Source organism: Crinia signifera, chromosome 19 (assembly GCF_055691185.1).
Source record: "Crinia signifera chromosome 19, ASM5569118v1, whole genome shotgun sequence".
NCBI lineage: Eukaryota > Metazoa > Chordata > Amphibia > Anura > Myobatrachidae > Crinia > Crinia signifera.
The window spans coordinates 21,594,552-21,703,128 of NC_139226.1; the positions used below are offsets into that span (position 1 = coordinate 21,594,552).

At 47.0% G+C, this 108,577-nt stretch overlaps 1 protein-coding gene and 2 pseudogenes across 2 annotated transcripts; 1 reads left to right on the plus strand and 2 right to left on the minus strand.

Moving 5' to 3' along the window:
* Positions 1-4,923: 4,923 nt before the first annotated feature.
* On the minus strand, positions 4,924-68,191 carry LOC146042231 (sialic acid-binding Ig-like lectin 16). 2 transcript variants are annotated; one of them, XM_083162152.1, is made up of 12 exons: positions 68,036-68,191; positions 47,424-47,533; positions 43,357-43,725; positions 41,095-41,391; positions 38,553-38,582; positions 28,860-29,114; positions 21,833-21,880; positions 20,182-20,430; positions 19,373-19,663; positions 14,871-14,976; positions 8,110-8,200; positions 4,924-6,322 (listed from the first exon to the last, which is right to left on the minus strand). In XM_083162152.1, the coding sequence occupies exons 2-12, from the start codon at positions 47,482-47,484 to the stop codon at positions 6,161-6,163; spliced, it is 1,959 nt and encodes a 652-aa protein (XP_083018278.1). In that variant the 5' UTR covers positions 47,485-47,533; positions 68,036-68,191; the 3' UTR covers positions 4,924-6,160. The 2 variants fall into 2 exon arrangements, with proteins under 2 accessions (XP_083018278.1, XP_083018279.1); XM_083162153.1 differs by lacking the exon at positions 68,036-68,191 and adding an exon at positions 48,130-48,970.
* LOC146044324 (5S ribosomal RNA) lies at positions 10,011-10,129 on the minus strand (annotated as a pseudogene).
* On the plus strand, positions 13,156-13,274 carry LOC146044325 (5S ribosomal RNA; annotated as a pseudogene).
* Positions 68,192-108,577: the final 40,386 nt, after the last annotated feature.

Consider the following 108,577-nt stretch of genomic DNA (forward strand, 5'->3'; position numbering starts at 1 on the left):
CAGGTAGCTGACCATTCAAATGAGAGACACCAGGCGTCATTAGCAGGCCTGCTGGTTTCTCATTGTGGAAAGGAACACCAATATGTACAGGCCCAAAACCAGAGAGGAATCAAAGTTATAGGGCTAGAGATCCATCTAGGCCCTAGGGGTACATTTACTAACGCTTCCAAAAATGAATAGAGGGGATGTTGCCTATAGCAACCAATGAAATGCTTTCTATCAGATTTTTATTGCGTCTTAGAAAATGATAGAAGAATCTTATTGGTTGCTAAGGGCAACCTCTATCCATTTTTAGGAGCTTTAGTGAATGTACTCCCTCGTTTTAGCTGCAGATCAAATCATTGTGGAAATGATCATCAGATTTCAATCAGTATACAGTCATAAGGTGGACACATACAAGGTCGACATGGTCAACACATTAAATAGGTCGACATGCTTAAGGATCAACATGCTTGGAAGGTCGACAGTCAAAAGGTCAAAATGAGTTTTTCTCATTTTTTTTTTCAGCCGACATGTGCCGACAGGCAGTATTTCGGTCAAGGTCGATCACGTCAACATTCGGGACAAAAAGTGAAAAATGTATGTCGACCTTTTGACTGTCAACCTTGCCATTGTCATCCTAATGCTTGTGTCAACCTTCCAACCATGTCAACCTATTTCACGCCATGTCGACCTTTAGTGTCAACCTGTTGCAATCTGCTTCTACTTGATCCAGTACATGAAAAATGTTCATCTATGCCCAACAATTTGCCGTATTTGTGATATGTGACCATTACCCCTTCACATCACAAAATAACCCGGGTCACTGTGCGGTGTGAAAGGGCCTGTTAAAAAATCCCGGGTCCAATACCCCGGCAATCTGACCTGGGTTAAAAGAAGGGTTAATCTCAAATCAGACCCGGGTTGCTGTGCAATGTGAACGAATAACCCGTGTCATAGCGTGCACACTATCGGGAGGAGGAAGCATCGACTCCAAGCGCTGCCTCCTCCACCAACCCCCGGTAACGTGCTGCAGCTCTGCCCCTTACGGACATCAGTGACCCGGGTTACGGTTGGTCACTGTGGGGTGCTCATCCCGCAAATGCCGGGTCACTCCCAGGACGGACCCATGTCCAAATACTGAGCTCAACGTGGTATTTGTGATGTGAAAGGGGTAATTGATGGCAAATTCTCATTTTTGTTCCAATAAGACATGCCAGTACCGCCCATGCAAACTGACACTAGGCGGGATGTACCAAGCAGTAGTGGTACATCCGCCCATTGTGCAGATGCTCAGCGCACATGTACTAACATATGCAATGAGCAAAGCAAAGGGCGGCTCTCCCGATAAGAGTTGCCCTTTACAATCCCCGCGGCCAACTGGACATGCTGGGAGGGATCTGTGTCTGATCCCTCACACAGCAGCGCTACTAGGAGAGCCCAGCTAGAGCTGATGTAACCCCCCGCAGCAAAGCCCTGTCGGAAGGGGCTTTAGTGAATTTTAAAATGTGGTAAAAACCCAGCTAAGGAGAGCTGCAGTCAGGAACGGGCAGTGACATGCAGCGCCGCAAGGAGAGCTGCAGTCAGGGCCAGGCAGTGACATGCAATGCCGCGAATAGCTGAGGAGAGCTGTAGTCATGAACGGGCAGTGACATGCAGCACCGCAAGGAGAGCTGCCGTCAGGGCCAGGCAGTGACATGCAGCGCTGCGATGAGCTAAGGAGAGCTGTAGTCAGAGCCAGGCAGGGACATGCAGCACCACGAGGATCTGAGAAGCGCTGCAGTCAGGACCGGGCAGTGACATGCAGCACCACAAGGAGCTGAGGAGCGCTGCAGTCAGGACCAGGCAGTGACATGCAGCACTGCAAAGAGCTGAGGAGAGCTGAAGTCAGGACCAGGCAGTGACATGCAGTGCCGCGAGGAGCTAAGGAGAGCTGCAGTCAGGACCGGGCAGTGACTAGCAGCACCGCGAGGAGCTGAGTAGAGCTGCCACTAGGACCGGGCAGTGACATGCAGCGCTGCGAAGAGCCGAGGAGAGCTGCCGCCAGGACCGGGCAGTGAAATGCAGCACTGCAAAGAACTGAGGAGTGCTGAAGTCAGGACCGGGCAGTGACATGCAGCGCCGCGAGGAGCTAAGGAGAGCTGCAGTCAGGACCGGGCAGTGACTAGCAGCACCGCGAGGAGCTGAGAAGAGCTGCCACTAGGACCGGGCAGTGACATGCAGCGCTGCGAAGAGCCGAGGAGAGCTGCCGCCAGGACCGGGCAGTGAAATGCAGCACTGCAAAGAACTGAGGAGTGCTGAAGTCAGGACCGGGCAGTGACATGCAGCGCCGCGAGGAGCTAAGGAGAGCTGCAGTCAGGACCGGGCAGTGACTAGCAGCACCGCGAGGAGCTGAGTAGAGCTGCCACTAGGACCGGGCAGTGACATGCAGCGCTGCGAAGAGCCGAGGAGAGCTGCCGCCAGAAATGCAGCACTGCAAAGAACTGAGGAGTGCTGAAGTCAGGACTGGGCAGTGACATGCAGCGCCGCAAGGAGCTGAGGAGAGCTGGATGCAGGAACTTATCAGTGGCGGCCATCCGGTGGCAGTGCCATGACTGGCGGTAGATGCAGGAAGGCTCCTGGTACATACACACACACACATATATATATATATATATATATATATATATATATATATATTTTACAGTCAGATCAGAACAGCTGCACACACACACACACACACACACAGTTTAGGAATGGTATATAGTCCCTGGGTCTACAATGTTTAGGTAGACCACTAATGGTCGACACCGGTAAATGTAGACATACCACAGGTTGGCACAGTGGCGGATCCACCAAGGGGCGACTAGGGGCGGTCGCCCGGGGGCCCCCACACATCAGGGCCCCCACACTCCAGGTGGGTGGTGGGTGGGAGGCAGGTAGCAGGGTCCAGGCAGCGCTTTCTTGGGGTCTGGGCAGCGCGGGGTGGGCAGGAGGTCCCTGCGTCAGCTATACAGTCAGCAGTGGCGGGGTCCCTGGATGGTCAGTGGCGGGGTCCCTGCGGCGGATAGGAACTAGTTCCCATCTACTGCAGGGACTCCGCCACTGCCCATCCACCGCAGCTTGGGTCCCTGGATGGGCAGTGGCAGTGGCGGGGTCCTTGAGAGGAGAGGAGGGGGAGGTGAGAGGGGGGCCCCAACAATTTTGTTGTCCAGGGCCCCCACAGACCTTATTGCGGCCCCGGATAGGCATTGACCGAAGGTTAACATGGACATGGTTGTCACTCTAAGGTCGACACAAGTTTTTAAAATTTTTATGGTGTAGACGGACTTTACTGTCCAAGAGAGTCTAGAGAGAGAATTTCCAGGTTTCAACCTAGTGACCCACTATACTGTAACGACCTTTAAGAATTGCGTACCACATACAGCGGTTAAACCCCCGCAAATATAGTGCGCATAAGCAATAACATAACGGACTTCACTGCATCCAGATGAGTGTCTCGCCGGCGTTCACCGTCCCTGCACTACGCAATGTACCTACACATTTGGTCAGGTTGGACTTCGTCAGAGGGCTGGCAGACTATATTGTGCTGCAGGTGGGGTAGATGTTACATGTGCAGATAGATTTGTGATCCGATCAATTACCCCCTATATCAGGCATGTCCAAACTATTGCTCTACACGTCCCATCATGCTTTGTCACAATTTTGCTATTAGGGAATACTAAAACTATGGCAAGGATGCTGGGATATGTAGTTTCACTGGAGGGCCACAGTTTGGACATGCCTGCCCTATATCATTTGTGAGGGAATTCCATCCTATCATTTGCAGTGTTGTCTAGCTTGACTCTGGGCAGCGCCAGCCAGCCAGCCAATCAGCTCCTACCTGCCATGGCACAGACTGTGTTTGAAAAATGTCAGGCACAAGCTAATTGGCTGGCTGTTTATCACTCTCCATTTTGTCACTTTTGAAGCTTAGAGAATCTGGCCCTGGATCTGATGTCAAATACCTCAGATTTGGTCACTTTTCATCCGATCCGTCAGAATTGGATGAAAATAAGGTTTGCTAGAAGGAGGAAATTATTTTATTGTAGAATAGTGATATGAATACGGGGCTACGAAGTGGGGAATGAAGGAGGAGGAATGCTAGGAGAAACCTTGCACCGGTCCTGACTACATTAAGGGGGTCATTCTGGTCCCAGTCCCGACTACATTAAGGGGGTCATGCTGATCTTCAAGCTATATAGCGAGTTTGTCCCCTTCCTGATGTTTACAGGACTGCGCATGCCCGTGGTGTATTATGTGCAGGCCTCCTTAGCGGATGGCTTTGGCGACTTGCATAGTCTCCGAAGCCATTCGCATACATCGGGGAGGGTCGAGGACACACGTTGGCACAGATGGGGACCACCAATGGGAACGCCCAGCGTTTTATCGGCATCCCCATAAAAACACTGGGCGTTCCCATTCACAGGACATCACAAACAGGTAAAGTCAGTTCAGACTCGGCAACCATCGAATGATTCTCTTGCAGTGGAGACATGCGAGGGGATTCCTCTGTGGGGGGGTTGGGTAATCGGCGGGATGGTGTTAGGTTAGCTGCCGACCATCGAAACATGTGGAAGGTGCACGCCTATGTAAGGTTGCTCTGAATAACCTTACATAGGCGTGTACGCTCGGGGGGGGGGGGGGGGGCGGAGTTTGCGGGCAGCTGACATCCGGTGATGTCAGTTGCCCACCCCACGTTCTAATATGCTTATTGGGCAGCCCACCACCACATGCCCACTCCCACCCTATGATAAGGAATACATGTTTACAACATAGCGTCATAGAGTTCACATGATAATGATAAATAGTTCTCGGTGTAAATATAAACCTCAGATGTTCTTGCAAAATAGGGTAATAATTTATTCTATATATATTCAACACAATGAGACCAAACAAAATAATCTGCAATTTTTTTTTTTTACAAAATACATTTTCAAGGCAAAAGTTTATAGTCACAAATTAGTTAACAGTAAATTGAACTGTACTGTTGTAAGTGAATGTATTTACAGTATGTGCACATAGGTTTACTAAAACATCTAAAAATGGAGGTTTTGTTGCCGTAGCAACCAACCAGATCTGATTGGTTGCTATGGGCAATATCACTGCTTTATAATTTGCCCCAAAGAGTACATATAAAATATTTTTGAGCGGAAAATATATATATATATATATATATATATATATATATATATATATATATTTTACTGTATAACAGTATGATAAAGAGATATAAAGGTGTTTATTTTGTACACCTTTTAGCTGATCACTAAACCCATTGGAAGTTCATTAAGCCCAATTCAGACCCGACCGCAAGGCTGCGAATTCGCTGCGGCCAGCGTTCATTTTAAGCCACCTCCCGCTAGACTGAAACACCGCCTTGTGAATCAATGCGCTCACATTCAGCTACACATCCATTTGCAGCCGTGCAAATATGTCCGAAACCCATCGTTCCAGGCTCGCCATCGGATGATTTTTACACTAGGCTTCAGTCATCGCAGGCGCCGGGTAGCCCTGAACTTACTCTCGGTGGTGCGATGGAATAAGACACATACAGCCGGAGCTGACGTCACACGTCCTCCACTAACACGCTCAGGCATGCCTGCACCACCCCGGACACTCCCAGCGCCTGCGTTTTCTTAGCACTCCCACTAAGCGTCCGGTTTCCAATCTGTGATGCCAACTTCCTGTTAATCACATTGCGGATGGTGCCCATATTGGCGTCCAGTTGCAGGACTTCATCCCAGGATGGCATAGAGCATGCATACCCAGGGACGGTGCACCCCAGGCAGAGGGGGGCGCCTGGGGGGGGGATGTGTTTGCGGGGGATGCGATGGCCGAGTCGCTCCGGGGATGGGGAGGAGAGTTGCACCGCTGACCTCGATCCAGGGAGCACCGTGTGCTGAGCTGGGCAGAGTGGCTGTGCTGCGGCGGCAGCCTGTCATCTCTTTCCCCACTGCCCAGCTCACTGCTACGGGAGAGCGGGACATGGGCCCGAGTAAGAAAATCCCACCCTCGCCCGACACCACCGTGCATACCACGGGCCGTACGCAAAGGCAGTGTATCAATAATCTCCCACTGTGCAAATTTGCAGCCGTGCGATCAAGTCTGAATCGTGCCCATTGTACTTCCATTAGAATTCCAGCTCTTGATATTGGATGAGCTACTGCCGTTTGATCACCGCATACTCAGTCTCAGGCTCTCCGCCATCAGGTTTGGCTTTCATCTTAGAGAAGTTAATGGTGGCGTACTCCACATCATCACAGTTCATGTACACCGCTGACCTTTCGTCTTGGGATGGAAGCGGCTGCGGTGCTTGGGTTCCCTAAGGAGGAAGCAAAGACCTCAGTAAGTAAAAAGCAATCAAACTCATGTTTATTTGCTTGGTTTTTTATTTTTTATATTTTATCTTTATTAACAGTATAAAAGGGCAGACAAAAGACAATTTGCAGTGGGCTTTTTCATTCATGGGGTAAACCTAGTAAGATGGGAGTTCTATTGAAGATGATGTGTTGCTATGGGCAACCAATGAGAGTATATCTATTATCTTCGAAGGTGCTAAATAAATAATTACATAGAAACTGATTGGTTGCTATGGGCAACATTCCATCTTCAATAGAACGCTCATCTTAGTAAATTTACCCCATAATGCAGGAATATTGCCATCTATAACAACATAAACCTTAATGTTACAGCAGTATGCATGGAAGCTTCGTACTATCTCTGGGTGCATCCAAGGTAGATCCGCCCCCTCCCCTCCCTTCCTCAGAAATGGCATTGCACCACTCTTTAAAGTTGCTTCTTAACTTTACAGCCAAGTACCAGACTCTCAGACCATTAGGGCCCCCATACACACGCAGATTTATCTTCAGATCTGGCTGGTTGGAACAAAAACATGGTTATGGATGAGTGACAGTTTGTCAGTTTTCCAGCATTTCCAAGCAAATGGTCAACTGTCATTTGCTCTCATCCATCACCATGTTTTTGTTCCAACCAGACAGATCTGCAGATAAATCTGCGTGTGTATGGCCACCTTTACATTGCCAAATCTATAAGTATAGAAGATCTACAGTGACTAGGTGGAACGTGAACCCCATATGCTCAACATGTAAAATGTAGACAGTGAGTAAGGTCGACAGGTACAATGGACAACAGGGTTAAAAGGTCAACATGAAAAATGGTGGATACAAAAAAAATGGTTGACACTTTTTGGGGGGTTATTTTGGGTGTCATTCATTATCGTATGTAATCACAATCAGAGGAAACGTACTGTCGCATGCTCTTCATTAGCCATATTTCGGAGAGGGAATTATTCCTACGTGTAGTCCACATGGATAGTAAATCAAGCAAAAGTTGCGAAAACATGTAACAAAAACACCCCCAAATTATTATGAACTATTTGTGTGCCAACCACATTCATGTTGACCCAAGGGGCGGGATGTAAGGAACTCCGAGTCCAGCAGTCGTGCGAGTTGCTTGCCGAACTCTGATATTTTTTTTTAAAGGGGTAATCACAAGGCAAAACCATAACTTATAAATGATTGCCGCTTTAAAAAAAAGTCCAAGTTCTACCAAGGCATCAGCTAATGAGGCTGTAATACTTCTACTATGCTTACAGTGGGTGGGATGTATTAACATACATCGCCGCCCTTTGCACTGCAGCCGCCGCGATGCTGCCGCATATGTACTAACATATGCGACCAGCATCGGGTTGCGGTGACGGAGCCCCCCGCGATACCTGTGATGTGGGCTGCGGGGGTCTGCGTCACCTCCCTGCGGCTGGCAGCGTCCCCCTGCGTCTCCTCCCGGCTGTCACACCAGGGGGAGGAGGAGATTTTGGAGGACGGGAGGGGGGGACGCACACGGACGTCGTACGGCAGGAGGCGAAAGAAGCCCATAGGCTTCTATAGGGTATCGCCACCCAGGGGGTGGCGATACCCAGCCTTGCGAAAACGGGGCGGACGGGGATTGATACATAGGAAAATGCCGTAAAACTGGGGTTTTACGGCATTTTCCCTTTAGTAAATCTCGCCCATTGTATTTAATGCATTGATAGCGCCGCCATTTCCATTTTTCACATTTCTTATGGTCATTATCGGCAGAGCGACTTACATTACGATATTCTTCCACGTTACTGTAAATGACATTACTGTCACTAGTGTTTAACTCCTTCTTGTCTTCAAACTTCGGTAGTAATGTTTTCCTGAAAACACAAAGTTAAATGACAAGTTCAGTGCAGAGTAGAAAGATTTTGGAAGCAATGCTAATGTTTGCGATTTGCAGTTGCCGCAGAGTTTCAGCATCAGCACCCAAATTTGCACCCTTCGTGGGCTGAATTTGTACAAAATTGCCTGGACCTTGTGGGATAGCAAGCGCATTTGTGAGGGTTCGGGCCGCAGCAAACTGCGACCCTTCCTGCAATAACATCATCGTAGATCTAGAACTGAATTTTAAAGTCACTGGCATGTTTTTCCTTAACCCTTTGAGTGCCAAGCGAATTTGTCAAAATAGGTGTGAACTTTACCAAGCAAACATTTTATTCATCATAGCGACCAGTAATGTTTTACTGTATACAAGAAACAGATTCTTTTTTTTTACACATTTTTTTTATTTGAATTTATATAACAAATGTGAATGACGCTGTTATTTATAAAGGATATTTTCCATATCTCTCACAGAGATGGCACTCAAAGGGTTAAATGCTCAGATTGTATTATATGTCCCGGTTTTTAGGGGATCACGTGACTCTAAAATGCAGAACTCGTGTCTGTGCTCTGATTGTGTAGAAAAGTGTAGTATTCTCATGTTGACACCCAACTACTGCCAATGGAAAAAGACACAGAGCCAGATGCACTAAGCTTCAAAAGTGATCAAATGGAGAGTGATAAACAACCAACCATGGACGCTGACAGGGGGGTGCCAGGGGTACAGCTGTCCCAGGCCCCGGCCTCTGGAGGGGCCCGGTCAGCTGCCCACAGTGGCACGGCACCACCCCCCCCCCCCCCGCGCACCCGCACAATGCATCCCCCACCCGGCGCCGGCGGACAGGCACGCACAATACACAGTGCAGCCTGCAGAGCGCCGAGCCTAGGATACAGAGGGGCTAGGCGCTTTGCAGGCTGCACTGTGCAATGAGTGCTCCGAGTCCCGACTCCCGATAAGAATGAGGGAGAAGATGCTGCGCTGCTTGAGCCTGGGCCGTCGCCACTGCTGGTAAGTAATAATAATTTGGGTTTTAGGGGGAGGCGGGGTGCCGGCGCGTGAAGGGGAGGGTTGCTGGTGCGCGTGAGGTGTGTGGGGGGGGGGGGTGCCGCTGGGCCCCAACATTACTAGTGGCGGCCCTGCAACCAACCAATCAGCTCCTTCCTGACATTTTTCAAACACAAAAGGGGGGGGTGTAGATCCGCACAGACTATGGATTTCTTATTTATTAGATTATTGGAACCAACTAATATAAACTACTTTGGAAAAAGATTTTTTGGTAGTTGTGAGGTTGGCGGTGCGCCCGGCGTTAAAGATCAATGACTGTACACTGGGTTTTTTTGTCAGAAGAGGACTGACAAAGAAAGAAAAAAACGCTTTGTGGGCGCACTCCTTGTTAAATTTAAATGCAGTAAGTGATAGTTTTTTAAAACGTAACTTTTATTGAAGACTCATTGTTAAAATAAATGGCACATTGTGGTAGAAAAAATAAATTTTTATTAAGAAATGGTTTAGAATGTAGTGTGAACCTTGAACTAAAATTGTCAAGGAATATTTGTATCACACGTTAATTTATCATTCATGCACTGATTTGTCAAAGGTACGGTTTACCAGTGATCATAGGCAGGTAAATGATTCAGTTCCCTATAGGGATAATATGGGATCTTGTGCTGGGATTGCACACTGGGTATACCATGGATGGTTTACCCAAAAAAAGCCTCAAAAATTGCTTTGTATATAATTAATGAAACTCTCTGGTAGCCATATATACAGAGATAGATTTGAAGTAGTGATTCACCTCCCTTTTATTTATATTGCCACACCTGGTCTTCCCCAGGGGTCTCCCACCTGGGTACTGTCCTGGCCCTCCACTGCTTGGCTTCCAAGTTCGGAGAGGGTTTGGGCAGTCCAGTGGGGTATGGTGGCAATATGTTGGGTTAATTCGGTGCACTTCAATCAATTGAACTCTTAGACTACAGATAGATATGGCGCATCACTTGTGACCCATGGAGTTGGGGAAGGCAGACTTTAGAAAAAAAGGGGGGGGGGGGAAATGGGGAAAAAAAGGAATTCTGTAGGGATTTATTTTTATATTGCGTTACTGCATGGTAGAACAGTGGTGCCTATTCAATTGTGTGACTGAGACAATTGTAGTCTACACAGGTTGGAATGTGGACCCAAAAGGTTAGGAAAGGCAGACTGAAAGAAAAAGGAAGGGGAAAGAGGAATTGTAATACATACACAAAACCGTATATATGTGATTAGGAGTTGTGGGCAAATTATCAAATTATCCTATACGGTCAATTAGGTATGCTGGATGACACTCGGCTCTTGTGGCACAAGACAAATAATTGTTGCTGCAAAGTAGAATGATGGTACTAATTCTGTTTTGTGACTGCAAATTTTTTATCTACACAGGCTGAAATGTTGACACAGAGGGACAATCCAAGGGTATAAGATTAGTGAACTCGTGGATTGATTGATCCTGGGTGTTGGAGAGACTGTCATCCAATGTAATCACTTTTAGGCTGGCTTGCTAGCAGCAGATGAGATAAAGATTATAGCAAAGAGTATAGATGTTGATTTGACACAATGTTGCTTAATTGCTGGGAAGTCCAAATACTGTGTCTATTTAGGTACACCGGTAGATGTGGATACAAAATTGCACATTGACTAGATATCAGATAGTATGACACATATTAGATACAATATAAATGAGGTTTACTTTTCACTCAGTAGGTATGAATAATCAGCGCTGTATCACATTATAGGTTTGAAAAGTCAGCACTGTTGGTGCTAATTGACACGGTTAATGTAGACACAGGCGTTTGTAGTGTTACACGGGTGTTACAGTCTGGTTGAACACTGAACAGCGGTGAGCCCAGGTATTTAGAAAAAATGGGGGGTCAAGGTGAATTAGTTGTGGGAAAATGTCACAGTTGGAACACAGCCCCAATGCCGAGTGGCAGTGGGGGATGTGTCCGTGTACCTGTTGCCGCTGCCTGTGTTAGCGGCTGACGGGGATAGGTGGTGTGCCACACGATGCCGGGAGGGTCGGAGACCGGACCTGTGGATGCCGCCCGCCTGCGTTGTAGATAGCCCGGGGAGAGGCGGAGTAGCGGGAACCTGACCCGCTGTTGTCTGGTGATCAGACGCCGGCCGGCTGTCCGGGAATGAGTGAGGCGGCGGTGGGGGTGAAATTGCTGCCGATGCGCGTCTGAGGAGTGAGGCTGAAGGGAGACTGACAGCTGGACACGTGTTTCGCCTATGGGGCTTCTTCCTGCAGTGCCATTTTGGGTGAGGGCAAACTGTTATACTTGAAATTGGTGCTGGTACTTTAAAGTCTGATAGCACGTAAATATCGGGTGCATTGGGTAACATTCCCAATCGACTGTTTGATGATATGATAATTGGGAATGTTACCCAATGCACCCGATATTTACGTGCTATCAGACTTTAAAGTACCAGCACCAATTTCAAGTATAACGAACTTATGCTAGTAATCACATAAGTAACCAACAATACACACCGGATTGGCCAGAACATCTGTCAATCACCACAGGAGAGAATAAAGTCAGGGCAGTTTGCCCTCACCCAAAATGGCACTGCAGGAAGAAGCCCCATAGGCGAAACACGTGTCCAGCTGTCAGTCTCCCTTCAGCCTCACTCCTCAGACGCGCATCGGCAGCAATTTCACCCCCACCGCCGCCTCACTCATTCCCAGACAGCCGGCCGGCGTCTGATCACCAGACAACAGCGGGTCAGGTTCCCGCTACTCCGCCTCTCCCCGGGCTATCTACAACGCAGGCGGGCGGCATCCACAGGTCCGGTCTCCGACCCTCCCGGCATCGTGTGGCACACCACCTATCCCCGTCAGCCGCTAACACAGGCAGCGGCAACAGGTACACGGACACATCCCCCACTGCCACTCGGCATTGGGGCTGTGTTCCAACTGTGACATTTTCCCACAACTAATTCACCTTGACCCCCCATTTTTTCTAAATACCTGGGCTCACCGCTGTTCAGTGTTCAACCAGACTGTAACACCCGTGTAACACTACAAACGCCTGTGTCTACATTAACCGTGTCAATTAGCACCAACAGTGCTGACTTTTCAAACCTATAATGTGATACAGCGCTGATTATTCATACCTACTGAGTGAAAAGTAAACCTCATTTATATTGTATCTAATATGTGTCATACTATCTGATATCTAGTCAATGTGCAATTTTGTATCCACATCTACCGGTGTACCTAAATAGACACAGTATTTGGACTTCCCAGCAATTAAGCAACATTGTGTCAAATCAACATCTATACTCTTTGCTATAATCTTTATCTCATCTGCTGCTAGCAAGCCAGCCTAAAAGTGATTACATTGGATCTCCAACACCCAGGATCAATCAATCCACGAGTTCACTAATCTTATACCCTTGGATTGTCCCTCTGTGTCAACATTTCAGCCTGTGTAGATAAAAAATTTGCAGTCACAAAACAGAATTAGTACCATCATTCTGCTTTGCAGCAACAATTATTTGTCTTGTGCCACAAGAGCCGAGTGTCATCCAGCATACCTAATTGACTGTATAGGATAATTTGATAATTTGCCCACAACTCCTAATCACATATATACGGTTTTGTGTATGTATTACAATTCCTCTTTCCCCTTCCTTTTTCTTTCAGTCTGCCTTTCCTAACCTTTTGGGTCCACATTCCAACCTGTGTAGACTACAATTGTCTCAGTCACACAATTGAATAGGCACCACTGTTCTACCATGCAGTAACGCAATATAAAAATAAATCCCTACAGAATTCCTTTTTTTCCCCATTTCCCCCCCCCCCCCCCTTTTTTTCTAAAGTCTGCCTTCCCCAACTCCATGGGTCACAAGTGATGCGCCATATCTATCTGTAGTCTAAGAGTTCAATTGATTAAAGTGCACCGAATTAACCCAACATATTGCCACCATACCCCACTGGACTGCCCAAACCCTCTCCGAACTTGGAAGCCAAGCAGTGGAGGGCCAGGACAGTACCCAGGTGGGAGACCCCTGGGGAAGACCAGGTGTGGCAATATAAATAAAAGGGAGGTGAATCACTACTTCAAATCTATCTCTGTATATATGGCTACCAGAGAGAGTTTCATTAATTATATACAAAGCAATTTTTGAGGCTTTTTTTGGGTAAACCATCCGTGGTATACCCAGTGTGCAATCCCAGCACAAGATCCCATATTATCCCTATAGGGAACTGAATCATTTACCTGCCTATGATCACTGGTAAACCGTACCTTTGACAAATCAGTGCATGAATGATAAATTAACGTGTGATACAAATATTCCTTGACAATTTTAGTTCAAGGTTCACACTACATTCTAAACCATTTCTTAATAAAAATTTATTTTTTCTACCACAATGTGCCATTTATTTTAACAATGAGTCTTCAATAAAAGTTACGTTTTAAAAAACTATCACTTACTGCATTTAAATTTAACAAGGAGTGCGCCCACAAAGCGTTTTTTTCTTTCTTTGTCAGTCCTCTTCTGACAAAAAAACCCAGTGTACAGTCATTTTTCAAACACAGTCTGTGACATGGCAGGTAGGAGCTGATTGGCTGTTTATCACTCTTCATTTATCACTTTTGAAGCTTAGTGCATCTGGCCCACAATATTTACCGCATAAGAATTCTGAAGTACTAGTGTGAGTGAAACGTAATTTCCCAATTGCATTTTTTCTTGTTATTTTAGCGGACAACACTGGCCCTGACACATCTCTCAGTACAGAGTGCTGACACCGGGTGAGATTCTCTAAACTAAAAATGCGGTAAAAACCCCGCACCGACCCCGCCGCCCCGCACCGACCCCCCCTCACCTGTGTCCGGGCAGCACAGAGCTGTGCTGCCCGGACCTGTGACCTCCTCCTCCCTGCACTATGAACCTCTTCTGGGTGCAGGGAGGAGGAGAGCCCGGCGCAGCAGCAGCAGCGCCGGGTAAGGGAGGGAGGGGGGAGCCGCCGGGTCCCTGTGGGACCCGCTGTCTCCCACCGCAAAAGACAGCTCTTAACGCCATAATTAATAATGTAAGTGCATATGCGATAATTATGAATGCGAAAGGTAGCGAAAGGGGGGGGCGGAGCTGGGGTGCGGATGTTAGAACATCCCCCTCAAAGTCTCAGCACATTTCTCCTTGTGGGTGGGATTCTCTAAAATCCGCAGCCCAGTATCCCCGGCCACCTCATTTATAATGACCGCATATTCTCTAAAATATGCGGTCATTAACGCAAGGGACAGCTCTTGCGGTAAGAGCTGTCCCTTGCGATGCGGCGCATGCGCAGACTGACGCGCCGGCCGCAGGGCATGCTGGGAGGGATCCGTGACGTATCCCTCACATACCGCTGCGGTAAGAAGCCCATAGGCTTCTGCAGGGAACCGCCAGCTTTTGCTAGCGATTCCCTCCGCAGCGGTGACACTGCGGAGGGAGGTTAGAGAATACAGAAATGCGGTAAAAACCCCGATAACGCATTTTTACCGCATTTCTGTAATAGAGAATCTCGCCCTGTATAAGACCCATAACTCTCTGTAAATATTACATCTGCCCCACCTGCAGTGATTACTTCATCCTAAGCGCTAACGGATATCAAATAATGAAATACAGTAGAAATAGGGGAAACTTACTTTCTAATGTGCGTTAGTAATAGGGTGCCTGCTACTAACAGCACAACAATGAAAATGACTCCACAAGCTGCAGCGATGGCCATGGTATTCGAGGCTGCCGGAGCTGCTAAAGATGAAAATAAAAAGTGTTGTATAGTAACGGGCTGATTTGAAGGTGGACGCTATCAGGATTATCACGCATTTCTCTGATGCTTTTGGAACTGCACATGCACAGGGTTAAGCCTGGTAAAGTGGTGATAAAGTGGATTGGGTGGTGCATTGTCACCGTCCACTTTATCACTCTACAAGGCTTAACCCTTTGAGTGCCAAGTCACATTGTCAACAAATAGGTGTGAAAATTGCCAAGCAAACATTGTTATTCATCATAATGACCTGTAATGTGACCTTATACGGGAAATATCATCTATTTTTTACACAACTATTTTTATTTGAATTTATGTAACAAATGTGAGCGACGCCGGCATATTTAACGGATATTTTGCACATCTCTCACAGAGATGTTGGCACTCAAATGGTTAATACATCTGCTCCAATGCCTCCAGCCTATACTGTATATCATTCTAGAAACATAGAAACATAGAATTTGACGGCAGATAAGAACCACTTGGCCCATCTAGTCTGCCCCTTTTTTTAAACATGTTACCTCAAACCATATTTGATCCTTATTTTTTTTGTAAGGATATCAATATGCTTATCCCAAGCATGTTTAAATTGTACTACTGTATTTGCGTCTACCACCTCTGATGGGAGGCTATTCCACTTATCTACTACTCTTTCTGTGAAGTAATTCTTCCTCAGATTTCCCCTGAATCTTCCTCCCTCTAGTGTCAGTGCATGTCCTCGTGTTCTGCTGCTCCTCTTCCTGTGAAGAATGTCTCCCACCTGTACCTTGTTAAAGCCCTTGATATATTTGAAAGTTTCTATCATGTCCCCCCTTTCCCTTCTCTGCTCTAAAGTATACATATTAAGATCTTTTAGTCTTTCCTGGTACGTTTTGTGATGTAGGCCATGCACCATTTTAGTTGCTCTTCTTTGTACAGTCTCTAATGTATTTATATCCAGGGCTTAAAGTGGTTTGGGAGAGGTGGCGGAACTCATTTCTCATGTCCCTCCATCTCCCCATTAGATGGATCCCAGTGCCAGGGTTTTTGGCACCCCTGCAAGCTACAAAATTTGTGCCCTACCTTCTATACTTTATAAAGGGACAGTGGTCTCACAATAGTATCCCCAATTCTAATTATACCACACAGTAGCACAAATCATATTCACATTACACTGCATGTAGTCACCCTGATTCATATTACAACACAAAGTAGTGCCCCTTATTCACATTATGATACACATTAATGCCCCTTATTAAAGTTACGCTACCCAGTAGTACTCTTTATACATGTATGCCACGCAGTAGTGTCTCTTACACATAATTGCTTATACACATAATACCAACAGCAGTAGTACCAGTTACACATATCGGTCTCTGTTCCTCCAGCAGCTTCCTCTCCTCTCTTCCTCACTTCAGGGGTGGGAATGGCATGACATAAAAGGGGGTTGCTGGAACAGAATTTTCTCTTGGAATTATTGTGCATGGCTGTGGAGGAGGTGGAACTGAGTTCCCCCTACCATTAGAGGTGGTGGAACTCAGTTCCACCCAGTTCCCCCTTACTTTAACCACTGTTTATATCCTTCTGGAGATTCTGCCTAATCTGAGACGCTGGGGCCTATTTACTAAGACATACACAGAGATAAATTGGACATAGATCAAGTCCCAGCCAATCATCTCCTAGATGTCATGTTCCAGGCTACGGCTCTGTTCATGAAATCGTGAAAAGAGAGGAGAAGTGTGCCAGTGGAGAAGTTGCCCTTGGCAACCAATAAGCATTGAGGTAACATTTATCAAGTGCATTCTATAAAATTCTACGTAGCAGCTGATTGGTTGTCATGGGCAACTGCTCACTTCACTATTTTCACTACTGCATGACTGGGTATGGGTCATACAGGGGCCACAAGGGCTTAGGTCAACACCTGCATTAGGTCGACATGGGCTAAGTCAACATGGTGTTTTTCGCCGATTGTTGACATGGACACTAAAAAGGACACTAAAAAATGCACCACATTCTCTCGCATGGCTTGCTGTGGTCACCATGATTCGGCCAAGGTGCCTTGTTCTGCTTGGGACAATATTATACTCTCTCACCATGCCCTAGTGGATGGTAGGGCATGAAATACCGCCTATGGGCGCATGTCGGCTTAGTAAAAGGTGAAAAACCCCATGTTGATCTTTTGACTGTCGACCTTGCCCATATTGACCTAATGCTTGTGTCGACCTAGTGGCACGTCGACCTAAGCTCATGTCGACATTCCGCTGTGTCGACATGGATGCAAGTCGACATTCAGTGGTCGACCAAATGCATGTCAACCTTCCCCTTGTCGACCTAGTGACTGTATACCTCATGACTAGGCCCCCTTTGTTTAATAAAATGACAGTTAGGAGCTGGTTGACTGGTACATTATCTATGTCCAAAGCTTAGTAAGTAGATCCCTTTCCATACCTCCCAACTTTTGAAGTTGGGAAGTCGTGACGTTCGTGCTCCCGAAAAGGGGGCGAGGCCTCAAGAAAAGGGGGCGTGGGGGCGAATATCGGGATGTTCCCGCAGTAAGCGGGACAATTGGGAGGTATGCCTTTCTGTTAAATCCTTTGCAACTGAATTATAAATCTAGTGTCCCTGGTACTCTGTGAGTGACTTTCTATGCAGCTATGATGTGAGGAAACGTGTCTTTGCCACACCAAGCATCTCATGCCATGTGGGGAATGAGGGCACATCTGTAGCTGTAGGGGGAGGCGGCATGTGTATGGTCCGACACTTGCTTGGAGAAGGTGACTCTTAATGAATCATTGCCATGGAGCACTGAATGTTTGAGGGGAGTTACAGAGTAGACCATAGGGGGATTTTGAGAAGGGTAGTGGAAGTGGGAGGAGTAAACTGATGGGGGCTCAGATAAACCTTCACAATTAAATAAAAAAAATTGTACCTGGTGTCAATTTATTAAAATAGTTCGGGCAAAAATATCATTCAGCGTTTCCACATGCACGATCACCAAATGTCAGAATGGGGTTGCTATGACCCCTTCTGCCCTTATACCCATTAAAGGGGGTATTTGGGGCCTGATTCTAGTTTGCTCGATCACCGGAGTCGGAGCGATTTTAATCAATTACTCAGAAATGCCTGAAAACGCATGTAAATTGCTGTGTGTGTAGACCACAAAGTGATTGAAATGCGCAGCCCCGCCGTTCTGAATCTGCCCAATAATGCAGTGCGGTCGCTCAGAAGCTCCTGGTCATCTCCGGCATGTGTGAGCAGGGCCATCTGAGCGACTGTCACTGAAGACTCCGGAGAAGTCCTGCTGAAGCTGCCGCCGAGAAGACCGCTGAGAAGCCCCGCCGCTGAGAAGCCCCGCTGAAGATGTTGCCGGGACGGCCCGCTGTGCCGGACATGCACGCCCGCCTCACTCTGTGGAAGCTGCAGGACTGAGAGGACGCGACGCTGGATTCCGGACTTGCTAAGTATTTTTTCTGTCCCCACTGTGCCATCAATGATTAAAGGTTTGCGGGGGGGGGGGGGGGGGGGGGGTCCGCTAGCCACCAATGATTTAAAAGTTTTTTTTGGGGGGGGCACTGGCCACCAATGACTAAATATTTTGGTTTTTTTTTGCCACTAATGTTTATTTGCTTGGGGGAGGGAAGGGGGGGGGGGTGACACTATGCCACCAACGTTTCTTTATAAGGCCACTGGCCACCGATGATTTATTAATGATCAGCCTGGGGCCCACTGCCCTGGGGTGCCAGGGACAGCCTCAGGCTTTAGCACGCAGAAGTGGCACCCTGGAGGGGAGACCCCATATTGGGGGGTCTCTACTCCCCCAGGGGCCTGGCCAGGGCTGACCAGCCACAGAGGTAATGCTTTGGCTGCGGGACCTTATATAATAAGTGTCCCCTGGCTGTGGCATTACCCTGTTAGCTGATGGTTTCCAAAATACAGGGGACCCCTACTCCTTTTGTCCCCCATATTTTGGGAACCAGGACCGGTCCAAGAGCCCAGTGCTGGTTTCCAAAATACAGGGGACCCTACTCCTTTTGTCCCCCTGTATTTTGGGAACCAACAGCGGTATAAGAAAATATTCCCCTAAAGTTATCTAAACACTTTCTGTGAGAGATTTAAAATCTCTCATGCTGAATCTCCCATTATGAATCTCTGGCACAAATCTCTCCGTGTGTAAGGCCCTTTAGAGTTGAGTGGGGTGTGTTCAAACTGAAATCTAAATTGCGTAAAATAAATTAGCCAATATATACCCTGCACAGAAACAAAATAACTCCCCAAATCTAACTCTCTGCACATGTTACATCTGCCCCACCTGCACTGCAGCATGTTTTTGTCCATTTCCTAAAATAAAATGTGCTTTGCAATCAGGTCTGAATAACCCCTAACATTGCAATCAATACTTACTGTTACTTAGCAGAAGAAGACTGAGTTCCCCATATCTATTGGAGGCCAGGCAGTGTATCTGCAGAACATTCTTAGCGCTTGAGCTCAGGACCAGAGTGCTATTCATCACTGAGTTTACTATCACGGTGGAGATATTAAGGTCTTTATCACTGTAGGAAGATGTGTATGATTTCTCATTAATCTTCCATTGCACGTCTGCCAGTGGAAAAGACTGGACTCTACATGTACACTCAATGTGGTCAGTGACCTGCAGGCAAGTGGAGTTTTGCCCTGGAACTGTTTTTGGTTTATCTGTAACAACAAAAGGAGATTTTATGATAGCAACAGACATGTCAATGCATGAATAGAAAATACGGCTCATTTTGACATAAAACTTAAATGACTTAAATAACCAGCAATTTATATTGCAACCAGCGATGGATGCTGCTCCTGGGCTGCAGTGCCGACCAAAGACTGCAGGGGGAGCCGACCTGCATAAATCAAGGCAAAGTTGTATGTAAGATGTGTGCTGGACGCCTTATGCGGGGATCGGCAACCGCTGCAACACAAGACACAGCTCTCGGCCTATCATCAATAAGCCCATCCCCCTGACTCCTGTGAAACTAGCCAATGAGAGTCAGGCGGTGGGCTTTAACACTTTATCACATCCATATTTCCTATCAATAATACCTGCAATAGATAAATGCCCAACCGTGTTCTTCATCAATCATTAATGAGATCTTAAATCAATAATTTATTGATAGAACCCGTGCTGCGAGAAAGGTGCAAAATATCCTGAGTTCACCATTGTATAATAGTTATTTACTTACATGTGACTTTGATGATGACTGTAGCATTGGACATCCCATAAGTGTTGTTCGCTTGGCAGGAATACATTCCTTCCTCACTGAGGGCTATATTAGGGACGTGGAGTTGGCCTGAAGAAGGACTTGGATTATTGTGATGATCGGGCTTTATCCAGAACAATGTAGCGGCTGGAGAACTTTCTGCAGAGCAGAGTAGAGACAGACTGGATCCCTCGAGAGCGAATGTGACATTAGCGTCTTCCATGATGCAGCCTGCAGGAAGAGGAACAACGAATTACATTTCTTTTCATTTTATGATGAAAATGTGGTTTTAATTCTCAGATGTAGAGGTCTATGTACTAAACCTTGGAGATAAATAAAGTGGGTGGTGATAAGGTACCAGCCAATCAGCTTCTTTCATTTTTCAAACACCGCCACATAGCAGTTATGAGCTGATTCTCTCTCTCTCTCTCTCTCTCTCTCTCTCTCATCTGGAAAAATATTACTGGATTCCGAAGGCAAAATCTGATTTATTTAAAATAAATTCTTAAACTGTTTCATGGGGATATCTAACATCATTCATCTGGTGGATCTTTCTGTTATCATACCTCCCAACATTGTAGGGGGCGGGGCCAGAGAAGGGACACCTGCTTTCTGAAACGGGGAGTGGCTGGTGCAAAGGGTTGTGGCTTCCTGGAATGTTCATGGCTGTTAAGTCACGACCTGTTTTGACGCTGTGGGGGGCCTGTCCTGATAGGCAGAGCTGCGACTGACAGAGGGGACTCTCAACTACCCCCCCCCCCCTACCGTGGGACACTGCTGGCCTCAGATGGGGTGCGGGACAGTCCCATAAAAAAATGGACTGTTCCATGAAAATCAGGACAGTAATTGTAAAATACCTTAATGGGGAGTTTCCCAAACCTTTTCCAATCACGGCGCCCTACAGTATCACAGGTTTTTTCGCGGCACTTCTAGCCCAAAATATTCTTGTAGATAAGTTCAGAAAAAAATATATAAAATGAAGAAACCTGTGTTTATATGTCAACCTTAGGTTCAGTTATATTGCGAGGGACAGGATTCGCTTCTTCTTGTCAGCATATGTTATGATGGGAAGCCCCTAGTTTTGCTTATTATATTTATTTTGCTTTTTACTTTTTGACTATAATTGATGTGAATTGCTTCTGCGCCGTAAACCCAGGGGAACCCGTGCAAATGCCCTGAGGCGCCCCATTATGGAAACCACTGCTGGGATGTGGATGATAGGTCAACAGTGTCTAGGTCAAACGTCAATAGGTTAATACCATATGATTGACAAGCACCAGTTCGACATAGACAAAAGGTTGACACAAGCAAAATGCAAGCATGGCAATGGTTGACACGTGAATAGTTGGACATGAGTTTTTCACAATTTTTTTCATCTTTTCAACTTTATCATCCATGTGAACTACCACTGGGAATGTCTGAGTGCAGCGAGCCATGGAAGGGTATATGGAAAACTAATTGGCTGTCCACCAGCTCAGGTGTCAAAATTGATGCCCCAAAAATATATAATATCAATAATTCTACATGTTACAGTGTCGATGAGTTATTTCCTGAACCTGAAGGAAATCCAGTATCAAATGTGGATTATTATAAACACTATCAAGTTTTTTAAGTAAACCGAGACTACTTTTACTTGTGCTCTTGGCCACGGAACAGATGATCTTCGGTGTTCGTGGGGGATCTAGAACGACAGAAAAGAATTCAGACATTTTTATTATTCTCTTTTAATTCCAAGAACCTTAGTGGTTTTAGAACACGATGGGTATCATTTATGAGAGTATTAACATTTTAATCTATTCATTTTTATGAATGGATGGCAGAGCATGTGTAGTAATTACTGGTAATATATAAATAATCTCACCACTCTTACGAATCTCCTGTATTTTGCGCATATTGTTGAACCAAAATAATATGCAGAAATTTGGATATACAGTAGCAAAATCCCTCTCTACTTTGTACAGTAGTTTATGGTCTAATATCATCTCAGTATGGTGCTAGCCACACATGCAAGATCTGGTAAATCTCTCTTTGCAGATCATGTTACATACTGTCCACATATAAAAATTGGGGGATAACTTTCTTTCATGTTTCCAGCGGTGAAACTCCCAGAGACATTGGAGGCACTGGTGGTCTGGCTCCAGCTGTCAGAGGGGCACTAAGAAAGATAGTTCAAGGGGGCTTCTGATTGCTGAACTAGGAGTTGGCGGCCCATCATCTTGTCACTGCCATTTTGCACTGCACTATTGCACTTTATTTCATCCGGACCAGTCGCTGCTGTGGGGACTAGTCACAATCATCTGAATACCATCAAGTGGGACTCTGTTTACTTCACCATCACCCAGGAGGATACAGCTGCAATGCCATCCTAAAATTGGATCAATTCCCCAGGTGGACGCTATTGGTAACTATACCATCTTTATACAGCTCAACAGAGACTGTGCATACTTTAAAAGAATTCTCCCTATCATTACAGGCGACATAAATAGGAACGGATGACTTTTCAGCTATCAGCATTTACTGGTGCCAGTGGCCTCATATTGTTGATTTTAAATTAAAATTGTTTTGTTTCAATTGCACAAAAAAATGTTTATTATTTAATTACTCATTGGTATATTAGCGCTACTTTATTTTCCTTTTATCTTTAACTCGTTTAGGGATTTAATCCCTGCCGATTGTAGCTGCTTGACAAACCACCCCTTGCCAGCGCCCTTTTTTTTTGCTACCTACAGCAGGTAGCAATTTTGTTGTTGATTGCTGAACTAGGACAGATCTTTCACCACTCATTTCAGAGAGTCACTGCTGACTTAAGGTGCGTACACACGGGGGGAGATATATTGCTAGCAATATATTGCTTGCAATATATTGCTGAGCAATATATTGCTCAGTGTCTCTTTTTCAACAAGCGACCAGAGATGGTCGCTGTTGAAAAGGACCTCTGCTGGGGGAGCCGCAGAGGTAATTAGCTGGTCGCAGGAGCAAGCTCCTGCGACCAGCGATTACAGTGGGGCAGAAAACGGGAGCGCGCACCCGGCGATTTATTGCTGGGGCACACTCCCAATCACTGGCAATATGGTCGCCTGCGACCATATGGCCAGCGATTATAGCACCTATCTCCCCCGTGTGTACACAGCATCACAGGGTATGGATCATTTGTTAGACAGTCATTAGGTCAACCAGCATTGGGTCGACACCACTAGGACGACATGCTGAAAGGTCGACATTGGGTCTAGGTTGACAGTCAAAAGGTCGACAAGGGATTTTTCACAGTTTTTTTTACCCGAATGTTGACACAGTCGACATGGACACAGGAAAAAGTGCACCGCTTCCCCAAGCATGGCTCGCTTTGCTCGGCACACTAATTGTAATCATACCCTTGACCTAGTGCAGGGCTGGGCAATAGCGGCCCTCCAGATGTTGATGAACTACACATACCAGCATGCCTTGAATTAGTTTCAGCATGGCCACATAGCAAAACTAATGCAAAGCATCCTGGGATGTGTAGTTCATCAACAGCTGGAGGGCCACTGTTGCCCAGCCCTGACCTAGTGGATGGTAGGGCATGAAATTCTGCCTGTCGGCACTTGTCATCTCAAAAAAACAGTGAAAAGCCCCATGTCGACCTTTTGACTGTTGACCTTGCCCATATCGACCTAATGCTGGTGTCGACCTAATGACCTGTCAATCTAAATCCATGTCGACCTTTCAGCATGTTGATCTGATGGTGTTGACAAATGCTTGTCGACCTAATAATGGTTTCCCGACTCACAAACCCCCTTTGCAGCCCCCTTGAGTAGAAGAGTCTTGGAATGTGAGATAACAGATGAAAGTATCTCTGTAGTTAGCTGCAGTTCTGCATTACAAAGGAAAGGAGTTGTTTTAAGGAAATGCGCTAATTATCATAATAAAACTTTTAAGTGTTTTTTTTTTTTTTGTAATCAAAGCTTGCAAACAGCTTTCTATCTCTTTCCAAGTTTTGATTTTAAAAAAATCTCTCAAGGCTTTATTTATTATTATAAAGCCAACACCTAAATATAAAGATTGCCACAATTAGCTGGAATAAGGAATCTCTGCCGCTGGTGAGTCAATGGGATCTTAGCACATGTGCAAGCTGGAGCCACTGGGGGGCACCACTTTCTATTTTGACTCTGGGCTCTTAGGATGAACTCACGTCCCTGCATGTTACAGGACTTCCCAGCAAATCCTAATTCTGCCATTAAACTGCTTTTTCCATATACTGTATGTTTTAAAGGCAAGCATGCTTGTTAAATAGGCCTCCAATTCTCTATACAGTTGGTGGAAATGTCTCCTACTGCTCATGGTAAGCAAATTGTTTTGTTCAATCCAATTATATATCAGGCTAAATGGTACAGTACAGTGTTTTAAGAGAAACATCAAGATTTTTTTTATGTTAAAGTGGTTGTAAAGTACAGTTGTCCTTGGTACTATGCATGCACCTTTATTTATTATCAGTTATTTATATAGCGCACACATATTCCGCAGCACTTTACAGAGATATGCCCTTAGCTTCTATGGGCCGCTTCTGCAGTAGCCCATAAATGCAATATCACGGTCCTGGCAACTGTACACTGCAGATGACAGGCACCGGGACTGATGCATGGGGAGTATCAGCTTTGGTACTACACATGCGCTTACCCCAGATTCTTAGGGCTGCAGCCGCCCATAGAGGCATCCCGGAGGGAGGGAACACCTCCTAAGGGTACTGCCTTGGGTGACTGGCAGGTCGGACTAGGCAGAGCTCGGTGGCGGATTTTACCTGGGGGGCAGCCCATAGGTAAAAACCGCCACAGCCTGTGTCTCATAGAAATACATTGAGTGGCGATATATATATAAACAAAGAATATACCCAGCGCAAAAAGTCCTCAGTGTTAAGTGTCAATAATTCCACATCAACTCCCAGTGTGTGCAGGGACGTATTTCAGTGTCATACAGCCCATAGGCACCAAATTTTTTGCCACCCCCCCTCCCAAACGAGAGAGAAAGAGAAGAGAAAAAGAAGAGAGAGAGAGATACCTTCAGCAGCGCGTTCCCGGGTGTTCAGCCCCCACTGCAGCATCTCCCCGGCGCCGGTTGTTCAGCTCCCACTGCAGCATCTCCCCGATCCGGGTGTTCAGCCCCCTCTCCAGCATCTCCCCGGCGCCGGGTGTTCAGCCCCCACTGCAGCATCTCCCCGGCGCCGGGTGTTCAGCCCCCACTGCAGCATCTCCCCGGCGCCGGGTGTTCAGCCCCCTCTCCAGCATCTCCCCGGTGCCGGGTGTTCAGCAGCAGCACTCACTCCCCAGCGCCGGAAGCGTTACGCTTCTGTCATGTCACTGACAGGGCTGCCTCTTTCCGGTGCTGGGTGATCCCCGGCGCCGGTTCACAGAACAGACGCTGCAGGCACAGCTGGGGGAGGGGGTGGCACTTCCCGCACGGCGGAAAAGTATATATTTTGCCAAAAAAAAAATCACGCCACTGCTTGCCGCCCACAGCAGGTGACGCCCATAGGCCCGTGCCTCACCGCTTCATAGCTTCAGCCGCAGAGACCTCAGACCAAGACACCGCACCACTCACACAGGACCAGAGGGGAACGCCGGCTGGAACACAGGTGGAAGAAGGACGTCTCCAACGTCGGACCATAGAACTTTGTCAGGGGGTCCTTCTGTGTGACGAAACTAGTTGGGTGTGACTTCTATGGTCCGACGTTGGAGACGTCCTTCTTCCACCTGTGTTCCAGCCGGCGTTCCCCTTGGTCCTGTGTGAGTGGTGCGGTGTCTTGGTCTGAGGTCTCTGCGGCTGAAGCTGAGCAGCGGTGACCCCCACAGGAGTATTCGGGCTGTGATGGTGTTATGATCTGGCTGGCAAGCATTACACTTTTAACCCCTGTGTACGTGAGCTTTATTTGATGAGCTTTACTTTGTGCTCATTGGTGCGTCTTTTCTACTCTTTTTGCATATATATATATATATATATATATATATATATATATATATATATATATATATATATATATATATATATATATATATATATCTTATATATTTGGCTACATCTGTCACTCAAAGTGTGTGAGTGTGTCTCTAACACTGGGTGGAGCCTCTGACTCACATGACAGAGAACCAGGCCAGTGAGCCCACAGTGCCAGACACCCTCTGCCTCCCCATGCTGCCCAGGAACCTACTCCACAGCCACCAGGTGAGCGCCCCCCCGCTGTCCCCCCTCCCGCGATTCGCGGCAAAACACATACCCCCGCGACCCCCCCTCCCACGATTCGCGGCAACCCCCCGGCCCCCTGACCCCCCTCCAACAATTCGGGACAACCCCCCCGCCCCCGGGACCCACCCTCCCGTGATTTGCTGCAAACCCCCATGCCCCCTCCCACGATTCGCGGCACCCACACAACCCCCCCTCACGCAATTCGCTGCAACCCCCCCCCCACGACCCCCCCTCCCGCGATTCGCGGACAACTCCCCCCCCCCCCGTACGATTCACGGCAACCCCAGGATTGCACAAGCAAAACACTGACATGGCTATGGTCGACAATGAAAAAGGTTGACATGAGTTTTTGAAGATTTATTTTCCATTTTTTTTTAATGTTTTCATATTCATTCTCATGTGTCGACATGGACACCAATAAAGTGCCACACTTGTGTCAACATTTACATGTGTTGATCTTTCTGTGTTGATTTTTTCTTTTGGCAATTTGCAGCACACCCCCCCCCCCCCGCAACCCCCCCTCCAGCAATTCGCGGCACACTCCCCCGCGATTTGCGTCCCCCCCTCCCGCGATTTGCGACCCCCCCCGCGACCCCCCCTCCCACGATGCGCGGCAACCCCCGCCCCGCGATTTGCTGCAAACCCACGCGCCCCCCCCCTCCCGAGATTCGCTGCAAACCCCCGCACCCCCCTCCCGCAATTCGCGGCACACCCCGCGACCCCCCCCTCCCACGATTCGCGGCACCCCCGCGACCCCCCCTCCCACGATTCGCGGGAACCCCCGCCCCTGATTCGCTGCTAACCACCGCGCCCCCCCTCCCGCGATTCGCTGCAAACCCCCGCCCCCCCCCCTCCCGCGATTCGCGGCATCCACCCCCCGCGACCCACCCTCCCGCAATTCGCTGCACACAACCCCCCGCGACCCCCTCCTGCGATTGGCGGACCCCCCCTACTCCCCCACCTCCCGCGATTCACGGCACCCACCCCCCCATCCCCCGTTACTCCCCTCCCGCAATTCGCTGCACCACCGCCCCCCCCCCCCCCCCGACCCACCCTCCCGCAATTCGCGGACCCCCCCAACTCCCCCCCGCGCGATTCACGGCAACCCCAGGATTAAATGGCACAAGCAAAACACTGTGTCGACATGGACACCAATGAAGTGCCAAACTTATGTCGACATTTACATGTGTTGACCTTTCTGTGTTTATTTTTTCTTGTGGCGATTCGGGGCACCCCCCTCCCCCTCGACCCCCCCACCCGCAATTCGCAGCAACCCCCCACCCCGTGACCACCCCTCCCGCAATTTGCGGAACCCCACCCCCGCGACCTCCCACGATTCGTGACAACCCCCGCGACCCCCCCACCCGGCGATTCGCGGCAACCCACCGCGCCCCCCCTCCCGTGATTTCCGGCACCCCCCCTTCCCCGCATGCCCACACACCCCTATCACTACCCAGCTTCCTGCTCTCCTGAACCGTAACTTCCACCACTGGGGAGTCGCTGATGCTATGTTGCCCACATTCCCCTATCATGCCTCATAGCCCATCCTCCTGCTCTCATGCACCCTAACTCCCACCCAGTAGGAGGAGACAATGACTCAGGGCCACCATCCTGTACTCCTGTGCTGCCACGCTGGACCCCCACCCACTGGCAGAAGCTGCACAGTATCTCCCACCCTCCTCTTTAGTCATCCTTACGCCCACACATCCCTATTACTACCCAGCAGGGCTGCCTACCCTCCCGGAATGGCCGGGAGGGTCCCGGAAATCGGGTCCCCTTCCCGGCCCCCTGGCAATCTTCCTGCATATCCCCCCCAGCTCCCGCAATGTGTCCCCGGGCGGGTGGGTCCGTGGGTAAAATGCCACGAGGCTGTAGGCACGCCCCCCCAACAGGGCAGCATCTGTGTGGCCACGCCTCTTTTCACTCCCGGATGTGGCCCCGCCCCCCTGCCTACCAGAGCTGGCTGCCCTCTCCCAGAGAGGGCAGCTGAAAAGTCGGCAAGTATCCTACCCAGCCTCCTGTTTTCCTGTGTCATGACCTCCGCCAGTGGGGAGCCGCTGACTCAAAAACACCCTACTATACTATTGCACGCACACACACCTAAACAACATGCACACACAGCCCCCCCCCCCCACACCCACAAATGTCACTGTACCATCCACACTATCAATGTACATCTTACTCTGTAACCGCTTTTTAATTAAACAAAACAATACACCCCCCCTTCCAAATCATATGCTCTCTATTTAACACATTTCACCTATAACTCAAGTTGCAATACAGGCATCTTTCATACAATTCTAACCATATTTCTCATATACAAATGTTCACAAATTAAGGGGGCGCAGCCCCTTACGACGGTGTGAAGAGCGCCCGTAGGGTGCGATGAATCACCTAGTATATATATATTATACACACATATATATCATATATATTATTTTTCTTACATTGTACAATGATTTCAGTGCCTCTGCTAGCATCCCCACGCGCATTCCTTGCTGAGCACGAGTATGTTCCAGCATTACTGAGTCCAATGTTCTTCAGTTCCAAGGTCAATTCACTTGCATTTGATGCACTATTTTGTTGTTGCCCTCTGATGAACCAGGTGATTGCAGCCTTTGGATTACTGTCCACTGTGCAGCGCATGCTTATGTCTTTTCCTTCTTCGACAATAAAAGGTTTGCTTTCATTTATCGCCATCTCTAAAAAGAATTATGCAAATGTTAATGAATTCGGTTAAGGTGAAATGAGATGAGATGAGATTCACTTTATTATCATTACCCCACGATAGGGCAACAAAATTAAGTTTAACATCTTCCGTAAATCAATGTATGGCGGCGACAAACTTAATCACAGTACAAAAAACAAACAATAATACGATCAACACAAACACTACATAGAATTTAAAGCTATAACTGCTGTAGAAAAAAAACTATTCCTCAGTCTGCTTGTCCTATTTTTAAAACACCTGAAACGCCTACCAGAAGGCAGAAGTGTGAATAGACCCTGCGCTGGGTGAGTCAAATCCTTTATAATATTATTTGCCCGGCGCTTACAGCGTTTCCGCTGAATAGCTTCCACCGTTGGAAGTGAGGTCCCTACAATCCACTGGGCCGTTTCAACAACCCTCTGAAGCATCTTTCGCTCTGCGACTGTGCAATTTCCGTACCATACTGTAACACAGTTGGTCAGAATACTCTCTATGGCACATCGATAAAAATTCACCAGAATACTTGATGACAACTGATGTCTTTTTAACACAAATGTGATGTAGAGTAAGATAATGCGATGCTATCCAAAACAAGAACAACAGGGAGATAGTATATACAACAGGGAAATAGTATATACAACAGGGAAATAGTATATACAACAGGGAAATATTAAATATTTGTAATACAATGCACATGTCACACCAGGGGGCTTAGTCGACGAGACTGAGACCTCTGGTGGGGACCTGGACCGGTACCTGAACCGGGAAGGTTGGAGAGGACCCTTGCGCATGGAGTGCGCGACAGTGCACCCCGAGCCAATAAGCAGTCAGAGGTAAAATACAGCAAATGTGTATATACAGGATAGATTAAGTGCGCTGCAGCAGCTAGTTGTGTCCACACTACCCAAAAAAAGGTTCTCCTTTAAAACCTCCACCACAATCAGATATTTATCAAGGTGATAAAGTCCCCAGAAGGGGAGGAAACGCGTTGGTGGTGAAGCCCGCACCTGAATACCCGCTGCACGGTGGAATAAGAGGGACCGACCCAGGGACCTGAAACAGCGCGCTGGGAGAAAAGGAGTAACCGGTATCCTGACTCCTGTGGACTGTACTTTAACACGCTTGATTGAACTGTCTTTCAAACAGCTCCCCTGGACTCGGTAATTACCCCCTTTACATACTAGCAACGGAGGATATGCTTTTTAACTGTTGAATGTGAAAAGTCTCTTCATTGTACTCACTGGCTGTGACAGTGAAGAATATATGTTTTTAAATGTCTTGTATGTAATAAACTAACAGTGTTACACTATGAGATATTTCCTTTGATATTCCCTACATGTGGAGTACACACTGAGACGGAGGATCTCTCAGGAGGGATTGATACATAGCGCTGGACAAGTCCACTACCATATTGTATAGAGGTAAAATACAACCTGAGTTTATTTGCAGATGGTTGTAATATTAACAGACAGTAAAGTATGCAGGAGAAATGACAGTTCATGCAGATTGCAATACTTTACAGATGTGATGATATGTGGGATCGATGGTGGAACATCGGATGTGGAGACTGTGGGTCCGGAGTGACGGACGGAAGACTTGAGCTTGACTGTGGGTCCGGAATGACGGACGGAAGCTTGGTTTGGAGATCCGGAATATCGGACTATCGATGATGATGTGGGAACATCGGATTCGGGTATCGGATATGGAAGATGACTGTGGGTCCGGAATGACGGACGGGAGATTAGACTGTGGGTCCGGAATGACGGACGGAAGCAGGAGATCCGGAATATCGGACTAGCGATGAAACATCGATGGTGGATGATGCTGGAGCATCGGAAGGACCAGAGTCCCGGAGCTAGGCTTGGTCGCTGGGCTGTAGAGGCAGGATCACAGGCGGTGGAATAACCTGGACTTCACAGGAGATGGTACAACCTGGAACACACTGCAGCATGGAAGACAACACCAGCAGAGAAATACACTTGCACGGAGACAAGGACAGCTGACCATACACTGGAGACAACTGAAGCACTAGCAATGGTTCTGAGAGCTCCCAGCATACTTATCCCCACTGGGTGGCCAGGATTGGCCGAGGAAGTATGACAGGGAGATCAGAACCAACAGGATTGGACAGCACAGACATGTGACTGGAAAGAACATGGCAGCCCCCATGTCTGCTATGGCGGGAAAGTGTGTTTGTGCACACCATGCTGGATACTGGGAGCAATGGCGGCCTACAGGTGGATTGCCATGCACTGGGGACTGTCACTGGGAGACAGGACGCCGGCAGAGATGACGTCTGGACCGCAAGCTGAACCTGCGGAGGCACTTAGCCGGTAAGAAAGTCTGTCTGACAGCTCGGATCGTGACAGCACCCCCCCTTTAAGGGTGGCCCCAGGACACCTTTTAGGCTTGCGGGGAAACTTGGAGTGGAACGCCCGGATGAGTCTGGGAGCATGGACATCGATGGCATTGGTCCATGATCGCTCTTCGGGGCCGTAGCCCTTCCAATCGATCAGATATTGCAGACGACCATATCGGATGCGAGAGTCCAAGATTTTACTGACCTCATATTCTGTTCCACGCTGGGTGCAAACCTTAGGAGCCTTGGGGAGCTTGGAATGAAAGCGATTCAGAACCAGCGGCTTGAGCAGCGAAATGTGGAATGTAGCTGGCACTTTCAAATAGGGCGGCAACTTGAGCTTGTAAGCTACTGGATTGACGACTCGCTCAACTGGAAAAGGACCAATATATCGGGGAGCGAACTTCATCGATGGCACTCTCAATCGAAGATTCTTAGTTGACAACCAGACACGATCTCCTGGACGGAGGGCTGGCACAGCTCTGCGTTTCCTGTCGGCAAATTTTTTGTACCTGCTTGAAGCCTTCAGAAGTGAAGAACGAATGAGCTTCCAGGATTTGACGAATTGCCGGATGGTCGTGTCGACCGCTGGAACAGAGGACACAGGTTGCAGAGTGAAGTCAGGAACTCGAGGATGAAACCCATAATTGGCAAGGAATGGAGTGACATTTGATGAAGAATGATATTGGTTATTATGGCAGAACTCTGCCCATGGAAGGAGTTGAGCCCAGTCATCTTGGGAAGAAGAGACATATGTGTGGAGAAATGCTTCAAGGTCCTGATTCACCCTCTCCGTTTGGCCATTGGATTGAGGGTGGTAGGCTGTGGAAAACTTTAACTTGATTTGAAGCAGGGAGCACAGGCTTCGCCAGAACTTGGCTACGAATTGGACTCCTCTATCGGAGATGATTTCAAGAGGCAGCCCATGAAGCTTGAATATCTCTTTGATGAAGAGCTGGGACAGCTTGGAAGCTGACGGAAGACCGGTGAGGGGAACGAAGTGAGCCATCTTGGTGAACCGATCAACAATCACCCAGATGGTGGTGAACTTGTCAGACCCTGGAAGATCAGTTACAAAGTCCATAGAGATATGCGTCCAAGGACGATGTGGCACTGACAGTGGCATCAATTGCCCAGGAGGAGACTGACGACTGGTCTTGTGCTGAGCACATTTAGCACAAGAGGAGACAAAGTCCTGTACATCCTGTTTGAGGGACGGCCACCAGTAGGACCTGGTGATAAACTCGTAAGTTTTCTGAATGCCTGCATGGCCAGCGAATTTTGAAGAATGCGCCCAACAGAGCAACTTCTTTCTTAGAGCTGGCTTTACATATCTTTTCCCTGTAGGGGGCATGAGATTTGAAACTCTCGTTGCGGAGAATGCCACTGGATCAATAATAAAGTGTTGATGTGTGGACTTAGACTCACTTTCTTGCTCCCATGAGCGGGAAAGGGCATCAGCTTTTCGGTTTTGTGTCCCTGGACAGAACGACAGCTTGAAACGGAACCTGGAAAAGAAAAGTGTCCATCTGGCTTGACGGGGATTTAAACATTGAGCAGACTTGAGATACAGAAGATTCTTGTGGTCTGTGATAATTGTGATCTCATGAACAGCACCCTCTAGAAGATATCTCCATTCTTCTAATGCCAACTTGATGGCGAGGAGCTCTTGGTCACCGATGGCATAGTTACGCTCTGCAGGCAGGAACTTACGGGAGTAGAACCCACAGGGATGAAGACGACCATCGGGCGCTTTCTGCGAGAGGACTGCCCCAACACCCACGGAGGAGGCATCAACCTTGAGAATAAAGGGCAAGGTGGTATCAGGTTGTCTTAAAACAGGAGCGGAAGTGAACCTCTGTTTCAACAGATGGAAGGCTTTGATGGCTTCTGCCGGCCACTTCGCTGGATTAGATCCCTTTTTAGTTAAGGCAGTGATGGGAGCCACAATAGAAGAGAAGTTACGAATGAATTTTCTGTAATAATTGGCAAAACCCAGGAAACGTTGAATACCTTTCAGCGAAGAGGGAATTGGCCAATCTTGGATGGCCTGCAGTTTTCCTGGATCCATTTGAAGACCAGAACCGGAGACAATGTACCCTAGGAAGGGTATAGACTTCACCTCGAAGACACACTTCTCCAGTTTACAGTAGAGATGATTAGCTTGCAGCCGGGACAGAACCTCTTTGACCCAATAACGATGTTCTGTGATGTTATTGGCGTAGATTAAAATGTCATCGAGATATACAACTACATGACGATACAGAATGTCCCAAAAAATCTCATTGACATAGTGCTGGAACACGGCTGGGGCATTGCTGAGCCCAAAGGGCATGACGAGGTACTCATAGTGGCCGTCTCTGGTATTAAACGCCGTCTTCCACTCGTCGCCCTCTCGTATGCGGATGAGATTGTATGCACCCCTCAGATCGAGTTTCGTAAAGATGGTTGCACCGCTGACACTGTCAAACAGCTCGGTGATGAGGGGCAACGGATATCGGTTCTTTACTGTAATGTCATTGAGGCCGCGATAATCAATGCAGGGACGTAGGCCTCCATCCTTCTTCTTGACGAAGAAGAATCCTACGCCAGCAGGAGAAGTTGAAGGACGGATGAATCCCTTTGCCAGATTTTCCTTGATGTAATTGGTCATGGCTTGAGTCTCTGGAAGAGAGAGAGGATAGGTTCTACCTCTGGGTGGTTCTTTGCCTGGGATAAGTTCGATAGGGCAATCCCACGGTCTGTGAGGAGGTAGGACATCAGCGCCAGACTTGCTGAATACATCTGAGTACTCTTGGTAGGGAAGAGGCGGAAGGTCTGCTGCATCGGCTGAAGAATGACGAGCTGGGAGTACCTTTTGGAGACAGGTACCGGAGCAGGAAGGATCCCAGGAAAGGATTTCCGATGTCTTCCAATCAAGACGAGTATTGTGAAGACGGAGCCAGGGTAAACCCAGAACCAGAGCATGAGTGGCTCGGGGTAAAACCAGGAAGGACAAAAGTTCAGTGTGCAGGACTCCCACTTTTACTGTAAGTGGCAAAGTTCTGCGGGAGACTGTCGCATCAGGAATCCTACTGCCATCCACAGCAGTAAGGAAGACAGTCTTGGAAAGACTTTCAGTGGGTAACCCCCACTTGCGGACCAGTTCTGCAGAAACGAAGTTGCCAGCGGCACCGGAATCAAGAAGTGCGGAGACAGTCTTGAAATGCTGACCAACTTGTAGGGAAACTGGAAGGACACAATCAGTTGCTGATGGAGAGGACTTAATTACTCCTAGCCTTCCCTCTCCTTGACGGGCTAGGAGGAGGAGTTCTCCTTGACGCTTTGGGCATGCAGAAATTTGATGTGCAGGATCGGCACAATACAGGCAGAGCTGTGCCAACCGTCGACGTCGACGTTCTCCTGGAGACAAACGGAAACGGTTTATCTCCATTGGTTCTTCTTTGGAATGGACCGCAGGAGCAGTGGGTAAAGAAGGCGGAGGAGTTGGCACTTTAACTGGAGCGCTCTTGTGACGTTCTACAGCCCTTTCTCGGAAGCGTAGGTCTACTTTGATACACAATGAAATAAGGTCACTTAGACCTGAGGGTAAGTCTCTGGTAGCGAGTTCATCCTTAATACGATCGGATAGGCCATGCCAGAAAGCTGCGTATAAGGCCCCATCACACCAGGAGAGTTCAGACGCCAGAATCTGGAACTGGACCAGATATTGCCCGACGGAGCGGGATCCCTGTCTGAGACGGAGGAGTTCAGTGGAGGCAGATGCTGATCGCCCAGGCTCATCGAAGATACGCCGGAATGTTGACACGAAGTCCTTGTAATTGGACAGGATGGCATCAGATCTTTCCCATAAGGGAGACGCCCATTCTAACGCTGCTCCACACAGGAGGGAGATGATGTAGGCGATCTTGACCCTTTCAGTAGGGAAGTTGCTGGGTTGCAGCTCGAAGTGAATCTCACACTGATTGAGAAAACCTCGACAGGTCTTGGGGTTCCCATCATACTTGGTGGGGACAGACAGATGAAGGCGAGGTGCAGCAGCCATTACAGGAGGATGAACGGGACTTGGAAGTTCTCTGACAGGCTCAGGGCCACTGAGAGTGGTCTGTAGCTTATCCAGCCGGGAAGACAGATCTTGCAGACAATGAATCACTTGGCTCTGCGCAGCCTCTTGCTGATCCAAGCGAACAGCCAGTTGCTGTACAGGGCTGGGTGGAGAAGCTTGGTTTGGGGCTGGATCCATTTGGCTAGTGCTTACTGTCACACCAGGGGGCTTAGTCGACAAGACTGAGACCTCTGGTGGGGACCTGGACCGGTACCTGAACCGGGAAGGTTGGAGAGGACCCTTGCGCATGGAGTGCGCGACAGTGCACCCCGAGCCAATAAGCAGTCAGAGGTAAAATACAACCTGAGTTTATTTGCAGATGGTTGTAATATAAACAGACAGTAAAGTATGCAGGATAAATGACAGTTCATGCAGATTGCAATACTTTACAGATGTGATGATATGTGGGATAGATGGTGGAACATCGGATGTGAAGACTGTGGGTCGGAATGACGGACGGAAGACTTGAGCTTGACTGTGGGTCCGGAATGACGGATGGATGATTGGTTTGGAGATCCGGAATATCGGACTATCGATGATGATGTGGGAACATCGGATTCGGGTATCGGATATGGAAGATGACTGTGGGTCCGGAATGACGGACGGGAGATGAGACTGTGGGTCCGGAATGACGGACGGAAGCAGGAGATCCGGAATATCGGACTAGCGATGAAACATCGATGGTGGATGATGCTGGAGCATCGAAAGGACCAGAGTCCCGGAGCTAGGCTTGGTCGCTGGGCTGTAGAGGCAGGATCACAGGCGGTGGAATTAACCTGGACTTCACAGGAGATGGTACAACCTGGAACACACTGCAGCATGGAAGACAACACCAGCAGAGAAATACACTTGCACGGAGACAAGGACAGCTGACCATACACTGGAGACAACTGAAGCACTAGCAATGGTTCTGAGAGCTCCCAGCATACTTATCCCCACTGGGTGGCCAGGATTGGCCGAGGAAGTATGACAGGGAGATCAGAACCAACAGGATTGGACAGCACAGACATGTGACTGGAAAGAACATGGCAGCCCCCATGTCTGCTATGGCGGGAAAGTGTGTTTGTGCACACCATGCTGGATACTGGGAGCAATGGCGGCGGACAGGTGGATTGCCGTGCACTGGGGACTGTCACTGGGAGACAGGACGCCGGCAGAGATGACGTCTGGACCGCAAGCTGAACCTGCGGAGGCACTTAGCCGGTAAGAAAGTCTGTCTGACAGCTCGGATCGTGACAGCACAGTACAAACAATCTGGCCTAAATCATTCGCAAAACAATAGATTTCTAGCCAAAACTGTACATTTTAGGATGTTTTATCAAACGTGGGGCCTGATTCAGACCTGTTTGCTAGGATGCGTATGTTCACAGCCTAGCAAACCGTTTAAACACCACCCGCCGCCATTTCCCCGGGTTAGGGCAGAAGTCAACGTATCAGTAGTGGATTGGCCACTGTCCTTAAAGGGAAGATTTCTGGTAGGTAACACAGCTGTGAGGCCGCCTATCAACCAGTGACTTTTTTTAAAGGTCTGGCCCTGCCCAGAATAATAGCTCCGCCCCCTCCTTTCTCTGACACAAACAGCCTTTGCCTATTCATGGAGCATAGTATATTATGCTGCAAACACTCATCTAAGACGGGTTTCCACCTATATTCAAAGGTGTAACTACCATAGGTGCAAGGGGTGCAGCTGCTATGGGGCCCAGAGCTGAAGGGGGACCATCTTTCCTGTGTAAGTAATATGTTTTACATACATTTATCACCATCAGTTGCTAAATAGGGGCCCTTACAAACTTTTGCTATGGGGCCTACGAATATCTAGGTACGCCTCTGCCTATATTCATTGTTACATTTATTAAAGGAACAAGTGGGCGCTAGCTAGGGGTGCAACCATTAGTTAGTAGCTGACTCATTACTTTGGACAACTTGTCTACTTTACCTCTTTCCAAGGCTTGTTATGACATTGGTCTTTTTTTACAAGTATTTGTTTTTTCATCTGCTATAATTATTAAAGGTTACACCAGAGGTTCCCAAACACGGTCCTCGATGCACCCCCAACAGTCCTGGTTTTGTGTATATCCATGACAATCCATTTGATTTCTCCATTGGTTCTAAGCCATGGATTTACTTCAAACCTGAACCTTTAGTTTGCCTTGAGGACCACATTTGGGAACTTCTAAATAATCACCAAGCCACTGAAAAACCACCAGCTTAGAAAACAATTCAAGACATACAGTATTACCAATTTTTACAATGTCCTGTATACCCTCATACGTGTCATCCTCTTCATAATGATCATCATCATCCTCATGATCATCATCATCAGTTTAAAATTTGCGTCAGCGGTCAAAGCATCTGCATCATACTTACATACTTTTTCTTGTGGTCATGAGATCTGGAGCGGTCCAGATGGAAGGGGCAGCAGAATGGTGCCACAAAGAACATTATCACAGCCATGCCCAACACAACTTAATGTCCTTGATTTACTGCATTACTTTACCGGTGTAGAGGGCGGAATGTAGGAGGTTTGTCTAATTTGAAAGGACTAACCCAAATTTGCCAATACCAGAGAGTTGCCAAATGTGACTGGCATCTTTCCTGTGGTCAGAATGGAATACCTCCACTGCATTTTGGCCTATTTTTATGCCCCATTTATCCTTTCCCATTAGAGAAAGACGTAATCAGATTAAAATGCATCTCAGCCAACATGGGTACAAATCTTTGGTGCACATACATTCTGTGGGAAAATCTAAATGAGCCCTTCAGTTTGTATAACTCCAAATTTACCATAGTGCGTAAAGAATTCACCAATTGTGACATCAATCCACCATGTAGAAAGAGACGTCAGGGGAATATAGACTTACTCTGGCAGAGGGGAAATTCAGACCCAACACCCTTCGGTACACTATAAAGGATTAACTAAGTTTGTTTGTAATTTAAGACAATTTGAGTAAGATTAGAGCTTTTACCTCCAGCGGTGATAGTTATTGAAGGAGGATCTGAAAAACACACAGAACATATTACACACTCATACGTATGTCTACAAATTGTATATACTGACTGTACATATTAAGAAGACTGGAAACAACAAGGTCACTGTTACTGGGTTGCAGAACATTGGCATCACTTTACCACTCCACAGTGACATCACATACTGTATAATAATAATGCTGCATGGAATTCCCAGTAGCAAGTGGTACACAATGAACTACAACTGAACTTCCCTCCACTAGCTTGGTCACCCCTCACTTGAGGCAATGACAACCTTTCTGCAGCAGCTCCATGGAAATACCAATGAGTCTGCATGGGGCCATTGAAAGAAAATGGAAACATTGGAAGCATGCATTTCCTTTACACTTTAACCCATGACATGGCTACTGAGAATAAAAGCAGCTAGGGCACTGTGATCTGGGCAGGGGGGAACTGCCATACTAGGGGTGGTACTACACATACCAGCAAGCCCTGCTATAGGCCTATGTGCAGTGGCGGCAGGTCAGGTTTGTAGGGTGGTGATGCAATGATGTCATGATGGAATTTATGTATTTTGAACAAGTTACAGGACATTGTCGACAGTCACTTGGTTGACAAGTAATGGTCGACAGTGAGTAGGTTGCCACTTGAAAATGGTTGGCATTCCATAGGTTGACATTGCCAGAAGGTGGACACAAGCTTAAGGTTGACATGGACATGGTTGACACTCAATAGGTCAACACAAGTTTTTCACGTTTTTTTGTGTCTATATCGACATATGTCGAGAACAAGAAAAAAAGGAGAAGGAGAAGAAATTGCATGCAATGCATCACATTTAGACAACAGAGCTGACTTGCATTAAAGTCACTATTAGAGATGTTGGGCCCCTGCTATAGATGAAGTATGGCTATGTGTGAGGAGCTACTTTGAGAAGATTGGGCCCCATCTGCCCAGGCCACTGCTGATGTTGGTGCACTTCTATGGCAAGCCTTTGTGTAGGCCTGGGCCCATGTACTTTGCCTCTGCACCCCCCCCCCCCCCCTCTTTTTTGGCAGCCCTTATCTCCACAGTAGCATAATGTTTTGTCACAGTGAGGAGGCACTGGCATATATATATATATATATATATATATATATATATATATATATATATATATATATTCCCAGCGAGGGTGCTGCACTCCAACAAAATACTTCAGTTAGTCCATATAAAATGAAACTTCATTTTATATGGACTAACTGAAGTATTTTGTTGGAGTGCAGCACCCTCGCTGGGAATATACATACATTTGTTTGGTGCGAGCACCCAGACAGTAACCGACTTAGGAGGTAGTGCCTGGCCACCCTGGGACTATATATATATATATATATATATATATATATATATATATATATATATATATTGGGTGCTGGAAGGAGGTGCACATGGGCCGTTAAGTCAGGGGAACCCATACCATACACCCTGGACCTATTGACTTGCAGCTGTAGGTGCTATTGTTTGCTGCTGTCTTTAGAAATATGGAGATATTGTATATGAGCAGTAGTATATAGCATGGTGCTAGGGTCTTCACTTGTGTTGGCGGAATGTCTACCAGGTGGAGGGGCCCTCAGAAAGTGCACATGGGCCCCATCCCCTAATAATATGCCCCTAGAATAGTGGTTCCCAACCTCGGTCTTGAAGTACCCCCAACAGTTGACGTTTTCCAGATCATCAGGTGCACAGGTGTTGGTAAATATTTCAATTGCAATTCTGTGTGGAGACCTGGAAAATGTGAACTGTTGGGGTTTTTGAGGGATGAGGTTGGGAGCCAATTCCCTAGGTGAAAGGTATAGGTAAAACGAACACTACTTGCAGTATTAATTAACATTAATGTCACTGCCATACATGTTCACACTAGCTCTAATTTTCCAGGTAAGTCCCCTACCGACAGAGGAGGATTTTCTACTGCACAACCTGGGTGCCTGCCTAGAGTCCGGCAGGTCCAAGGTGCCCCATAAAGTTACACTGGCCATCCAAAATGTCCCAGAGGAGCATTGTGTGACTACCGTGTGATGTCATGACAACACACAGACCCACCCACAATCCCAAAGTACCTGTGATGTTCTTTGATAGCATAAAACGTGTTTGGACATAGAGAATGGTCTCATCCGCTGTATGTGGTCAGGTTACTGTACATGTGACACAGGTAATAAGCTACTGCCAAAAGACCTACAGTAGGGTCTGATTCACATTTATACACAATGCCGATGTTCATGCAGCTGAGCATTTATCAGTAACTGTGCATGTGCCAGGGTTCTCTATCAATGCCTCCTGCAATCAGCAGCAATGGTATAGTGGTATGGATTGTTTGAGGAGGGCCCCAAACCGGAATCTTACCTAGGGCCCCATGAGGTCTAAATCCACCTCTGCCTATGGATGATGATGAATTGCGACTGAGAGAAGGGATACACTCATAGGAAAGAGAGCAGATCTACCAGTCTGTCTTCTATATAGTGCATAAGCTTAGTATGTAATACTTGACATGTAGACAAATGGACTTACATTCTACATTTAATATAATCTGCTTGCTGGTTGTCGCCATGCTGGGTGGGAATGTCACAGTGCAGGTTAGTGGTGATTGGTTGTCTCTCTGCGATGCTGTGAATGTGACATTGGAGAAGTATGTCCTGTTACCATCTGTATAATTAGACTGGAAATTCGTATGAATCCCCTGTACTCCTGTCCATGTGATACTTGGAGGATATCCGGCGCATTGTCCAGGACTTGTGCAGGTAAGTGTCACCTCTTCACCGGCAACCAAGGTCTTCACCGGAGAGATCACAGGTTGATCAGTTAGCGCTATAAACAAATAAAGAACATACTTACACCAATTACTACAGTACTTGTTATATTCCAGCATTACTCTGCACATAGGGGAGCATTTACTGAAGCTTCTACAAGTGATAAAGAGGTGATGTTGCCCATAACAACCAATCAGATTCCTATAATTTCTCTGTTTTATCCTAGATAATGTTACAGAATTGGATTGGTTGTTATTGGTCACCTATTTTCATTTTTAGAAGCCTTAATAAAGTTACCCGTTAGGGTCATTTGCATAAATAAAGATGCTGCTACTGTATGCTTAGTAGGATGCTGCGGTCCAGTGGTTGGACTTCCCCATTGCCGTAAACGGGAGAAGGGTTGGATGTCCCATGATACCCGTTTACACTGCCCATGGCACTACCCAGTTCCTGCCCATGTTCTACCCTGGTCAAGACCTGGGTAGAAGTCCCATGTAAAGAGACACGGGTTAACCCCTTTTACACCAGCACTGACCCGGGGTCCAGGTACCTCATTATATGCTGGCGAGGTGGCTTTCCGCTGGTGAGATGGTAGGAGGCTGTGTGGTGGCAGCAGGCTGGATATACCTATCTCCCTTGGCACCAGTAGTTAACTGGACGTAGATCCTGGATAAAGTTAACGCACTGGTACCACAATGGCGGACAATGGCAGGACAGTCAGTGGTGGGTTGGAGTGAACGGGTGAAGGAAAAAGTAGCAGGTAGCACCTCTTAACCTATGCGTTTCACTGTCATCCATACAGTTTTTTCAAGGTTCCCCAGCCATTGGTAGGGAGGGCCACTGATGTCATCAGCTGCCTCGTTCTCCCTGCGGCCTTCGCAGTGCAGGGAAAGTCTAGACTTACGCTGCGCTGCAACAAGAAGGGAAAACCATTCCATGGTGAGATATTTTTAATTGGTTTTCCCCTTATGTGCACGGCTGCAATCACATTCATCGCTGCGGCGGCTGTTACCTGATCACTCGGCTCTGAAATATCGCAGCTCAGCAATCAGGTCTGAATCGGGCCCTATGTACCAAGCCTTGGAGAGAGACAAAGTGGATGGAGATATAATACCAACTGTTATTTGAAAGGCTGTGTTTGAAAAATGGCAGGAGTTTACTGATTGGTACTTTATCTCTCCCCAAATGATCTCTCTCTCTAAGGCTACTGTATGTACTAAGCCATGGAGAGATGAAAAAAAATTCTGACTCTTAACTGTTATGTTTCAAATGCAGCCTGTAACATGACAGTTAGGAGCTCGTTGGCTGGTACTTTATCCCTGAGCACATTTGGGGAGAATTCTAGTTCACTCTTAGTGAGCCAAATTTGGCCCCTGCCTTTCTGCACCTGTGTAAACCCTGATTGGGAACAGCCTCAGCGATTTATAATGTTGCCGGGCCGTTCGGAGCGGGGAGGAAGGGACGCGGGCAGTGGCAGCGATGGGCCATGGAAACGCCCAACATTTCATGGGCGTCCCCATGTAAATGTTGAGGGTTCCCATGGGAGTGCGGGTGGGACGAAGTGTGCCGGGGGCGGGCGGCTGACGTCACATGACGCCAGCCGCCCGCCCTGTCTTCATCCCAGCGCACGCTAATGTAACTCAGTCTCCACGGACTTATATTTGCGACTCCAGGAGAAATCATTGTATGGTCGCTGACACATGCGGGGGGATATGGCGGCGGGGGGAGTGGTGGTTTTTAGGAGGGACGGACACCCTGGGACTTGGTAAGCCGCCATCTTCCCTGCTTACCAACCTGAATCAGGCCCAATATAGTCTTTTATCTCTGGCACAACTACATCTAGATAACATTTCCCTGCGTGACTTCTTTTTCATAACCGTTGAGTACTACAACCATATAGTCTATTACCCATTTAAATGTCTTAATTAAGTTAAAAATAATTTGACAGCATAAGAACAAATAGAACATTAGACACAATAGTTTTCAGTTATGATACTTGCAATATTTATGGTTCTTTATTCACCTGTTACCGTCAAACGGGGTATAGTATCAAGATAGTTGAACCTTAATCCTCCATCTTCAAGTCGGAATACATAAGTGTTGGCGTCTCTAAAGACCGCATTGTTTATGGATAAGGAACAGTCTCTTCCCGACACGTTTCCAGTCAGGAAGAATCGTCCTTTAGCGGCATCAGCGATTACAGATCCACTAGTAGTGGCCACAAGTTCACCATCTCTGACCTGTGGCCTGAACCAGAAACCATTGGCGGTCTTGGTTAATGTCTCAGTGCTAGGTACTGTAAAAGCGCATGGGATGTGCACACAAAGTCCTACTTGCACGGTCACATACTCTGGTGCATATATGTTATATCCAGGCACCTGACCACCAACAACTGCAGAGACAGAAATACATAGTTACTCAGGTGCTTTATGTTAAATACTTCCTTCTGACCACCAACGACTGCAGAGACAGAAATACATATTTACTAATGTGCTTTTTGTTGTCTTGGGGAACACAGACACAGGACTTCTCATCCAGGGAGCTTGGGGCTTTCTTTTTCACAACATTCACAACAATGCCCCTATCCTGCCTTCACCCACACTGCCCCTATCCTGCCTTCACCCACACTGCCCCTATCCTGCCATCACCCACACTGCCCCTATCCTGCCATCACCCACACTGCCCCTATCCTGCCATCACCCACACTGCCCCTATCCTGCCTTCACCCACACTGCCCCTATACTGCCTTCACCCACACTGCCCCTATCCTGCCTTCACCCACACTGCCTCTATCCTGCCTTCACCCACACTGCCCCTATCCTGCCATCACCCACACTGCCCCTATCCTGCCATCACCCACACTGCCCCTATCCTGCCATCACCCACACTGCCCCTATCCTGCCTTCACCCACACTGCCCCTATACTGCCTTCACCCACACTGCCCCTATCCTGCCTTCACCCACACTGCCCCTATCCTGCCTTCACCCACACTGCCCCTATCCTGCCTTCACCCACACTGCCCCTATCCTGCCTTCACCCACACTGCCCCTATCCTGCCCTCACCCACACTGTCCCTATCCTGCCTTCACCCACACTGCCCCTATCCTGCCTTCACCCACACTGCCCCTATCCTGCCTTCACCCACACTGCCCCTATCCTGCCTTCACCCACACTGCCCCTATCCTGCCTTCACCCACACTGCCCCTATCCAGCCTTCACCCACACTGCCCCTATCCTGCCTTCACCAACACTGCCCCTATCCTGCCTTCACCTACACTGCCCCTATCCTGCCTTCACCCACACTGCCCCTATCCTGCCTTCACCCACACTGCCCCTATCCTGCCTTCACCAACACTGCCCCTATCCTGCCTTCACCCACACTGCCCCTATCCTGCCTTCACCAACACTGCCCCTATCCTGCCTTCACACACACTGCCCCTATCTGGCCTTCACCCACATTGCCCCTATCCTGCCTTCACCCACACTGCCCCTATCCTGCCTTCACCCACACTGCCCCTATCCTGCCTTCACCCACACTGCCCCTATCCTGCCATTCCAAACACTGCCCCTATCCTGCCATCACCTACACTGCCCCTATCCTGCCTTCACCCACACTGCCCCTATCCTGCCTTCACCCACACTGCCCATATCCTGCCTTCACCCACACTGCCCATATCCTGCCTTCACCCACACTGCCCCTATCCTGCCTTCACCCACACTGCCCCTATCCTGCCTTCACCCACACTGCCCCTATCCTGCCATTCCAAACACTGCCCCTATCCTGCCATCACCTACACTGCCCCTATCCTGCCTTCACCCACACTGCCCCTATCCTGCCTTCACCCACACTGCCCCTATCCTGCCTTCACCCACACTGCCCCTATCCTGCCTTCACCCACACTGCCCCTATCCTGCCTTCACCCACACTGCCCCTATCCTGCCTTCACCCACACTGCCCATATCCTGCCTTCACCCACACTGCCCATATCCTGCCTTCACCCACACTGCCCCTATCCTGCCTTCACCCACACTGCCCCTATCCTGCCTTCACCCACACTGCCCCTATCCTGCCATTCCAAACACTGCCCCTATCCTGCCATCACCTACACTGCCCCTATCCTGCCTTCACCCACACTGCCCCTATCCTGCCTTCACCCACACTGCCCCTATCCTGCCTTCACCCACACTGCCCCTATCCTGCCTTCACCCACACTGCCCCTATCCTGCCTTCACCCACACTGCCCCTATCCTGCCTTCACCCACACTGCCCCTATCCTGCCTTCACCCACACTGCCCCTATCCTGCCTTCACCCACACTGCCCCTATCCTGCCTTCACCAACACTGCCCCTATCCTGCCTTCACCCACACTGCCCCTATCCTGCCATTCCAAACACTGCCCCTATCCTGCCATCACCTACACTGCCCCTATCCTGCCTTCACCCACACTGCCCCTATCCTGCCTTCACCCACACTGCCCCTATCCTGCCTTCACCCACACTGCCCCTATCCTGCCTTCACCCACACTGCCCCTATCCTGCCATTCCCCACACTGCCCCTAACCTGCCTTCACCCACACTGCCCCTATTCTGCCATTCCCCACACTGCCCCTATCCTGCCATTCCTCACACTGTCACTATCCTTCCTTGCCCACTCTGCCCCTATTCTTACAGTATCTTCCCTATTGTACAGTTAGTAACAGAGACACTGTAATCACAGCTGAGTATTTATAACTACTGTAGGTGATTCGTGAAGGGCTACGCCCCATTAAAGTTAGAAATGTATTATGCGAGAGAAGTAGTGTGTGGTTATGTTGTTTGTGTGTGAGGAGGTTGTGTGATGTGTGGTTATAGTTAATGTGTTGGTGTACTGTGAGTGATGTAGTTGTTGTGGCTGGTGTAGTGGGGTTGGGTTTTTGTGTGTCAGGGTAGTGGAAATGTTCAGTAGAGGGTTGGACAGGGTGTGTGAGAGTCAGTAGTAGTGTGTGGGATGGTTTTTGTAGTAAGGTATGTGTTGTGAAGATTATGGTTCGGGTGTGTTGCCGATGTTGGAGGAGGCAATGAAGGGGTACAGTGGTTTATGAAGGGAGTCTGTGGGTGCTGTATTCCGAGTGTGGGGGTTGTGGTGTTGTAGGAGTGGATGAAGGGGTAGGGTGGTTTAGGAAGGGGGTCGGGTCTGTGGTGTTTTTCCTGGCACAGGGTGTGGAGTGTTCACTCTGTGTTCCCGTGATAATTCCGGCAGTGGCTGCGGGACTTCCGCCAGCTTGTGCACAGGACAGGGGGAGTGGCGGTGGCTAATGGGGTGGTAACGCTGGGTGGGGGGCAGATCTGTGCAGCCTGTGTTCGCTCCCCCTGGACTTGAGGCTGGATGGGCACCGGACTGGGGGAGTGGCGATGGCTGACTTGGGGTTGTAACGCTGGGCAGGGGCTTCACCTTGGTATGTGTATAATGCTGGCCAAGGGGGGCGGAATATCCTGTCAATCACCTGTTGTGTGTGTATAATGCTGGCCCTGCCATTCTTTGTACCTCCAATTACCTAACTGACAACCACCAACTGCAAAATAGAATATTAATAACGGAGGTCCTGCCCAGGAAATTACTATTGTGACCACCGGTAAATAGAGAGTGCAGGAGTCAAGCTCTGATACCAGATTTAGGGTATTGGGAAGTCAAATACAGAGACTGCAGCTGGGGATGTAGGTATTGACTGGACCCAGTGCACTGGAGCACAGGGGAACTCCTGGTGGGCCTTGCTGCCTGGGGCTCGCCTCCACCTACTCCTCTAAGAATCAGGTTCCAGACTACTGTTTGCACTTGAATTACACATTATACATATGTTACCTTATACCAGGGCTTAAAGTGGTCCTGAAAAGATGGTGGAAGTAATTTTCCCTGCCAACTAACTTCCAGACCCAAGCCCCACCCCCACAGCCAATGAACCTAAGCCCCACCTCCCAGTAACATCAACCACCAATCACTTGGAGAACAGGGAGTAGAGGGCTGCAGACCCCCCAGCCAGACTTGTAATGAGCCACCACTGGTCCCAGCTCTAATATTCATTTTTGCATAAATTACATTAGATCATACTTACTCCATATCAGGGACATCAAGAAGACCAACGACACGCAATGCTTCAGGTGGGATAAAGCCATTCTGGCAACTGCACTTACGTGATCTGCATTCACTGGCGGTCCATATAAACTGCAAGGTAATATTGTCATAGTTAGGTTCTCAGTATGTTGTATTTTTACCATGAATCCATCAGCATCAGCTTTACACACAATTGAGTCATAGGCATAGGCGTGTACATCCCATTTTATTAGAGGGTGCATTATCGGAGGGGAGTGTCTATCACCACCTACCGGGCGTCAATGCAAATGTATTGCAAAATGAATACTTTATTATAGAAGAACTAAGAGGAACACTGGCTGGCTCCTATTCGGTAAATCGGCATCAGTTGCTACACTCTGTTTGCAACAGGGAGCGCAGGCAGCCAAAATGGCGCACGGAGCGGCATAGGGGGGCGGGGCAGTGGCGTACCGCAGTCCGAACGGCATGAGGGTCAGGGGGCAGGCAGGTATGCCTGACCCCCCCCCCCCTTTTCACACCGGGTGCTCCGGCCAGCCAGTCAGGGAGAGCAGGGGGGAGTCTGGCCGGGAGGGGTTTAAATAGCCAGGCCAGTGGGGGAGGCAGCATTCAGCACAAGCAGAGCCAGGAAGCAGACCTCCCCAAGCAGCATCAGCAGCTTACAGCCGAAGCACAAGCCACTGAGAGGACAAAGGGCAATGTCTCCTTACCTAGCTTTGAGCACCAAAGGGGATATCCATCAGCCAGGGACCAGAGCAGGATATTAGCAGTCTTTGTCATACTGCTTCACAGCTGCGGGCAAACGGAAAAAGTGTGGAAGGGGCTTCAGCGACTGAGGCAGCATACAGCCAGCATCCATACGGCTCGAGAGGAGAGGCCACAACCAGCATATCAGCAGCATGAAGACATGACTCAGGCAGAGGATACAGACGGAGGAGCGAAAATCACCAGCGGCTTCCAGTCAGGGATCGGAGCTGAGCAGCAGCAGTCTGTGTCATCCCGCCTCGCAGCTGCCGGGAAAACTGCAATAGCAACGTCGTCACCAGAAGACATGGGGAAACCTATCCACGCCATCTGAGTGAGTACAGAAGCAGAATCCAGCCATTTGCCATACAGCTCCCAGGCCTGGTTCCCATAGCCAGCATGAGCACAAGGAGGAAGTGGGGGAGGAGTCCAGCAGGACAAAGGCAGCAGCAGATTCATTGAGGAAGCGGGGGAGGATTTCAGCCACAGCAGAGGAGTTCGGCCAGAAGGGGCTCCCCCTAGTGGCCGCATCTCATCAAAGCGTTCAACATTCACCAGCGCAGAGCAGCTAACACCACAGCGCAGCAGTAAGGGCCGGCTGCAGCCGCACACTTCGTTTAGAAGAGGCAGGAGCAATATTTTTATCAGGGTGAGCATGTTTATCAGCACAGATGGAGGGGATACAGCAGAGGGCATCAGAGTCCGCCTATGTGTGGCGTCAGGAGCCGGGCAAGGAAACACGGCGAGGCTGGGGCCTTGGCGACACTCGTGGATCACCAGATAGGAGCACATCACCACAGATGAGCAAATACCCACACGAAAGGAGCACATTCATCAGGCCGAGAAGGCATCAAGGCAGGCCATCTGGCCACAGCGAACAGGCAAGGACAGCAAAGTACGGGCACCGCTATGATCGGCGTGGCTTCAGCATTCACGGCGTCTCAGCCAGAATCCATTTGCTCACCTCCTTGCGCATTGTTCGGCGTGGGTAACGGGTGGCATGAGAAGAGGGTTTCCAAGATCGAAGCAGGAGCAAAACAAACGACGCACAGGATTTGGTAAGACAAATGTTGATAACCTGAAAAACGTGTAGTATGCCGAGGTAGATAGTATACAGAAAGTTTGCAATACTATGTACTATGCCATGAGCTGTATATACATTATCCAGAATGTTAGCAATGGTAGTTACTGTTTCCCTTGTGGCGCCTTATAAATAAATGATAATAATAATGATAATAGTATGCCAGTATGCATTATCCAGGATATAATATGCCAAGAAAGGGAGGCAATAATTACCCAGAATGTTAGCAATGCTAGGTAGCATGCCAAGGGACGTAGAATGTTTAACAATGCTAGAAAGTTATACATTATGAGAACCAGAATGCTAGCAATGCTATGGGCGACGCTGTAGGGGTGCCTAGGATGGATTGCAAAATGCACTTATATTAAAAGGCAGGGCCTTATAGCATAACCCCTGTGGCACCATATAAAGGAAGGATTATTATAATAATAATAGTATGCCAGTATGCATTATCCAGGATATAATATGCCAAGAACGGAGGGCAATAATTACCCAGAATGTTAGCAATGCTAGGTAGCATGCCAAGGGATGTAGAATGTTTAGCAATGCTAGTAGGTTATGCATTATGAGAACCAAATACTAGCAATGTTATGGGTGATGTTGTAGGTGTGCCTAGGACGGGTCAAAAAAGGCACGCGTCCCGGTACAGAGTGACAACAAAACAACATATGTGCAATCTATATTAAAAGGCAGGGCCTTACGGCCATCAAGAGGGGTATAATTTAGCCACCGTAAAACTGTTTTTAAGGACATTGGCTATGGATTGTCGCGCACAATGAAGTATAATGGACAGTTTAAGTCATTCCTGAGAGACCATAGGAATTCCTTTGTTATACGGCCAGAGGGCAGGTGAGTAGTTGCCACGGTTTTCACGGCAAGAAGTAGCCCTGCTGGCCTAGGAAGGAGGGGGGAGGTGGTGTCCCTCACCCCCCAGGGTGATAACAGCCACACAGATCCTATGCTGGGTCTGGGAGGAAGGGAGAGGGGGGGGGGGGGGGTTGTGTACCTCTCACCCCCCATAGTGATAACAGCCACACAGATCCTATGCTGGGTCTGGGAGGAAGGGAGAGGGGGATGGGGGGTTGTGTTCCTCTCAACCCCCATAGTGATAACAGCCACACAGATCCTATGCTGGGTCTGGGAGGAAGGGTGAGGGGGGTTGTGTTCCTCTCACCCCCCATAGTGATAACAGCCACACAGATCCTATGCTGGGTCTGGGAGGTAGGGAGAGGGGGGGGGGGGGGTTGTGTTCCTCTCACCCCCCATAGTGATAACAGCCACACAGATCCTATGCTGGGTCTGGGAGGAAGGGAGAGGGGGAAGGGGGGGTTCAGTTCCTCTCACCCCCATAGTGAGAACAGGCACACAGATGCTATGCTAGGTCTGGGAGGAGGAGGGGGGGCTGCGTTCTCCGCACCCCCAAAGGTTGGGCAATCGGTATCGCATATGCGGGGCCATAGGGTATGCATGGTTAGAGAGATCAGTACAAGTAATGTTCTCATGGATATCATGGCATTTCATGGAAGAGTTGGGAGGCAAGGGGGGAGTCCCGGCAGCGCAGCATCCCCTTGTGTGGAAGGGCGCAGGGGAGGGGCAATCAATCACCCCTCGTGCCACGGCAACAGCCCCAACATCGCTCGGCTGGAAGAGCCCAGCGGCATGCCCTTGTGCATGTGGAGCATTGGTAAATGGTCAGAACAGGGCAGAGCGTTAGCAAACAGGCAGGCAGAATGGATTAAGGAAAAGGGAGCGTGCCTAGGGATGGCAGCAGTCAGGTAAAAATTGTTTTCAGCACAGCAGCGTAGGTCTGCAGCCACGGCGCAAGGGGGCACCACAGTGAGATGGATGGTTTTGGGTCAGTTACAGGGCACTGACCCGAGCTACCTACACCAGCCAAGGGGTAAGGGACATTGGAACATCGGCCGAGGTGTTAGTTCACTTACATGGCTTGGTAAGCCCGGATGGAAATGCAGGGCCCTTCTTTAAAGGGCATCCATGTTTAGTCTCCAGCGCTAAGAAGCACAGCAGACAAAGGGGATAATTAGCCAGCATAGGGTAGGAAGGCAGCGCCTTACCTAACCCCGCCAATTTCGGTCCCAAGGGGTAAACCAGGGAGGCCCGGGCTCAGCCAGCACCCGTCATTTATTGACTCAGCGGTCAGGAGGATAAGAGCGCAGGGCCAGGGAGCACGGAGGCAGACGTTTAGACATTAATTCAGCTTTTAGGTTGCACCCTCAGCGTTTGAAGGCTTTTTAGCCTCAAAACTTTTAGCCTCATGGGAAGGAGCTTGACGTCTGTTTTCATAGAAAAAAGGTTTGGTTAGAATTGCGACATCTCATGGGTTTCGCTACCAAGCATTCGGCTCCTTCCCGCAGGAGCGCATAGGGTCAAGGGCGATAGCATGCCTCCGATGAGATCCGGCGGGGCAGGGACCCCCCGGGTCATCGCTATGCTGTCACTTGCGGTGAAACCTACAGAATGCCAGTCCTGCCAGAGGCGCGGGGGGCATTACGTTCCCCTCGTACCGGGCCACAGAAATTGACACGGTCATTCCCCCAGTGGGAGCCTGGGTAAAAGTATTAGGGCAAAGAAAGTCATGCCGCGGGCAGTCAGTATTGGGAAGTTTAAATTCCAGTTATTCGTAGATGCCGCAAGGGCCAGAAGCTGCGGAGCTGGTGGTCCACCGGAAGAGCGGTGGGCGCTGAGGGGAAACCCTAGTGGGAGGCCATGGAGCAGCATGGAGCTATGCCCAATAGTTGTGCCAGCAACAACTTGGGCAGAGAAGAGCTCACCAACAGACTGAGTCAGTCTGGCGGGCGACAATCGGGCAGTTGTTCAGGCGGTGAACAGCCAGCAGGTAGCAGCACCGCCGCTCATTAGGTGTCCTGGTAGTCGGTCGCAGCATCCCGGCACAGCACCAATATTAAGTTTAGGCCAAAGGAAGGCGCCGGGAGTGGGAAACGGTAGGGAACGTATTATCCAGCCGTAGCTAGGAGCACGCAAGGTAGCAACTCCCCATGCGAGCGCAACAGAACATGGAGGGCGTACAAGTCTGCCCAGTGAAGCTGGATTCAAGTGAAGGGCAGCTGCAGGAGGTAGGCTTCCAGGCAGCGGCTTGCCTGATGATTCTAAAGGGAAAGAAGGCCGCCAAGGCCTGGGTGAGCGCCATGCGGGCGGCCATAGGTGTGTCGGGAATCTAGATTAAGACAATGCAGAGTCTTTTTCAGTGCAAGCAATAATAAGGGGCAGGACATGGAAAAAGGCAAGCATTCGAGCCTCGACATCTAGGGGTAGATATTCATGCTAGAAATGTCGACAATCCGGCCAGGTCACATTCAGTGAAGCAGCACAGGGGCCTTTAGCGATGCATGCCGGGTTACCGAGCCCCTAGCAAGAGCTAAGCTCGCTGTGGGGATGGCGGTAGCGCAAAAAATGTGGCGGTAAGCAGCAGCAGGGGCCAGTGCAAAGTGCATAGACACAAAACGGATTGGTAGGGTAGAAGCTGGGCGCAGCCGTACGGGTGCAACGTGGCAGCTGTACAGGCGCAACAAGGCCTCGGCATGCCCGGGGCAACCGGCCCCGACTACATGGAAATCAGGCCGCCGGGTGAGGAGCAATGCCGGTGCATAGCAAGGGCTCCCCCCCGGACAAGCGACAGTTTGCAGCAATTCCAAAGAGGGCATGTTGGCTAGCAAATCGAAAGGTTTGGCACACAACTCAGGCAAGCTATATGTGAGGCCGGTCATCAACAGTGCAGCACAAGCGTGCCGGGTAAGCACAGGGCCCAAAGAGGAGAGGCATGTACGGAGCGGTGGCCATTCCCGCATGAATAGGGTGGAGGCCAGGGCTGCAACTAGACCATATGGTCAGCAGCCTGAACTAAGGTATTTTTGGTCAGACAGGCACACCTGTCGCTGGGCGATAGAGACCCGTTCGGCAATGCACGGCAAAGGTGCCGGGGGGCTAAAATAAGTGGAGGCGGCAGGGTGGGGGTTTTTCGGCCCCCGGGCAGGTAGAGGGGCCTCAGTGGCGGGAAGAAGCAGTGCGCAAGGCATCGGGACAGGAGGAGCCAGCTGAGGTTTGCAGATTCACCCTCGGTCGGGCCGCACGCCAGGCTCCAGCTGTCGACGGCGGGCCAACCGGCTGCGCGCCAGCCAACGGGTGATCGGCGGGGGCTGGCTCACAGGTAAGGGGCGTAGCCAAGGGCCTACAGCGTAGGCGGGGGGCACGCCCCGCGGTTTAAGTCAATGTAGGCCATTGACAGGTTTCTTGCCTTGCCCACTGTTCTCTGTCTCTACCCTGCAAAAGGTAATTAAGGTGTGGTAAATAAACTGTGGCCAATGATTCAATCCCACGCACTGTCTCTGAGTATGATTTCGGTTGGGGTTGGGAGTGAGGTTACACGAGGGACGCAGCACACAGCCCTCGCACCCTTAAGGGAGCGCAGGCAGCCAAAATGGCGCACGGAGCGGCATAGGGGGGCGGGGCAGTGGCGTACCGCAGTCCGAACGGCATGAGGGTCAGGGGGCAGGCAGGTATGCCTGACCCCCCCCCCCCCTTTTCACACCGGGTGCTCCGGCCAGCCAGTCAGGGAGAGCAGGGGGGAGTCTGGCCGGGAGGGGTTTAAATAGCCAGGCCAGTGGGGGAGGCAGCATTCAGCACAAGCAGAGCCAGGAAGCAGACCCCACCCACCCATCCCATCTAGGATTTATAGGGTCCGGGACCCATAAGGTAGCATGCATTTAAGTTGTGTGGTATGTAATGATGTGATCTGTAATGGTGATATGTACTGTATTATTCAAAAAATAAATGAATAAAAAAAAAAAAAAAAAAAAAAAGCTAAGTAATAAAGGTAACAAGTAAATTAACGGGATCATGTATGAATACATTGGTGTTTCAAAGGGAATGTATTGTATTCAAGAAAGTGTTGAGTGGTGGTTGGGTAACCAGCTATAAAGGGAAAAGGTTTTAATGTTATGCAATATTGTCACAGTTGAGTGTTGTAAGCATGTCGCAGGGCGGGAAGAAGCAGTGCGCAAGGCATCGGGACAGGAGGAGCCAGCTGAGGTTTGCAGATTCACCCTCGGTCGGGCCGCACGCCAGGCTCCAGCTGTCGACGGCGGGCCAACCGGCTGCGCGCCAGCCAACGGGTGATCGGCGGGGGCTGGCTCACAGGTAAGGGGCGTAGCCAAGGGCCTACAGCGTAGGCGGGGGGCACGCCCCGCGGTTTAAGTCAATGTAGGCCATTGACAGGTTTCTTGCCTTGCCCACTGTTCTCTGTCCCTACCCTGCAAAAGGTAATTAAGGTGTGGTAAATAAACTGTGGCCAATGATTCAATCCCACGCACTGTCTCTGAGTATGATTTCGGTTGGGGTTGGGAGTGAGGTTACACGAGGGACGCAGCACACAGCCCTCGCACCCTTAAGGAGTCTGTGAGTGACACGGGCGGGCGACCATGCACGTGGTGGGACATCATTGCCTCACACCAGGCACAGTAATGTCAGTGGAGACGGGGCCTGAACTGCAAGGGCAATAGAGTGCCCCCCAGAAATAAATACAGCACATAAGTACCCCACCCCGATAATAATACATGGTCAGTCAGCCACCAGTTTACATAGGGGAGGCAAAAGGAATGAGATACAGATACATTTACATTGAATCATCAGCGCCATTTCCCAGCATGTTACCAAGTATAGTGGCTCTTACTAACTGCTCTGGGGCTCATCTACATTTGTGTATAATTCATTTAAAAATATTCCACTCAGATGTAGCAGTACACACCCATGCTAGGTGCCTCGTTCACAATCTCTTTTGACAATCTTGCCATATATAGAACTAGACACGCCTTTTGGGTGGAGCCTGACACGCCCCCTCAATGGGGCACTGTGCAAAATTCTATTACCAACTATAATCTCCCTGAAACTAGTTTTCAAAAGTAGGCAAGTATGAGTTAACATTTATATCAAGATATAACGAGACAGCAAGTAAGACATAGTTGCCTACCCTCCCGCTTTTAGCGGGAGTCTCCCGCGTTTTGACCTTTTCTCCCGGCCCCCCGGAAGGTCCCGGGATCCTCCCGGTTTTTCAGCCTACTTGCGGAAAAATTAGACTGCGCATGCGCAAAGTGCCGGGTGCAGGTTCCAGCAGCGACCAGCGCAATTTCGTGATGTGCCCGGCGTCGCTGTCCTCTTAGATGACAGCCGCCGCAGAGACTGGCAGCAGGGAAAGGAGAGTGGGTGCGGCTAGAGCGGCAGCGGTGAGTACCGCTCGCAATCTAATTAGGCGTGACGCCCATGGATCCGCCCCCTTTTGTGTCATGCCTGCCGGGCCCGCCCCCTACTTGATTGAGCTGGCTGCCCTCTCCCGGAGAGGGCAGCTGAAAAGTCGGCAACCCTGAAGTAAGATCACCAAGATCATCATGAAAATGTACCCCCTTTTGAGTACTGATCCTTCTTTAGATCCCAAACCATCTGTTTTATTTAGGAAAGCGCCCAACCTAAAAAACATTTTAACACATAGTTTTTTTAAAGGTTCTGTAAAAAACCACCAACCATTTTTTGGAAGCCCATGATAGTGATCTCAAGGGGATGCTAGTTATTGGTTTAGAGCATGTGTAACTTACTAACCGTGGTGGGGATCGTTTTAGAAACCTATGCCAGCAGGAAGCAGCCTGGATCCTGAAACTCCAATCCCTGAAACCACAAGGCCTAAATGCAGGGGCGTAACTAGAGCTTTGTGGGCCCCATAGCAAAATCTTGAAAGGGCCCCCCATGAAGAAAAACACCTAGGCCTCCACTTCAAAAAACAAAAAAAACATCCTCTGCACTGCAGGCTCACCCCTTTCCCACTACACAGAGAGATGCAGGACAATAGGGAGGAGATAGATAAAAGGTGGTAGGGAGGGTGTAGAGAGATGCAGGGTGGTAGGGAGGGGATAGGGAGACGCTAGGTGGTGGGGAGGGGATTGAGAGATGGTAGATGGTGGGGAGGGGATAGAGGGACGCTACACAGTGGGGAGGGGATAGAGACGCTAGACTGTGGGGATGGGATAGAGAGATGATAGATGGGGCGGAGGAGATAGAGAGACGCAAGATGGTGGGGAGGGGATAGAGAGACGTTAGACGGTGGGGTGGGGAGGGGAAAGAGAATCTAGACAGGGAGTGAGACACTAGCGGGTAGGGAGGGGATAGTGAGACACCGGGTGGCAGTTAAACTCTAGTAACCAACACCAATAATCACTAATTACATATACACATGCTGTATGATAAATTATTTGAAATTATATTTACAGTACAAGCGAGGTAATTACATAAACACAAACATTTACTCACCTCAGACTGCCTGCAGTTGCTCATCTAAATCCTCCTGGCTGTCAGGCTCTCTCTGGTCATGCTGGCAGACCAGGATAGAGATGCCACCTGACCTCAGCCTGGTCATCTCAACTGGCCACCTGACTGTGGTGATCGAATACCCTGCCTGCGCTGGCCACCCAGACATCACCCCCGCATGCCGTTACTCAGCATCAGCGTTCAAGCTGCCCCCACTGGACGGTGCCCAACATTAGCATTAACCCCCCTGCTGGCCGCCCCCTGGCATCAGCGTCACCCGGACCCGCTACCCTGCCCAGGCCTATGCCCGGCATCAGCATTGTGGCCCCCACAAATCCCCGCTGTCCGCTGCCACCGCCACCACCAGACCCGCGACTCCCTCCAGTCGCGACCCCCACCCCCTCATGTCACACGCCGCCGCGGCACACGGTGGGTACATTACTCACCCGTCCGTGCCCGTCGACGGCTAGCATGTGTGGGCTCCTGGCTTGTGGACGGCGGGCGGCGGCTTCTGGCATGAGGACGGCAGCGGGGAAGGCTGGGGAGTGCTGCGCTGTGTCTGTGTTTGGCAACGCCGGGAGGCCGGCGACGCCATCTTGCTTCAGGGCAGAACTGGGATTGGGCCAGGTCAAGGGTCTCCACCCACTACTATCCTGACAGTCAATGGCAGCCGCCCTCTAGGGATATAGGGGATCTGCCTAGGGCTGTTCAGGGTCAGTACAAAAAGTCTTCTGAGCTGTTCAGTTCTAATGGATGACTCCTGACTCTCCTGGTGCCCTAGTCTCACTGCTCTGCACTCAGACTATTGACTGCCTAGGACCCCATCGCTTTTGTTCCAGCCAAGCCCAGCAGCCAGCCCGTACTTCCAAGCTACCGGCACCACCACCTCCCAATTCCTTTCAGAGACTCATTATCCATCCTCTTTCAGTCCAAAGGATCCAATTGTGCCCTCCATCATTACCATCCTCTTTCCGGAACATCATCACTACCAGTCTTCCTGCCAGCCTCTTTACCCACTTGAACTTTCTTTCAAGGACATTGCCTCTAATCATTTCAAGTACCTTGCCTGTGTTTTTCTGTTTACCACTAACTGCCACTTAAAGAAGTATTTAAGTGAAGTTGTCAGCTATATGAAATCCTTCATTAAACCTGCACGTTTTAATCCTTCATCTTCTGATCAGTCTCCCTGTGAGTAGCACATATCTGGGAGACAGCTAGCTTCCAATTGCAGCTGTCAGGTAAGGATTTCCCCCCTGTAGATGCTGCTTGTGAGCCAGGATCAGTGTACAGTTTCCATGCGGCTCTAGGAGGAAAGCGTCTCCTCATCAGACGCGCATTTTATATAAAAATCTTGTTTCCTTATATCAGGGATATTCTTCCTCCACTTATCAGTAGTGTCTGGCTGTATATTTAAGCAGTTCTCCATATATATTTTTGTACTACTTAGATATTTTTGGATGATTGTGACAGTTATGGTGAAAGAAGACTAGCAACCACAAGACTGCGCATCAGTAATACCCCTTTCAGACATACGGCAAAATCCCAGGTTTTTACACATGAACGCGCATCAACCCGGGATTTTGGTATGTCTGAAAGGGTCAACCCGGGTGTTAAAACCCAGGTCTCCTACCCTTCTTTTTACCTGGGTTGAGGACCCGGTATTTAAGACCCGGGTTGATCCTTTCAGTCATAAGAAAAAACCCGGGTTTTTCAGCAAATTACTGGGTAGAACTGCTTCACCCGGTAATTTGCTGCTGTAAGTGTGAAAGGGTGCAGGCTGCACCCGGGAAAATGACCCAGCAGTCAAAATGCCGGGTAATTCCCGGGTAGTATGTCTAAAAGGGGTATCAGACTCTAGACCTGTGTTTTTCAACCACTGTGCCGTGGCACACTAGTGTGCCTTGAGCTGCTCCCAAGTGCGCCCCCAGATCTACAGATGTCCAAACCAGTTTACAGCCACCACCAGGTCAACTGTTATTTACTGGTCTCTTTTTTCATGTAAAGCAGTGGTGGCCAACCCAAGGCTCTTGAGCCTCATGCGGCTCTCCCCCTTGTAAAGTGCGGCTCCTGCTCCCACTGCTGCCCGCCGCCCACCGTCCGTCCCAGTCCCCACTGCTCCCGGTTCCCTGAATCCCTTCTCCTTCTGAGGGGAGGAGAGAGCGCTTTGCGCATCTCTCCTACCCCTTACTGTCTTGTGACTGGGCCGTGGCCAGCAGCCAATCAGGAGCCGGCCAGCGAGCTTTGATTAGTGGACGGACCAGTCACAGGGAAGTGAGGGGGGAAGGCAGGGACGTGCAGTCAGGGGAGGCAGGGGTGGCAGAGCCTCCCCTGTCATTAATGATTAAAATAATTTTAAAATACAAAGAAAATACTTATGACACATATATGCTTTGTATTATTATAATGTTGACTCTATTTTTTTTTATTCATTAGTTTAGGAGGCACCAAGAGCGGTGCCTCCCGCTTTCCATATTACAGTTATGGACTGTCAGGGGCGGGCAGTGGGCAGGGCTAAGAACCGAGCTGGTAAAAGCTCATTTAAAAAAGTTGTATAGGCGGCACCTATAGCGGTGCCTCTGTGACAGGGACGTGCTTTTCTGCCTATATGACAGCACACCCCTGTCACTGAGACAGATGTGATTGGGCACAGTGGCGCTGTCTCAGTGACAGGGGCGTGCTTTCATATAGGCAGAAAACACGTCCCTGACTGCCACCAAGGAACTTCTATAGGTGCCGCCTATAGTATCGTACTGTTGCATGCAGAGGAGCCCTGGCTCGTCCACTGACTTGTTATGCGGGCGGGGAGTGGGGGGGGGAGCGGTGGTGCCGGGCTGGCGTGCCGGGCTCCTCTGCACTGCAGTGAAGTCAAGCTGACTTATAATGCGGGCGAGCGAGGGGGGAGCGGCGGTGCCATGCTGGCCTGCCAGGCTGCGCTGACTTGCGGGCGGGGAAATGGTGGTGTCGGGCTGGGCTGCCAGCTCACGCTGCTATCAGTGTCCGGGATCCCGCTTCCGCCTCCCGCCGGCACTCTGTCTCTGTCTCCGGGTCCCTGTCCCAGGAACGCTGCTGCCAGTTCTACTTGGGTAAGCAGTGCCTTAAACAGAAATGTGTGTTTAGCACTTGTGGAGGGTGGGGGCTGTGTATTTTTTAGTTGGCACAGGTGTTTGTGTGTTTGTGTTAAGGGACAGACTTGTGTGTATTTGTGTTAAGGGACAGAAGTGTATAACTGTGTATTTGTGTAAAGTGAGAGGTGTGTACTGTGTGTTTTTGTAAAATAAGTGTGTTTTTAAATGAACACATTGTTTGCCTCACCAACCATGAACATCACTGCACGTCACTGGGGGAAGGAGACGTGCGCTTTGCTGTGCTTGTGTGCTCCTCCCCTCCCCTCGGTGACATGACAGGAGTCGGACTACAGGGGGACGCTAGACTGTCCTCTCCCTGCCCGGCAGCAGCTGCAACAATGGTGAGTGCTGCTGCTGGGAAATTTGCACTGTGGGGGAATAGCAGTTTGTGGCACTGTGGGGGCATAGCAGTTTGTGGCACTGTGGGGGCATACCAGCTTTCTGGCACCGTAGGGGCATAACCGGCACCGTGTGGTGCATACCTGGCACCATGGGGGCATATGTATATATGGCACTGCACTATTGGAGGCATATTTGTATCACACCCACCCAAGGGGTCAAAATAGACTACACCCCTTGTTTCGGCGCGCGCATGATGTCGGCTCTTTAGCTTGACTACCGATATTTTTCGGCTCTTGACTGGTTGGCCACCCCTGATGTAAAGGGTCAATATATTTTAGTTTTGTTACCTGTGGGGATCAGTGTGATTGTTTTTTATATGGAGGCCAATAGGTTTGGATTTTTCCTGTGGGGGCCAATGTGTTTTGTTTGCCCTGTGGGGATCTCATGGTGTGCCTTGGCAATTTGAAAATCTTATTTAGTGTGCCGCAAGGTAAAAAGGTTGAAAATCACTGCTCTAGACTGATAACGGTATTGCAACATTATCTCAAACTTTTGATCTTTGTGTTGCCACTTGCAGTATCTCAGTGTAATACTAGCAACCACAAGACTGCACATCAGTAAGACACTAGACTGATAACGGTATTGCAACATTATCTCAAACTTTTGATCTTTGTGTTGCCCCTTGCAGTATCACAGTGTAATTTGATTGAATTATATCAAGTGAGGTAATATCACATTACAAGTATTTTGGATATTCCCTCACAAGGTGATATTTTCGCTAGTTTGCTATCAAGAATATGTAGCTCATTTATACCTAATCATACAGAAGCACAGAAGCTACAGATATTAACAGGAACTTTGACTGTTATATAGAAATTTAAAATTTCCTTATTGTCCTGTCCAAGAGATATACTTTCTCTTGATGACAGGTGATATATGTTTTATGTATGTATGTAAAATTGTTTTGTATTTATGGTTGGCTCCCAATATTTTAAATGAATAACCTAATAAAAGTTAATTTTTAAATATACAATAATACTTAACAAACAAAGCTGTGCCCCTAAAAAAGAGAGTTCTTTTCTTTCCTTCCTTCTTATATGTACTGTGTAAACAGGGAGCATACGAACACCACTATTCAGTTAGTCAATGGAAATGACTGCAGGTACCTGAGCTGACAGTGGGTTGTTATGGCTGTCTCCTCTCTTTGAAGAAGTAAATTTCTAAAAGGGACATAGTTTTACTTTAAGTTGGTGTGTGGTGCCATTAATACGAATACTTGGGGGCATTGGCTTTTAATATTCAGCGTCATATATTGGGTTACACCATTATTCCCTCACCTGTACCATCAATTGCTTTCATTCCTTAGCAACCAATAACGCTAAATTGTGACTAAATCCCATTGTTGAGATCCATTACCATATACCATTTTTTATATATACTTTTTATAATTTTTTTATATATATTTATATTTTTTATTATTAACTTTTATTAGGTACTTGTGTAGTTTCACCGCGCCAGTAGATTGCATGCAATATCGCATGCTATTTACTATCCATTTCATTACCCCATTATCCACTAGGGCGTGGAGTTGATTTTATATAGTGTGGCGAGCGCACATTTGATCTAGTAAATCAAATATATATCGAATTCTATATTGAATTCAAAATTTAATGCAAAAGTACAGATCTAATGCCAAATCATGGAAAGATCTAATGTCAGATCTAATAGAAAATCGAATCTAACATCAAATCAAAAGCAAATCGATGTGTGTGTACAGGGCTTAACACCTGAGAGATTAACTCAGGTGGATATAAAACTGAGGGAAAGCAAAGAGTGAGCCATCGCTGAGTTAAGAAACCAGCCCTGAGTGCGGCATAACACGTACAATTGGGACCATCTATTGCAGGACAATCAGCTGGAATCTCCATTAACCCACCGGGCCGTCTCTGTGTGCACGGACTTAACTATGGCCGCACAATTGTAGACATGGCAGGAGAAAGCAGCCCGCGTTCCCTCACTGCAGCCGGACACCTGTGACAAGCTCCCTGGCTTATGGCAGAGCTGTCACGCTGGCGGAGGCAACAAAAACGGTGAATACCCAGCGGTGCACTCACGTACAGAGTGCATGATCCTATTTCTGCCCATCCAGACAGTAGGGGTTATTCTGGATCACTCCTGGCAAATTCCTTCTTAAAATGGACAAAACCATGTGCACTGCAGGTGGGGCAGATGTAAAATGTGCAGAGAGAATTCGATTTGGGTGAGTTATTTTGTTTCTGTGCAGGGAAAATACTGACTGCTATTTTTACACTGCAATATAGATCTCACTTTGAAGTAAAACCTCACCCAAATCTAATTCTCTCTGCACAAGTTACATCTGCCCCACCTGCAGTGCACATGGTTTTGTAGATCTGAGAAGGAATTTGCCAGGAGTGAACCAGAATAACCCCCAGTGTGTGTTATTTGGAGCGCAGGTACCTGTGATACACATCTACAGGAGCAGATTACACAGGACCCCACGTCTCCTAAAGGAGGTAAAAACGATTATTAACCCCTTGAGTGGTGGGTTTTGCTGGGGCAGGACAAACCCACCAGGGCAGGTTTGTCCTGCCCAAGCAAAACCCACCACAGGAATTTGGAAGCCGTCCCCCCTCACCTCTGCTTCGGCATTAGTAAGCCGGAGCTGCCGCTGCTGCCCCCGCTGCCTTAGCCGCCTGTCACATTCAGCAGTGACGTCGGCGGCAGGCTGGGGGATGTTCGCGGCGGCTCAGGAGGACTCGGGTGCCGACCATACCCGAGCTCCCGCCGACGTCACTGTAAAGTGACAGGCAGGCGGGTCGGGGAAGCTCCGATCGCCGGAGCACAGGTACAGGGGAGGGGGGACAGTGGGGGACTGGGGGGCTGGAGCTGTTCAGGGGTGTAGTGTAGAGGTGCTGCACCAGTGGTGCACACCTGGACACCACTGGCGCACACCTATTGTATATTAGTGGTATGCTCTGAGATTTTCCAGGACAGCCCGCTGTGGCAGCGCAGCTGAGCCCGGAAAATCTCTGGGCATACCACTCAAGGTGTTAATCTACTGTGGGCTTGTGCAATATTAAATCTTCTGTATTATTGGGAAAGTTGGATTTACTAATCCCCCAGAGAGGATGACTATTGGAAAATTCCAACCATTACCAAAGGATGATTATATCTGACCTATTACCTGCAGGTACTGCTTATAACAGTCTCCCATATACAGAGGGCCTATTACCAGTCCCTGCAAAGTGAACGTAGTCTGTATGTTTTACGGTGTATGTCAGTGTATGTCAGTGTGTCTTTTTATTGATTTGCATATTCTTTGTTTAAAGTATAATAAAAAAAAAAAATGTATTACAAACTGATTCATTAATTGTTCCACAGTGCCCTAAGCACCCCACTTTTACTTTCTATTGACTTTTTGATATGTCGATATTGTAAATGTTTATATTTTGATTGTGTTGACATTTTTCCATGTCGGAATAATGTATGTCTACATTTTGACTGTGTCGGTATTTTGACTGTCAGTCAACAGTGGTCGGTAAATCGTCTGAAACCCCTTATCACTGTGTTCTACTGAGCCCATCCTAATTAATACTTACATGTAAGTTGTTAATGTGTAACTCCCCTGGAAACATTGTTTGCTTCCTAGTTACCCTGTATTCCATCTGCGTTATCTGTCGTTGTTCTACATTTTCCTGCATTTGCATGTCATCCTGCCAGTCATTGAGTATTATCTCTTGTACTTATCACATCCTGTGTTTGTATAATTAATGTTTATCATCAATAGATCATTCATTTCTTCTGTTTTTACAAAATCATCTTTTGAGAGCAATGAGCCTACTTCAGACCTGATCTCACAGCTGCATGAGCAAACCCTGCCGGTGCCTGAATCCCCTTGGTGCCATGCCAGGGGATGTGTCCGCTAGCAGGAGAAATCATTTGATTGTCACCGAATTCGTCCCCATCCGATCGTTACAGGATTAGGCCCTGGGTTCGAGGCACTGAATGTGAATGCTAAGTAATCATTTTCTTGCACATATTTAGTACCAGTTATAGATCATGTCAACAGCATAGAAACATAGAATTTGACGGCAGATAAGAACCACTTGGCCCATCTAGTCTGCCCCTTTTTTAAACATGTTACCTCAAACCATATTTGATCCTTATTTTTGTGTAAGGATATCAATATGCTTATCCCAAGCATGTGTAATTTGTAGTACTGTATTTGCCTCTACCACCTCTGTTGGGAGGCTGTTCCACTTATCCACTACTCTTTCTGTGAAGTAATTCTTCCTCACGTTTCCCCTGAATCTTCCTCCCTCTAGTGTCAGTGCATGCATGTCCTCGTGTTCTGCTGCTCCTCTTCCTGTGAAGAATGTCTCCCACCTGTACCTTGTTAAAGCCCTTGATATATTTGAAGATTTCTATCATGTCCCCCCTTTCCCTTCTCTACTCTAAGCTATACATATTAAGATCTTTTAGTCTTTCCTGGTACGTTTTGTGATGCAGGCAGTGGTGCAAGTAGAATTTTTTTCTTGGTGGTACTGATAGCCTCCACCAAAAATGGGCGTGGTCATGTGTCATGAGGGGGCGTGGTCACACAAAGCTAGAGGAGAGACTAAATGACAATAGTGGCGTGGCATCAGGAGACAGGGAATGAGAAACAGGGAATGGCTGGGGGTGGGTTGGCTCTTGCTTGGGGGAGAGCCGGGCAGCTTGTGCTTACAATTGTGGAGCCTGCTCTTCATGCTGTTGGCGCCACTGATGTCTGTCAATGTGACTGGCTAAATCAGCAGTAGCCGGTAGCTGCATACAGCACCAATCATAACACTGGGTGGGTGGGCTGCGGATGCATTATATTTAGACTTAAAATAAAAATAGAACTGACAGTGGGTTAGGGGTAAGTGGTACTGTGTACCTGCAACATATTTCTTACAGGTACTCCGTACCACGCCATACCCCCTTACTTGCAACACTGGATGCAGGCCATGCACCATTTTAGTTGCTCTTCTTTGTACAGTCTCTAATGTATTTATATCCTTCTGGAGATATTGCCTCCAGAACTGAAGACAATACTCTAGGTGAGGTCGTACCAATGACCTATACAGTGGCATTATTACTTCTTTCTTTCTACTGCTGATACCTCTCCCTATGCAACCAAGCATCTGACTTGCCCTCTTCATTGCTTTGTTACATTGCCTACCTGCCTTTAAATCCCCTGAAATAGTGACACCTAGATCCCTCTCTTCCTCAGTAGTTCCCATTATAGTGCCATTTATACTATATTTAGTCTTTGGATTTTTGCAACCCAAGTGCATGATTTTGCATGCTCTTGACCATTCCTCTAATCTACCTAGATCATTAATCATTTGTTTTACCCCTCCTGGTGTGTCTACCCTGTTGCATACCTTTGTGTCATCTGCAAAAAGGCACATTTTACCCTCAATTCCATTTGCAATATCACCAATAAAGATATTAGAAAGCACTGGTCCAAGTACAGATCCCTGGGGTACTCCACTGGTAATCTTTCACTCTTGACTGTACTCCGTTTACTACAACCAACTCTCTGTTTTCTGTCCTGCAACCACGCTCTTATCCATTCAACTATCTCCAATCCCAAGCTTTCAAGTTTATTTAACAGTCTGCGATTTGGGACAGTGTCAAAAGCCTTACTAAAGTCTAGATAAGCTACATCTACAGCCCCACCTTGATCTATTACTTTAGTCACCCAGTCAAAAAAGTCAATAAGATTTGTTTGACATGATCTTCCCCCAGTAAACCCATGCTGTTTTGGATCCTGTAAATTGCTGGTTTTGAGATATTCTACAACTCTTTGTTTTAAGAGTGTTTCCATCAATTTTCCTACTACTGATGTAAGGATCTAGTACCAGTTATAGACCATGTCCTCAGTAGTGCCAGTTACATTTCATGTCCCCAGTAGTGAAGGTTACACATCATGTCCCCAGTAGTGCCATGTACAGTTGCCACAAGTAGTGCCAGCTACATATCATGTCCCCAGTAGGGCCAGTTATATATAATGTCCCCAGTAGTGCCAGGTACAGATGTCCCCAGTAGTGTCAGTTACATATCATGTCTCTAGTAGTGCCGGTTACAGATGTCCCCAGTAGTGCCAGTTACATATCATGTCCACAGTAGTTCCAGTTGCATATCATGTCCCCAGTACTGCCAGTTGCAGATGTTTCCAGTAGTGTTAGTTACATGTCATGTCCCCATTAGTGCCAGTTACATATGATGTCCCAGGTAGTGCCAATTACATATCATGTCAACAGTAGTACTATTACAGATGTCTCAAGTAGTGCCAGTTACAGAAATCCCCACTAGTGCCAGTTACATAACATGTCCCCAGTAGTGCCAGATCCAGATGCGCCCAGTAGTGCCAAGTACAGATGTCCGCAGTAGCACCATTTACATATCATGCCCCAGTGGTGCCAGTTTCATATCATGTCCCCTGTAGTGCCTGTTACACATCAGGTCTCTATTAGTGCAAGTTACAGATGTCCCCAGTAGTGCCAGTTACAGGAGTTCCAGTAGTGCCAATTACAGATGTCCCCAGTAGTGTCAGTTACAGATGTCCCCAATAGTACCAGTTACAGATCATGTCCCCTGCAATGCCAGTTTCATATCATGTATCTATTAGTGCCAGTTACAGATGTCCCCAGTAGTGCTAGTTACATATCATGTCCCCAGTAGTGCCAGTTACATATCATGTCAACAGTAGTACTATTACAGATTTCTCCAGTAGTGCCAGTTACAGAAATCCCCAGTAGTGCCAGTTACATAACATGTCCCCAGTAGTGCCAGATACAGATGCACCCAGTAGTGCCAAGTACAGATGTCCCCAGTAGTGCCAGTTACATATCATGTCCCCTGTAGTGCCAGTTACACATCAGGTCTCTATTAGTGCCAGTTACAGATGTCCACAGTAGTGCCATTTACAGGAGTCCCCAGTAGTGCCAATTACAGATGTCCCCAGTAGTGCCAATTACAGATGCCCTCAATAGTGCCAATTACAGATGTCCCCAGTAGTGTCAGTTATAGATGTCCCCAATAGTACCAGTTACATATCATGTCCCCAGTAGTGCCAGTTACATATCATGTCCCCTGCAATGCCAGTTACATATCATGTATCTATTAGTGCCAGTTACAGATGTCCCCAGTAGTGCTAGTTGCATATCATGTCCCCAGTAGTGCCAGTTACATATCATGTCCCCTGCAATGCCAGTTACATATCATGTATCTATTAGTGCCAGTTACAGATGTCCCCAGTAGTGCTAGTTACATATCATGTCCCCAGTAGTGCCAGTTACATATCATGTCCCCGGTAGCGCCAGTAACATATCATGCCCCCAGTAGTGCCAGTTACAGATGTCCCTGGTAGTGCCAATTACAGATTCTCACAGTAGTGCCAGTTACGGATGTCTCCAGTAGTGCCAGTTACCGATGCCTCAAGTAGTGTAATTTATAGCTGTCCCCAGTCATGCCAGTTACAGATATCCCCAGTAGTGATTTAAGCAAAAATATTAATAAAATAAACAGTACATTCTAGAAATAAGGATTTTCTGAATTATTTGGATTACAGATCCTGATAAGAGCTGCTCAACCTGTGTAATTCCAAGTGATGTGTGCAACTGTAAATTGCAACCAGGAATTGCTCGGAACTGAATTGGTGCTGTACCGATAGATTGCAACTTATCGTTCTTATGACACGCTTAACCTCTAATACAGTGATATTCAACTTTTTTTCAACTCGCCGCACACCAAACAAGATTCTAAAATTGGCAAGGCACATCATCAGTCCCCCCACTTGGAATATATACACACACTTGCTAAGATATGATGATAATCATAACGAACATGGTGCATAATATACTAATTAATCAGTTACAAAAAACATAAGCTGCAAAATATTTACATTTTCTCTAGTCCTTTATTATCATTTTATTTATACATTACCTGCACTTGGTAGAAATGTTTTCCCCGTGCACTGTCTGTAATCAGAAGATGTTGGGCTGTCGTACAGGATCTGCTGTTTTTTTCATTACAATGTAAAGTACTTAGCGTGCTGGTATAAGTCCCCTCGTGTTTCTACACCTCGCTTTCCTCCTTCTGTCTGTTGTTCTGTACATTCCAGTAGTCTACATTACGGCTCTGTTCAGCCGGACACAAAAGCAGAAGTTAAATTGAAAAATAAGCTGCAACCAAATCTGTTCCTCATAGAACCGTGAATGCCTGAACATTACACACACACTACTGTGCCTGGGATTGTGTAATCGCTTTATTCTCCACCTTAACCTGTTCCGTTATCATTTTCTGTATTCTTATGGAATTAGCACCTGACTGTACTGTAACGGGATACGGTCATTGGGTCTACAGCAACTAGGTCGACAAGCATTGGGTCGACACCACTAGGTCGACAGACAGCAAGGTCGACATGGGTTTAGGTCAACATGGGTCGAGGTCGACATGGGTCTAGGTTGACATGGGTCTAGGTCGACAGGTCATTCACCCCGAGATACTGCATATGCATGTGGGGCAACCAGAATCAGGGCCCATGCCCGAAGCATGTTGAGCAAAGGCCCTTATACAGTGTCCATTTTGACCTGTGTCGACATAGACACCCCCAAATAATGTATAAAACTCATGTCGACTTTTTTCATGTCGCCATTTTCCATGTTGACCATGTCAAACTATAGTATGTCGACCTTTTCATGTTACCAATAGTGGACTATTTCTTGACTGTCCCCCTTACTACTGACTACCCTATGACACATGCCCTTGCCATTATCTGCAGAGCTGCACCAGGCTGGGCAACAACACAGGGAGGACTTCTTACAAGTCTCCTTCCCTGTGCATCAGCTCCATGTGAATTGTTCCTGCAGGTCAGCAACGCTCCACCTACTGCGGCTGTATAGTTTATCAGACCTGGGCCCCACAGTTTCCGATGGCAGCCCTGTATTTCTGTAATGTTTTTTTTTTCCTTATTTGTTGTAGATAGATCCACACTTACCTACTTTTGAAAACTAGTTTCAGGGAGATTATAGTTGGTAATAGAATTTTGCACAGTGCCCCATTGAGGGGGTGTGTCGTGATCCACCCAATGGGCGTGTCTAGTTCCATATATGGAGAGATTGTGAACGTGGCACCTAGAAGCGTGGGTGTGTACTGCTACATCTGAGAGGGATCTTTTATAATGACTTATATCCAAATGTAGATGAGCCCAGAAGCAGTTAGTAAGAGCTACTGTACTTGGTACAGTGCTGGGAAATGGTGCTGATGAGTCAATGTAAATGTATCTGTCTCTCATTCCTTTATTCCACAAAAATGTTACAGTGTAATGTGGGTTAGGTGACATGAGGGAGATTGCTAGACTAATGAGGGAGAGAGGGAGATCGCTGCTATGTCAGGGAGTCTCCTGAAGAAAGCAGGAGGGGAGGTAACTATGATGTAACAGTGTAATGTGGGCTAGATGAAGTGAGGGAGATTGCTAGACTAATGAGGGAGAGAGGGAGATTGCTGCTATGTCAGGGAGTCTCCTGCAGAATGCAGGAGGGGAGGTAACTATTATGTAACAGTGTAATGTGGGCTAGGTGACATGGGGGAGATTGCTAGACTAATGAGGGTGAAAGGGAGATTGCTGTTATTTCTGGGAGTTTCATGAAAATGCAGGATGGGAGGTAACTATGATGTAACAGTGTAATGTGGGCTAGGTGAACTGAGGGAGATTGGTAGATTAATGAGGGAGAGAGGGATATTGCTGCTATATCAGGGAGCCTCCTGCAGAATGCAGAAGGGTAGGTAACTATGATGTAACAGTGTAATGTGGGCTCGGTGACATGAGGGAGATTGCTAGACTAATGAGGGAGATTGCTTTTATTTCAGGGAGTTTCATGCAGAATGCAGGAGGGTAGGCAACTATGGATAGATCTGATCTGTGATACGGATGCCGGGTGATGGCCCGACAGTCTGGATCCCAATGGTCAGTATACCGACATCAGAATCCCGACTGTTCAAATGCACAACAGTTGGGATCCCAACAGACAGGGGCTAATCTCCCTTGAGGTGGTCCACGGCCCCCATAGAGGGAGAACAGAACCTGGGGCGAGCGCAGTGATGTAACCAAAGGCTCATACTAACTTAAAAGTCCTCCCATAATGTTTGGACTTGCTGCAAGTCAGGAGGGAACAAGGCTTGATGACATAATCGCTTTGGGGCACAATGATGTCATTAAGCCTTGCACATACTATGCACTACAATATAGAGAAATGTGCTCCATCGCTTCTATTATTTCACGCACAGACCCAGGGGTTCACTCGTTTGAAAGACAGGTGTTGGACTGTGACCTGCCCAAAACAGGCTCAACCGCAAAGGGATTGAAATACACTGGGTGTGTGCAGAAAGGTGCCTGAACGCTACTGTACTGTATGTAAATGACTTCCAGAGTCTGTGGTTATACTTTTGACATATCCTTTGGGTAATCATAATTTGCAGAACTCTAACAACTGATTGCATTGTGCACCTCCGTGTTTCCACACTTCCTCTTCCATTTAATATCTCTACAGACAATGCTGGACTGGCCCGAAGGGCTAAAGGGAAAACCCCAGATGGGCCCAACTGCTAGGCACTATGGTGTACTAGGTACTATGGTGTACAGTACATTGCCATTATTAATCTGGTATATATCATGCATGCACTAGCAGTATTTACTATATACAGGTTAAGTATCCATTATCCGAAATGCTCAGGACCACGAGCATTCCGAATAAGGTATTTTTAATGTTTTTGGAATATATTTTTTCTACATACTTACCTGTCCCCTGGTGAGTCCCCGATGGTCCCTCGGCGTCCATGGAGTCCTCCGGTGTCCACAGCAGGCCCTCAGCTTCATCTCCGGCGTCTCCAGCGGTCCCAGGAGTGTATTGTGCGAGTTCCCAGGTGCGCCGGTGACATCACCGGTGCGCCTGGGAACTCGCGCAGTGCACTCCTGGGACCGCTGGAGATGCCAGAGATGAAGCTGAGGGCCTGCTGTGGATGCCGGGGGACTAGGCAAGTATAAAAAAGGGTCAGGGGGGGTCAAAAAAAAAGAAAAAATCAGAATGATTCCATAAAAACACGGTTTTTGGAATAATTCGGATACGGGATGCTCGGATACGGGATACTCAAACTGGTACTTGTGAGTTATCCGGGCTGCCGATTTCTAAATCGGGTCGGATCGGGCACATCGCATCGCATGCGACCATCGGATGCGATGCGATGCGATGACCCGATTTTTCCATAGGAATCAATGTTAAAATGGACTGAGTCCATTTTAACATGGAATTCAATGGGAAAAAGGGGTCCTTTTCAAACCCCTACTATCCAAGTGGGCATGGAGTTGGATATAAACCTGTGGCGAGCGTAGCGAGCCACCGAGCCCGAAGCGTGGCGAGCGTAGCGAGCCCCGCGAGGGGACACAGAATACCGTCCCCTCGCGGGGCTCGCTTCGCTCGCCACGCTTCGGGCTCGGTGGCTCGCTACGCTCGCCACAGGTTTATATCCAACTCCATGCCCACTTGGATAGTAGGGGTATGAAAAGGACCCCTTTTTCCCATTGAATTCCATGTTAAAATGGACTCAGTCCATTTTAACATTGATTCCTATGGAAAAATCGGGTCATCGCATCCGATGATCGCATGCGATGCGATGCGATGCGATATCGCATCGCATCGCATCTGATTGTATGCCTTAACTTAAGGCATACAATCAAAAAATCGGCAGCCCAGATAACTCACAAGTACCCTCAAACTATACTGTATATTTATCAAGGGGCCCAGACCATGTACTCACTAAAGCAGGGGTGGCCAAACTAGTCTTTGACCACCAGTCCCTGTTTTCCAGGACACCTGCGCATGTGTAGAATGTGTCGGCTAGGAATTGTCACGCCTGAGGATTGAGTCTCTCCTGTAAGGGTGACTTACTCTGGGGCTGGAATGAAATTAAATCTTGGGGTTTTAATGAGATTCACCCACATGAATGAGTGGGTATTCCACAGAGTTGAAGGCAGAGACCCAGGCCCGAGGTTGTGTCTAGGAAACAGGGTCAAGAGCTGGTAAGTATGGTCCATGGAGGCCGATGCTGAGTCTGTAAATTGGCTGGAACCTAAGAAGATATAACCGTACTGGAAATCTGGAATGGTCTGGAGCTGTGAGAATAGAGGTTAAAACTTCTAATCGATGTTGAGCATCAATGGTATCGCTGGAGATAGAATTAGCGGTAATATGCACTACAGGTGATTAGGTTAAGCTCAGGATGTGTACCACTAACACAGACACAGAGAGGAGTTCACCGAAGATGACAGTTGTCGATGTTGGTCTCCAATGGTGACACTTGTGCAGCAGCTTAAGGGTCTGGGAAAAATGACAGTTAGTAATGATTGCACCTGTGCAGCAGCTAGATGGTCTGGGAAATGTGACAGTTAGTAATGGCTGCACCTGTGCACCAGCTAGGTGGTCTGGGAAATGTGACAGTTAGTAATGACTGCACCTGTGCTCCAGTTAGGTGGTCTGGGAAATGTGACAGTTCGTAATGACTGCACCTGTGAGCCAGCTAGGTGGTCTGGGAAATGTGACAGTTAGTAATGACTGCACCTGTGCACCAGCTAGGTGGTCTGGGAAATGTGACAGTTAGTAATGACTGCACCTGTGCACCAGTTATGTGGTCTGAGGAATGTGACAGTAGTGACTGCACCTGTGCTCCAGTTAGGTGGTCTGGGAAATGTGACAGTTAGTAATGACTGCATTTGTGCACCAGCTAGGTGGTCTGGGAAATGTGACAGTTAGCAATGACTACACCTGTGCACTAGTGAGGTGGCCTGGGAAATGTGACAGTTAGTAATGACTGCACCTGTGCACCAGTTATGTGGTCTGAGGAATGTGACAGTAGTGACTGCACCTGTGCACCAGCTAGGTGGTCTGGGAAATAATGACTGCACCTGTGCACCAGTTAGGTGGTCTGGGAAATGTAACAGTTAGTAATGACTGCATTTGTGCAACAGCTAGGGAGTCTGGGAAATGTAACAGTTAGTAATGACTGCATTGGTGCACCAGCTAGGGAGTCTGGGAAATGTGAACTGTGGGTAGATCTCCAGAATCGGTTTGACAAGTGCTGCTTTATTGGTTAGCTAAACCTATGTGGCTGCTGGCCACACCTCCTCTGGAGACTGGCCACACCCTTAAACAGCGCCTACCTCTGCATTCCCCAGTGGTATTTATGTACCATTCCGACACCACCTACAGCTAACCCATTTCCAGCTGTACTATAAGGCAGGGCTCACCAGAGAGCTTGATGCTGTTCTCTTGGTGGAGGGGAGGGTTACATTTAGAATAGAGAAACAATGAAGAGAACTGGTTAAACCTGTACACTTGTAAATGAGGTCCACCTATTACACGATCTCTTCTTACAATCGTTCATTTGCATCTCTGTTTGTTCAGGCTCCTTATGGAACACGGAGAACACACTTGTGGCAGAAATAAGTGATATTCTTCCCAAATGTAAACAAAGCTTTGTCAGACGTCACTGGCATTAAGACAGAAGAGGGGATGCTTGAGTATGGGTCAATCGTTCATATATTTCATTTATACCCCAACAGAGGTATTCGAAAAATACTGTTTTATTAACCCATTGAGCGCCAAGGGAATTTGTCAAAATAGGTGTGAAAATTGCCAAGCAAACATGTTTATTCATCATAATGACCTTGGTATCTTATGCGGGAAATATAATCTTATTCGCAAAACATTTTTTTTATTTGAATTTATATAACAAGTGTGAGTGACGCTGGCATTTTAAGTGGATATTTTGCACATCTCTCATAGAGATGTTGGCACTCAAAGGGTTAAAGAAAATACATATATATATATATATATATATATATATATATATATATATATATATATATATATATATATATATATATATATATATATATATATATATATACAAAAACAAAGATACCCAGCGCAAAGTCTAAGTGTCTTTTCAGGTAAAAGTCCACATCAGAATCCCAAATGTGTGCAGTCTCTCTCTGGGATCGTGCCAATGATCCAACGGGGAAAACTTGCAAAAAAGAATAGAGAAGACGCACCAATGAGCAGAAAGTAACAACACTTTACTTATGTAATAAAGCTCACATACATTGGGGTTAAAAATCTTATGCTTGCCAGCCAGATATAATTTTTCACCGTCACAGCCCGGACATCAATATGTGGAAGCACCGCCGTCACTCAGCTGCCGCCGTCAAGCCACAGACCAGCCACGCGTGGCTTCCTTCTGGTCTGACGCTGAGACGTCTTGCTTCCACCTGCGATCCAGCCGGCGATCCTCCTGACTCTGTGTGTACTGGTCCCTGGTCTGCGGCTTGACGGCGGCAGCTGAGTGACGGCGGTGCTTCCACATATTGATGTCCGGGCTGTGACGGTGAAAAATTATATCTGGCTGGCAAGCATAAGATTTTTAACCCCAATGTATGTGAGCTTTATTACATAAGTAAAGTGTTGTTACTTTCTGCTCATTGGTGCGTCTTCTCTATTCTTTTTTGCATATATATATATATATATATATATATATATATATATATATATATATATATATATATATATATATATAATAATAATAATAATAATAATAATAATAATAATAAAACAGTGAGTTAAATAATTAGAGGCGGAATTGCATTCTTTCAACTCTGGGTTAGGTTGTATTGATCTGCAGATATACAGATATCACCCTCCTACGTGGCTAGCCCAGGGTGAGCCCAGTGCGGGACAGTGTGTTATACCCCTTTTAGACCAAAACGCTGGGTCGCACCCGGCTTTTTGGACCCTGGTTGAAGCAGGGTGCGACCCGGCATTTAGGGGCATTTACACCGGACGGGCTTAAACGCCCGCACCCCCCTCCCGCCCCTTCCCGGCACTTGAAGATGACAGCGCGATGTCATCTTCAAGCACCGATCGAAGTCACCGTACCCGGAACGCTGCTGGGGGCAGCCCAGCACTAAGGTAAGCTGCTAGGCTGCCCCCAGTCCCCGCGCACACCCCCCCGCCATTGGACAGGAGGTGAATGGATGCCACACACAGGCATCCGTTCACCTCCCTCCCCCGCCGCCGCTGCTGTCTGCAGAGTATAGCAGACAGCAGCGCCGGCTGTCAGTGTCAGACTGACAATCCGTCCAACCTGCGGACGCTGCGGTCCGCAGGTTGGACGTTCCCCATTCATGTAAATCAGAGCCGGGTCATCCGACCCGGCGTTCCCATTTACACCGCCCTCTACCCAGGTCCTAGCCGTGTTCTACCCAGGTCAGGACCTGGGTAGAAGTCCCGTGTAAAGGGACACGGCATTAGGGATTTACACCGCCGAAGATCCGGGTCTGACCCGCCGCTGACCCGGATTTTTCGGCGGTGTAAAAAGGGTATTACAGAAAAACTCCATGATATTGTATAGAGGAGGGAAGTCATCATGAGACGGTAGGCTCTGCTGACAGTAGCTAAAACAGTCACAATGAGAATACTGGAAATGAAGTAGGAACGCTGAGAAGTCACATAGGAACAATGGAGCTTCTAACTCACTCAATGGACCAGTGAGGTATGAGGCACAAGGACTCAAGCGGGAGACAGGAACACCAGGGACAAAGCTGACAAAAGAGAACTGGAAATGCCAGGGATCTGCATCCACAGAGAAGGAGAAGACGTTCTGGAAACGAGTGCCAGAACCAGGAGATTTATATAGGCTGCTTAATGCAAAGAGCCACCGTGATTGGATAGTTTCAGTCATATGACTGGAGTTTTAAAAAATGTCAGGCTGTTTATTATTCGCCAAGATGCCTGAATGGGACTGTAGCAGCGGGGAGGGCACTATGCTTGGTGACAATGGAGGACTTCATGGCAGGTCAGACCACCAGAGGAGCCCCCACACATATTTGTATAAATGTATGCATATTAGGAGAAATTGTCATTTGTAGCCCCTTCAAATCATCCCATGTGTAAAAGTATGAAGGAACCCCATAGGAGCTGTCAAATGCCTATTTGTGTGTGAATATGTAAATTGTGCCCTATACTCAACAATATCTATAAAACAGCTCCCATGGAATTCTAATGAGAGCTGTCATGAGAAGATCTGGGGCCTGTATGTGGGTTGGGGGTGGTGGTTTGGCTATTTTCCAAATAAAAAAATTTATAAAAGAGAAGGTCTTCCTATAGGGGATTACACCTAAACTTTCAGGATATTTTCTTTTACTTTTGTTGTCTCTGAACTACAGTTCTGTGCTTTAGTTACATGTGAAATTTAACGTATTTCCTCTTTCTGCAGAAAAAATAATTTTTTAGTAAGGCTTGACTGCTGAAGCCTGTCCCCAGTTTACACACTCAGCAGTTACCAAGCCATGAACAATCTGAGTAATACTATTGCTGGATATAGACCTTTGCAGGGTAGATCAATCAGAATATACAATATATAATAATAATAATAATAATAATAATAATAATAATATACAATAAACTAATAATGTTACTTCCTTAGTATGAACTCGTATCAAATTATATGATGATATGTACATAAAATGCATGCAGCGGTGTAAAAGTCTGTGATCTATATTATAGATAGCACCATTAATAGAAGTATTCAACCAGTCACTAACCACAAGAATTATTCCAGAGAACCAGAAAAGATTGAATGTTGCACCACAGCACAAAAGTGGAAACAAGGAAAATGAAAACAACTACCTACCAGTAGAAGGTAAATTGATGAAAACAATCTTAAAAGGTTTGTAAATTATCTCAAATCAAGAAATTTACAGGAGAAAACAGCATGGATTTAATAGAGGGGGGAAATTTTCAGCAAACCTTATTGAGTTTTTTTGACTGGGTTACTAAATTAATAGATGGGTGGGGGCCATTGTAGATATAGTTTATCTAGACTTTAGTAAGGCTTTTATGTAGACAGGAGGTGGTATGCAGACAGAAGGAGGGGTGAAGGCAGGGGTTGGTATGCAGGCAAGAGTTGGTATGCAGGGGGAGGTGGTATGAAGCAGGAGGTGGTATGCAAGCAGGGGGTGGTATGCAGGCAGTGGTGGTATGTAGGAAGGAAATGGTATGCAGGCAGGGGGTAGTATGCAGGCAGGGGGTAGTATGCAGGCAGGGGGTAGTATGCAGGCAGGGGTGTATGCAGGCAGGAGGAGAGATGCAGGCAGGAGGAGAGATGCAGGCAGGAGGAGAGATGCAGGCAGGAGATGGTGTTATGTAAGTAGAAGGTGGTATGCAGTCAGGGTTGGGTGGTATGCAGGAAGTGGTTGTACAGTATGTAGCGGGAGGTGGTATGCAGGCAAGAGGTAGTATGCAGGCAGGGGTGGTATGCAGGCAGGAGATGGTATGCATGCAGGAGATGGTATGCAGGCAGTGGGTGTTATGTAAGTAGGAGGTGGTATGCAGGCAGGGGTGGTATGCAGGCAGGAGATGGTATGCATGCAGGAGATGGTATGCAGGCAGTGGGTGTTATGTAAGTAGGAGGTGGTATGCAGGCAGGGGTGGTATGCAGGCAGGGGTGGTATGCAGGCAGGAGATGGTATGCAGTCAGTGGGTGTTATGTAAGTAGGAGGTGGTATGCAGGCAAGGAGTAGTATGCAGGCAGGGAGTAGTATGCAGGCAGGGAGTAGTATGCAGGCAGGGGTGGTATACAGGCAGGAGATGGTATGCAGTCAGTGTGTGTTATGTAAGTAGGAGGTGGTATGCAGGCAAGGAGTAGTATGCAGGCAGGGAGTAGTATGCAGGCAGGGAGTAGTATGCAGGCAGGGGTGGTATACAGGCAGGAGATGGTATGCAGTCAGTGTGTGTTATGTAAGTAAGAGGTGGTATGCAAGCAGGAGTAGTATGCAGGCAGGAGATGTATGCAGGCAGGGGTAGTATGCAGGCAGGGGTAGTATGCAGGCAGGGGTAGTATGCAGGCAGGGGTAGTATGCAGGCAGGGGGTGGTATGCAGGCAGGGGGTGGTATGCAGGCAGGGGGTGGTATGCAGGCAGGGGGTGGTATGCAGGCAGGGGGTGGTATGCAGGCATGAGGAGGGAACACCTACAAACACACATCTTTCCTTCCAGCACCGCTCCTTGCCACATATCTCCCGTTTTAAAGATATAATAAATTGATTGGGCGATTTCTGTCTTTCATATATAGTTACAGTGCAATAAAATGTTCTGAGTTTATGATATCTCAGTAGTAAATGGTCACTCATACGTCCATACGCCTATTTACATAATGTTCATCATATTGTTCTCTGTTACTTTTCATTCAGTTCTCAGAGTATTTGCATTTATTGCATTATAGAATCTGCAATAAATATTATGTTTGTGTTTTACCTTTTGTCAACTATGATTAAAGCTGCGGTGTCACACCAATAAGTGTCAGCATAAAGAATCGGATTTCAAGTCCTACGCACTGACAATTCCAGGCGAGTTTAGTGATTGGCTTCTTCTAATATGTCTTAGGGGCAGATTTATTAAGCTTGGAGAAGAGATAAACTGGAGATAAAGCGGAGAAAAGGTAAAAGGAGATAAAGCACCAGCCAATCAGCTGTGTTTGAAAAAGACAGTTGGGAGTTGATTGGCTGGTGCTTTATCTCCTTTTACCTTTTCTCCGCTTTATCTCCAGTTTATCTCTTCTCCAAGCTTAATAAATTTGCCCCTTAGCTGGGAACACATTAGACAATATCATGTGATGTATATCTTCCTGGCACACTAGTGTGTATGGCCGTTCGCGAGCTCCCATTGGGCGTGTCGCAGGCCCAATGGGATGATCCTGGAAACAACGGCATGCACTCCAAATGTGTCAGTGAACGATACATCATGTGGCTGTGTGTTATATTGGTCAGTGCGTTCGGATAACTGATATATATGATTATATTGTTAGTTCCGTTGGCTGGGTGCACACTGTTCTAGTGTATATCCAGCACAGGCCACATTGAGCTCATCTTTATGCACAAGGGGCCTGATTTTGGTTGGCTCTGTAAAGATCGCAAATAGGGGTTGCCCAATTTTTTAAAACCAGCCCCAGGTCCGGGGCTGGTTCCCAAAATACGGGGGACAAAATGACTAGGGGTCCCCCATATTTTAAGAACCAGCCCCAGGCCAAACCAGCCAGCAGGGTAATGTCACAGCCAGGGGACACTTATTATATAAGGTCCCGCAGCCAAAACATCACCCCACCGACCAGTCAGACTGGCCAGGGGCCCTGGGGGAGTGGGGACCCCCCCCCCCCCAAGTCCCCCCCTCCCCCCCCAAAGTCCCCCCCTCTAGGACTTTTTTTCTTCACTAATTTTTGTTAGCAAATTTCCCCCATAGTGTCAACTTTTTTTATCAGTAGAGGGTTTATTAGACTAACATTAGACCAATACTGGCAGTGGTTTTGTCTATTGTGGACAGATGACACTTGAACAGCTACAGTTTCTTATCATTTAATTACACGGTTTAAACACTGTTGCCAAATCATTACAGTTTATTATCAAGGAGTGGAGGTCTGACCCTGCTCCATTCACTCATTGGAAACTATTGCATTAAAGAAACAATCAATTGAGATGCTGAAATTCTACCAACATATGAGAGACTCTTATGCCCCTTTCCCACTGCAGGTCTAAAACGGTAAATTGCAGATTTTACAGCGCAATTTACCGTTTAAGGCTGCAGTGGGAAAGTGCCAGAGTTGAAATACCGGTTAAAGATAACCGGTATTTCATCCCGTTTTAAAAGCAGAGTCCTACACGGTTAAATACCGTTTTTGAGGCAGTGGGAATGCCTCTGAAACGGTGTTTAGTTAAAAAAATAAAAAAAAATCAGGAAACCCGACAAATAGGGCTTCGCTGATTTTTTAAAACCAGCCCCAGGCTCAAGGGTCGAGGCTGGTTCCCAAAATACGGGTCGACAAAATGAGTAGGGGTCCACCGTATTTTAAGAACCAGCCCCAGGCACAACCAGCCAGCAGGGTAATGCCACAGCCTGGGGACACTTATTATATAAGGTCCCGCGGCCAAAGCATTAACCCTACCGACCAGTCAGCCTGGCCAGGGGTCCTGGGGGAGTGGGGACCCCCCCAATAAAGGGGTCCCCCCCCTCCAGGACTTACCTGACCAGGCTGAAGCCTGGTGCTGTCCCCGGTGGCCCTGTGCGGTGGCCACCGGGCTGATCATTGTGTAAAAAAATAGATCAAAAACCTATTGTTTTAAACTGTGGAACTATGAGTCCCAGCAAGCCTCCCCCGCAAGCTGGGACTTGGAGAACCACAAGTCCCAGCCTGCGGGGCATTAAAGGGCCCGCTGGGTCTTGTAGTTCCACAGTAAAAAAAAAATAGATAAATAAATACACACTGACACATTATAAAAATAAAAGTTTAATACATACATTACACAAACACACTGATAGTTACCTATCTTGATCCCGTAGGTAGGTCCAAGGGTCCGGTCCGGTGGCTTGGTTCCGGGGCTGGTCCGGGTCCGGGGCTCCAGGGCTGAAGAGTACGGGGTCCTGGATCCGTAGTAATCCAAAAGGGTACCTGGGGAAAGAAATCCTACTCACCTGTCCTCTGGCGTCCACCCCTGCATCTTCACTTCAAGACGCGCTGCTCCCGGCTGCTGGTACCCGCTCCGCTGTACACTAGAGACGCAGAGATCCTTCTCGGCTCCTGATTGGCCGCTAGGCGGCCAATAGAATTCATTCTGAGTAGAGACGCAGAGGAAGAAGGATCTCTGCGTCTCTCCGGTGTCCAGAGGAGCAGGTACCAGCAGCCGGGAGCAGCACGTCTTGAAGTGAAGATGCCGGGGTGGACGCCAGAGGACAGGTGAGTAGGATTTCTTTCCCCAGGTACCCCTTTGGATTACTACGGATCCAGGACCCCGGACTCTTCAGCCCTGGAGCCCCGGACCCGGACCAGCCCCGGAAACCAAGGCCCCGGAAAAAAGCCACCGGACCGGACCCTGGGACCTACCTACGGGATCAAGATAGGTAAGTATCAGTGTGTTAGTGTAATGTATGTATTAAACTTTTTTTTTTATAATGTGTCAGTGTGTATTTATTTATCTATTTTTTACTGTGGAACTACAAGACCCAGTGGGCCCTTTAATGCCCCGCAGGCTGGGACTTGTGGTTCTCCAAGTCCCAGCTTGCGGGGGAGGCTTACTGGGACTCATAGTTTCACAGTTTAAAACAATAGATTTTTCATCAATTTTTTTACACAATGATCAGCCCGGTGGCCACCGCACAGGGCCACCGGGGACAGCACCAGGCTTCAGCCTGGTCAGGTAAGACCTGGAGGGGGGGGGGGGCTTTATTGGGGGGGTCCCCACTCCCCCAGGGCCCCTGGCCAGGCTGACTGGTCGGTAGGGATGAATGCTTTGGCCGGGGAGACTTGTATAAAAAGTTTCTCCCTTGCTGTGGCATTACCCTGCTGGCAGGTTGTGCCTGGGGCTGGTTATTAAAATACAGGGGACCCCTACTAATTTTGTCCCCCGTATTTTTGGAACCAGCCCCGGACCTGGAGCTGGTTGTTAAAAATCAGGGAACCCCTATTTGTCGGGTTCCCTGATTTTTAATTACCGGCCCCGGCTCTTTCAGCCTGGTGCTGAAACCACGCTGTTTTTTTTTTTTTAATCCCCCCCCCTCATATTTTTTATGGGTTAAACGGGTTTTTAAACGGCAGTGTGAATATGCCAAAAACGTCTTTTAAACGGTAATTTACCATTTAAAAGCTGCAGTGGGAAAGGGTCTTCATGGCTCTTGCCGTTTAAAAACCCGTTTAAAAAAAACGGGTAATGACCCGTTTCAGCAGTGGGAAAGCAGCATTAAACTCATACAAGGAATCCCTGCACGTGCTGTTTTTAAACACGCACCACTTTCACTTTGTTTAGTCAATTAAATGTATGTTTTTAATATTTTGCCATTTTAGACATGCACAATAACGGCTATATTTTATTGTTGTCATTATTTTCTCTTAGGTGCACCACATTATGACACACTTCTCTTTTCTTGTGGTTATTCTAGTATCATAGTGTCAGTGGCAGTGGTAGCACACCCCTCAAGAAGCACTGGTTACTGTCATTAATTCTAAATAGGGGGATTCTCCTACTCTGTCTTCTTACGTGTAACTACTGACCTGAGTAAGTCAAATCTATAGGATTCCTTTAGTGGCCAAAAATGTATCCAGTTTTGATTTAAATTCAGTAACAGTAGTCGCTGTAACCACCCACCGGCAATGAGTCCCAGAATTATACTGCTCTAATGGTGAAGAATCTTCTTCTTGATTCAGTACGGAATTTATTTTCCTCAAGCCTCAGTACATGCCCGCGTGTCCTAATTATAGGCCTGTTACTGACCAATCATCTCCCAGTGCCATATGATTCCCAATCCTGTATTTGAACATACTGATCATATCACCTCTCAACCTCCGTTTCTCCAGTGAGAACATATTCAGCCTGGTTAACCATTCTTTGTATTCTAGTGATTCAAGACCTTTTACTAGCTTAGTCGCCGTTCTCGGTACCTGTTCCAATTCAACTGACTTTTATTTACGGGTGCCGGAACGAAGACAGGGCATGCGGCTGGCAGCTGACGGCAGGCATCAGCCCACCTGCGTACCAATGGGGACACCCAGCATTTTCTTGGGGATGCACATAAAACGCTGGGCCCTCCCTCCCCACTGGGAATGGCCCAGAAACTGTGTAACTCGCCACAGCCATTCACTGTCAGGGTTTGCACATGAGCAGAAGTGTGCATGCATAAACCCCGACCATCGGAGTAGGGGCCTAATTCAGATCACTGCATGTGATCCAGAATTGGCCCTAAGTCAGTTGCAAATGAGATGGACAGGAGGTGCCTGGTCTCAAAAATGTCTTGAGAATGTGTTGAGCATTGGGCTGAGCGGGTGGAGGGAGACTGTACATCTTTCGTGCATGTTATGGGAGTGACATAGGTAGATCACTGTAGACCGGTAATCAGGTGTAGCTGGTTGCAAACTCAGGCGCTCAATCCCTCACATTGGATGCCATGCTCGGAGAATATGGAGTAACTGCACTTAGCATTGAGTTGCTGCAAGTTTCGATGTTGTGGCCTAAGGTTGCAACTAAAGATGCACCAAGTGGTATCTGAGCATCTCAAGAACCTCAAAGTTAGGGGGAAATTTACTAAAGGAAATTTGTAAAAAATAGGTGTATTTGTATCCAGAAATACACTTATTTTTGACATTTACTATCCCGAAAATACGGCAATTCGTATTCGTATAGATAGCACATCAATACGAATGGCCGTATTTTCGGGATAGTAAATGTCAAAAATAGGTGTATTTCTGGATACAAATACACCTATTTTTTTTTACAAATTTCCTTTAGTAAATTTCCCCCTTAGTTTCAAAATCTTTTTATATTCAGACACACGACTGTCCAGCAGGGAAGAGCTTGTAGCCGTATCAGCATAAAGTCACAGGTGTGCGACTGGAAAAAGATGCAGACTTGGTCACTGCTGAGTTTTACTCAGAATCAGCAAACTATGAATAGTAATTATGAATAGTACCTTCTTCACTGAATCTCCTCATTTTGAAGTTTATCATAGAGAACTACAGTATGGCCCTTATTCAGATCTGATCGCAGTACAAATTTGTTCTCAAAATGGGCAAAACCATGTGTACTGCAGGAGGGGCAGATGTAACATGTGCAGAGAGAAAGATTTGTGTGAGTTATTTTGTTTCTGTGCAGGGTAAATACTGGCTGCATTATTATTACACTGCAATTTAGATTTCAGTTTCAACACTCCCCACGGAAACTTAACTCTCTCTGCACATGTTACATCTGCCCCACCTGCAGTGCACATGGTTTTGCCCATTTCGAGAACAAATTTGTACCGCAATCAGATCTGAATAAGGGACTATATGCACAGCTTATTACTGGTGGCAGAGGCATATTTAAAAAAGGGGTACAGACTTCATAGGAATAGTTTTACCTAAAATGGATGTCTGTTGGGGTGGTCTAGATTTCTACACTCATGGTGGGTCTTCATTGACATCATCAGAGGAGGAACTCTGGGAGGCAATGGAGTTATCTGCCACCAGGCTCCTGCTCCCAACGGGGCACCTCTCCTCCCCTGCAAGTTTGTGGCTGACTCCCCCTCCTAGCAAGACCTTACAGTAGATGTCACACTCTCCTTATTTTAAACATAATATACATAACATACATACACACATGCATCCATATAATAGGGGCTGTGTTAAGGGGGGGGGGGGGGGACCAATATTTGTCTTGCCTTTGTTCAACTGGGACAAACGCATGCCACTAACTGTCATTGCTTCATGAAAATCATTCTGTCTCCTAATCTGCATTCTATTTGGTACGTTTCCTTATGTGGATATAGAACTTGTCAGTGCACTGTATTTTACTCTCATTATAACCAGGGTTTACAGTCTGTGTGTGTGTGTTCTCCCTGCACAGTGACTCTTAACAGAAAAGCATTATACTGTAGTTTGCAGGGAGGGTGCCAAAAGTTACGGTATATTAGATCTACAATGGCTAGGTCTACAGTCAACAGGTCGTCCACTATTGGTCAACAGTATCAAAAGGTCGACAGTCAAAAGGGTCAAAAGTTCAACGGTCATAAGGTCAACATGGTCAAAAGGATGACATTAAAAAAGTTGACATGGAAAAGGTCGTCATTTTTTTGGTGTCTATGTCAACATAGGTCGGTATGTATGTCATCTAAGTGTACCGTGGCCCCTCGCATGGCTCGCTACACTCACCATGCTTCAGGCACGGTGCCACACTGCGCTTGGCACAATATTATGTTCTCGCCCCACACCGTCAGCTCAAAAAAAAGCTCAGGTTGACCTTTTTCATGCAGACCTTTTCCATATTGACCTTTTTGACCAGGTCGACATTCTGACTGTCGACCTTTTGACCATGTCGACCTTTTGACTATCGACATTTGACAATGTCGACCTTTTGACTGTCGACCAATAGTTGTCGACCTTTTGACTGTTGACCTAAGCACTGTAGATCTAATGACTGTATTCCATGCCAAAAACCCTACCACTGGCCCTGTCTCTGCCTAATGGGTGAGGGGAGGAATTAAGTGGCGGAGGGAAATGAGTCCCCCCACCACTCCAGGACCACTTTAAGTCCAGAATATAACAAAGTCACAAAAAATATACTGTATTCACCCAAATAATTTACAGCAAGGAATCTACTGCCTTAGTTACTTCCTGTGAAAAAAAAACACTGTGAGATTATATTCACTAATGTACGTATTACAAATAAACCATTAAAACATCAAAGTAAGTAGAAAAAGAACAATCAAGTTACAAATGAAATGACAATATCATACCAACATATAAGCTGTATCATAAAGAGGAACACCAAGGAACCCAGTAACCCTCCATGATGTCTAATATGGAACTTTTTATCCTGGTGATTAAAGGCTCAAACTGACAGGTTATCTATAATATAGGTGATAAAAGTTCACTTTGTGCGTGTAAAACTTACAGCACTTTGGTTTTACCATCTGTTGCTGGGAATCAGGTGCAATTATCCATGGTCACTTTGAAATGATTGGCAGCCATATAAGTCCATGCTTGGTAGAAAATTGGTCCAGAGTCATGAAGGGTCTCTGCTAATAATGACAGAAAACGAATAAGCAAAATCTGAAAGTTAATGAGCTGGAAGTTAGTAGTAAAGTAGCAAATAAAGGCTTACTCGTTTCTCCAATTGATTTTAGAAGTTTAATCAGGGGAATGACTACAATTTGTTTTCAACTCCTAATCACATACCAATTAATATTACTAAATAATTAGCAATTAATCCATTACTTGGATGGAAGTCTCATGCTTGGAACATTTATTTTATGTCAGAAATAGAAGTATTCCTTTCAAATCATTTGATGGTAGTTAGAAAAAAATAAGTTGATTGTAATTGTTATTATTATTCTAAGTCTTGTGGAAATAATACTGTTCTCAATGAATACGGCATTGTCCAAAAATTGATGAGAGTTGTAATAAAAGCGCTTGTGAATCTTAATCCAGCATACCAAATAATAAATAATCAATATACTTGCCATAGAGCACAAGGTTTGGCCCAAATGTGCTATCAGAAACATATCAGAGGAGCCTATATATAAATTGGCAAAGCTCAGGGAAACTCTGGTGCCCATGGCAGTCCCACATGTCATTAAAAATAACCGTGAACCAGATACAAAATAGTTGTGAGATACAATAGAATAAACCCAATAACTCCCAATATAACTAAAACTGACTTTCCTAAAGTTCAGAGTTATTTTTCAGGAAGCAGAATACTGCAATTATAACTCCCTGATGAGGGATGTTCAGATAAAGGGGCTTATCGTTTCGGGTCTATGCGATTTACATTTTTATATTTGAAGGAGCTTAGAATCTGCAGGTTTTTTAAGATAAGGTCAAAGGAAAGTGATATTGAAAAAAAGCAAAAAGATTAGTATTGAAGGACCCCCCAAAAATATTATAGGACAACTATGAGGTAAAACATAAAAATTATAATGAGGTAATTGATATTAAACAAGTTTTACAGTGTGCCCCCCCCCCATCTGATACTATTTTTTTTCCTTGTTAGTATATAACACATAGTACTAATGAGTAAAAACTCCCGATTCCGGAGACAGAAATGACTATCTGAATATCCCCCCAAAAATAAAAAATTGTGTCACTGTGGACCCCTCTGCACGTAGACCTCAATTAGTGTAGCGTGTACACATGGCTCGCTTTAATCACCACGCCTTTGGCCAGATGTCACGCTCTACTTGTAAAATTGTGAAAAACTCATGTAAAATTTTCTTATGTTGTCCAATGGTATGTCGATATTTTGCTTGTGTCAACCTTTCACTAATGTCAACATAGTAGAAGCTGACATTTTGGTGTTGACCTATTGATTGTCTATCTAGATATTGTCTGAGCCATACATATACCAGTCATATCATCATGTGAATGTGTCCAGCTTCCCCAGGCCCATGCCATTTGTAACCATTGAAGATGGCCTTCAAATTGCTTTTTTTTTACAACTGCTATATTTATAGATTTGGTGGTGGTGGTGTGGGGGGAATGTATCAATTAATGTAAAAAAAAGTGTGGAAGTTGTCAATAACAATCAATCAGCTTCTATATACTGTATCATGTTATAGAAAGTACTTGATAAATGATACCTGCAAGTTGCTCTATGTAACTTCTTCACTTATAACACTGCCAACAGTATGTGACTAATACAAAAAATATATATCGCAAACCATGTGTGTAATAGAACACACAATCACATCTGTAGCTGCCAGTATGATAATGCTTATTTATATTGATGACCACTTACCGATATACTTTATTTTTTTCATTTTCATTTTCTACTTCCCCTTTTCAGTACCTATATAAGTCTCATGGGTAACCTGTAGACAGCTGTAAAGTGAAAACAAATGATGATATTCTAATTTCCTCTTCTTAAGGGATCTAAAGATAACACACGGTCGTTACATCTGTTCGCAAGAATATTATTCTCAGCTTCCTATTCTGCACTGTTTAATATAGTGTTCTTGAGAATCTCCAGAACACTATATTAAGAATAGCACCATGCTGAGCACAGTTTAGAGCTTCTGGTTCCCCCATGCTTAACTCAACTTGCAGATACATTTTAGCAGCTTGTGCAGCTTGTGCATCAATTTTATATTTCTAGGTTTAGAAAAAGGACATGGCCTTCTTTTTTTTATTCTTCTCCTTAAGCGAGTTTTTCCTCCTCCTTATTTCCTTCTTCTCCTCCTGTTTCTTTTCTTTCTTCTCCTCCTTTTTCTACTCCTCCATCTTCTCCTTCTTCTTCTGCTTGTTCTCCTTCTCCTCCTCCTCCTCCTTCTCTGTCTTCTGATTTCTTTTCCTCCTCTTTCTTTCCATATTCTTCTTCTCCTTCTCCATCTCCTCATTCTTCTCTTCTCCGTCATCTCCTTTTTCTCTTTCTTTTCCTACTCCTTCTCCTCCTTTTCCTACTCCTTCATCTCCTCCTACATTTTCATCTTATTCTCCTATTTCTGCTACTACTTCTCGTTCTACATCTCTTCCTTCTCTTCTTTTCCATATTCTTCTCCTTCATCTCCTTCTTTTGCTTTTCATCCTTATCCTCTATTTTCTCTTACTCCTCTTCTTTCTCCCTCTTATCCTTCTTCTCCATCTTTTCCTTCTTATTGTTCTCCTCCTACTTCTTCTCCTCCATGTTGGTTTTACCTTTAAATAATTGCCGCTTTAAAAATACGATATACCTCACCAGAATAATGCTGGCAGCCTACTGGTTAATAACTGCCTATTTTGTAGCTGTTTATAACCTTTATTTCTTTTTTTTGCAAGAAGGTGCAATGTGTAATATATTTCAGTGTTTTTCTTTAGTCTTTGCCAATACCAGTTCTTGCGGGAGTCAGTGTCATCACTTTAATGCTCTTACAACAGAAAATCCTTTCATAATCTGGAGATTAATTCTTCAGTTTTCTAAATGTGCTTGGTGCGGGCCACTATAATATACTGTATGTACAGTATACACAGCAAGAGACCTCTTAAACTTCTCTTTAGTAGCGCAAGTAAATCCATTTGGACAGTATCTTCTTATTTACTAATGTATTGTCCTTCTTTGGTGTTTATTTACTAAGTTCTATTGAAGATGGGATGTTGCTATGGGCAACCAATCAGATTCTATCTATTATCTTACAGTAAGGTATCTGTACATAAATCAGCCTAATTTCACCTATATATAGATAAAAGGCAAACCACTCCTCACCTCTATTAGATGAAGTACCGCCACTAACCACTAGAAGCCACTCAGTGGATCAAAGTACTCCTTAGTGTGTTAAAAATGTCATAACAGAAAGTGAAAGCCATTTTTGCAGGGACACTGATCTGTTTCATAGTTTCTGTATATGGAGAGAGGGAGGTGTGTAAAAAGAGATTGGAGGTAGGAGCAGATAGCAGCTGGGCTGGGGTGGAGGTTTGTGGGCTAAAACTGTCACAGTTCGAAGTGAAAGTAAAAACTATCACAGCTCAAAGTGAAAGTAAATCACAGAAGCCATCATTTGGGCTTTTAACTAGTTAAATTATAAACTAGCCAGTAAGCCAGAAATTATGATATTTTTAATATGGATGACTTCGGTAATGTTCCTGAAAAGGTTAGAATCCTCTTTCTATCTGCATGACAACCTAGCTTAACCTTCTGAAGAAGAGCTCAGCTGTCAAATCACATTAAGAAACACAAGAACCAGATACTCCTTTGATGCAGACCAACAATGACTATATTGGCTTTTCAGCCATTAGCTGCTCCATGTGTTCAATATATATACAGTATATAGTGGTATTTACATATAGGACCGTGACTAGGGTGGTGCAGAGTTTACATCCAGCACTGCAGGCAGGGCCGGATTAAAGGGGGAGCAAAGGAGGTCAGTACCCCTGGGCCCCCCTCTATCTAGGGGCCGCCTGTGGTTGACATGTATTTTTTTTTTTTTTTTAGCTAAAGGTTTTGTGCATGGCAGTGGGGTAGTGCTGCAGCTTCACCTATCTGCCAATGTGACAATGATTAATGGTGCTGAGCATCAGGAGCCAAGGCACACTGACTGCACAAGTGTGCAGTGCATTACTAAAGGTGCCCACACACTAGAACGATTTTTGAGCCGATTGGCCAATCGAAAATCGGACGATATCGGTCGGATGCGCGCTCCCGTGGATCTTTTGCTAAATCTTCTGATCTTACATGCTGCATGAAAGATCAGAAGATTTAACAAAAGATCCATAGGAACGCACAGCAAAATCTTTGGTAAAGGTGTGCATGTGCCTGAAATCTTTTGTCCAAGACGGACAAAAGATTTCAAGGCTAATTTATGCACACATATTAAGATCACAGATCTTTCTAGTGAGTGGGCACCTTAAGTCTTGGAACAAGAGGTCAGAGGCTGAGAGGCTTGTGCTGAACTCTGCTTGGTGGAGCTAATCATATATTTCTCAGGCCCAAGGAGAACAGCAGCAGTTGCCTTGTCATGGGAGGGTTTTTAATTAGAGGCAGAGTACAAAGTAAAGTAGCTTTTCATGTGGTAACTTTTCATGTGGTATTTTACATATATATTTATGTGTATATTAATCCGCTCCTGCAGTTACCCATTGATCAAGTTTACACATAATTACTCTCTTCATTGTTTCTATTGGGTTTAGGGTTACCCACACAAAATCAGCATTTTCAGTTGCGCTGGGGGGCTGTACTGTCTTTATATTATCTTCATATCCCCAAAGGGATTGTCTACATTGACATCTAGGGGAGACATGGGAACAGACACATGTTCAGTGTGCAAGGTATTGACCTGGGAAGAACCCGGGACCAGGCGCTGTGTGAATGGAGTATATCAGATAAGACCCGAGTCCAACCCGTGTTCAATAACCAACAGAAAGTTGAAACCCTGGCTTTGGTCTGTCAGTGGTATTAGTTAAACCTTCCTGTTAGAACGTTGTCAAATAACAGAGTCACTGAATCACTGTGATGCTCTATACTGGAATACTGTAGATTAGGGAAATAATTTCAATTAGACATGAATATAAAGAGGAACTTGTGGCTACAGATGAGCTTTCTGATAAAAAACCTAAAGAGAAAATATATTTGTGGTCATGTCTTTCCCTTAAATAAAACATTTAGTTATTGCTACTGTAATTGGGGGTCTGTGCATACACACGGTCTTTTGTGAGCATGTGCAGCTCCCCTTTACAAACGGCTTTGGCCACTTTCATATGTTCGGGGTGAGACGGGGATGGACGTGGTGGGGACTGCAGTTGGCCATGGGAACACCTAGCATTTCACGAGTGTCCCTATGAAAACAATGGCCATTCCCATGGCTACGCGGGCGCCCTGTGTCCACGGGTTTCATAAATCAAGCAAATCTTGGGAAAACATGTGAAAAAGGATGTCAGTCATTTCTCTAATAACCATTGTCACATCAACCTTTTGTACCTGTCGACCTTAACTACTATCGACCATATAATGTTTACTTATTGGGCAGTATTCAATGAACATAATCGCGGCGGTGACAGTTTAAACATGTCTGCTGTCCCTGACAGCAGACATGTCCCAGCATGCCCAGGGGGGGCGGCGATGCCTCCCCCCCCGTCGGGGATCGCTGCGATTGGCTGTTCAATGTGAACAGCCAATCGCAGCATTTTCCTGTGTTACCGGCGAATCAGATGCTCGGTAACACAGGGATCAATCACCGCCGGGTGTGAGGGGGTGTGAGGGGGTCACCGGTGATGACCACACCTCACCCCACCTGCCCCCAAGGCTGTGATTGGTCCGTCGGACCGACTGACCAATCACAGCCATGGCGCGTGATTTAAACTAACGGTGACTGCGCTGCAGACGCCATTCCGGTCTGGAATTGCGTGCAGAGCGGTCACCGTGCCAATCTGTCGTGATATACTGACCTGATCCTTGCCTGATACTTACCTGATCACCGTTGGTAGCGTGCTGCCAGCAGCTGGATGCTTCCTGGATCTTGTGACTTCCTGTGTGCTGCTGCTGCAGTGTCATAGAGTGAGAGATAGTGAGGGATAGTGAGGGATAGTGAGAGAGAGTGATAGAGAGTGCTATATTTTGTGTCTGCTGCCCCCCCTTTTGTGCTGATCAGTATATATGTGCTGATCAGCAACTTTTTGGGGGTGCAGGTTTTTTTTTTTAATATATATACCTGTCAGTTGCACCAAAGGTTGTGCTGCCTGTGCAACTGACTGCTGCCCCCCCTTTTGTGCTGATCAGTATAAATTAACTGATCAGCAACTTTTTGGGGGTGCAGGTTTTTTTTTTATATATATACCCTGTCAGGTTGCACCCACAGTTGTGTGCCTGCTGCCCCTCACTGCTAATCAGTGTTGCATCACTGATCTGCAGTTTTTTTTTTTTTGGAGAGTGCAGTGGGGTTTTGTTTTTACACCCACGTTGCTTTTGTGGGTCTCCTGTGGCCGCTGAGCACTGATCAGTGACGTACATCACTGATCAGCATTTTCGGCACAGGGTTGATCTATTTTTTTTTTTGGATCAAATTCCTGTTGCCTTTGAGCGCTGTTCAGTGACGGACGTTACTGACCAACATCTGTGCTCAATTTTTGGCGCAGTACCTTTTTTTTTTTTTTTTTAACCCCTTCAAGGTTGTACCAAAAGCTGCCTTGAAGTTGCTGAGTGACGTACATCACAGATCAGCATTTTTGCCACAGGGTTGATCTAATTTTTTTTTTTTTTATTGGGATCAAATTCCTGTATAAAGTATTTTTTTTTCTGCACTACATACACACTACACACTACATACCCCCCGTGTTGAAATAAAGTTTGTACCCCCCCTACACTATACACGTGTTGAAACATTACACTTACAGAAACACAAAAATAAAAATGGCATCCCAAATGTCATCCCAAATGTCATCCCAAAGAATGTATTCAGCGGAGGAGGCATATGCCATGCTTGCCTCTGACCCTGACACAGCCAGTGATGCAAGCGGGGAATTTGAAGGATTCGTCTTAACCTCATCTTCCTCCTCTAGTGATGAGGGACCCCCTCAAAGACGCCCCCGTAGAGCAGCTGAGACCCCCCCCCAAATGATTGATCCCGTATGGACCCCACCACCAGACAATTTTGAGCCCCAGGTTCCTGAGTTTTTGGCCATCCCAGGAATCCAATTTGATTCAACAGGTCTCAGAGAAATTGACTTTTTCAAATTATTTTTCTCTGATGATTTTATAAATTTCATGGTGGACCAAAGTAATTTATATGCCCAGCAGTTTATTGCTCAAAACCCCACGTCATCATTTGCTAGGTGGACCCCTGTAGATACAGTAGAGATGATGACGTTTTGGGGTCTGGTGTTACATATGGGCATAGTAAAAAAGCCAGAAATTAGGCAATATTGGAGTACAGATGTTCTGTACAGCACCCCACTTCATCGTATGGCCATGACTCGGACTCGTTTTGAGACAATCCTTAAATTTTTACATTACACCGATAATGCACAGTGCCCACCCAGAGATGATCCCACCTTTGACCGGCTATTCAAAGTCAGGCCGGTCATTGATCATTTCAGTGCCAAATTTGCAGAGATGTACATCCCTGAAAAATTTATTTGTATCGACGAGTCCCTTATACATTTTAAAGGAAGGGTTAGATTCCGCCAGTACCTTCCCAGTAAGAGGGCAAGGTATGGCATAAAAATGTATAAACTGTGTGAAAGCACCTCAGGGTACACCCACAGGTTTAGGGTATATGAAGGGAAGGATTCAAGAATTGAACCGCCAGAATGCCCCCCCTCCCTCGTAGGTGTTAGTGGAAAAATTGTCTGGGATTTAGTGCACCCCTTCCTGGATAAAGGTTATCACCTCTATGTGGATAACTTTTACACTAGCATCCCCCTGTTTAAGGCCCTTGGTTCAAGAGGTACAGCAGCTTGCGGTACTGTGCGCAAGAACCAAAGAGGCCTCCCAAAAACGCACATTGCCCAAGTACTGAGAAGGGGTGAAAGCAGGGCACAATCCACCAAAAATATGTTGTTGGTCAAATATAAGGACAAGAGGGATGTCCTTATACTGACAACAATTCATGGAGACAGTACCACCTCCATCCCTGTACGAGGTACCAGTACCCACACCTCAAAACCTAATTGTATCCTAGATTACAATAAGTACATGGGCGGAGTGGATCTTTCAGATCAGGTACTGAAGCCGTACAGTGCCCTGCGGAAAACAAAAATCTGGTACAAGAAGCTGGCCGTGTATATCATCCAGATGGCACTGTATAACGCTTACGTGCTATTCCGTTCTACCAGCCAGAGGGGGACATTTATGCACTTTCAAGAGGAAGTCATAAAGGGCCTAATATTTGGGAACCAGCAGGCAGAGGGCCCCAGTACTTCTAGTACTGGCCCCCGTATTGTACCAGGGCAGCATTTTCCTAACGAAATCCCCTCCACTGCAAGAAAGGGCAGGACACAAAAAAGGTGCAAAGTTTGCTATAAAAAGGGAATAAGAAAGGAAACTATTTTCCACTGTGAAACTTGCCCCGACAAACCCGGCCTATGTATAAAGGAGCGTTTTAAAATATACCACACATCTATGGATTATTAGGTTCATCATTTCACCGTGCTTCGGGGGTCTTGCTAATGCCACATAGCACCCACCATTCATTCCACCAGAATCTGAGCTGCAAAATCCAAAAATCACTCCTTCCCTTCTGAGTCCTGCCATTTTTGGTCACATATGAGGCATTGCCGTACTCGGGAGAAATTGAGGCACAGATTTTGGGGTGCTTTGTCTCCTTCATTCCTTGTGAAAATGAAAAATTTTGAGCCCGAACTGCATTTTTGTGTAAAAAAAAAAAATGTAATTTTTCATTTTCACAGCCCATTTGTACCACAATTGGTGAAACCCCTGGGGGTTTGAAATGTACACTATACCCCTAGATGAATTCCCTGAGGGGATTAGTTTGCAAAATGGGGTCACTTGTGGGGGGGTTCCACTGTATTGGTGCTTCGGGGGTCTTGCTAATGCAACATAGCACCCACCATTCATTCCACCAGAATCTGTGCTGCAAAATCCAAAAATCACTCCTTCCCTTCTGAGTCCTGCCATGCACCCAAATGGTATTTTTTGGTCACATATGAGGCATTGCCGTACTCGGGAGAAATTGGGGCACAGATTTTGGGGTGCTTTGTCTCCTTCATTCCTTGTGAAAATGAAAAATTTTGAGCCAGAACTGCATTTTTGTGTAAAAAAATGTAATTTTTCATTTTCACAGCCCAGTTGTACCACAATTGGTGAAACCCCTGGGGGTTTGAAATGTACACTATACCCCTAGATTAATTCCCTGAGGGGTGTAGTTTGCAAAATGGGGTCACTTGTGGGGGGGTTCCTAACTTTTAGCATCTTATGGTGCTAATCTCATAATCTCATAAAAAGGAGGCTCCAAAATCAAGTAGGTGCTCCTATTATGAAGCCTGTGGTTTGGTCAACGTGCACACTAGGGCCACATATAGGATATTTATGAAAACAAAAGAATTGGGGGAATCAATTTTTAGTCACATTTCTCTAGTAAAATCAACTGTGTTCCTTAGAAAAATGTATTAAAATTGAAAATCTGCAAAAAAAATGACATTTTGAAATTTCACCTACACTTTGTTTTAATTCCTGTGAAACACCTAAAGGGTTAACAAACTTCCAAAATGCTGTTTTGAATACTGTGAGGGGTGCAGTTTTTGAAATGGCATCATTTATGGGGGTGTCTCACATACAAGTCCCTCAAAGTCACATCAGAACTGAACTGGTCCCTAAAAAAATCAGTGTTTGAAATTTTCTTGAAAATTTGAGAATTTGCTATTCATATTTTAAGCCTCCTAGTGTCCAAAAAAAGTAAAAGGAGGTTGAAATAATGATGGAAACATAAAGTAGACATATGGTCTATGTTAGTTATTAACTATTTTGAGTGGTATGATTATTTGTCTCACAAGCAGAAAATTCAATTTTTTTACGACATTTTGGTATTTTTCACAAAAAAACACAGACTGTATCGACCAAAATTTACCACTAACTTAAGGTACAATGTGTCACGAGAAAACATTCTCAAAATCACTGGGATAAGTAAAAGCAAAAAAAAGTTATCCCCACTTAAGTGATACCTGTCAGATTTGAAAAAAAGGGCTCTGTCAGGAAGGCAAAAACAGGCTGCGGCGGGAAGGGGTTAAAAGTTCACTTTCCACTTCACCATGAAAAGATGGCGATTTGCTATACGGTGACACACGGCGAAAATCACTTAAAAAGACGGTGAAAAGTGCACGTTGAATAGGGTGATTTACTTTCTGACACAAAAAAAATCACCTTCTAACGCGAAAATAGCACAAATTCGCCGTGAAACAGGACGAATTATCCTCATTGAATACGGCCCATTGACTGTTGATCGATCATCCAGATACCAAAATAAACATTTAACAACTAAATGGTGTAGGGATAGGGATCAGCAAATAACAAACCTGGGGGTGATTCTGGTACAGTTTACCGAGTCCTTGAAACACCGCCCCGGCAAATGCACCCCCCCCTGCTGCCGTATCCCCTTGCAACCATGCAAGATGATGTGCCACAAAGACACGTCCCTTCGCATTTGATGGTCAGAGACCATCTAAGGATCTCCCCTGCCTTCAACCCCCCCCCCGCCCCGCGGCACACCTCATCCCACCCGCTATCCCCTGACAATGCACAGCGTTTTCATGGGGACGCTTATGAAACGCTGAGCGTTACCGTGTGCAACAGCCTAGTCTGCAGCCACACAGCCCCAGCCCACACCGCTCCGTGTGAACGGCCCAGCCACATTGCAGTTTGCAGTCAGGGTTTGCGTCTGTGCAGAAATGCGCTTGTGCAAACCTGACAATCAGGGCAAGTGCCGAGTGAACCAGATTGGCCCCATAATCATAGCGTGTAGGGTTAAGGCAGCAAAAACTAGATGATAATTGAATCTGTCAGTCATCAGCTGAATCCCCCGATTGTTCTTCTCTGTGTCTACAATGCACAAATTAGTAGATTGCAATGTGTGCTAAAAAAAAACAAAAAGCGGAACAAAATAATGTGATGATGTCATCATGTCAGTGCTCCAGAAACCACAGCACACTCTGCTTTTCCACTGATGCAGCCCTGTAACCACTGTTTGAACAATAGTTCATTGAGATACTGACATGGGAGGTTATTCAGGTTGGAGGCTGCGCATTTGCAGCCTTGCGAGTCTACCAAACCCCGCCTTGCCACCCATTCGCAAGGCAAATTTGCAGCTTGCGCCGGGTATCGCCATTCTCAATAATGCCTCTACAAATGCCCCTACCTAAGGCAATATAGGTTTCTGTAGTGACAGCAGAGTGTGACTCGTATCCGGCCCTTAGTACTGGGAAGACAATTAGAGAAAAAGCTTTAGATTTTGAAGAGGAACAAAACTTGTTATTAGGAAGTTAAGTGGTTTTTCTACATTTTTCTGGGGAAAATGGAAATTTTTATGTAGAACAATTAATAATATTGTTCATTTTTAGATGATTATACAGTAATTTAGAAGTTCAATCTTATTAACCAGAAACAGAAAAAATCCCGTGTCACTTAAGAGTGTCTGTAGCAAAAATCTCGACCAGTAATAACGTAATTTTCCTTTTTATCACCCAGTGTGTACGCATTATGGCCCAATTCAGACCGGGTCATATTATACGACTGTGAATTCGTAATCTGGTAGACCCATGGCAACCAGACGCCAGGCCTTCATGCGATAAAATCCTGCTACTTTTTTTTAATGGCTGACCATTCGCAAGGTGATTGACAGGATCCGGTGTTTGGGGGCAGTAACCGTCCGTTTTCTGGGAGTGTCAGGGAAAACGCGGTCGTGTCCAGGCATTGTCATGTGACGTCAGCTCCGGCCCCTATCAGCCTGAATCTATCACAGCCGCTGAGTAAGTCCTGGACTATGCACAGACTGCGCACACTGAGGAATAATTTCATGGTGAGCGGCTGTTATCTGGGAGTGTCAGGGATAATGCAGGCGTGGCCAGGTGTATGAGTGGAAGTCATGTGATGTCAGCTCCGCCCCCAATCAGCCTGATTCTATCACAGCCGCTAAGTACGTCCTGGTAAGAACTGAACAAATTTTCATTCCAACCAATTTTCAGATTGGAAAGATGATCTTGCAGTGTGTATCCAGGCCAGATGTATCAAGCTTCAAAAGTGATAAAAGGAAGAGTGAAAAACAACCAGCCAAGCAGCTCCTGGGGGAGATTCTCTAAGAATCTCCGCCCCCCTTCGCCGCCCATCGCATATTATCCTTTGCGGTGAAAGTCGCCGGGTCCCAGCAGGTCCCGGCGGCTCTCCCCTCCCTCCCACACCCGGCGCTGCTGCTGCTGCGCCGGGCTCTCCTCCTCCCTGCACCCGGAAGAGGATCAGTGCAGGAGGAGGTCACAGGTCCGGGCAGCACTGCGCTGTGCTGCCCGGACACAGGTGAGGGGGCGATGCGGGGCGTCGGAGGGTTGCGATAGAAGCCCATTGGCTTCTACGGGGGATGCTTACAGCATCCCAAAATGCGGTAAAAACCCCGATAACGGGATGTTTAGCTTAGAGAATCTCCCCCCCTATCTGTCATTTTTCAAACCCAGTCTGTAACACCACATTTAGGAGCTGATTGGCTGGCTGTGTATCACTCTCCACTTTATCAGTTTTGAAGCTTGATACATCTGTCCCTCCTTTCCCACACTACTGTATGATGATGTAGTTTTGACATTTGACATTTAAAAGAAGAAGTAATCCTCTGATTACTAGTGGGTGGGCATGTCTTCGTTACTTATTTGTCTACAGTAATTAGTAATCTCCTGGGATTAATCATTAACATACAGTGCATTGAGTATTGTGTAGTTCCCACAGCATATGACCATACATTGCTTCAAATGTTCCCCAGATATGACATACATGATCGCCCTTCACCACATCAGGGGTTGTCCCCTAAGTTTCTTGTGACTTTATATAGAAAACCTATAAGAGGTCATTTCAACAATACTTCAGTCCTCCATCTGGGACTCTGTATATGAAGCAGCTAATACCCCTTTCCCACTGCAGCTCTTAAACGGTAAATTGCCGTTTTCCCCCCACAATTTACCGTTTAAGGCTGCAGTGGGAAAGTGCCAGAGTTGAAATACCGGTTAAAGTTAACCGGTCTTTCAACCCGTTTAAAAAGCAGAGTCCTACACGTTTAAATACCGTTTTTAAGGCAGTGGGAATGCCTCTTAAACGGTATTTAAAGTACCACACTACTTCCCCCTCCCCTTGTACCTGCCCTGTGCCCACCCTCCCCTGATACTTACCTGCGTGGGTTCACGCACTGCTGGGGAGGCATCGGGTCCGGCATGGGCACAGTACTTCAGGTCCCTCAGGATGCTGGGCAGTGGGGACGCAGCGGGAACCATCCCACATGGGCACGGTGCTGTGGGTGCTGGTGGTGCAGCAGGGTAATTTCAGGGTCCATACGGCGTCGGGGCAGTCCCTGCAGCTGATTGAAACTAATAGTTCCCACTATGCGCATATCTAATGAGTGCCGTGCATATCAATGAGCCTCTAATTACATATGCGCATATATAATGAGCGGATCATTGATATGCACAGCGCTCAGTAGACATGCGCATAGTGGGAACTATTAGTTCCCATCAGCTGCAGGGACTGCCCCGACGCCGTATGGACCCTGCTGCACCACCAGCATCCACAGCACAGTGCCCATGTGGGATGGACCCCGGAGCCTCCCCACTGCCCAGCATCCAGAGGGACCCCAAGTACTGTGCCCATGCCAGACCCGATGCCTCCCCAGAAGTGCGTGAACCCCGCCGCACGGATCCCCCACGCAGGTAAGTATCAGGGGAGGGTGGGCACAGGGCAGGTACCAAGCGAGGGGGGGTATATTACTGGTTAATTACCGTTTTGTAGCTTTCACAAGGGGTTCAATGTGAAAGGTACAAAAACGGTAATTAAACAGTAATATACCGTTTACTACATGCAGTGGAAAAGGGGTTAAACCTGCTTTGACCCGTTTAAAGAACCGTTTAAAAAAACGGGTCAAAGCAGGTTTGGCAGTGGGAAAGCAGCATAAATGTGCTGGGGACCGTTTTATTCCAGTGCTGAACTGAAATATCAGCAACAGAGTGACCGCTAATGGCCAAACCGATACAGGACTGGACTAATGACACAAAGGAACACTCTATGGCCCTTATTCTGATTGAGTCGGATGGTTCCGTGTGCGGTCGGACGGCTGATGTTTGGTGTTGGCCAATATGTATCTGCACATGTGTGAACGTCTCGCATGTCCGAACATGGCGTGAATTCCGTGCAGAAAACGATCGTACGGAACCATCCGAGCAGGGAGTGGAGAGGGGCGTGAAGGGCTGTTTGGGCTCATTACCATATGCATACGCCCCGCGTTTCATTCCCAATCCTATGAAATCGCTGGGCGTACGTATGGTAATGCATCCGTGACGCACGTGTAGGGGGCGGACAGCTGACATAGCCAGATGCCAGCTGCCCGCCCATATCCCTGCTTTCACACGGAAAAATGTCCGAGTGGTCTGGAGCACTCGATGCTGCCTGACCGCTTGGTCCATCATTCAATGGTCATCGATCATCGGAGGATTGGGGAGGTTCCCACAGAAACATCCACTCGCGGTCCGTTTGGACGTGTGAGTGAGCCATACGGTAGGCAGGGCTAAGAACACTCAGTGAACGTCCGAAATACGCATCCGTCCGAGTCAACTAGAATAAGGGCCTTTATTGGATCACATTATTTTATGTTCTATATGACTAAAATGAAAAGTCTACGTATGGCTTTATTGGTTGTAATCCTCCCTGACCCTACTACGGAAACAGCAGGACATTCAAGTCATGGTCAGAAGACCAGCGTTGAAATCTTAACATTGATGCCAGTATCCCGATCCTAAGTATTTGGGGTGGGAGATTGAGAGGAAGGGAGGTATGTTTAGGCACTAGCAGCTGATTTAAGGCCTCCATACACTAACTCGACAAGGGCCAATTTCACACGTTCCCAATGGTACGGTACGAGAAATCGTCCCAAATCGGAGGGAGAGTTATTTACCTAGAAGGGGAGTGTAGGGTTAGGCTGTGGGGCAGGGGAGGGTAAGGGCTGCTTCTAAATCAGTCACGTTGTAGTGTTACCCATAGCATCTAATTAGATTTTAGGGGGTACATTAGCTCAAGTGTCTAAAAATTAAAAGAGGTGATGTTTCCCATAGCAACCAATCAGATTCTGGTTGCTATAGGCAATATCACCTCTATTCATTTTTAGAAGCTTTACTAAGTTTACCCGAGTATCATTACTTTGTAAACAAAAAGAGTTGATCCTGTTAGCCCCAATGATTTAACCAGAGCGAATCATTGCGGCAGCGGCCGCACTTTACAGCGGACGGAATTCACACTAAAGTGTCACCTGCCCCATAAGGCACTGAGCAATTTTGAGTGAATTCCTGCTTAAACCAGCCTGAGAAGGATACAAAATCGTGTGCCGCTGCCATGTTTAAACACTGTGGAAACGGGAACTCGCACCCCTTGCAATAGGATCAACCCCAAAGAGTGGTAAGTTGCTATAGCAACACACCAGCATGTCTGTACTTCTATGGAAACCCATACATTCTTCTAAATTTAGGGAAAACAGTCATAAAAGTGTCATTTACTTCAAACAGATGTGTCCAAACTATAACCCTCCAGCAGTTGTGAAACTACAATCCCATCATGCCTTGCCAGTTTTGCTATTAGGGAATGCTAGAACTATGGCAAAGCATGCTGGGATGTGTAGTTTCACAACAGTAGGACGGCCACAGTTTGGAAATGCCTGACTTAGAAGAAATGAGATTGTTAGTCACATAACTGACATTCTTTTATTCTAGAAGGACCCCTTGTGGGAATGTGCAGTACTACATGCCGGTACAGTATGTAACGTTTACATTGTAGTTAAGTGCCAACAACATGTAGCATACCCTCCAACATGACCCATTCCATTAGGTACAAAATGCTCTGTTCCTGGACTTCCCTGCCAGTGGCAGTTACAGATGTGAGCCTGCAGCACAGTCCAATATTCAAAAAGGGGAGCCACACCAGCTGCTATCCCAAACATCACTAAGAGTTGATGTGACACCCCCTCTTTGAATATTGGACTGTGCTGTAGGCTCACATCTGTAACTGTCACTGGCAGGGAAGTCCAGGAACAGAGCATTTTGTACCTAATGGGATGGGTCATGTTGGAGGGTATGATGTAGTATTGTTAAAAACCAGGAAGCACAATTCAGTCGCTGCCCCAGACACTTGAATCCCCTCGCATGCGGTTGCCACTAGGAGATATTCGATAGTCACCCACCATCAAATGCATACCTCCCAACTCCTGTGCTTAAGAAATAGGGGGCGGGTCGTATGCAAATGAGGGTGCGGCTTATGCTAATTAGCCGTGACCTCATTTTCATATGAGAATAGATGCTGTGCGCATGCGCACAGCGTCTATTCTATTAGATTGGGGGGTCTCCCAACTGCCACCCCCCGCAGCGGGACAATGCCTGCCGCGGGTGGGACAGCGGGACAGGACCCGAAAATCGGGACTGTCCCGCTGTAATCGTGACAGTTGGGAGGTATGCAAATGATTTCTCCTGTCTTCGGTAACAAAAGTTAAGCTGGCCATACATCAGAAAGATCGATCTTAAGATCGATTGCACTCATGATTGTGTACAATTTCCCTTGAAATCCCCGGCAGTCCTTGGTGGTTTTTGGACACACAATCTACACACAATCGATCATATGATCAGTCATACAATCTATCTGCTGCATGATTTTGTACACAAGATGTGCACACAATCTACACACAATCGATCATACAATCAGTCATACAATCCATCTTATGATTGATTGTATGATTGTGTACATAAGATGTGCACACAATCTGCATACAATCCATCTTACAATCAATTGAGATTGTATGATTGGGTACAATATCTTTCTGATGTATGGCCAGCTTTAGTGTAAACTGGCTTTGGTACTTATGTATTAGCAGGGTGCCCGGCTAGGCTACACTGACAATGTACCTTAGGCTACGTTGTCAGCGTAGCCTAGCGGGGCGCCCTGCTAATATGTGCCTGTGCCTTTAGACTTACTTAGGGCGGGCTGAAGGGTGGGCAGCGGGAGCGGCGGCCGGGCGAAGGTGGGAGATACCGCCAGCACCCGGCGGACACCAACAGCCGGGGGGGTGGCAGCAATGTACGTAATTCAGCGTACTGCCGCTGGGGGAGCATCACATGGTTTCCCTGCTCCACCAGCGGCACTACGCTAATTGCGTACATTGCTGGAGGATGCGAGTGCAGGGAGCCGAGTGCCGGAGGCGCCGGTGACATCGTTAAGGGTAAGTTTAACCCCTTCCCGACAATTGACGTACATTTACGTCATGGTCGGGAAGTACTTCCCGACACATGGCGTAAATGTACGTCATGGCTTGTAACTGTCACCGCGTCTATAGACGCGGTGACAGTTTCAACATGTCTGCTGTCCCTGACAGCAGACATGTCCGTGCATGCACAGGGGAGGCTGCGATGCCGCCCCCCCGTCGGCGATCGCTGTGATTGGCTGTTCAGTGTGAACAGCCAATTACAGCGTTTTCTGTGTCACCGGCGAATAACGTTCGCCGGTGACACGCGATCGGAGGTGATTGGTGCTGTAAAGTACAGCACCAATCACCGCGGGGTGTAAGGGTGACACTGGTGTCACCCCACCTCACCCCGCCCGCCCCCAAAGGCCGTGATTGGTCCGTCGGACCGACGGACCAATCACAGCCATGGAGGGGGGTTTAAACTAACGGTGACTGCACTGCAGACGCCACTCCGGTCTGGAATTGCGTGCAGTGCGGTCACCGTGCCTAGCTGCCGCAGTATACTGACCTGAACCTTGCCAAATACTTACCTGATCCTTGCAAATATCTTGCCTGCTTCATCACTGCTTGTAGTGTGCTGGATGCTTCCTGGATCCTGTTACTTGTGACTTCCTGTGTTGTGAACTTGTGCTGCTGCAGTGTAATAGCGTTAGATAGAGAGAGATAGAGAGAGATAGTGTCAGAGAGTGCTATATTTTGTGCTGCTGCAGTGTGATATAGTTATAGAGAGAGAGAGAGATAGAGAGAGATAGAGAGAGATAGAGAGAGAGAGATAGAGAGGCCTAGTGACAGAGAGTGCTACATTTTGTGCTGCTGCAGTGTGATAGTTATAGATAGAGAGATAGAGAGAGATAGATAGAGAGAGAGAGATAGAGATAGTGACAGATTGTGCTATATATTTTTTATATAACTGACTGCTGCCCCCCCTTTTGTGCTGATCAGTATAAATTAACTGATCAGCAACTTTTTGGGGGCGCAGGTTTTTTTTTATATATATATATACCTGTCACTGCTGCTGCTGCAGTGTCATAGAGTGTTAGATAGTGAGAGATAGAGAGATAGAGAGAGATAGTGACAGAGAGTGATAGAGAGTGCTAAATTTTGTGTCTGCTGCCCCCGCCTTTTGTGCTGATCACTATATCTGAGGTGATCAGCAACTTTTTGGGGGTGCAGAGGTTTTTTTTTTTTATATATATACCTGCCAGTTGCACTGTCAGTTGCACCAAAGGTTGTGCACCTGCTGCCCCTCACTGGTAATCAGTGTCGCATCACTGATCACCTTTTTTTTTTTTTGTGTGTGCTGTGGGGTCTTTTTTTAATTTTTTTTTTACACACACTGTGATTTTGTGGGTGTCCTGTGGCCGCTGTGCGCTGATCAGTGACGTACATCACTGATCAGCTTTTTCGGCACAGGGTTGATCTATTTTTTTTTTTTTTTTTTTTATCAAATTCCTGTTGCCTTTGAGCGCTGTTCAGTGACGGACGTTACTGACCAACATCTGTGCTCAATTTTTGGCGCAGGACCTTTTTTTTTTTTTTTTTAACCCCTTCAATTTTTTTTTTAACCCCTTCAATTTTTTTTTTAACCCCTTCAATTTTTTTTTTTTTTTAACCCCTTCAATTTTTTTTTTTTGTATAAAGTATTTTTTTTTTTCTGCACTACATACACACTACACACTACATACCCCCCGGGTTGAAATAAAGTTTGTACCCCCCCCTACACTATACACGTGTTGAAACATTTCACTACCAGTAACACAAAAATAAAAATGGCATCCCAAATGTCATCCCAAATGTCATCCCAGTCATCCAGAAGAATGTATTCAGCGGAGGAGGCATATGCCATGCTTGCTTCTGACTCTGACACAGCCAGTGATGCAAGCGGGGAATTTGAAGGATTCGCCTTAAGCTCCTCTTCCTCCTCTGGTGATGAGGGACCCCCTCAAAGACGCCCCCGTAGAGCAGCTGAGACCCCCCCCCCAATAATTGATCTCGTATGGACCCCACCACCAGACAATTTTGAGCCCCAGGTTCCTGAGTTTTTGGCCATGCCAGGAATCCAATTTGATTCCACAGGTCTCAGAGAAATTGTCTTTTTTAAATTATTTTTCTCTGATGATTTTATAAATTTAATGGTGGACCAAACTAATTTATATGCCCAGCAGTTTATTGCTCAAAACCCCACGTCATCATTTGCTAGGTGGACCCCTGTAGATGCAGTAGAGATGATGACGTTTTGGGGTCTGGTGTTTCATATGGGCATAGTAAAAAAGCCAGAAATTAGGCAATATTGGAGTACAGATGTTCTGTACAGCACCCCATTTTACCGTATGGCCATGCCCCGGGCTCGATTTGAGACGATCCTTAAATTTTTGCATTACAACGATAATGCACAGTGCCCACCCAGAGATGATCCCACCTTTGACCGGCTATTCAAAGTCAGGCCGGTCATTGATCATTTCAGTGCCAAATTTGAAGAGATGTACATCCCAGATAAATTCATTTGCATAGACGAGTCCCTTATACATTTTAAAGGAAGGGTTAAATTCCGCCAGTACCTTCCCAGTAAGAGGGCAAGGTATGGCATAAAAATGTATAAGCTGTGTGAAAGCACCTCAGGGTACACTCACAGGTTTAGGGTATATGAAGGGAAGGATTCAAGAATTGAACCGCCAGAATGCCCCCCCTCCCTCGTAGGTGTTAGTGGAAAAATTGTCTGGGATTTAGTGCACCCCTTCCTGGATAAAGGTTATCACCTCTATGTGGATAACTTTTACACCAGCATCCCCCTGTTTAAGGCCCTTGGTTCAAGAGGTACAGCAGCTTGCGGTACTGTGCGCAAGAACCAAAGAGGCCTCCCAAAAACGCACATTGCCCAAGTAATGAGGGGTGAAAGCAGGGGAATATGCACCGAAAATATGTTGTTGGTCAAATATAAGGACAAGAGGGATGTCCTTATACTGACAACAATTCACGGAGACAGTACCACCTCCGTCCCTGTACGAGGTACCAGTACCCACACCTCAAAACCTAATTGTATCCTGGATTACAATAGGTACATGGGCGGAGTGGATCTTTCAGATCAGGTACTGAAGCCGTACAGTGCCCTGCGGAAAACAAAAATCTGGTACAAGAAGCTGGCCTTGTATATCATCCAGATGGCACTGTATAACGCTTACGTGCTATTCCGTTCTACCGGCCAGAGGGGGACATTTATGCACTTTCAAGAGGAAGTCATAAAGGGCCTAATATTTGGGAACCAGCAGGCAGAGGGCCCCAGTACTTCTAGTACTGGCCCCCGTATTGTACCAGGGCAGCATTTTCCTGATGAAATCCCCTCCACTGGAAAAAAGGGCAGGACACAAAAAAGGTGCAAAGTTTGCTATAAAAAGGGAATAAGAAAGCAAACTATTTTCCAGTGTGACACTTGCCCCGACAAACCCGGCCTATGTATAAAGGAGTGTTTTAAAATATACCACACATCTATGGATTATTAGGTTCATAATTTCACCGTGCTTCAGGGGTCTTGCTAATGCCACATAGCACCCACCATTCATTCCACCAGAATCTGAGCCGCAAAATCCAAAAATCACTCCTTCCCTTCTGAGTCCTGCCATGCACCCAACTGGTATTTTTTGGTCACATGTGAGGCATTGCCGTACTCGGGAGAAATTGGGGCACAGATTTTGGGGTGCTTTTTCTCCTTCATACCTTCTGAAAATGAAAAATTTTGAGCCAGAACTGCATTTTTGTGTAAAAAAATGTAATTTTTCATTTTCACTGCCCACTTGTATCAAAATTGGTGAAACCCCTGGGGGTTTGAAATGTACAATATACCCCTAGATGAATTCCCTGAGGGGTGTAGTTTGCAAAATGGGGTCACTTGTGGGGGGGTTCCACTGTATTGGTGCTTTGGGGGTCTTGCTAATGCGACATAGCACCCACCATCATTCCACCAGAATTTGTGCTGCAAAATCCAAATATCACTCCTTCCCTTCTGAGTCCTGCCACTTTTTGGTCACACATGAGGCATTGCCGTACTCGGGAGAAATTGGGGCACAGATTTTGGGGTGCTTTGTCTCCTTCATTCCTTCAGAAAATGAAAAATTTTGAGCCAGAACTGCATTTTTGTGTAAAAAAATTTAATTTTTCATTTTCACTGCCCACTTGTATCAAAATTGGTGAAACCCCTGGGGGTTTGAAATGTACACTATACCTCTAGATGAATTCCCTGAGGGGTGTACTTTGCAAAATGGGGTGACTTGTGGGGGGGTTCCACTGTATTGGTGCAACATAGCACCCACCATTCATTCCACCAAAATCTGTGCTGCAAAATCCAAAAATCACTCCTTCCCTTCTGAGTCCTGCCATGCACCCAACTGGTATTTTTTGGTCACATGTGAGGCATTGCCGTACTCGGGAGAAATTGGGGCACAGATTTTGGGGTGCTTTTTCTCCTTCATACCTTCTGAAAATGAAAAATTTTGAGCCAGAACTGCATTTTTGTGTAAAAAAATGTAATTTTTCATTTTCACTGCCCACTTGTATCAAAATTGGTGAAACCCCTGGGGGTTTGAAATGTACACTATACCCCTAGATGAATTCCCTGAGGGGTGTACTTTGCAAAATGGGGTGACTTGTGGGGGGGTTCCACTGTATTGGTGCAACATAGCACCCACCATTCATTCCACCAAAATCTGTGCTGCAAAATCCAAAAATCACTCCTTCCCTTCTGAGTCCTGCCATGCACCCAACTGGTATTTTTTGGTCACATGTGAGGCATTGCCGTACTCGGGAGAAATTGGGGCACAGATTTTGGGGTGCTTTTTCTCCTTCATACCTTCTGAAAATGAAAAATTTTGAGCCAGAACTGCATTTTTGTGTAAAAAAATGTAATTTTTCATTTTCACTGCCCACTTGTATCAAAATTGGTGAAACCCCTGGGGGTTTGAAATGTACACTATACCCCTAGATGAATTCCCTGAGGGGTGTAGTTTGCAAAATGGGGTCATTTGTGGGGGGGTTCCACTGTATTGGTGCTTGGGGGGTCTTGCTAATGCGACATAGCACCCACCAAAATTCCACCAGAATCTGAGCTGCAAAATCCAAAAATCACTCCTTCCCTTCTGAGTCCTGCCATGCACCGAACTGGTATTTTTTGGTCACATGTGAGGCATTGCCGTACTCGGGAGAAATTGGGGCACAGATTTTGGGGTGCTTTTTCTCCTTCATACCTTCTGAAAATGAAAAATTTTGAGCCAGAACTGCATTTTTGTGTAAAAAAATGTAATTTTTCATTTTCACTGCCCAGTTGTATCAAAATTGGTGAAACCCCTGGGGGTTTGAAATGTACACTATACCCCTAGATGAATTCCCTGAGGGGTGTAGTTTGCAAAATGGGGTCACTTGTGGGGGGGTTCCACTGTATTGGTGCTTGGGGGGTCTTGCTAATGCGACATAGTACCCACCAAAATTCCACCAGAATC

Excerpts from the sequence above, each read along its gene's own strand:
- LOC146042231 (XM_083162152.1), bottom strand. The coding sequence starts at position 47,484 with ATGGCTTTATCCCACCTGAAGCATTGCGTGTCGTTGGTCTTCTTGATG. Across the intron at positions 29,115-38,552 it reads AATAACTATCACCGCTGGAG|AGATGGCGATAAATGAAAGC; the intron begins GTAAAAGCTCTA and ends AATTCTTTTTAG. Across the intron at positions 6,323-8,109 it reads ACGTGGAAGAATATCGTAAT|GGAACCCAAGCACCGCAGCC; the intron begins GTAAGTCGCTCT and ends CTTCCTCCTTAG.